The sequence below is a fragment of the Homalodisca vitripennis genome, unplaced genomic scaffold, assembly GCF_021130785.1.
Source record: "Homalodisca vitripennis isolate AUS2020 unplaced genomic scaffold, UT_GWSS_2.1 ScUCBcl_910;HRSCAF=3854, whole genome shotgun sequence".
NCBI lineage: Eukaryota > Metazoa > Arthropoda > Insecta > Hemiptera > Cicadellidae > Homalodisca > Homalodisca vitripennis.
In genome coordinates, this window is record NW_025777042.1 from 104,195 (window position 1) to 208,415 (window position 104,221).

Below are 104,221 nucleotides of genomic sequence, written 5' to 3' on the forward strand. Positions count from 1 at the left end.
CAGCAACCCCATACTCTCCTGGGTGTCGGCTAGAAGTGTCAAGTCGTCCGCGTACGCCATGGCCGCCAGTTTCCGGTCCCCGATGGAGAATCCTCCCCCAGACGTCTGCAGCTCCTCCAGCAGCGGGTCCAGTACCAAGTTGAACAGGAGGGGGGAGAGTGGGTCGCCCTGCTTCACTCCCCGACGGATCAAGATGTTGGTTCCGAAGTCTCCCAAGGTAGTCGTGCAGCCGGCGTACATCCCGGCGACGGTCCGCTGCAAACAAGGCGAAACCCCGTGACCGCGCAGTACCTCCGCGATGGCGTCGTGAGATACAGTGTCGAACGCCTTACTCACGTCGAGCTGCATGCCGACCACCTGGCTCCTCTTCCCCTGTCGGATGACCTTGTCGAGGATCCAGCACTTGATGTGGCAACCATTCCCTGGGCGGAAACCCCGCTGCCTCTCCGACATTGTCACCTGTCTGAGTAGCCTCGTCTCCACCATGCCACTATACATCCGGCCTACAAGTGGGGCAATGGTGATGGGCCTCCAGTTCTCCGGCCTCGATAAATCTTTCCCCGCTTTCGGAATCAGGGTAGTCCTATTGGCCAGCCATTCTCGGGGGTAGAGACCCCGGAACAGGACGATGTTAAACAGGATCGCCAAGGTGTTTGCTGCGTATGGGTAAGACGTTAAACCCTTTTTCGTAACACCGTCCGGTCCGGGGGCCCCTCCTGGGCGCAACCGCCTCATCCTGGCAGTCACCTCCCTGGGCATCACTGTGTCTACTCTTGCATTTGGCTGTTGTTCTGCCGGCTGGATTTGGAGTCTTGTCCCATACGGTGTCCCCCAGAGACTCTGAAACAAATCTTGAACCCCCTCCCTCGGCGGGTCGACCCGGGGCTTATCCCTGGTTAGGTCGCCTAAGTAGTTGTTTATTACCAAGTTGGCCAGACGGGAGGGGTTCTTTTTGTAGAGATCCTTGGTCCTCGCATACCTCGTAACCTTTCTCCTGGTTTTCTCTGAGCGGGCAGGTCTGGTTCCCCTCGTTGACGGGCGTCTCCTCTCCTCCTCCGGGATGGCCTCCCTGAACGCCTGATGCAGCTCCTCCACCAGCAGGTCCAAATCATCTCGTATGTCGCCCTCCCTGGCTGCCAGCTCTTGAAGTCGGGTCCCTATTCGGCATAGCGGCTGAATACCGTTGATCACGGCCAGGATCCGACCCCAGTCATCCCCGTCATCCTTGTTGGCTTGGTCGGGGGGTTCCGATGAATATCCGGGGGGCCTGACGGATGAAGGGGCTCAGCCGGTGATGGTCTCAATGCCGGAAGACGGGGTGGGGGGTCCGCTGGGGTTCCTGGGGAGGGAGGGACAGATGGAGTTGTCCCATTGTTTGGTACAGAAACACCGAGAGATGGAAGTGGTCCTGATAGGGGGGGCCCTGATGGAGGGGTCTTAAAGGACCCTGATGAGGGTCCTGATGGATAGGGTTCCATTGGGGGTCGCTGGGGACCCTGATGGGTGGGTCACAGGTGACCCTGATGGAGAGGAATCCATTGGGGGGGGGGTCACTGGGGACCCTGATGGAGGGGGTCCTGGTCGAGGGGTCTTTGATGACCCTGATGGCGGGGGCCCTGATGGAGGGGGTTTTGGTTGGGGGGTCTATAGTTAAGAGAGTCATAGTTACTCCCGCCGTTTACCCGCGCTTGCTTGTATTTCTTTGACACTTAAACTTCTTTCATAAATTTATTGACATGGTATTTTCTTTGGTACATCCTAAAGTTTTCCTGTGTTGTATCATATTTTTCACCATTATCTATGGCTTCTTTGGCTAATTTGTCAACTATTTCATTGTTTGTTATTCCTATATGTCCTGTAACCAATTGAAATGTGATTTTTTTCTTAAGTCGTAATAGATTCTGCAATAATATTCATAATTATCCCTTCACCCTTACCGGTATAGCTTGTAGATTCGATTGTTTTAATAGCTGCTTGAGAATCTGAGCATATAATTATTTCTTTATTAGTTAACTTATTTGCATGGGAAATTGCTCTATATATTGCAAACAGTTCTGCTGAAAAGCTTGACATGTTTTTATTTAAGGTATATTTTTCAACATAACCATTGGAAGGATCAAATATGGCTACTCCGGTACCTTTAATGGTTTTTGAGCCATCTGTATATATTATTATGCAGCTCTTAGGATATGTGCTCATTAGACATTTGAATTGCTGTTCCAAGACACTACTATTAGTATTCTTCTTTGCATTTATATTTCCATCAATGATTGGCTTAAAGGTCAATTTATGTTTAGTTAAGTATACTGGGATGTTCAAATCACTATGCTTAGTAAATTGTTCCTGATATTCATCAATATTAGGGTTAAACATGTATAAGCTATTTACTGCTTTAATATATGGTGGTATTTTCTTTTTATTCCAATAAATGTTGTTCATTTGCATGTTTAGATAGCCTAATTTTGTGTTGACCGGGCGTTTCTTATTTGTCATTATCTTATAGACCAGTCTCTCAGTGAGCATATCTCTTCTTATACCTAATGGTAATATTGAACTTTCCATATTGAGTGACATAATAGGGGTGGATTTAAATGCTCCTAACGCTATTCTTAATGCATTATTTTGTAATGTATCTAGGCTTTTCAAAATATTGTTTGATACATGACTGAATAAGAAACTACCGTAATTTATCTTTGTGCTAATTATGTTGTTGTATATTTGCAGTACTAATCTGGGGTGAGCCCTTCTTTTACCCCAAGATATGCTTTTTAATATATTGAGGTCCTTTTGACCCTGTTTTTCCAAGCTATAAATGTGTAGTTTAAAGCTAAGTTTATTATCAATATTGATTCCAAGTATTATGAATTTATCAACTACCGGTATAATTTGGTTGTCTATTTTTAATTCATAATTTATTTTTTGATTTCTTTTCTATGTAAATATCAACATTTTACAATTATTCCCATTTATTTTTCTCATCCTGGGTATGACGTTAAACTTCCTCTTCCCACCTAACCATTCCCTAATTCCTACCAAATCTCCCTCCAGGGTCTTTTAAGTACCCGTCCTCTGACCGTTCCAGTACATGGCTCGTTGGGAGTGCTTAAGCCGGCACTAGATGGCCTATCTGGTGTCGGTGAGAGCTGATGTGAGCTTGTCTCTGCCGAGGCGTAAGTCATGTACTGGTTCAGAAGCCAGCCACTTCGGTCCTTGGTCAGGAAGTGTTCAGTAGGCAGGGGTGTCGGAGCCCCTGTTGCCACGTGCGAGTCCAAGTTGTGCGCGTATTCCCGACTTGGTAATCGATGGAAAACGGGCCTTGGGGAACTGAGGTAGGGTTGTTCCCCAAGCTACGGTTTGTGGGACACCCGAGGGCATGCCCGCTCCCGGTGAATCGGCCCGCACTACTAAACACGATGCGCTGGTGACCTTATCCATGGATATTCAAACCACCCCACCCTTAGGGCAAGAATTCGGAGGAAGAGATCCTAATGATCCAGAGAAAAAGCGACAGTTGTCAGATTCAGAAAATGAATCATATATCAAACAAATGAAAGTGGAAGAAAAAGTAACAGCTGAAAATATGAACGTTCCAACTCCACTATATCTAATCGTTAGGCATAAGGATGAGGGCAAAACTCTAACGAAGGTTAGTCCTTTCCTTATTAACAAAGCGTTTGTTTCCTCAGGCGGTCAACCTAACGCTGTGAGCAAATTAAGGAATGGAACTATCTTGGTGGAGGCTGCGAACTACATCCAAGCCAAAGGATTCCTTCAGATGACGAGTTTTTTCGATCAGGTGGAAGTCGTCGTTCAACCGCACTCCTCATTGAACACCTCCAAGGGGATCGTCTTCTGCCGTGACCTGATGGAGTGTAGTGAGGAAGAAATCAAGGACGAGCTGCAGTGTGAAATGGTAACCGATGTGGTCAGGATGCTTCGGACGGAGAATGGGAGAAAGGTCCCTAATCCCGGTCTAATTCTGACCTTTGCATTTCCCCAACCCCCAAATACTATTAAGGCTGGATACTTATCCTCGACGGTACGCCCTTACTTCAAAACTCCGCAGCGGTGTTTCCGTTGTCAGAGATTCGGGCACTCTACTAAGACGTGCTCGGGACCCGAGACATGTTCCCGTTGCGGCGATGAAGGCCACCAAGAAGACGGATGCAAGAATGACGTTAGATGCGTGAACTGCAAGGGTAAACACGCGGCGACCTCTAAGGAATGCAGAGTTTACTTAGAGGAAAAGGAAGTTTTGAAGATAGTTACTCTAGACAAACTTTCCTTTAACGAAGCCCGCAAAGAGTATAGGAGAAGAATCGCTAAAAAGGGAGTCTCGTACTCCGAAGCTGCTTCAGCCCCAGTCCAATCCGCACAGTGCCCGTCATGTACCGCCTTGGAGGGTATGATACTCAATTTAACGGAACAGGTTGGCGCTTTGGTTAAGCAGCTTGCAGCCGTTACCGGACAACATCCGTTGGCATCCACCTGGATTCCTTCCCAAGCAGTCCACACGCCCCATACTAAGTCCAACACACAGGTTCAAGCTCGCCCAACAGTTACTCCTACTTTTAGAGATAAGGTGCAACAAAATACGAAACCCGCGTTATCTTTGGAAGAGAGGAAAAAAACTCGCCGACAAACTAAAAAAGAACATACAAACAAAATCAGAAAATAGATCCAAATTCCTAGTGAAAAAAATTAATCCATCCTCGTCCAGATCCTCCCAATTATCACTTGATGATGATATGGTTGAGGACCCTTTGGAGATGCAGACAGAGTTCCAAACTGTTCATGGTAACTTCCGTCCTGTATCTAAACAAAGAAAAATAAATTACGATGAACTAGCACAAAATAAAATACGAGTATATAATATAATATAAAACGCTGTTACAATGAAATATTAATGGTTTGAGAAGCCACTTTGAAGACTTAAAATTACTTATAAAGACAAGAAAACCTAAATTGATTTGCCTACAAGAGACAAAATTGTTTCCTCATACTCATTTCAAACAAAATGGTTATGACATCTTTCGCCTAGATCATCACCAACAAATTGCCTGTGGAGGTGTGGCTATTCTAGCAGATTCTTCTGTTAATGCTAGAGCCTTGAACATCGTCACAAACCGTCCTGGGTATGACGTTAAACTGCCTCTTCCCACCTACCCATATCCTAATTCCTACCAAATCCCCCTCCAGGGTCTTTTAAGTACCCGTCCTCTGACCGTTCCAGTGCATGGCTCGCTGGGAGTGCTTAAGCCGGCACTAGGTGCCCTATCTGGTGTCGGTGAGAGCTGATGTGAGCTTGTCTCTGCCGAGGCGTAAGTCATGTACTGGTTCAGAAGCCAGCCACTTCGGTCCTTGGTCAGGAAGTGTTCAGTAGGCAGGGGTGTCGGAGCCCCTGTTGCCACGTGCGAGTCCAAGTTGTGCGCGTATTCCCAACTTGGTAATCGATGGAAACCGGGCCTCGGGGAACTGAGGTAGGGTTGTCCCCCAAGCTACGGTTTGTGGGACACCCGAGGGCATGCCCGCTCCCAGTGAATCGGCCCGCACTGCTAAACACGATGCGCTGGTGACCCTATACATGGATATTCAAACCACCCCCACCCTTAGGGCAAGAATTCGGAGGAAGAGATCTTAATGATCCAGAGAAAAAACGATAGTTGTCAGATTCTGAAAATGAATCATATATAAAACAAAGGAAAGTGGAAGAAAAAGTAAACGCAGAAAATATGAACGTTCCAACTCCACTATACCTAATCGTGAGTCATAAGGATGAGGGCAAAACTCTAACGAAGGTTAGTCCTTTCCTTATTAACAAGGCTTTTGTTTCCTCAGGCGGTCAACCTAACGCTGTGAGCAAATTAAGGAATGGAACTATCTTGGTGGAGGCTGCCAACCACATCCAAGCCAAGAAATTCCTTCAGATGACAAGCTTTTTTGATCAGGTGGAAGTCGTCGTTCAACCGCACTCTTCACTGAACACCTCCAAGGGGATCGTCTTCTGCCGTGACTTGATAGAGTGTAGTGAGGAGGAAATCAAGGACGAGCTGCAGTGTGAAATGGTGACCGATGTGGTCAGGATGCTTCGGACGGAGAATGGGAGAAAGGTTCCTACTCCTGGTCTAATTCTGACCTTTGCATTTCCCCAACCGCCAAAAACTATTAAGGCTGGATATTTATCCCTGACTGTACGGCCTTACTTCAAAAATCCGCAGCGGTGTTTCCGTTGTCAGAGATTCGGACACTCTACTAAGACGTGTTTGGGACCTGAGACATGTTCCCGTTGCGGCGATGAAGGCCACCAAGAAGACGGATGCAAGAACGACGTCAGATGCGTGAACTGCAAGGGTAAACACGCGGCGACCTCTAAGGAATGCAGTGTTTACTTAGAGGAAAAGGAAGTTTTAAAAATTGTTACTCTAAACAAACTTTCTTTTAACGAAGCCCGCAAAGAGTATAGGAGAAGAATCGCTCCAACCCCTAAAAAGGGAGTCTCGTACTCCGAAGCTGCTTCAGCCCCAGTCCAATCCGCACAGTGCCCGTCATGTACCGCTTTGGAGGGTATGGTACTCAATTTAACAGAGCAGGTTGCCGCTTTGGTTAAGCAGCTTGCAGCCGGTACCGGACAACATCCGTCGGCATCCACAAGTAAACCCTCGCAAGCAGTCCACACGCCCCATATTAAGTCCAACACACAGATTCAAGGTCGCTCAACAGCTACTCCTACTTTCAGAGACAAGGTGCAACAAAATACGAAACCTGCCTTATCTTTAGAAGAGAGGAAAAAACTCGCTGACAAACTAAAAAAGGACATACAAACAAAATCAGAAACTAGATCCAAACTCCTAGTAAAAAAGACTAATCCATCCTCATCCAGATCCTCCCAATTATCACTTGATGATGATATGGTTGAGGACCCTTTGGAGATGCAGACAGAGTTCCAAACTGTTCAAGGTAACTTCCGTCCTGTATCTAAACAAAGAAAAAAAATTACGATGAACTAGTACAATATAATTTAATGTTAAACTTATTTATTCAGATTATCTATTGGTGTTAATATTTATAAATTTTGTTATTTAATTTTTATTTATCATTATCTTGACAGCTGCCTAATTAGCCCCTTTACAGCTACCTTGGTGGCAATAAATTGTGTTAAGTTTTTACAGTTTATTTAATTTATGTTATGTTCCTTGTCCTTATTTATGTTCTATTTATCTTTTAGTCTTTATATATGTTAAGACCTCTCTACAGTCTTTCCCTTGTTACATTTATTGTTATCTAGTTTTAAGTATAAATTATTTACTCACCTACTTGTCGTAATTCCTATTTCTGTTATATACAATGTAATCTTTATGTACCTAATTGACACCACCAAATACGAGTAGGTGTCAATTCTTTCTTGAGGGCAATGATAACCTCAGCGTTTTTTGCCCCTTAAAAAAAAAAAAGAAAAAAAAACATCGTCACAAACCTCCAGGCAGTTGCAGTTTCAGTCAACGTTCCTTTTAAATTAACCATCTGCTCCATATATATTCCACCTTCCCCCTTTGATTTATCCCTTGATGATCTACGTGATCTCTACAGCCAACTCCCGTCACCTTTCTTGATGGTTGGTGATTTCAATGCACACCATCGCTCTTGAGGTTCCAGCCATTCTGATCGGAGGGGTAACATGGTTTGGGGATTGTGGGATGAAGTGGCAGCGGTCGTTCTCAATGATGAGTCGGCCACTTACATGTGCCCTAGAACTGGCATATGGTCGGCAATTGACCTGTCAATCTGCAGTCCGGTCGTGGCAACTCGAGTGCATTGGTTCGTACTTCCCGACCTGTCAGGGAGTGACCATGCGCCCATTGCTGTGGCTATTCAATCCTTTCCGTCTTGGACAGGCAAGTGTCCCAGGTTGAAAATTAAGAGGGCTGACTGGAACGAGTACAAAAATAACATAGTTTCTCAAACTATTAATATCGAATTAAACGACATAAATACAGCTACTGTATTATTTAAATCTAATATTATAACATCCGCATGTATTGGAATAGCATTCCAAAATCCTCGGGTTCACCAAACAAACGCCAGGTTTCTTGGTGGTCTGAAGAATGTTCGGCGGCTCTAAAGGAACGTCGAAAATGTTTAAGACAGTTCAACAGATCACCGAATGAAGAAAATTTAAGTAGGTACAGAAGAGCACGGGCAAAAGCAAGACAGGTTTTTAGACAGAGACGGCGGCAGTCCTGGCTGGACTACACAGATCAAATAAAACGTACTACTCCTGCATCTGATGTTTGGAGGAAGCTTCGATCTGTTTGCTGTAAGACCTACCCTCCTTCTCTTATTGCTCTGAAAAATGGTACCGATGTGGTAACTGATCCCTTGACAGTTTCCAATTTACTCGCCTCACATTTTGCGGAAATTTCAAAAACGTCATCTTACAATAGGGAGTTTCAAAATTTCAAAATAAATACAGAAATACATCCTCTAAATTTAAATATTAATAACAACTCTCCTTTAAACCTTCCCTTTACCGTTGATGAACTTGATTCATCACTAAAGGCGACATCAAATTCAGCTACAGGTCCCGATAGCATACGAGTACATTATGCCATGTTGCGGAACCTGACGGAGGATGGAAAACAAAATCTTCTAAAATTATATAATAGAATCTATTTAGAAAACACATTCCTTAATTCTTGGCGTCGTTCACACATTATCCCTCTCCAAAAACTGGGCCAAGATAGAACTTCTCCAGGAAGCTATAGACCAATTTCGCTTACTAGCAGTCTCTGCAAAGTACTCGAAAGGATGGTCAACAGACGTCTTGTATGGTTTCTGGAGAAAAATAACCTTCTTTCACCTTCCCAGTGCGGATTCCGACAAAGCCGGACTACAAGTGACCATCTACTTGCCTTGGAATCGGCAATCTTGAATTCCTTTATTGAAAGAAAACAGTTAATCGTTGTATTCTTCTACATTTCGAAGGCTTATGACAAGGCTTGGAGAAGGGGGATATTAAATGCTTTAATATCTTGGGGTGTAGTGGGCCACATGGTTTCTTTCATACAGGGCTTCCTGTCGGAAAGAACCATACAGGCCAAACTTGGGACAACCATTTCCGATTCTTTCACGATGGAAAATTCCACATGGTAGCGTCCTAAGCTGTACTCTGTTTGCCATTGCAATCAATAACATATCCTGCGTTACCCCTCCTGTGCGCTGTTCTTTGTTTTTAGATGATTTCTCTATTTACATATCTACAAAGAAGTTAGCGGTGGGGGAGAGATCTTTACAGCTTACCATCAACAGGCTTGAGCAGTGGTGCGGAGTTACGGGTTTTTCATTTTCACCACCTAAAACAAAAGCCATAGTTTTCTCCAGAATGCGTACTGTTGAGCAGCCAACGCTCTCTTTGCTGGGTCAGAGAATCTCTACTTGATAAAATTAGATAAATTAAAAATATCCTTGCTATCTGAATTTTTAAGTTTTTTTACTGCTTTGGTAACATCAACAATTGAGACCTCTGTAAAAGTGAAATCATTTTTTACAATTTTGTAATTTTTAAATAAGCTTGAACTATCAATATTAGGCTTCTTAATACCGTCTTTTATTTGCTTTACTGAATTGACAAAAAAGTTGTTAGCCCTTTGCTATCGGATGGGTGTTTTAATGATTGTCCTCTCAAGTTGGATGGGCCACTTTACTGCCCACAGCTGTTTCCGTGGCAGCTCGATTGATGAACTAACCTCATTGTCCTGTGCAGTCAGCACGGCCACTATTGTGGCAATGGCCGCTTTGCTCTCTGCTCGGTTAGTAAACTCCCATTGTGCTTTGCCAGGTCGGAACGTATTTTTGCTTATCTAATACAATTGTGAATCACCTTGGGTTTTTAATAATTAAAAGGCCAATAATAAATTTAAATTACGTTGTTTTAATTCATTTAACAACTTAAGGTATCTATTTTTTTAGTTTTCTGATTTTCTTTGGAATATAATACAATATTAGTATTAATTAATATTAATAAAAAACATTGAAAATGCAAAAAATTATGTAATACATACAAAATACATATAATTTTTTGTTGTTGTTGACACAAACTAATTTTTGAAGTCTTTTTCTGTATGATATTTTTGAAAACAAAGTCCAACACAAAGTCCTGGTTTACTCTCACAAGTATCACATATTAATTTTGTTCGTTTCCTTGACGAACCTTCACCTCGTCCACTGCAAACAATAGTCCTTCAATTTTTTACCTTCAAGAGGCATCAATACATGAAGCTTGCCATTCAAACGTTCTTCTTGTTCAATGCTGGGTGGCCTGCTTCTTTTGTTTTTATTTTGTTTGTCCCCCACTAATTGCTTTACCAGATTTTTCATGAAAACTCTTTGTCGGACTTTGGCATTTTCTGGTTTATTCTTTGTGAACAGAATGTAAGCATTTACAATGGCTGTTTCAAACAACCAAAAAAAAACGTTCCTCCACCATTTTAGTGACTTGCGGATGAATGGGTAACTTGAAATATAATGGTCTGTCAGGTCGACACCACCCATCGATTCATTATATTTACAAACAGACTTTGGTTTATTTACACTGACAACGGCTCCCCCTTTCTTGACACGTCTAACTGTTTGTACAGAGGCATCATACAAAGTGCTAAGAACAGTCACGTCATTTATTTTCCTTTCTGTATACTTTCATATCTCCTTTTTTTAGTTTACTTTTCTGTTTTTTTAGAAGATCTGATTTTTGTGGGTAACCCTTTGCGATTACGCATTATTGTACCTGTCAAGTGTACTTTCATTTGATGAAGTGCAGATGCCAGTTCTACACTGGTGTAATAGCGATCTGTAAAAATATGAAAGCCTTGTACACTGCTGTAATCGTCTTCCAGTTTCTTCACCAAGTGCAGCACTATTCTGCTTGTTACAAGCAAATCTGGCCTAATCAGAGTTTCTGTAGTTGTCTTACCTAAGTAAGGTTCTAGGCCACAAATATAGCCGGTGCTTGCTTCTGCGATAACAAAAATCTTTATACCCCATTTTATGGGTTTATCCTTGATATAGACTTTAAAATGTACTCTGCCTTTAAAGGCAACGGTACTCTCATCCACGCTGATCTTGTGCTGTGGAACATAATATTTTCTATACATTTTATCCAAATATTGCACTACTTTTCGCACTTTTCCAGAGCGTGTTAGGGTTCCTCTTATGGGACCACTACTATGGGGAGGATGTACATGAAGGTTCCAAAAAATCTGTCTAAACCTTTCTTTAGAAAAAGTGTTCTTAAAAAAAGGCTGGTAATCTACAATATTAGAAGAAAAATAGTCATCCAATTCTGGCTTAGGATTTAGTCCCATGTTAATTAGTACCCCGAAAAAGGCCTTCATTTCTTTATTTGTCACTTCTGTCCAGTTCCACCAAGTTGATCTTTTCCGCAATGGGGTATTTTTTTGAATTTTTTTCTGTGGCGTACCGGTTGGTTTCATTAACAAGTTCATTAATTAGTTCATCTGTAAGAAATAATGTTAAAAAATCAAGTTCAGTTTGAGGGGTTTGGCCTTGAGGTGGTTTAAAGCCATTGTTGAGTACAAATCTAAATTTTTCAAACCCCACATCATTGTCATTCCATTCCCTCCAACCTGCATCATCTATTTCACCTTCGTTTTCATTTAAATCTCCATCTTCGTTAGTAGAATCAGGTCCATTTACATTGTTGTTCTCACTGCCGTGTTCATTTACATTTTCAATATCAAAGGGGTCTTCATGTTCTATTTCATAATCGGGCCCATCTAGATAAACATTATCTGGATCCTGATCAATTGGGCTTTCCGGCAAAGTATCATTTATTTGATCTATTTCACTTCGTCTGAATTCATCAAATTGTTTTCCAATGTTAGAATCAACATCGCTTTCATGATTAGAATCGCTATTAGAAATATACTCATCAAGCAATTCTCTAAGATCGTCAGATTTGTCTACATAAACATTTTTGTTAGTCATTTTGATATTAACCCGTTTCTGCCCAAATTATTTTTTTGTCAGATTTTTTGGTGGCCTTTGGTTATTTGCTTTATTATCAGTTATTTACTATAGTTTTAGTATGAAATATGTAAAATTTAATAATAACAATAAATTATAGCATGTCGACATATGTCGACAGTGGGCATGAACGGGTGCAGTTAGAGAATAGAGGCTAATGTAGACATTTGTCGACAGTGGGAATGAAAGGGGTGGTTTTAAAATAAGTTAAAAAATGAAATAATGATGCTTTTATTGTTCCATTACAGTATTTATGAATAGATTACATATCAGAAAGGATTGTATAAGAGATTACTTCCTCAGGAAGTATGGAAAGCCTCCGCACAAAGCACATGGCATCCAACTTGACAAGTCTTGCACCGTTTCCTTGTTGCTTTGGAACACAGTGCGCAGCGAATTTGCTTTTGAACTGTTTCTAAATGATGATCTTTTCCACTGAATCGGATTTCAGGCAACACCCTACTGGATACTGTCTGGCTTGGCCGTCCTGCAGAGGATCGATGGCTTGTGCATGTTCGCATGTACGTACGGACAATGTAGCGGGTGAATCCAAGAAGATCTAATTGTTCTTCAGCTCCTTTTGGCGTCATTCTGTATAAAATCCAAGCATTATTCATACTCACATTCAGCATGTATGCAACCATTGGCCAATACCACTTTTTGTTGCGAATATGAATACAGTAGGTAGATACATTTTCATCTAGCCTATCCACCCCACCCATATTCATATTGTACCAATTGACACAGTTTGGCTGTGGCACAACGATGTGTTTTTTATTGCTAGAGGACCAACGCTTTGCTTTCCCCTCAGGATGAACGCCTGTTGCTGTCGACGCTATAGTAAAAACACTGTTGTCCATGTATCTTACAAGTGTTATGTTGGTGTCTGTGTCAGTTATTTGATGGAAAGTACCTCTTGGTTCTTTCTTGAGATCTTGAGGTTTACGAAGAGGGGCATCCTCAACTCTGTCTACCCTTATGGTCCCTGTACCATGATATCCCCTGTTTTTTAACGCTTCAAGCAGTTTTAAAGATGTAAAGAAGTTGTCGAAAAACAAACTATATTTTCTGTCCTGTGGGAGTTCAGATATAAGATCAATGACAACTGAGCCTCCCACACCGAGCTCAGGAATAGTTGCTCCAGTCGCTTTGCCCTGATACGGTTCCGCTTGAATAGCGTAGCCTAACCTTGTAGCTAATATCCAAACTTTATATCCGAATCGGATAGGCTTCCCATGGATATGTTGTTTCAACCCGTGCCTTCCAAAATAAGGTACCATGGATTCATCAATGGATAAGTAAATGTCACCTGGGAAGTAACGAAGCCATCGCTCGTTCAGCATGCACATAACAGAGCGAACTTTGGCAAACTTGTCATCTTTGTCTAATTTATCATTTTCACAGAAGTGAATGTTTTTCAAGATATCCTGAAAACGATTACGTGAAATTGCACGTGAAACTGCTTCATGATGTGTGTCCTCTGCCGTTTCCCAGTACATTCTGTAACGAGCCATAGTGTTGTATCCTGATAGAAAAAGAATGGCGAAAAACAGACGTATTTCATTTTTTGATGTAGAAAAGTTTATGTTTCCTTTTTCTAGGGAATATTGATTAGTGCAATAAACAATGTACTCTACGACCTCGTCATCAAAGAACATTTCAAACAGTTCTACAGGAGAATAATCATTTGACAAGAAATTCGCACGAGTAAACTCTATAGAGCTTACATCTGCAATGTCTTTTTCTTCCCATGTACGTTTTGACTTATTTCCTTTCACCTTCTTTTTTGTTCTAACATCTTTTATTTGTTTTCTTTTTTTAGTTCTGCTCTCTAACGTATTTTTACTAACTTTTTCTTGGGTTTCTTCTTCAAAAACAACATCTACGCTTACTACACTGTCATCTTCGTCCACAGGTTCTTCAAATTTCTTATCTTCTACTTGTTCCACTTCTTCTTGGTCACTTTTTTCTTCAGGTATTCCACCAATTCTTATTGTAACTAACCCATCTTCAGTTAATTTTCTTCCTATCAGCTCACCACCAGCTCTGAGTTGGTTGCCAGATAAATGATTTATGTTGCCACTATCATCGTCATCGGAATCACAGTCACTGAGGGCTGGATTATCTGGTGGCTCAATAAAAAATGTTGGATCTATAATATTTTCACTCTCTTCCAATATATTAGCGATGTCAGCTACCGTCAACCTAAAAAAAAACAATTTGTTGTAATGGACATCGACCCCTACCGCTGGTGCCCACTGTCGACATTTGTCGACATCAATATTTATGATTGTAAAATCGATACCCTAAAACAATATTTTACACGTTCAACACAGTAATACGTCATACACATATCTTATATCACTATAAATAGCGTACGGTAAATAATATTATTATTTACAAGGTTGTAATACACTTACCTGTCTATCAGTGACATAGTGAGGCTGAGAGTCAATCAGTAGAGTTGTTGACACAAAAGCACCAAACTAGCCACTGCCGCGGCGCATCAACTGCTAGTTCAGAGATACCAACATAACAGCGGGATATTATCGTAAGAGTCCTAGACAATCAAAATTTCCCACAAAAAAATATTAAGTTGCGTGTCGACAAATGTCGACAGTGGGAAGAAACGGGTTAATAACAACACATAGACAGCCTCATTTGCTAAAAACCTAACCATATAACCAAGATACTAAGGTTATACATGTGGTGTAATGTCTTCGGTAATATAGTACAATTTTAGATTACCCTACCTTTATATGATGTAAAAAATAAGGTATTACTAAAGGTAAACTAGGTACTTAAATCACACTTTTCAAATAGTCACAGTAATCACTCAAAACAGCTGAATAAACACATAACAGATGCAGGAACGAAGTAGTAAGCAACAAGTAGTGAAGTAATGGCATGGCCGTTGACATCATGTGTTTAAAAGTTTTTTTTTCGTAAACGGAAGAAATTATAAATATAATCAGTGTTCCCAACTGTTCTTCAAAAGTTCCAAAATATACCTTTGTTACCATAGTAACTGGATATTGTTTAAAAAAAAGAAATAAATAAATATGTTGAATGGCCACCAGAGTGGCCCTACTTAGCGCGTAGGGAAATCACTAGTGGTCACCAGAGTGGCCCATCCGACCTCACAGACAAAACCAATACAAACTGCTCCGATCTGAATACAACAATGGCGGCTGCCACTATAGTGGCCTACCCGACCTGAGAAGACGAACGGTCATGAATCAATATAGAGCTGGCACAGAAACGACGTCGTCCACCTAAATGGCCCATCCGAGTGCAAAGGGTTAAACTGATCTGGGGTGATATTTATATCTGGTTGAGACGATGAGCTGTTTATATTTTCTTTAATCAAGTTCCAAGCAGCCTTACATTTATTATTGTTATTTTCTATTTTTGCTGCATTATGTGCTAATTTTGCGTCTTCAATGGACTTCTTATAAACTCTCTTCAGATCAATGTAATTAGCATGAATCCTGTCACAGACAGAATATTTCACCAGTTTGTCTAGAAATAACAGTCTTTCTTTCATTTGGGTCAATTCCCCTGTGTACCATTCGTTCTTTCTTTGGACTTTTTTAACTGTGGATTATTGCTTTTTTAATGTGGAAAAAATGCCAATTTATTAATTATAACTGAAAAGAATGCTTGGAAAAATTGTTGGGCACACAATGCTTTTTCGTTGTTAAGTAAAATTATCCCAATCGTGTGACGACAAACTGTTAATCAGATCAGCCATTGATGACTTCGAAAAACTAATTACAAAGGGCATGTTTTGTTCTTTATTTTCTTTAATGTTTTCAGATACTTTTGAAAAGGTGTGTTTTTGAATATTTAAAATTAGACCATTATGATCTGAAAAGGGAAAATCAAAGATGTTACATGAGATAACTTGTTCTGGACAATTTAAAAAAATGTTGTCAAGACAATGGTTTCCCCGGGTTGGTTTTTTATTCAGGCAAAAATAATTATGTTGTCTTAAAATATCTAAAAATTCCTTTGTCGTTCTTTTGCAAGAGGTTATATCAAAACTGGCATTTATGTCTCCCCCCACAACTACTGAATAGCCACGATATGAGGAAATAAAAGTTAGAAATCTCTCTAGGGTCTCCAAGAACCCATTGGGGTCACCAGCAGGTGAGTAATAAATAGAGGCTGCTATAACTTTAATACTATCCACAGCAGCCACAGACGCTTCAAAATTTAATTCGAAACAAAAACTGGAGACATCTATTTTTTTTAATCAAATTTTTTGTCAATGAGAATGGAGGTTCCGCCTCTAATCTTATCTTTTCTACAAAATTCAGAGGCACAATAGACATTTTTTGGGCATGCTAGGTCAGTTGTACCTTCGTTAAGCCAGTGTTCAGATAAGCAAATAATTGAAATATCATTATTTTTATCTTTACTATCGCTAATAAAACTATCTAAGACCTCTATTTTGTTTTTTAATCCTTGTACATTTAAATATAATAAATTTATGAGGCTTTTTAACTGATTTGTTTGGTACAAAAAACTAGGCCTAATATTCTCAGCATTAATAATAGTTGTATTTGGAGATGTCTCCAGGGTTGAGGGCAATAGTTCCCTTTCAGCTGGGAGGGCAGTTCCAGAAGAAAGTCCCGAACCAGCTCCAATCTCTTCCAGTAAGTTGCCAATCACTTGATGATGGATGTTGGGGTTTGAAGAATCTGGTGGTTACTGCTCACTGGGGGTCGCCTCTGTGGTTAAATAAATAAGGACTTTATTTTGGAGCGGTTTTCAACAATAATTGCTGGTTTACAAAACGACTCATGTCTTATTATAGTTCTTAAAAAATTAAAAGCTTATTTTATAGTTATTAATAAATAAAACATAATATTAGACATACAGTTATATATGGCTATATCACCTTGTATTGTACATTAAATACTTGTATATATTTTCTTTGTATGTCGTTTCAGATACACCCTGGCCTGTTACGCTGGAGGACAGTTCATTATATAATTTGGGAGCAAAGTACGCAAATCGCCTTCTTTCAAATTCACGGCGAACGCGAGGCATCTCCAACACTTGATCCTGTCTAGTACTGCGAGATCGGACTTGAGACCTGCTTTTTAGTTTTTCTCTCAGATATCCCGGCCTGTCAGTGGTCAGATTCTGTAAACCAGGCATGAGGAGCGCAGGGTACAAGTATCAGCTACAGTCAGTCAACAAACCCAGCGATCGTCGAGCCTCCGAAACATGGTCGAACCTTCTTAAACCACATACATACCTTACACACATATTTTGGACCCTCTGTAATTTTTCTAAATCTCCTTTAGACACAATGTTGCCATAGACAGGGAGGCAATAATCGATCACAGAGAGCACAAGAGCCCGGACAAGGCGAAGCCTGGTCTCTCTAGGAAACATGTGCCTATGCTTGTATAGCATTCTCAGTCGACCAAGTGTTCGCCGACAAACAGCACTTACATGACCAGATAGTGTGAGGCCACTATCAAGCATGAGGCCCAAGAGCTTTGAGGATTCACACTCCTTCAGTCTGACACTGCCAAGCAACACCTCACCCACTGTCTCAGAACCCACATTGGAAGGAATCGACAACACACTACACTTTTCCTTGTTCAGTTTAATTCCATGCCTTTCAGACCAATCATGGACAATGCTCAAGTCAGCATTCAAAATGGAAACTGCTGAGTCAGCTCTTCCGGCTTCATACGAAACACACAGTTGAGCATCATCGGCGTATGAATACAAGCGACTATGTTGCAAGTCTGAACCCATAGTGGCGGAAAACAGGGTGAATAGAATGGGTCCAAGGCAACTTCCCTGTGGAACACCAGCAACTCTACTTAAAGATGAGGAGAAATCCATCCCAATTTTAACCTTTTGTCTCCTATTCACCAAATAGGAATCAAACCAAGAAACCACCTCTGATCGAAAACCATAAAAATGCATGACAGCCAACATCCTGTGGTCTATTGAGTCGAATGCATGTGAAAAGTCCAGCATTGCAAGAAGAGATGCTTTCTTATCCGCCCTTGCGTGAAGCAACGTCACAAACGAGCAAAAGCGCAGTTGCAGTACTATGGTCCTTCCTGAACCCAGACTGTAAGGCTGGAAGGATATTCTCCGACTCCAGAAATTGTACCATTTGTGAAACAACGAACTTCTCCATTATCTTCGATAGGTCAGGCAATGATGAAGGTGCTTTGACTTTGGGAAGAGGCAGTACAATTGCCTCCTTCCATGCATCCGGAAAAGTGGAAGTGGCCAATGACTGGTTAACTAATTTTGTGTTATGGCATCAATACAAAACGGACTTATCATTTTAATTATTTTTATTGATATGCCATCAGCTCCAACTGCCTCTGATGTGATGCTATTCAAAGCCTCTGCACTTCTCTCCTTGTAACACTCCTGAAATAGAAATCACAAGTGACACTCTCTGATTTGTTTCTTTCATAGAACTGTACGCAATCATCATTTGCCATGCTACCTAAGCCCATACTAACGAAATACTTATTGATTTCTTCCAAATCTTTTACAAAGTTGGGTATGGCTGGATCGAATGGATCAGTGACACCACTTGTCCTTATTTTAGTCCAAAAGTCTCTAGAGCTTTTACATTTCTCCATTTCAATTCTAAAATAATTTTGTTTTGATCGTCTTATTTCATTGTTGAGCATATTTCTAACCTTACAATATGTTTTTTTACAAGTTTCATTTCCTGTAGATAGCATTTTCTTCTTATAATAATCTTTTTCTATGGTTAGTTGAATGATTTGTTTATTTCTCCATGGAGATTTCTTTCTGGTCACTCTCTTATGTACTAGAGGTGCATTTTCATTAAAAACTTGAATAATAGCAGAATTAATAAAATCTAGAATGTCATCTACATTGTTCATAGACATAGCATCTTCCCACCTAATACTGGACGTACAATGTATCATCTTGTCAATGTCAAATCGGGAGAAGTCACGATAAGTAACAAATCTAGGAGGCCTTCTTGATTTTTTTGTTTTTATATCGACATATGTCATCTTGTGATCAGATACTCGAACACCTCTTGAGTCATAGATGGTTGACATATCCACGACGTCACACTGTACGTATTTAACATTGCTATTTACAATAATGTGATCAATCAAAGTTGCACAGGTTTTAGTAACCCTTGTAGCAACTTTAACCAACTGAGTCACCTCAAGGCTCTTAAAGAGTTTATTTGCAAAGCGGGTCTCTGGGGATAATAAATCTAACAAGTTAATATTCAAGTCACCCATTACAACAATATTATCTGCGTACTGGGCCATATCATAAAATACAAAGTGGAGAGTGGGCTCTAGACAAGTGTAAGGCATATCTCCTGGTCTGTAAATAATGCAAATACAGAAAGATTCACTTTTACACTTCAATATTCGACAAATATGCTCTGGAAAATTACAATTTTCAAATTGAAGTGATTTCAGCGAAAATTGTAGGCAGTTCTTCACATATAGTGCCACTCCACCACCTCTGGAGGCAACTGCATTTCCCTTTCTGTCGCTCCTAAACAATGAATATCCACTCATCGCAAACTCATCAGAAGATTTACTTTCATTCAGCCAAGTTTCCGAAACACCAAAAACATCCAGGTTTAAATCCTCTATCACGGCACGCATCTCTTCGAAGCCCGTGGAAAGAGAGTTCATATTTAGATGTGCTATCCTGATAAATTTATCAAGTTTACACATCCGTTTTTTGACTGCACCACATTCCCATCATCCACAAGTCTTGGCAAGCCAGATTTGTCACTGTCAACCGGAAGTCAACATTCAATACGGCTTCAACACCGTCAAGTACAGTTTCCAGCAACCCAACCTCAACATCATCCACATCAAGCTCACCCCTCGTTACGGCATCTACACCGTCAGCTACAGGTTTCAACAAGCAACCTCCGACAACATCAACCGGAAGCACACCACTTGTCACAGCGCGCTAGAACACAGCCCCCATCCGAAGCCATCTCACAGGATGTAAGCTGCTCGTAGACATTCAAAAGTGCTGCTCCAAACACAGACACCCCCTTTCTGTTAAGGTGTCTGCCATCCCGAGCAAGATGGTACCTTCGCACCAGCTGATTCCAGTTCAAGAAAACGACACCAAAGTTTCCAGACATCAGCTCCAACTGCTCATTAAATTGTGCTAATGCAGTTTCACTTATGTCAGACCTTGGCAAAATGCTGTCAACTAAAACAACACTGTTTGGAAAACGGATTCGTGTTGTGTATAACAGGTCCGCCATACAGTGCAATGCGTCGCGCTTGCAGCATCCCCCATTGTACCCAGCACCACCGTTATATTTCAAAGGCAAGTTATTGGTTCCTACATGAAAATTAATTATTTTAGGTTGGTGCTGCAAGAAACCCATCAACTTATTTTTTACATCTTTGATTTTCGCCCCAGGGTGTACCCTAACAGTACAACCATTTTCCTTACAAAGCTTCCCCGAATATCGGAGAATTGAATCACCTATAAGCAAATAATCAGCATTACTTTGCTCAACGGGTTTGAGAGAGTGATTGTCCTCCAGAGTAGTCTGGCCTGCATATTCTACAGCCGGTAACATGTCATCAGTGGCACACAAACCACTCAAAACCATTGCATTATTTAGGCCTACTATACAACTACTACTTATTACACCAACTACGCCAGAGTTTACTTCCTCCTGGTCACCAGAACCTAATAATACATCATACGGATTTTTGTGGACAAAACTAGATTTTATTTGAGCTTGTATTCTATTGGACTTTAGTTGTTTGCTATGATTGGGACCCACCCTTGTCCAAAAATTATCCTTAACCTTTGTTTTGCCCATTACAGAGTCACATTTACTATTACTAATGCTTTCAACTGAGCTACAGTTTACAGCCTCATTTCGTTCCAGGCCTACCACAGGAATGTCAGAGGAGGTCCCCTTATTATTATTTACATTGACACCACTTGGGTGAGGCACAAATATGTGAGAAGAAATACACCAATCATTGAAAGAAGTATTACTTATCCTAATAGCACTACAATATCCGTCATAGACAAGCTTGGTATTTACAAGGACATGTATACCACATTCAAAATCTTTGCTCTGTTGACTACATTTAGTTACAAAAAAACATGTTTTCTTCAAAATTCAATTTATGTACAAAAATTTTTTTGGCAATGCCCAAATTAGTGTTTGAAAGAGAATCAAGACAGTGACCAGACTTAGCATTAATATCAATAAAAAGTAAACTCCAATGAGTGCCATTGTCAGACTTGAGTTCTGCTCCATTATTATTTATATATAAGAAAAGCAAAGTCAAATGAGTAAAAAGAAAGATCTTTCAGTTGTTGCTTTACAACATCAGGGCTACCATGGTTAATAATTTGTGTTACAGAGGGACCTAAAAACAAGGCTTTTGCCTTATTGCTGTCATTAAACGCATCAAAATAAGAATCCAGAATCCTGTCATCCAGCCAACGCCCAGCTTTCCATACAGAGTCATTAGCATTATTAAGCTGCGCTCTTAACTTAACTACCTTCTTATTTAACTCTAAATTCTCTTGTTCACAAATATTTAATTTCTGAATAAAACCATCAGCCGTGGCATTTTTCTCCATAATTAGAGATTGGAGAGAATGATTTTCCCCTATAATTTGATTTAAAGTACCTTTACATGAATTTAAACTATTTTTCAACAACATATTATCTTTTAAAATAGAGCCTCTTTCTTCAGTGATGACATCTTGGGCGTGTAAAGAGTTGTTCATTGCAGCTCGACTATTACCTTTCACCTCCAACAGTTTATTTTCGAGAGATAAAATGTCTGATTTGCCGGTTTCAACCAAAGACTCGAGATGTGAGATAATGCTTAAAGTTTCGTCAAGTTTTTTAATAAGTTGGGAGACACCCTTTTCCAATTCCTGCAGTCTAGGGTCCGGACAATTAGCTTGCAATTTTTTCCAATTTAGGCAGAGTTCGGAGACAATGTTTGCAGAGATGTCATCAAGATTGTTTGTAGTATTTAATACACTTTCCAAATTTTCACAAGCTAACTTAGCACGAGTTACCACCATTGTCAGTTTATGGTAAAACGAAATCAGAAGAAAACAAAAAAATAATAAATGTGCCTATTAAAAACACTATTATTACAGTCAGGAAGGAATACCTGATTTCCAAGTACTCCTGAAAAAGAAAATTGGCAATCAGCACTGTAGATATATAGTAAGATTGCCGTCCATAAAATGCAGGTGCAAGTGAAACCGCGCCGTAGTCGGACAGGTGGCTAGGCTATTACACTGTAGCTGCAGGTACGGCAGGGGAATTTCGTGCGGCGGCAGCCTGCTGGAAGACTCTAGTGCGCATGCGCCGACTGAGCGTTGCGTGTCTGCAGGTACCGATTCATGCCGATATTTCCAAGAATAGACACTTCACTGATAACGCCAATCCTGACAAGCATTACTACTTACGGTAGTCCAGAGTATTTAGTGGCGCCGGACGGCCGCGGGCACAGTTCAAGTAAACGCTGAACTCGTTTAAACTCCGCACTCGGATCATATTATTTAAATATATAAAATTAAATAAGCAGCGAAATACCACACAGCAATTAGTGTAGGACCAGGCCTACCAACCTTGTTGAGGTTAGAAGTGCGGCTTCAGGTTCAATATCCTTCCTCTGCAACAGTTCCCTTATCATTTTGGCAACCTGGTATTTGCCTCTTCTATTCATATGTAAGCCATGAGTTGTAAACAGGTGACAAGGTAGCAGGTGGAGAGGAAGAAGTTTCACGGTACTTTTGTTCAATTCAATAATGCTCTCAATTTCACCATTTATTCTGGAAATTTTTATATCCAATTCGCAGCAGTCGTGCCTCATAGGTAGTGTAGCTAGGAGGAGGTTGGTGTGCTTAACACTGCTGATTAAATTGTTAAGGGCAGTCTGACATGAAAAAAAATTTTTTTTGGGGGAATTTTGGTTTTTTATTTATTAATATTCTTTAGAATTTTCTCTTTAAAATGGTATATAATATACCTTATTACTATAATATTAACCTTATATAAAAAATATATATATAAAGGCTTGCAACTGTTGTTTGGCGTTGAGCACCACTCCTTATAGTAAACAACAATCTATAAAATAGATATTAATTGGTTTTGTTATGTTGGTACTGTTTTGCTTTTAGTCTGGTTTTAGCTGATATCACACACTGTCAGCAATATGACAGATGTCATCTGTTGTTATTATTTTATGTTGGAGGTTATTGTGAAGTTTTGAAATACTGTGTTTTGTGATTTGCAAGTTTCCCTGTTGTTTTTATTTGTAAAGGAGTTTATTGTAATTGAATGTAGATTAAAAATGGGTAATAAGAAGAGAGTAGGAACTAAGAAACTATGTTACAAGAAGAAGACTGTTGTTCGTAGCAAGAAAACAGTAGTAACTTCAGGTAATGAAGAGGATAGGCCTAGAACACCCAAAGTTGTTTCCACATCCAATGAGAAATTGAGCCCTAACCTAGCCTGCTATGATAATTCAACTGATACCTTACAGTATGACATAGTAAACATTGTACAGCTAGAATCAGTTTTGAAAGATGTTGCAGTGTGTAGGGTTTGTTCATGGCAACCTATCATTTAGTCGAAAACCATTAGCAGGGCTCGCAGTACAAAATTTCCGTCTCCTGTAGCTGTGGCATGACAAAAGCTTTTGACAACTGTCCCAAAGCAACAGATATTAGGCCTAGGCCTATTGAGGCACCAAGCAAAAGTTCACAATGCTACTATGACTTGAACCTAAGGTTAGTATACGGCTTGCGGTGTAATAGGAAAGGGCTATACTGCTGCCCAAACTCTTTGCGGCATGATGAATTTACCCGCTCCGCCCAGCAAGTTCAATCAACATGAAACAGTTTTTGTCCAGCCATGTGTAGAAAGTGTGTGTGAAAAACTCTATGAAGAGAGCAGTGACAGAAGCAGTTATTGAAAATGGAAATTCTAATGACTTATGTGTTGCGGTTGACGGAAGCTGGCAAAAGCGAGGCCCACACCTCGCTAAATGGCGTTGTCACAATTACTTCAGCAGATACGGGTAAAGTAATAGATATTTATTCAATGTCAAAATACTGTAACTGCCCTCAGAGAACAAGCAACCAACACTTAGAAATATGCAAGGCAAAATTATGTAGGTAGCAGTGGAGGTATGGAAGCTGAAGGTGCGACTGCAATGTTCAAAAGATCCGAGACTAAATACGGTGTTCGCTATGTGGAGTACCTTGGAGATGGTGACTCCAATGGCTATGCAGCAGTTGTGGCAGAAGCACCATATGGCCCAGATGTGTCCATTCAGAAGTTGGAATGTGTAGGACACGTCCAGAAGAGGATGGGGACAAGAATAAGGGACTTTATCATGAAAAATAAAGGCTTGAAGCTTTCTGACGGAAAATCTCTTTCTGGGAAAGGTTAGGCTAACAGGGAAGGCGATCCAACAAATCCAAATATACTATGGACTAGCCATCCGTTGAGGAAATACACACAGCGTGGAAGCCATGAGGCGAGCAGTTTGGGCGTTGTACTGTCATGTTCAGTCTACTAACGATACGCCTTTACATATTTTATGCCCAGACAACCGAAGACACATGGGTGTAAGTATAACAAAGCCGCCAAAGAAAAAACTAAATAAATATGACCACAGCCAGCATTTTCACCTCTCACCTGTTCTAATGAAAGCAATCAAACCTATTTTTAAATCTTTGTGCAGCCTAGAACTACTCAGAAAATGTCTCAAAGGAAAATCTCAAAATCCTTAATGAGTCTATGAATAATGTCATTTGGGCTCGGCTCCCTAAACGCACCTTTGTTACACTAGGTGCTCTTAGGCTAGGTGTCTATGAGGCAGTCCTATCATTCAATGATGGGTACAGCTCCAAAGTGAAAGTTTTAGAGCACATTGGGCTAGAACCAGGACTGAATATGCGGTTAGCTTTAAAAACGTCTCGACACCCAGCGGATTCGCAAAGCAGATAAAGCGGCTACCGACATTGAAAAAAAAAATCAGGCAATCAAGGACTTTAGCCAAAAGGAAGCTGGAGGATCTGTATCAGAAGCAGAGGATCCAGACAACCCTTCCTACAGTGCAGGCCATCATTAAACCAAGGTATGAGTCCAAAATATGCTACCTTCTTGCTTTTTCTTTGATTTGCCGAAACTTGTTATTTTTTTAACTTTGGGGCCCTATAACTCAAAAAACTACTAGGCCTACCCCAGTCAAATTTTTATACAGTATTCTACTTACTATTGCCTAGTTCCCCTCATGGGAAATTTATAAATATCTTTTGTCAATGAGGGCACAGTAAACATTTTTACTTATAAAAAAGTTAGTTTAAAAACAATAAATTATAAAAAAATTATAACTTTTTAATTTTTTTTTCAAATTTAAAAACCTCATGATAAGACCTAGATTATTATAAGCTATTTTAATAAGTAAAATAAAAATCAGGACTCTATCTATAACCATTACAGAGATATAGGTTCCCAAGTTAACATTATGTTCTTATGGAGGTCGGACTGCCCTTAACATCCATCATTAGCCGATTGACACCTGTTGTTTCAACACTGTTTGTTCCAGCTATCAACAAAACATGGTCCTCGTTGGTAAGGTTCTTAGTGAATTCTTCAACCTCCTCCAATCGCACCAGGTCTAACGTATGAACATACATTCAAAGACGATCTCTGCTCCACCATAGAACTTAGGTTTTTCCCATGACTATCAGCTAAAATGATTAGTTTGGGTCTTGTGTTAGTTACCACAGGGGTCTTTGATTCAACGTTGATATTTGCTTGAGTGTTATTCTTGGCATTTGGTTTCTTGGTGGTTCCATGACGAGGCTTTGAGATTTCCTTTGTTAGTTTTCCATCGTCCTCATTATCTTCCAATTCCAAACTATTGAACGGATTTTCACTTACAACAGTACATTTTTGTTTAGGAGTTGAGTTGTTTTTGGTTTTATTCCGAAATTTCACCTTAACGTCTGTGGACTCAGAGTGTTGTAGAGGAGGGTAGCAGTGGAGATACTTTTTGTTTTCAGCCGATTCATTTAACTCATCAATTGAATCTCTAAGTTGTAAAATAAGTACTTGTTTACTATTAAGTTCTTTTTCATATTGTTCCAATCTAATGAGAAGTTGTTCGTTCATTTCATTTCCTAAAGCTTCCTCTCTTGTCTGTGTGCTGGTTGAGATGCATACTTTTGGTGACAGGTAATTTAGTTCCTCTGAACTATTATAAATGGTCAGTTTTGTTTGTAGTTCCAGCAGTTTTTTTATCTTTTTCAAATAATTTTGTTTCTAGCAGTTTTATTTGGTTTCTGAGACTGGCTATCTCTTTCTCAAAATTCCCACACATTTCGGCAGCTTCTTCCTCCGCCAGGCGTAGGGATGATTCCATTTTTTCCTTTTCATGTAGTAGCTGGCTGTTTATTTTGCATATCTCCATCGAAGTTTGTTCAGCAGGATTATACAAGAAAATCTCTTCTATGTTCTCATCGCTAGAAACTTCATTCTGTATTGGATTGAGCTCAAGATGAGTCTTGGCTTCCTCCAAGGCAATTTTCAATGAAGGTGTGATTCTCTTGTTTGGTAAAGTTTCTGTTACGTATTTATTATAAGAAAGAACATCTACCTCCTTGCACAACGCAGTTTCATTTCTACCAAAAAATACAATCTGGTATTTGTTGTTTTCAAATTTCGAAACATAAGCTGGCCATGCCTGATATCCCCTCACTTTGGCAAAGACAACTTCGTTATTTGAAAACATTTCTCTTTAATGTAATTGATTTAAAATGGGTTTATTAAACACAGATTGTCAATTTCTCAATGTAAGCAATGACACTAGCAGGATATTTCAAACACACTTATTTAGTGATCGATTGAGTCACCAATAAAAGTTTATTTCTTTATAAAACTCTTCTTGTTATATTGTATGTCAAGAATATTCTTATTTTTAATACAAAGAAAAAGCAGGATAAGAAAATGAGTTGATAAAATTATAAATATAATAAAAACGTTATAGTAAGAAATAATTTGACTTCAATGTATTAACGCACTATGTTTTTAAATTTATGAACAGTTCCTATTAAAAACTGCAATGAATTGAGACAATGTCATATCAGTGATGTGCACAAACAATAAGAAAATGTTCCATCAAACCAAGTTTTATTAGTAACAAAATTAGAAACTGAAAAAAAAACGGTTAAATTATTTCTCTTAGGCCTAAACAAAAAAACAATGGAACAAAAATTAATTATTAATTTACATTTGTGAGAATCTTTGTGATTAAATTGATCGCTTGCGTTTGTTAGGATGACCTGGTCCGGGTCTCGGTTCAGGGTGGTCAACTAACTCTTCTTCCTTGAGTTATCAGTGACTGTTACTGCAGGGCACAACAGATCTTTGTAATACTGGCGAATATTACTGAACAGGTATTTTTTTCTGTCATCTGACAATCCTTGAGGGAGCACTCTGTCAGGAAACCCTGTAGGTCCATCATCAGATGGGAAAATCCGGTGAACATAAACGTTACCATCATTTTCAAGTTTGCACTTGACAACACCTTTGTGGGAGTTCCCAAATTCAAAATGGTTAAACTTGGTGATATTGGGAATTTTCTTAGAGCCATTTTTAGCCAGAAAACTTAGCCAGTTGTAGGTTGGTACGTTGGTATTGCCTCCCTCATCTCCAACAGCAACACTGAAGTTGATTTTGGATGTTGGAGCGGATGCTTCAACTGTGTGTACTAGTTCTTCAACTGAAGAAACATAGGTTGTTTTGAATTTTTTCTTGAAAATTCCAAATCCCCAATCACAAGAAAACTTTGTATGTCCTACTGGTAAAAATGAAAGAACAATCTTCTGGTTCATATTGTTACTCACCCGCCAAGCTAGATAGCCAACCAAAATATTATTTTTATTTTGGCCGACACAATTGTCTGCATGGATGTACATAATTCTCTCACCATGGCTGAAATGCTCAAGGTAGTGGTGAAACAGGCTCACAATAAGATTAGAGCCTTTACCAACGTTTACACTCTCTGGTATCAGGTAATTGGCTTGTCTGTTTATGGTCTCACACATAACACCATAAATCCCTATCTTAAAAGGGACCAAAAAATATATAGGTCCTGGCTGAAGGGGATTGCTTGGAATATGGACCTGCTGCGCCATATCAAAACTGTAATGCGCAGTAGCATCAACACTAGAAGAGTTAGGTTCACTACTTTCTTTTCCAACAAAGCTATCTTTGCTTTTCTTGATGATGTTGTTGTAGAATTGTCTCTCTTTTGCAACCAGATCCAAATGGGCTGTAATTTTTCTAAGGGTTTCCATTTTTTCTTCATCTGTTGCCATTGCCATTTTGGCACCAGATGTATAGTGCTGTTGACATGTGGTACACAGGTCTGAACGTGGCTTCATTATAACAATGTCACCACAGGTTTCACGCCAAATGTTCCGAAATAATCTTTTCGAAATAGGTTTCTCAGTGATACCATCATTAAAACTTGCAGCATATTTTTCATAAACTGTTCCTACTGATTCATTTGAGGGTAAAAGTTTCAAATTTGCATTGTACACTGTACTAGCACGACCTGGTAAAGTTAGGGCATTTTGCTCTGCTAGTTGGTTAGAAACCTAACAACAAAGACAATTCTGTTATAAGAAGTGACATTTTTTGCCATTTTACCTGCATTACCATGTGGTTTAGATATTAATCCACTTTTATTGTACACCTTGGTAAGGCGTTTGAATCGCTTTATTTTTATGTTATGGGCAAACATAAAAGTTTCTCGACATATTTCTAAGCATTGAAGAAGGTATGTGCATCTCGATTTCTGTCTCTGAGATTGTTTTTTATGTTACCCAGTTGTCATTGATGAGTCACGTGTAAGACAATGTAACTGGCCCAAAATTACCTGTTCGAGTTTGTTTACATGGTTCTCATAAAAATCAAGTTCAGCATAATTTCTTCGCATTTCAACCAGCTCATCGGCCTGCCACTGGCGGCAACAATGTTTTTGGCACCCACAGCCGTTTTCTAAAAAGGATTCAGTTATATTAACATCAATATCTGCATCAAAATCAGGAGGGAGGTTATCATATGCATCAGGAACAATCAGTGGCTGCCCAGCCAGCGTTGTTTTCATCAACAACTTCTTCCTCAACATCCCTTTCTATTTCTATGATAATATCATTAATATTAATATTTTCACCTACATCTTTAAGAGTTGTTATACCAGATAACAGCGAAATCTCAGATAGATCGGCAGAGGCTAGATTATTACCGACACCAGCATCGCTTTGTTCATCACTAGAGTCATCACTACTTGAGGACACATCACGTTGACAAAAGTACTCTTCATACACTTTATAGTCGTCATCACTGACTTTATCAACACCAAACATTAAGAATTTTTAACAAACCTTTTCATCCATGTTTTACATCAGCAGTTTGCGCAGGAACTGGAGGGAGATGGGCAGAAACAGTAATAAAACACAGCAACAAAACAGCTGTTTTGTGTCAAGCGTCTGATTGGTTGGTTACAGACAGCAGATACCTGATTGGTTATATTTGGCAGACAGCTGTGTTATTGAAGAAAATGTTCTTTTGTTAGATGAAAGTTCAATTAGTTACCTGAAATGGCGCTAGAGTGCAGGGAAATGTTGATTTACTAACTATTACACAGTATCTAGAAAAAGGACCCAAAGTCACTCCATGTGAACTCCATAACGACTTTGTGTCCCTTTCTTATAACCTGACAACAATCACTTTATCAATGATTATTTCGATGTTACCAATTAAATATAACTTTACAGTCGATATTACGTTGTAAAGCAGGAGTTTGTGAGGAATAATCTAAAGAAAAACCGAAAATCGATTTTTTTAACCTTTACTCGACTATTTGCTTGTATTGAGAAAAATACTCTGCCGACTTTGGGTCCCTTTTCGCTTTCCGCACACATATTGTGGGGAAACAGACAGAAACAAAGGGGGTATTCCAATAGTCATTTAGCCTTCCCATCACAATGGTTCCCATGTATAAGAGTAGGCATAAATTAAATTTATTTTCCTCAAGAGTAAGATCTTTCCACACATTGGTCCTTGAATAATTAATCAAATTTTGTTTTTAAAGAAAACTTCATGGGCATATGTATTGGTCATTCTAACAACATTACTGTATCTATTATGAATAGAGTTGTAAGGTTATGACAATGTAGGTACAAAGTATACAACATTTAAAGTATTTAAGTTTTTACTGAATAAAATACTTTGTGTTTTTTAATATAAAACTTGCTATTCATTTTAGTGTAATAATGTTACAATCAGCAATATCATACGTCTGTTTATATTGTCTTCAAAGAATTCTTAATTTTGTAATGACTACCTTTTTCCAGCTTTATCAAGCCGTTAAAAATTTGGCCTCTAATCAAGTTCAGTAAGCACATAAGGTTTTATCCAGCCTTTGAAGTTTTTTTTTTTTTCAAAATATTTCAAAACTTCAAAAAGTATATTAAAACTCACTACTGAAATATTTGTATTTATGCAGTAGCAATATGCCCAAAGCTTAAAAACTTGATAGTACTACCCAACTTTGTTAAGACTCCTTTCAATAAGGTGAAAAGTGTTTACGTGTCTTTTTTGCAGCAAAGTTTGCAACATTTTAAAAGTAGGGTCTTTCTTACTTTCGGCTATTTTTGTTCAAATTCTTTCTCCCCGCTCTCAGTACATTCCATGTACAATATAATCTTAGCTACATTGGGCCCACGACCTATGGCCAACCATAACTAAATGTGTTATCCATTTTAGATAATAAATCATGTCTTTAAAATACCCACTAAATTTTGGAAAAATAAAGACATTACCTAGTTATCTCCCCTGTTGCCGAACATAAATGCAGTCGGGAACCTCTTCCAGCTTTAGAATACCTCCACGTTGGTTTGGAATACCATAGAGCAAAATTAAAAATTTGTAATAATGTAGGTTATTTTATAACATTTTTTGGTTTTCGTTCTTTGCTGGAGCTGCTTGACACTGATGATGATGATCGCTGTGACATCCAGGACGATGGTGTTGACTGTAGTGAGCTTGACGTGCTTGCCTATGGATGGACAATTTTAAACATATCTTGTCCTTCTATTTCTAGTACTTTATACTTGATGATACTGTAATCGCCTCTGTAAATAAAATTCCTGATATACCTCTAGACATAAGCTGTGTGTATTAATTAAGATAATATTTAAGTCAACCAAATGAGTCAACAAAGAGAAATACACATTCGTCTACTTATATACTGAACAGACGGTACACACTTTTCATCTTCCCTCCAACATTTCCACATTATATTTGTAAAGTGTTTGAATCTTAAAATGGTTTATATATTTGTCTGGATTTGCATGTGACAATGTCTCACCATTCGTTCTAAAATTATTAAATTCTGAGCCTAAACCAACAATTTTACCATGAATCAAGACTTTCAAGTAAAAAAACCTCCTTTTCAGTCTCCTTAAACAAAGAGTTGCCAATTGTCCTATTTCCACAATGACCATATAGTAGTTTTATTTTATAGTATTAAAAACCTCAAATGATGAATAGTTGAAATAGTTCAATTAGACTTAGGTGGAATATTGTACTTCGACCCAGCTGGATTTTTACTTATAATCTGCTAATCATATATTAAGCTGTATATATTTTCAATGCCAAATTCTTTTATTTAATATAAGACTTTAAATAATACTATTGTAATCATTACTTGTCCACTTCATTGTTTCTGACTCTATCGCTTTTTATAAATGCTCATGGAGATATAAAGATCCTGCAATTTTGAAAGTGATATAATTAAATTTACACTTTTTATACAGACAGCTATAAAAACATTACGTTACTTGTAAATTAAGGTGAAAATAAACTTTTATATTTGCATATAATATTGAGAGTTAAATATTTAATTCCATACTTTAATCTGTTACTTTAATCACCACTGGGCACGTTTGGAGGGGCAGAACCCGTACCACACTATCCAACCGGTGCGCTGCAATGGATAGTCACATTACAATAAAATCATGTTCATTACTTTCATAATGCACTCGTAGTCAGGGCTACCTCTTTTTGGTGTATTCTCGTTTTCATTTACATAGAAGACTTGTAAATTTATTAAAATCTCTTCACAATTATTATTTTGGCATTGGCTTCACATAAAACAGATTATTTTAGGACTAGTACAAATCTGTATGTGGTATATGGTTTATACCCATCAAGATAAGCACATTAATAAATGCTTAAGTTCCATCTTTCGTTATATCAGTCCAAATTTTTTATATTTTTCTGTTTAACACATTTCTTTCTCGTCAATAAAAATTGTTAATACATGATCATTTAATACATGGTAAAATATGTGGGTTGTATTGAAAATACATGTAGGAGAAACAACTTATCAAAATATAATTTATATACTTCACTTTTCTGAGGAATTGTAACTTTATCCGTCCATTCAATGCTATTTTGTGCTTTATTCAGATTCTTTGTTGTTTTTTTTTACTTGTATGTTTTGTTATTTTCATTACTACTTCTCTTTTATTTTGTGTAAACTTTCTTCTAATTTGCTGGCAAGTTTCATTGGATAGTACAGATCTGAATCTGAATTATTTTCAAGTATGGAATCTATCACCCCAAAATAACCTTTATCTTATTTTCATTATACTTATGCATCATTTCATTATTTACATTCAATGTTAAAGACCTGCGTGTATTTGAATGATCTAAACATCATGGAATACCATTTTTGTTACATCTATAAACCCTAATCTCAAGTTCACTGTGCCCAGCAAGTCTGCCACTTAATGGTATAACATTCCCTGAAAGTCTGCTGGTCAAAGAACTACCATCCCTAGAAGGTCCGATACTCATAGATCTGTCACTCATGGGTGTGCTGGTCATGATTGTGTGGTTATAGGTCTATCGGTTGAAGATCCACCGCACACAGAGCCACCGCTCATGGGTTTGCTGGTCATAGTTCTACCAGATGCAGAACTGCCGCTCACATAACCACCAATCATGCGTCCTCTGGTCATTCCTGGATGCAGGTTCGCTGCTCACACCTGGACTTTCAAGCCAACACTGCAGCCAAGGTAATGTTCGAAGCTCCCATCAAATGATTCATTACTATTCTGGGATTCATCACTTTTATCAAACGGCTCGTAATCAAGATCAGTGATGTCACCACCGTAAAAGTCAAGTAACTCTTCTTCAACACCAATATCTGGATACGGGATTGATACTGGTAGGCATGTCTGATTCTAGACCATCAGAAACTAGTTCTACTAACAAGTCACTGTCATTTAAGTTTATTATTTTTTAACTTACTATGTTTTCTACTGGGAATGTTTTCTTCATCGAAGGAGGATATTTTCGCACTATTCGATACATGCTTGTATAATTTACTTTACGTTCACTTTGTACTAGACTCTTGAACTAAAATTGGAGGATTTAATTCGTACTTATTTGTTAAACAAATTAATAAACAATAAATGGTAAAAATGTAATTAAAACCAGTGTAGTTTTTTAAAGTTTAATTTATTCACAAAATTTTAGTTTTTTAATAAAAAAGGAGCAGTACAGTTTAAAAGTATATTTATCTTTTAGTTTCCATTCTTGACTGCTTCTTGAATTATTTCAGCTAGAAGTTTTACCCCCTGCAACACACAAACTGGTTAATTAAATCAAATAATTGAAGTTGATTAGAAAATAAAATAATTCTTCTTACATTTATTATATTCTTCTTCCGAATAACTGAATATCTTATTTCAACTCCCAGTGTGGGGTTCTAATATCTTCTAATATCTCAGCAGAACCTCCCTCTCTCTTCATAGATCACTGGTATATGTAACTTATTGGAGTATTTAAACTCTAGTTTTTTTTCAAAATTATAATATAAGTAAAAATGAGGTCCTCTATATAAAAATCTACTTACCAGTATTAAAAGTAAACATTTTATGATGTACCTTACACAAACATATTCAGTTTAGGTAAATTCTGTGAAAATGTAAAAAATAGACCATTAAACCTTTATATTTGAAGGGCACGAGTGAAGAATAAAAGTTGTCGTTTTCTACATTTTTTCATGAGAGCAATAAATTACTCTAAGGTAAGGGCACTAGTCGTTGATCACTTACGATCACTGCTGCTATACATAATTTTTTAATGACCACATACATTAACATTTTTTAGAATCAGTGAATACTTAGAATCATTAAAAATACTAGAATAAAAAAATAATCATTAAAATCATACTAGAATCATTAAAACCTCTAGATTAAGTTTTGTTAATAAGTATTTCAATTTAATTAACTATAAACACTTTAAATATTTTTCAACAATATTGAGTTTTTGCATCAGTAGTTGACCATACGAATAATAGATTAAGGTAAATAAAATCAGAAACATGTAAAGTTAGTTTGTAATTCTTTACAGTGTCGTATATTAATAATTGACTTCCAAAATGTCAAAACTGTAATTTGAATAAGAAAAAATTCAATATTCAATAATGAACTCAAAAACTGGAAGGCACATAACACACATCTTTTAAAAACTATGTTCCATATTCCATAGAAAGTCCAACTCAGGAACAGAGTAAACATTACGAGTTTTACTGGTCTTTCTAGGCTCATTTATGTGGGATTTCAGATTCTTCCACTGGTATTTCAGGACTTTAGGTCTTTCGGGCCATTTCCACAAGCTACCACACTGTACCATCAATGAAATTGTTGGAGTATACTTAGTGACTTTAATTATTTTGTCAAGATGATAGTTATTTTCGTAAAAGCTTACTAGAATGAATAAGGTTTCTGCAGTTCTCATCTTCCGGGGACACACTTTCTCCAGAGGAAACTTCTATACTTGAGTCAGAGCTATCTGAAGGAATGTTTGATACTATTTTTTCATCCATTTTTCAAATGTCGGATCATATTTTTCTTTAATCTCTCATTTTCCTCCATCTTTCATTGTCTTTCAATGGTTCTTTCTATCTTCAATTGCTTCAAAAGTTCTTCTTTTAAAAATATTTTTACACAATTCTCCTGAGACAATCGTTAGCATTCTTTCCCTTACAATCCCTTTTTTCTTGTTTTCTTCAAATGCTGGATAAATGAAGTGCCTCTAGAATGGACTTGATATTCCCCTTGTAGTTGACCTGCAACGTTTCCATTATTCTATGAAATTTCTGAATTTTTTTATGTTCCAGGATTGTCTTTGAGGGTGTACACATGACTCATCAGCGAGACTGGTGGATGGCTCTGGTGTTTGTGGCTGATCTTCATTTCTCGCAGACTGAACTAGGTCTGAACTGAATCAATTTGTTTCAAAGTCACTAATCTCGTTTTCGTCTGTTTTTGTTAGAGAAACTTCATTAATATTTCCTCCATCAACTAGCCATCATCAGCCTACTCTTCTTTGTTAGAATGGAAGCAGGGCAAAATTTTTTGTTCATTGGTAATTTACCCTCTAAGTTATATTTCAATTTTGTTCTGAGGACTGAACATTTCTTAGCAACTGCCCTAATAGATGTGTTGTGCAAGCAAACATCTTCATCTGCAGCTGTAGTTTAAAAATGTGTTTTTGTTTCCAGACATCTTGAAAATAATGTTTTTCTCCTAAAAAAAAAATAGCCTGTATAAATCTATTCCCATTTAACAAATGGGTATTTTAAGATCAACACTTATAATTTTCCATATCAGTTGAAGAAATAGTCCTAGATTTAGTTCTGAAAGCTGTTTTTAGAGTTGACCACATCTTAAAAGTTACGGGCAGATTTGGAATTGAAAATCTCTCTAGTTGAGGTTTGATTAGCTTCATCCCTAGATCAAGGACAAAATCAAAACTGGTGAAAAGTGAATTTTGATTGAATGTGCTTAAAAAAATAAAACTGTCTGCAGTGCTTATATTAATTATTTGAAACAAAATTGTAAGAGGCCAATGCCTTGTCCTGCTGCTGGACGTATAGACAGCACACTTCACATCTAGCAGGTCTATTCCTGCTTTGGTTTTGTTGTAATATGCAACGATTTCTTGTTTCCTTTCTCCTCATTTGTCACAATATTGTGGTGTCCATTGATAAAAGCAACAAAACTTTGTTTTTCTCAGAACAATATATAAAAAGGTAACCTTTCATCTTTTTAGGCATGTCCTTTTGGTTTGGTCTTACAATACTACAAGCACCAGTTTCATTTTATAAGAGCCACTGAAACAATCAGGCTTGTGCCCCAGATATCTAGTAACCTAGTACATGATTTTGTTGTGAATAGGAATTTATTTATGGAGGTGTTTGTACCATTGAGATCCTACAGTCTCTCTGAACAGTGGTATAGTTTATATCTTTTACTGAGTATATCAACAATCATAAAATCTTTTCTGGTGTGAAGTTTGAAGTAAACTTTCTTCTAGAAGTTTTGATAACGTTCCTATCTTTATGCATGGTTGATTTATTTTCCTAAATCAATAATAAAAATTGAATTTTAAAACAAGATTTTAAAACATTTTGTTTTTAAGCTCTTTAAATTCTAAAATGAAGAGTATGAAAAAATGTATCAATTTGCATATTTGCCATTTTGACATAGTCATGCAGACTCCAGGTTATTACACTGGGCTATGGTAAAAGTGAAACACTTGAAGTAATTATAATACATACACAACACATAAATAAATCTGTACCCGGACTTAAGTCCTGCAATGTGAGCTCCGGAAAATTGTTATGCGTAACTATTTCCAAACCATAACATGACTCACAATTATGGTTACATTTCCCTGCACTGTTAAGGTGATGATTACCTTGTCCATCTGCTCAGGTGAGGCCAGTGAGTACGAAAGTCTGATGTAGTTATACTGAGGTGGAGTCAGTCCGGCAGTGAAGGGGTGTCCTGGGACCACAATCAGGTGTTTCTCCATACAGTGCTTGATAGCAAGGCTCCATGTGTCCTTCAGGACAGGCACCTTGACCCACAGGAACATGCCCCCTGTCGGTACATTCCACTCTGCTACATCTGCACAGTAAATCTAACTGTCAAGATCGTTACTATCGTTTACTTCTCAGTTTCGTATTTGATATAAATAATATATTAATTAGCTTCAAAAAACATACTGGATGGATTCGAGTTAGTATTTTACGAATACTGTATTTGTAATGTAAGTTTGTAGGACAAAATGCCTTCAACATTTTGTAGCCCATCCTAATAAATCCATATTATTGTACATTACAAAATATACAAAGTGATAAAAATATTTTTCAAGGAAAACTCATACAGAAAATGAGCAAAGCACCACACGTTTTGTAATTCATATCAAGCTGATGATGTTTGAAGAGTAGTCTCATCTCCAATGAAAGTGAAACATAAGGTTTTATTCCTTCCTCTTTGGAGATGGGACTATTGCTTTCCTGTTATTTTCTCTTGCAGTACAATATTTATCAGTAAATGTGATCCCAATCATGGCAGTTTCGTACTATAATATGTAATTGTATAACCACAATTTTATAAGACTATTTGCAAATTATTTTGGTTATAAAAACTATTTCACTCCATCCACATAATTTTCCAAGGGTAAAATAGGATCTTGTTTGGATCACATGTGAGAAGAATTTTGGGGAAGTTAGAGCAGGGTTTTCTTGTGTTAAATTAGTAACAAGTATAATTTACCTTTGAGATAACGATTACAAGCAGCCACCATGAGGTCTCTCCTCTCCCGGTAAAACTTCTTCACCTGTTCAATGTGCTGTAGATAGCCCTCATGGTCCCAAGACTTCAGGAGTTTACTGACTATTACCTTAACACATGAATAATATTACAAAGGGTTTTTATAAAATTTGGGGAAATATTTTAGGATATGGTTAAATAGGTAAAAATAAACAGATAAGACAGATAATAGATGTCTATTTTTACAGATAGGTAAAAATCTTCTAATCTTCTATACCCTCTAATCTTTTCAATAGCCTAACCACTGCTCTTTTGTGTGAAATGTTTAGTAAAATAATTCAATTACCCATGGATGTTCCTAATGTAAATGTCAAGATGCTTTCTGACTTACAAAAGGAACTCTGTTTTACTAAATAGTCCTCAACTACTCAGTGGATGCAGCTGCGGACTTCATACACTAACATTGTGCTTGTAAAAGAGAGATGAAGAAAACAGGGTGGGACATATTTGGGTTTTTCAGAGCACTTTATAATTTGATGAAAGATTCCACTCGTACATTAGAGTACACAAACTTTAGCGAATGAAAAACATTTCCTGTAAAATATTGCTCTGTGAGGTAGGTGGAAAGCGGCCATCTTTCTGAAAGAACACTATTAATACTAAATGTTGTAAAAAAATATGTTGGTACCATGGTAGGAACTAGAAATGAATCATCTTGTACCAGTTTTTGTACTGTGAAGGCATAAATTCTTGCTAGCTAAATTAGCATTTTTATCATTCATGTGTGGCTTGTTTGAGCCCTTTATAAGAGACTTTCAAAATGACACACCAATGGTCCTTTTATACACGATACATTACATTCTCTGATCATCACACTAATGAAAAAGTCATTATAAAAGTACACCTAGAGAGTATAAAAAACATTCTTGTTAACATCAATTTAGGAAATGCTAAGAATCTCATTCTTAACAAATATATTGACTTAAGATTTTCTACCCAAAAATGTATTGCAAACTTGCCGTACCATAACTAATTTAGAAAAGATAAATCTAAAGAAGGCATAAAAACATGGAACACTAATGGTAATCAGAAAACTGATGGAAAAATCACCCTTTGAAATGTACATTTTCACATATCACGTGTTTGTATCCTAATGTCATTAGAAGTGACTTTGAGTAAGCCCAAAAAGGTTTACGAAATGTTTAAGAGGAGTTGGTAGCAAAATTGTGGTTATCTGGCATTGGTGTAGATTGTACTAAGAGGCAGTATATAGGGTTATTTTCTATTCCCGACATCAAAGAAATTTGTAAACATTACATAAGAACTCACACTCAGCTAGATAAATTCTTTATTGAACTTCTGGGCATTGTTGAAGCTGACCAATTTAAGAAGTAAAAAAGTTTTATGATTCTCATATTGACCATGTTGCACAGAAATGCTTCAAAAAAGCTTTTCTGTTAACAAAGAATGTTTAGAAGAAAATATACACAAAGAAAGCTTATTTAGGTAAATTTATGACAGTATAAATTCAGTAGGTGGGCTGAAAAATTTTGTTATTACAAAAGACCTATTCACTCATCAAGAAATGTCCATGCTATCTACAATGAGGAACAAAAAGGAAGGAAGGAGGCAGAAAAAGAAAGCGTACTGTACCAAAAAAAAAAAAAAGAGAGAGAGAATTGGAAGCTGAGAAAGCTACATTTTAACTGAGGCCTGCACAAGAACAGCTGAATTGGAAGACAAATTTCTGAATTAATAAAAAGAAAAGTAATTCAAAAGAAAATGAGGTGTCAGTTGAATTTATATATATATATACATTTTAAAAGTAGTTACAATTAAAGGTTTATAAAGTTTTATGTGAACAAAATTATTGGTTTGTTTTATGTGAAATAACGAAATTAAATTTAAATTTGAGCTGTGAAATACTGTCAGAGCTATTTTTAAATTGATCAACAAATCAAGTAAATATGCAGCTATTTTGTAAGAATGTTTAACTGTGTGTATATTGCAATAAGCAATTTTGTAACTACCAAATTCATAAATTTTATTATTGTATGTTATTTTGAGCATTGGATAATTAAATGTATGTGTTGTGTGAATGCATTAGATTACATAATTACAAATTTAAGTTTTTTAATTTTATCTTTACGATAACAGCAATTCAGCAATTAGGATCGTGACATTTATTACAGTATAATAAACACAACATGTTTTTAGTTGTACTTGACTAAATATAGTCTTGCAGGACGGGAGGGACTGAGATATTATCTTCTTGCCACCTGATGACTCACTCAGTCAGATGACAGAATCAGTTTCCATTTTCACCCTGGGCTCTTGGATGGAACTATATCTCCACCCTCTCTTGCTCAAATAATGCTGTTTAAATTAGCTATATAATAAAATTATCATTCTCCACTGAGTTGTATAAATAAATGTTAATAAAACAACTCTGTTCATATGGTATACAATACAATACAATACAAATTCACTTTATTCATAATTTGTACATAACATGTAACAAACATAAAATGGCGTCAGTTTACAATATACCATACATTACAATAACTATGGTATCATAAGATAATACAAGGTGCATAATGCCTACTCAATCTACAAACTTTTTATTCTAAGCCCATGACAAATCAGTCATTATAAGGTTATCATTATGTACAAGATTACTTTGTGTATTTTACATTTCAGTCCTTAAGGCTACTAACTAAAGACAAAAAACTGATCAAATGAATAAAGTGGTCTAATGATCAAATACTGCTTTAGCTTATTTTTAAAGTTTTGAAAATTGTCAATTGCTAAAATATCTTTAGGTAAATTATTGTAAAATCTAATGCCTGCAACTATTGGTTTTTTCCTTGTGAACTGCAAATTAATCTGTGGAGCTGCCAATTGATTACGGTGTCTAGTTGAATAGTTATGGAAGGTGCCTAATCTAGGTAAGCTGTAGTTAGCTTTCCTTACTTCTAATATCGTGTCCATAATGTAAAGCCCATAAATAGTTAAAATACCTAAATCCGAAAATATTTGTTTCACTGACTCCTGTCTCTGTAAATTTAACATAACCCTCATAGCCTTTTTTTGTAACAGCAAAATACTTTGCAAATTAGCATTACTGGTTGCTCCGTACAAAGCAACACCAAAAGAAATATGCGAGTGAATATGTGAGTAATAAACCATTTTTAAAGTTTCCAGATTACAATATTTTGAAATTGATTTCAATGCGTAAAAACCAGAAGATATTTTCCTTTGAATTACCTGTATGTGACCATCCCAAGTTAAGCATTCATCCAATGTCAAACCTAAAAATTTAATTTGATCTACTCTTTCTATTTGTGTGTTCTAAACCTCAATTTTTGGCTGTGGACTGAGTTTATTTTTGTGTGTACAAAATGAAATATATTTAGTTTTATCTGCATTAAGTGACAAATTTAAATTTTTTTCACAAAAATAATTATATATTGATGTCATATTTTGGTTTGCTATATTTTCTATTTCGTTTAGAGATTTATGAGATATAACTAGGTTACAGTCATCTGCATACAAACACATTTTACTATTTAAATTTAATACAGTATTCGGTAAACCTTTAATATAGCACAGAAATAATAAGGGGCCAAGTATAGAGCCTTGAGGGACTCCATATTTATTTATTTTCATTTTTGATTTAACAGAGGTTAGTTGCCCATTCTGAATATGAGGAAGTTCAACGTATTGTTTTCTCTCTTTAAGATAGGAAATAAACCAGTTCAACGGCACACCCACAATCCCTAAATGTTCTAATGTTCTAATAAGAGTATTATGGCAGACTCAGTCAAATGCTTTGCTGAGGTCCATAAATATACCAAAAGCACGATTACCCGAGTCCACAGAATCCAGAACTGACTCCACAAACTCAATTCCAGCAGTGATGACAGATCTACCCGACCTAAACCCATGCTGCTCCTCCTCAAATAACCCATTAGTTTCTAAGAATTCCACTAACCTAATATGCATTACACGCTCAAATATTTTGGAGACTGTTGGCAGTATTGACAATGGACGATAATTAGTAGGATCAGTTGTACTACCTTTCTTAAAAACTGTTTTTATTTTAGAAATTTTCAGTTTTTTTGGAAATATTCCACTCACAAAAGAAGAGTTAATAACATGCATCAATGGTTTAATCAATAGATATTTTGCATTTTTTTATAATAGGCATAGGGACATCGTCATACCCCGCAGAGAATTTATTTTTCAAAAGATGATATGACTTTATCAAGTTCGATTTTGCTTAAAGGCTTTATACGAAGCTGTTTGTTGGGTGGATTTTGAGTATTTAAATTATTACTATTATGGTTAACACAGATAAGGAAATTTTGAACTATACTGTCATCTACAACATTTATGAAGTGACTATTAAATATTTCACAAACTTTGTATGGATCGGAGCTCATTTGGCCATCTGCAATCAATCTAATGTCATTGTTTCTTTCTATTTTAGGTTTTATTTCTTTATTTATTATTTTCCAAGTAGATTTGCAGACATTATCAGAATTCATGATTTTATTATTTATAAATTCCTTTTTTGCATCAATGGCATTTAAATGATATCTTTTTTTTCTTACATTAAGTAATTCTTTTGTAGCTCTATCTTTAGTTAACCTAACAGTCTGACTTAATGCAATTAATTCTTCCTTTTCTTTTTTAAGTTCATAGTTTATCCAATTGTCCTTATTAATGTTATCAACCCTGGATTTTACTAATGGAAAGCACAAATTAAAATAATACATAAATATGCCGTAAAAAGTGTCATATTTATGTTCTACTGGAGCATTGTACAGATCTAGCCATGTTTCTGGAGCTAATTTTTTAACAAATAAATCATTATTTTCTTTTGTAAATTTTCGTTTTAGTTGTGAAATTGGCTGGTTTTCTTTTTTATTAGGATAAGCTATTTCTAACAGCTGAGCATCATGATCAGATAGCTCCGTGACCAGACCAGAAACCGAAAGTTGTGACTTATCAATATTAGTAATAATATTATCTATACCACTTTCAGAACCAATGGTAACCCTTGTAGGAAAATTAACAAGATATTGTATGTTGTGCTGAATTAAAGTATTCTTTAATCCATTATGGGCTGAATTCTCCTTTAAAACATCTATATTTATGTCCCCTGCCAGAATTATATTTTCATATTTAGTAAGTAACATACCTAGAGCAATGTCAAGCTTATTCAAGAACACATTATCATACATTATGCCAGGAGTTCTGTACAATCCAACTATAATTATTGATAAATTGCCTAGTTTACCATCTACTGCACAACACTCAAATTCTTTTTCACTTATTAATTCTGTAATTTTTGGAATATTAACATTTTTTAATTGTGTACTACTTTTGCTGTTAGTAAGTATCATAACTCCTCCTCCTCCAAAAGTTTTGCGACAGAAAAATTACTTTATTGCGTAGTTGTTTACTGTTGCATTTATTACTTCAAAATCTTGCAATTTATGTTCCGAGAGAATAACAATATCTGGATTAATTTCTTCAAGTATTATTTCCAAAGCAAGTTTACGGGAGCTGAAATGTTGAATATTTTGGTGGAGGATTGATATTTTAGATTTATTTTGAACTTTAGTTTTTATTTTAGGGAGAGAGGAGGAGTTATTCACATGGAGGTGAGTTTTTAAGTTTGAAGCAAGAGTTGGCATGAATTGTCCAAAAAATCTGATTGCTGTTGCTGAGGACTGACATCCCGGATTGAGGTCTCCATAGGGAAAGACGTAGAAGGTGGAGTCTCTGGGTGTATGGTGTCGATATCAGAGGTAGGCCCTACATCAGATGCTGCACCAGGATTCAGCTGGAAGACAGGAGAGGACTCTCGTAGGCAATAATTATCAATGCCTTGTTGAAGAGTGTTTTGTTCATCTGTGGGAGCTGAGCTGCTTCTTTTAAATAACATACTTGCAATCTTCCTGGCAACCTCATGCTTTCCTTCGTCTATTTAGATGGAGCCCATGGGTCATGAACAGATGTCTAGGCAACAGATGAAGAGGAAGTAGGTTTAATCCTGAATTTTTCATTGCATTCCTTTCTAGTTCTGAGTTAATTGTAGATATCTTTACGTCCAGATGAGAAACATCATGCCTCATAGGAATAGTGCCTAATATTAAATTAGTGTGCTGGGTTTTATTCATGAGACTAATCATATCTTTAACGAGGCTGTTAACTTCTGTATTTTCCACACTATTGGTCCCTGCCAGAACCAGAATGTAGTCGTCACCTCCCAGGTATTCTCCTAACTCTTGCACATCTTCCGTTACTTTCTTAAAGCCAGCCCCTGGCCTCACAAACGAACAAACATTGTAAGTTGTTCTTTGTTCAATAAAATGTCCTAAGTCATGGCCATGGCTGTCCGATAGAATGATTACATTCGGTCTGTTGGATTTACTGTTATGTTTGGGCAAAGTCTCAGGTGAATGATTATTTACTTTGTTTTTGTTTTGCTTTTGGGAAACATTTTTCTGTCTAATAAAAAGTTCATCCTTATCCTGAGGGTCAGTGGTTGCAAGCTGACTATAGCAGTTTTCTGAGAAAAAGTCTGAACTAATAATATTAGGAGTTAAAGTCAAATGTGATGTTGTCCTGGTTGGTGATGCTTCACAATTGGTTAGCCTTAAGGGTGGAAAACAATTGAAGCATTTTTTATTGAGATCTCTCTGCTTATTTATTTCTATTTCTGTGTTTTTTAGGTCTTGTTGAAGAAGTTCAATGATACATTGAAGCTCTTTATTTTCTGCTTTAAATTTGCACAGCTCTTCTTTCAAAATTTTTGTGTGAAAATCATCATTGTTTATCGGATATTGTACTCTACTATGGGTTTCATCAAATTGCGCTAAAAGATTGTTTTTTTCAATTAGGGATTGTTCAAGTGAGATACATTTATCAGTCAGGGCATCGATCTGGTACATTTGGTCCAAATAAGAAGGAGTATTCACTGCTGCATCAGTTTTACCATTTCCCGTATTAAGGTTTTTTGAAATACTTTTTATTGGTGTGGATTTGCTGTTTTTGTGTGATGCAGGTGTTATTTGATTGGAAGTTGAGTTTGTTTTATTTTTCGTGGTAGGAGTAATATTATATACTATTCCAGCTTTGTTTGTTTTTTTAAGTTTGGTTTCCCAAGCTTTATCAATGTCTATCAAGGCTTGCTTATAGTCTTTTTTGTGTTTATCTGTCACTGCTTCAAGAGTAAACTTCATTTTGTATTCTTGGAAATGACAAAGATCACCCGTATTGAGGTGTGCAACTTCATTAGTGGCAAAAAATTTTACTTTATATTTAACAACAGTTTTGTATGATTCTGTATCAATTTCAATAACTTTCGCAGGCCAGTGAGGAAAACCTTTAACTTTGCCAAAAACCAAGTCATTCACAGCAAAAGAAATGTTAATAGGCATTTTACTTCTTTTTTTTACAACTAAGTTAATAAATCAAAGTCAATAATTATAACATTGTGAACTTACAAGTTCACTAATAACTTGTAGTAAGCAGTGTAGTTAGCTATAGCAAAAGCCTATATGGTATGAAATGATAGCATCATTAATAATGGGTATAGTATAATAGGGTTGACCTTGAACTATGTTCAGATGTTCAAACAGCTCAGTCAAGTGTTAGACAGGTTGTTAGTGTTAGACAACAAGAATAATCTGGATGCAACCAATGTCAAATGTAGTGTACCTTTTCCTGTCAAGCAACAGTCTTTATTACAGATAAAAATATTTCTATAGTGTCCAACTTGTGTTTGTTGAATAGATTGTTTAATTTAAGCACTCAAACTAATTATGTTGATTTTAGAAATGAAGCTTTATTAGTGTTTCAATCAATATTCAGCTATGTCAAAAACATGTGCTTTTGCTAAACTTGGTAATTACTTTTTAATATTTAAATTAAAAGTTTATTTATAGATAAAAAATAATGTTCTTTGGATCAAATTGTAGATAATACTCATCACAAATATTCCGAAATACACCAAAGTATGGAAAGGTTATTAATAACATAAAAACATGTTTAGAAAAGATCACCACTTATTAGCCACTATCCACTGTCATTGCTCACACACTTCTCCTGTGTATGTTCAGTAATGCTCTCAGTTGAGCTGCTCTCAGCTGTTCAGTATACATCTGCTTAATACTATAATAATTAGTATGAAATTTGTATAAATAAATAGCGTTTTTATTCTTGATAATGTAAACAATGTAAACTCTGAATGTTTTTAGCATTTCTATTCAATTTACATTGAAATTTTAAGCCAGTGGGATTGAGCTCAAGGGATCAGATTTCAAAGTAATTTCTCAGATCACATGCCTCATTAGGATTGTAACTGATTTCTGGTTCAGTAGTTTCTGAGCTTTATTGATCAGACTATGTAATACATACCTGAGGCACACCTGCGGTGTGTAGAGTGGATACCTGGATGTGAAGCTCTATCTGTCTGATGAGAGGAGATGGTCCTGTCACAAAGCCCACTCTGAGGCCAGAACTGAGGATTTTAGAAAAAGATTCAGCTCGAATTACCCGGCCCTCCACGTCCATCGACAGCAGACTGGCTGTGTCCTCCTGCCAACCGAAGCATCAGAAACACATTTAAATATTTATATCTATAATTTATCAACCTTAGTTCTTTTAATATTCAGTGTGTAACAGTATTTATTTGGAATAAAATGTTCATTTCTTATTATAGTAAACCAAAGTGACAAACTTATAGGATGTATAGTAATATTAGTTCTTAGGCTTACGCTGCCGGTGTCACGACAAACATGTGCGTTTTCCGTTTTACACTGTGTCAAAACATTGCTTAACAATTTATTATATTCCTGAAATATTTTAGCACTGTGAAGAGCCATTTTCACTCAACTGATGTTGAACAAAAACGATTATAATTTGATGAATGGTATAAATATTAGAGAATCAACCAGGTATTTGTCGCCTTTAGTTTAGTTTAAAACAAGGTGTTGTGTTTTAAATTATGAATGTGCAATTTTTCAGTAGAAGAAAATAGTTTTTGTACAGTAAACAGACCATATCTTAAAAATACAACAAATCGCTAAATGTGATGCTGAGTGCAAATCTCCAGAATGGCGGAACCAAGCTAGCTAATTCTTTTTTAATGTTCGCTGAAGTCTGAGGATGATTCTTGAGGAGAGAAAAATTAGAGAAGTTTTGTGGGGTAATTTTTAGTTCAAGAAAATGATGATAATATTTATGAAACATAACCTAAATTGAATTGACACTAAACACCTCGTCGTGCAAGAGACATAGTGTCGTAACTGCGAAATGGCAACTTTTCAGGAGAGCCCTCCAAAGAAACCTAAAGCACATCTTATGCTGTAACTGCGTAAATGAGCAATAAAATATTACCAAGACTATTTCAATGTTCTAAAACATATCTTGCCATGGTTTATTAACCATTAACATTTGATATTTTTCTTTTTCTTCTTTTCTACAGCTGTTTTAAGCAGATACGACTGTATGTCTCAAAAAAAGGTTTAGGGCTATGCATTTACAACACTGTTATTATTATAAAAACTTGCTTTATTTTACAAGAATAATTATTATTTTTGTATAAAATAAAATAGTATTGTAATATAATATAAAAATAATATTAAACTCTATATAACAAGCTACCCATACTTTAGGGGAAAAGTAAAATACTGTGTAAAAATTAAACTAGTGTGACAAAATAAAAAATACTAAGTATGTCATTGAAAATAGGAAAATTCTAAAGAGGTAGGATTAATTTGCCCTAATTTTATTGTTAGGCCTAATTATAACACAGCTACATACAATATAATTATAATGAAAATTTTGTTTAGGGAAACATCAAACAGTGAGATCACACTACATTACTAAAAATATAAAATGATTAAACCTAATTACAAATAAAAAGACACTACATTGACGAAAAAATTGCATATCAATAATTCATTGTTCATCCATCAATGTCCAGCCACTTTATCTGTTCATTTATGACGCAAGTTTTTATAGAACTGAACATTTTCCTCTCCTTTTATGATGGGAGTCGATCCAGCACAAAGTCCTATTAGGTCGGCATACTTTTCTCCACTAAGCATCGGCTGGTTTTTCTTGTAAAGTTGTTTGGGCTTCAAACCTTTCAGAGTTGCATCATGTGGAATTGTTAAACTTCTATATTCTTGAGTCAAGTGGCTAGATTTAAAAAAAATTTTGTTTGGCTCCTTCTTCAAAACCATGTACTCCAACATTGTCGGCTAGTTCAGCTTAGCTCCATTATCATCAGATCGCACAGTGAGCACCTTAAGCATTTTTCCAAGTCCACTCATGCCACACATAACATGCACAATCCTTTGTTGCAATGTCATATACGGTTAAATTGAAATTAGTTAATCTTCTGTGATAGAAAAGTTGACTATCTGGTGCTATAGGAAGTAGAATGACCTGCTGCAAATCAAAAGCGGCACATACACAAGTTTCATCAGCCAGGTTAGCCTTAAAATGCCTTTTCAATTCCCTCACAGCCTCTTTTTCAGCTATATGAGCTTGATATCTATTTTCAAGTTCTGCTTTTTTTTCTTTCATCACCGGTCCTATACGAATTGCAAAGGGTGCACTGGTCCTTTTTAGGATGATGAAACGCTAGATGCATGTCTCTAAACTCCTTCGAGTAGGTATAATAACTAGTAGTTATCCCTTTACTCTTATTTTCATTGTTAAACATTTCTACCATTTTGTAAAGGCTCAGGTCAGGATGCAAATACTCCTTTGATGTGGATGCACGGCAATAATGTGATTTCATGTGCGGGAATCGATTAATATAAGTCAGGGAAACAGGATTTTTCCGGACATTTGCCATCGTTCAGTGAAACAAGAAAACAGTAACACTACGTTTCGAGATCTGCAATCTGATCTCTTCTTCAGGTAAAGAACTAACCTAATACATAATTACAAACTAAGTTAAAATAAACAAATCTTACTAAAGCGTTGTGGCACGCCTAAGTCAGGAATCACAACCTACATGTTGTTGTCAACTTCACTAACACTAAAGACATGCACTTAATACAAAACTATACAAAACACTAATCATTAAAAGTAAACTACGGAATACAGGTCACAATGCGTCTTCACTCGTCTACTGACCACCTACGACAGTCGTAGGTGGTCAGTAGACGAGTGAAGACGCATTGTGACCTGTATTCCGTAGTTTACTTTTAATGATTAGTGTTTTGTATAGTTTTGTATTAAGTGCATGTCTTTAGTGTTAGTGAAGTTGACAACAACATGTAGGTTGTGATTCCTGACTTAGGCGTGCCACAACGCTTTAGTAAGATTTGTTTATTTTAACTTAGTTTGTAATTATGTATTAGGTTAGTTCTTTACCTGAAGAAGAGATCAGATTGCAGATCTCGAAACGTAGTGTTACTGTTTTCTTGTTTCACTGAACGATGGCAAATGTCCGGAAAAATCCTGTTTCCTTCACAATCCTTCCATCGTCAAAAATAACCTTTAAACAAAGAAGTAATATAAGTCCTTATTGCCTCACGCACAGTAGTATCTCGGTTTTTCAAAGCTGTTGGGCGACCGCCCCCTTTTCTCTTTTTCAATTACGCCTGATTCTCTTACCTTAGATAAAGTTGTACGGACAGTTCTATCCGATATGCCCAGTGTGTTCAAAAACAATTTTTTACACACAGAGATTTCTAAGTCCTTTTTTGGTAAAAAGTATTTCAAGGTGTATTTCCTCCTCGAATCTTCTTTACCACTAGTTTTTCTCTTCGTTCTAGTCTGTTTCACATACCTGGCTATGAACTCCCTTTGCAACTGAAGACTACCAGTACCATAAAAGACTTTCATAATTTGTTCCCTTTCTTCTTCAGTAATTTTTGAGCATTCATGCAAAAATTTTTCACATATCTTTCCATTGCACCTTTCTTTCAATTCATTCCTCGCAGGCACGCTTACGTTTCTCTTCACGCTACTATATTTTTCACCTTTGTTTTTAAGTTCTTTTGCAATTTTCTTTTTATTTATTCTCTTTTTGCGTTTCTTGGCAGTCTCCTTTCTGCTGCCATCTACTTCAAAGGATTCAGGCGTAGGGCAGATTGAAATTATCACAGATTCATTCTGACCAGTTTTCACAGTAGGCCTATCAGTTACATTTGGAGTTGCAACAGTTTCTTCAATTTTGTGATCATTGCGACAAATACTTTTATCGAGATGGTTGAAACAAAGATATCTGTAACACAATGGACATGCAGCGTACACCTCATCCTTAAAAATGCCTATCTCACAGCTATTCAGTTGCTGATCATGTCTAGGGTTAGATTGTTGTTCATCATAACCTTGGGTAGGCTTCAGTTTTTTAACCCTAGAATGGTAACGCGTAGTCTCTCAGACGACGCAAGCTACCAAAACCGGTCCAGGTGGCATGTGCATGACGTGACCAACCCCCCATCACCAATACCTTCCCCCTGCCAGCCAAGGTTAATGCTGGATAGGGTTCCATTTTGTTTCATTTACTCAGTTCATTTCAGTGAGCCCATAGTCGTCTGGTAGACTACGCGTTACCGTTTATGTTACTTTTTTGTTCCTGAGTAAATATATGAAAAGTTATTTTGTGCGAATGTAGTGTTAGTTTTTCTGATAATTTTTACCGTGGATGGTCAAGTAACCATGGCTGATCCACTGAACACTAGTTTTGAAATAAGAGAAATACTATCTGAACTTGAACGAAGTGATTGTGATGAACAAGAAAGTAATCATGATGAAACGGGTTTTTGATCAACTCATTTGTTATTTATGTCCATCAGGCATTGTCAGCAAAAATTAAACCTATGACAAGAAGGGCATTTGCTAAAGAAATATGTGTTGAATAATTAACAACTCCGCACATTCAGGGAAGACTAAAACTGCCAAATTTATCAAGGAATCTCAAACGAAACATTGAAGATGTCGTTGGCCCATCAACATCTGAGGCTCAAAATGTTATTGAAGAAGCAGGAACAAGGAAGATTTGTGCAGTTTGCCCAGCGATAAAAAGGAGAATGACTCGATTCCAGTGCACAAAATGTTATAAGCATACTTGCTTGGAGCACCAAGGAATGCTGTGTGTAAAGTGTTCCAATAAAGACTGAAATCAACAAAAATCATGAAACATGACCTCTAAGATGTAAATAACGTCCTTTGTAAATAAATTTAATTTAAATTATATTTTTATAAATTTTTATTCATTTTTCCCTAAAGTAGTCTGAGAGACTACGCGTTACCATTTATGTGTGGCAAATAGGCGTTACCATTCTAGGGTTAACTAATGAACCGCCTTCAGGACAAACAGGTTCGAGAATTAAAAGTAATTTATGGCCATCACCACATGGAACAGCTGTGTGATCTTTGCATAAAATACGAAGGCAATGATCACATAAAGAGTAAACGTCTTTACAGCAGCATTCAATGGAACATGTTGGAAAGTAATCTGGATCTAGCTCACCATTTTCATTGTTTGTTGTGTTACACTTATCAATCAAATAGTTAGACAGTGTAATCTCATCTTCACTGTCCATGTTGGTAGTCATTTTTCATTTAAATACACTTGAAAACATCAGAACAACAAATAAACACAACATTCACTACACTGAGGTTATCCTTGTTTACATAAAGATTCAGTTTAGCCAACTGCAAGTTTGCATTGGCCCATCACAAAACAGCTGATGCCAACTCTGAACAACAACAAAACATAAATTCCCTTCTAGCACAATCACAGTGTATAACAGTAATGAAGTGTACAAATATTGAAAATTAATTGTTCGCATTAAAAAAAATTATAAAACCTTTGAAAGGTTGAGCATTGGGGATTGACGAGAAACATATTGCGTAATACGTTTTGTTAGTTACGACACTATGTCTTTTGAATAACAAATATTACGCTTGAGAGACATGGTGTCGTAAGTACAGATACGTCAGTATGTTCCTTGTATAATTGTGATAAAGTTAGTTACGACCAACCAGGTAGCTATACTGGTAAAACGACAAGAGATACAGATACAACAGTATGTCTATTCAATAGAGCACATCAACATTATGCAAGATATGAAGTTTTTCGTAAGGATAGGGATCAGATGGCGACAGGTAAAGGGCGGGGAGGAGGAGTATTGTTGGCAGTGCACCGGCGCGTCTCAGCTGTGTTGATGACTCATCCACTGATAGCGGATGACCTTGACTTGCTCTTGGTTCGGCTGACACTGCCGCCGCCTCAAGGCACGGTTCTTGTTAGCCTACTGTATATTCCTCCCGGTCGCTCAGCTCATCTTTACACTAACTATTGTAATTCATATGATAATTTGAATATTAAATATGATGGTTTCATAATTCTGGGTGATTTTAATATTCCTAGAATAAACGGTACAAATTTTGACTTCTCTGTTGCTAGATCCTCAGCCGGAGTAATTAATACACTCATGTGTGAATATAATTTGAACTCCTTTAATAACATACGTAATTGTGATAATTTTACATTAGATTTAGTTTTAAGTAACTTAAAGGATGTTAAAGTTGAAAAAAGTGAGTCTCCCCTGTTGGCACCAGATGCTTATCACCCTCCACTATCTATATCTTTTATGAGTGATTGTAGCCAATTTAAGTTTACAAATGTTTGTCTGCCAAAGAAATATTATGTTTTTAAAGATGCGAATTTTTTTGACTTGTATTGTAGACTGAGAGAAATTAATTGGTTTGAAATGTATTGTCTTACTTGTGTGGATGACTGTTTAGATTTTTTCTATAAAGTTTTCTTCTCTTGTGTCGATAGTACTGTACCCCAGAAAAGCTTTGTAGTAAAAAGTAAATATCCAGTTTGGTTTACGTCTGAAATTAAACATGACTTAAAAATGAAAAATAAATTATCCAAAAAGAGAAAGTACTCAAAGTATCATGACGAATTATTTAAACAATTAAGGAAACGTATTAAAGAAAATATTAGACTTGCCCATAGAAATTATATACGTAACGTTGAAAATAGCATTAAAACTAATGTTAAAAATTTTTGGAATTATTTTAAGACAATAAATAGCAGAAGTGGCTTTGATATTGGTACACTTAAGAGTATGACGTGTGAGGGTAATACTATCAGTAATAAGGAAATTCCAAATGCATTTGCAGGTTATTTTTCTTCTGTGTATGATAGTTCTCCTTCCAAATACCAGTTAAGTTGTGAGTCTTCATCTGTGGATAACTTTCAAATATCACCTTTTACTCCATCAGAAGTACGTATTGCAATCAAAGAAATGAAATCAAAAAAGTCATCGGGACCTGACGTATGTTGTAAAGGGTTGTGGTGAAGTATTAGCTGAACCTTTATGTTTTTTGTTTAATTTATCGCTTTCGTCCTGTGTATTTCCGCACAGATGGAAGGAAGCAAAGGTGACTCCTATTTTTAAATCTGGCGATAAAGATAAAATAGAAAATTATAGGCCTATCTCTTTATTAAATTCATTTGCTAAGGTCTATGAACTACTTTTATTTAAACAAATTTTCAATGCGGTTAGGAGTAAAATTCGCCCTGAGCAACATGGTTTTCTTCCTAAACGGTCTTCCGCGACTAATCTAATGGAATTTTCTTTTAATATTTCTTCTGAACTCGATGTTGGGGGTAGGCTGGATGTAATATATACAGATTTTTCTAAGGCATTTGACAAAGTTAACCATGATATTCTGTTAAATAAATTATTAAATTTGGGGTTCTCAATGAGGGCTTGCAGTTTGATGGCTTCATATCTAAAAAATCGACCTCAGTATGTCTCAATTTCTGGTACTAGATCTTCAATATTTCACAGTTCTTCGGGTGTGCCCCAGGGCTCAAATTTGGGGCCTCTTCTTTTCTTAATTTTTATTAATGATCTACCAGACTGCTTCTCTGACTGCAAGTGTTTGTTGTTTGCTGATGATTTAAAAATATTCAAACCAATAAACAGTACATTAGATACACAACTGTTACAAATCTCAATTGATCAACTTAGTTCCTGGTGTTTATTTAATAAATTATATCTCAATGTCCAGAAATGTTTTGCTATGTCATACTCTCGGAGAAATGTTTCTATCAATAATTTATATCATATTGGAAGTACTCCGTTAAAGTCAGTCAATACAATAAAGGACTTGGGCATAATCTTTGATTCCACTCTTACTTTTAATGATCACGTATATAGCGTGATAGCTGAATCTTATAAGCTGTTAGGGTTTGTTAAAAGAAATACTAGGTCTTTCCAAGATACAGAAGCCATAATAAGGTTGTACCAAACTTTAATCAGAAGCAAATTGGAATACTGTGCGGTAGTGTGGGATTCAATAACCAAGTCTGATTGTGATAAAATAGAAATTCTCCAGAATAAATTTCTAAGATATTTATATTTCAAAAGATTTTCTCGTTCATGTCCCTTTGATTTTCCTACTTCCGATTTGAGAAACATTTTTGCTGCCCCTAAACTGTCTCTGAGAAGAAAACTTTCATTAGCATCCTTAACACACAAAGTTTTAAATGGTTCTATCGATAGCAGGTTTTTATTAGAGAACATTCATTTATATGTACCTGGACGAAGTGTAAGAACATTTAATTTGTTTTCCTTACCAAGGTGTAAAACACTGTCCACATTTTAACTTTCCTTTATACAAAATATTGAGATTATTAAATTGTTATGCTTCCGATCTAGATGTTTTTAATGATAAGTTAAGTGTATTTTTAATGAAATGTAGCAACCTTTTTGATTTAGATTAGTTATATTAATATTCCTGTTTAGTTTAACTAATTGAGTTTAGAGTTATTCATAGAATTAGTTTAAGTTTAGATAAAAATATGCTTTTGGTTATTTTTTAACGTGACTGTCAGAAAATTATTTTCATTATAACTTGTACATTACTATTTATGTCTATATATTGTAACTTAGTTAAGATAGCTGTTTTGGAACATGTTTCTGTAGCTGTCATATAAAATTGTTTGAATAAATAAATAAATAAATAAATAAATTAGTGGAAAAGCAGTCTTATCTCAAAATCGCCAATTTTGTAGTTTCGACACTATGTCTCTTGCACGACGACCTGTTGACACTTTCTTCTGAAATTTTCCAAAGAAACTAAAATATTTGTTTACATTAAAATTTTAGAAAATATCAACTATACAGCTCTTAATTCGTATTTTTGCTTATATATTAAAGCCAAATTTGGTATTGTAATGCAGATTATAAAGACAAAGTTACTACATAACCTTAACTCCATTGCACCAGTGATAAAATTAAAACATTTAATGAATTGAAAATACTTTTTAAACTCAGTCATAAAACCCACTTCACAAACACATTTGTGAATCGTCAGATTACCATATTACCATCTTCATGATTATCGTGATGTAGGCCACATTGAACAGAACAGAAGAGAAAAATTATTTATTTCCAAAACATATACACCTATATACAGATGATAAATTGTAAATTACTCTTTTACTATACTTACTAAACGGCAATAAAAATAAAACAGTTTAATTTTAAGTGCAGTAGTTGGATAAATATTATTTATATAATTTAAGTATGAGTTATTAAACTATATATTACAGATAAACATATAAACGTACTAAAAAGTTTAATGTTATCTAGATGTCGAAAAAACGTGTTACTGTTATGTGTTGGTGTGTTTTAAGGCATATAATGTAGAATATGTAAAAATATGTGTGATGAAGGGGATAAAGAGATAATACTGTTGTATTAGACATAACCATCAGTAGAAGTAAGACCACATACACAACACCGTGTATGATGAGTACGGGGGGGGGGGAGGGAGAGAGGTCTAGGTGGTTGGGCCCCAGTCTGAGTGAATGAAAGTCTCGGATCCTTAAACTCCAATTTGTAACAACAGTTCTGTGACATTATATTTAAAATTTGCAATAGTACCTGATTCAAATAAATTTAAATGCTGAAAATTGTTACATATGTTTCTAAATAGAATATGTGAAATATAGTAAGAATTGGTTTTTGGAAACGATTTATCTAATCTAATTACATAGATACCAACATGTTCTGAATATCTTGTTTGGTGAGAGTCCAAAATTTCTGGGAATATTGTATTAGCATTTTTGTAGATGTGAAGTAGTAAATCTTTTATATGTAACTGTCGTAGTGAAAGTAGGGAGGATTCCTGAAAGAGAGAGTCAGTTGGATAACGCATGTTTTTCCTCAAACTTGCCTTTACATTAATCTGTTGTTTTAAAAAAGAGGCTGAATTTATCTGGCACATAATTTTTATTTTAGCTATATCATCAGTGTTGCTACTTTAATGGTAACCTTCACATCACAGTTTTTTTCACTTGTTGGATCACTTCACCTTTATAAAGTTTTAAAATATTGTCTTTTGTAAACCAATGGACAATATTCATATCGTCACATATCATTTTTCAGCTGCAGAAAAGTTCAGGTGATTATATGTACTGATTTTAAAATATTTGTTCGTACACTATAACAGTCCTTTTTTTAATTTTGGCCACCACTCGTTAAAACCAAGTACCGGAAACCGGGCCTACTTTGCTCCATTTTTCTGCACTTTTTTAACAAATCACAATTTTTACAAAAGCTGTTATAGATAAATTATCGGCAATGTTTCAAATTGACTTAAACCATCCAAAGAACATGTTTGAGTACTTAAATGACCAGTTTACCATGCTTTTCTATTTTTTTTAGTTTTTTGAAAAGTGGGGTAAAGTTACCCAGGGGTTCAGGTAACTTTGCCCCACTTATAAAAGTTAACGGTTTCTCATAGTAAAAAAATAAACTGGGGCAAAGAAACACCCTTGATTTGAGTATTATAATATGTCCTAAGAAGTGGCTGACACTAACAAGAGTTTTAATAAATACATTTTAGGAATATTTGTGAAAATAAAACATCGTATAGGTACAGATGTCTATATTAAACCTCATGAAAAGAGTATAAAAACATGTTATTAAATAAAAAATGTTATTAGTTAAGTCTATTAACTTCAAAAGTTAGTTGACATCAGATATAAGCTCGGGGACGCTGAACATGCCCCTGTTGTTTATTTTGTTTGGAGGATTTATACTACCAACAATCTCTTCCCAAGAGTAATTGATTGAATCCTTTTTTTCTGGCCATTTCCTATTCCCTTTGGCATCTTAAACATAGCACTCACTACTGCACCTTCTTCTTTAAAACTGTCAATAATGCCAGGATAATATTCATCTTGATAAATCACAACCACAAAGGTGTCCACTTCCTTTCTTATTGGTTGAATGGTTGGTTTGTTTGGTTTCCTGTTTTCTTCATCCATCAATTCAAGTTGTTTTTTACGGAATAATTCCCAGTCTTCATCTGAACTGTTACTGAAATTTAATTCCATTTCACTTAAAATATCATCATCCATATCGGTACCACTGTCCTCATATTGTCTGCGACTTCTCTTTTCAAGTGGCTTCTTAGTTTTGGTTTTGAGTCTTTTATTAGAGGCTTTGCTGTTGCTGCCGGTATCAGGGGAAATTAGAGTGTTATTTAGCATTTCTTCATTAGAGAGGCTTTTACCCGCAGGAAGTACTATCTTCTTCCTTCTTTTAGTGTTTGTGGAAGTTTCGCCTATTATGGATTTGGTTCTTTGTACAAGGTCTATAAATGCTGAGCTTACAGCTGAGGGTTCAACTGCTTTTTGGCCTAATCTGTCTAAAAGAGGTTGTATATCACATGGATATATCCCAGTTTTTCTAAATCCACTTTCAAGCTTTTTTTTCATGTTGGGCTCCAAGTCTTCTAGAAGCTTTTTCAGTAATGAAGGGAATACATGTTTGGGCAAAACTCCTGCTTTCATACCGTCTGGGGTATCTTTCCAGTTACTTAAAATCTTTCTCCAAGCGACCTTTGTTGGTCTAAAAAACGCAACATCCAGTGGTTGTGTTAGGTGGGTACTGTTTGGCGGGAGACATACAAAACTAATATTGTTTTCTCTACACTTCTCAAAAATACTGACATTTAAGTGGCTTGATAGGTTATCCGCAATCACAACTGTTTTTCCTTTTGATTTCCTAAGCCGTGGCAGGCACAAACTCTCGAACCATTCATTGAAAGCCGGTCCGTCAAACCACCCATACTTTGTGCTCAAATAACGAGTGTTTTTGACGTGACAACGTTTTAAATTAGGTTGCGGCTCGGAGTCACTCATGAAAAAGTGTAACGCCCGGTAACGTTACAATGCCCGTCCAGTGGGTCCGCCGCACGGGATAAAGCAGATAACTGTGGGTCCGCCGCACGGGATAAAGCAGATAACTATGTTTATTCGTGAAAATGTGGAGTGTTTAGATTCGTCATTTACAACAATAAAGGTAAATAATTGTACACTGATATTTCATTATCGTAAACTATGATTGATTGATTAATTGTTAGATTGACACAAAAGTTGAGAAACTGAGTTTATAGGTTATGTCATACTATTGACAAATGTTGATAGTGTTAAGTAAATTATTAGTTTAAATCACTCTGCAATCAATCGTAATTCAGTCGATTGAGAAGAAACAGCGCGTATTGCTAGTCAAACATTTAAAATAACAAATTATAACCTCTAACCTGTCATAACAGTGCGACCAAACAAACGAACTAAACCGACCAATCACCACGCGCGGAGTTAGAATTTAACTGTGTTTAGCAAGAATTTCAAATTCCAATTTTAGTAAATGTTTTATTCAACTTTACCATTTACAATAAAAAATTTTAATTAATTTCAAATTATGTACAATGTTTTAGTAAACAAAATATATTTCTATAGTTAAAATTTGTGCAATTCTTATTTTCATTCAATTCCTTGTTCCTATTGTGCAATTTAATAATATTCATATCAATAAATATTCTACCGAGAAAAAGACGTTGTCACGTAAAATCTTCGCCCGTAAAACCGACTTTACAGGCAACCATAATTTTTTGGCCCTCCTTCAGTCCAAACGTCCCACATCTGGGTTCCTTTATACACAACGAAAGGTAGCAATATTTCACCAGCCGCACTGCCGCAAATCGTAAGAGAGGTGCTTGATTTGGAAAAATTACAAAATTTTTCAGGCCACGGCGACAAATAACTTTCTTCTTTAAAGGATCATCTGACAAATTGGTCTCATCTAGATTCCAAATATTTTCAAGTGGCACGTCTTTGACAACTTCTTGCAAAGTTTTTAATATAATCCTGAAGTATATCTTCAGTAACTGCAGCTCGGCTTCTTTTTATGTTGGATGCCATGCGCTCTTTCAATCTTGGGTAACATTTCAAGAAATGTTTCATCCACTCAAGGCCAGGCTTGTTCCCTTGAAAATCTTTAATTACACAGCTAGTTCTCTCTAAGTAACTTCTTACGACATACCTGAGATCTTCCGTAGTTATCAGAAAGCCAAAATCACTCAATGTTTCAATGTATGACACAAAGGATTCCTCTTCATCCCTTGAAAATATTATGGGTTTCCTTACTTGTTTGGTATGTTTCTGTTTAAGTTTGTTTAAAATTGTTCGTCTTGGTATATTGAAGTGTTCTGCAGCTCGACGATGGCTGTATAAACCATCCCTTATTGCTTGCAAGCATTCCTCTAACTGCTCTGGTGAATAATCTGCATAGCGTAGAGCACCAAGTTTGCGTTTGTAAGCTCAAACCATCTGAAAAAAACAAGCTCTAATATAGTAAGCAGAGGGATAAATATTTTTAAAACTTACCTTGATAATTACACAGAGACTTGTAACAGATATGCACATATACATTTTTATCATATCCTAAAAAAACAAGCTAAACATTGCTGAAAACAAGTGAGATCTTAGTATGGGGTAACTTTGCCCCACTCTTGTTTGTGGGGCAAAGTTACCCCATTTTCAGCAGAAACATAACCTAGGAAACTAAAAAAATTTAAGTTAGAAAACACACTTGGTAGGAAGCGTTTTGCGATGTAATTTTGTTTACAAATAGTTATCCTACATAAATAAACACTTTGGCTTACCTTTTCATGTGTGAAAACGTGTTGAAAACACCACTTTTTATCAAAGTAAAATCACAGCAAATGTTGGTACAACTTTTCCAAACACATAAATCAACTCCAATATGGCAGAATGGTCTGAAAATGATATTTGGCATTGCTAGTGGTGCTACCTACTGGTTAAGCTAGAAACAACGGGCTGCCAGTTCATTGAATTTCCACCAGGTTGTGAGGTAACTATTTTCGTCACTGGGGTAAAGTAACCACCTGAGGCGCAAAGTAGCCCCCGGTTTACGGTACGTATATCCTAGTTTTGTACTATTTTTATAATTAACTCATTTTGGGTCTACCAATGTAAACCGTATTAACTATCTTTAGTTTTTGCTCTTCAGTAAAGTTAGTGGTAGATTTCTTCCTACAATCATAATCAGGACTTTTAGTCTTTTGCTGATATGTATATATATTCTTCATCGAGACAACAAGGCAAATTCAATCTTGGTACTGGAAATATCTCAGACCAAAATTAAATGACTAAGATTTAAATAATCAGAAGTACACACTTTTGACCGAAATAGGCTTTTCAGCCCTACGTATGTATATATATTTTCTTCATCAGGACAATAAGGTCAATTATATTATGGCATTGGAATTATCTTTGACCAGAATCAAAGATAATGCTTTTTGATCAAAGTAGGTTTCTGAAACCTCCATATGTATATATTTTCTTGATCAGGGCAATAAGGCAAATTCAACTGTGGCACCATAAATACATTAGACTGGAAGTGAATTTAAACATCCAGAAATTGACACTTTTTAATAATAATAATAATAATAATAACGTCTTTATTTAGCAAGCGTTCTTCAAAGTAAGACTCTGGTTTACAAGACAACTTTTGTCATAACTTACAGGTAATTATTACATAAATTAAAGGTAATAATAGTTATTCTAAATGATATAAAATTACATAATTATTCTAACTTATAAAAATTATATAAAAATCTCTTTAACATGATTTTTAAATGTACTATAACTAAGGGTCTTTAAAGCAGGGGGCAAAGCATTATATATTTCAGGTCCAAAGTAGCTAAAACCTTTCTTGCCAATTTCTAGGCGGACCCTAGGCAAATGAAGTAGGCTGTCCTGCCGAGTACTGCGAGAATTTATTTCATGTCTAAAAATAAGTTTTTTCCTGAGATATTTAGGTTTGCCAGTCTGAAGAACCCTGTGGATTAGTTGGGCAGTCTGTAAGTCACAGCAATTTCCAATTGATAGTATCTTAGAGCTTAATCTAAATTCACTGATGTGATCAAATTTCTTGAGATTATAAACAAATCTCAGAGCTCTGTTTTGCAATCTAGTAAGAACCGTGACATACTCCTGAGACAAATAACGAGCAAAAGATGGAAGAGCGTAATATATAGTGGGAAAAATTATTGAGCGGACAATTTCTAGCTTAGAAGACACAGGCAGTACTTTTACACATCTATAAAGGGTTTTCAGTTTGGTCACAACGCTGTTACATATGGATTTTACATGGTTCGCAAAATCAAGATTGGAATCCAAAGTAACTCCAAGGATTTTTAGAGAACTGTTCATAACTAAAGGTTTGCCATCCAAAGTGACTAACTGACTAATGCAACCATGTGGCTGACAGTTCAGAGATGATCCCACCTGCAAAACAGCACATTTATCCGAGTTAAGCAGAAACCCATGATCATCCGACCACGACTTTACCCTATCCAAATCTGAATTTATCTTCCTTACAGCCTCTGCTCTCTCCAAAGGATTGTAAGACAATAATAGCTGTGAGTCATCTGCATAACAATGAAGAGAGCAGAACTCCAGCTGGTCTTTCAAGTCTGCAGTGTATACAAGAAAGAGTATTGGCCCCAGGCAACTACCTTGCGGGACACCAACAAAACGGGGCAACGCAGGAGACAGCCGACCATCAACTTTTGTTTGCTGGGTTCTCCCCAATAAATACGACGAGAACCATCGGACTGAATTTTCGTCAAAATGATAGAATTTAAGCTTAGCTAATAACAAATCGAAATTAACCGAATCGAAAGCTTGCGAAAAGTCTAATCCCGTAATCAAGCTCTGAAAACCCCTATCCCTAGCAGAAAGCAGGTCATCAGTGACATTGAGAAGAGCGGAGCAGGTGCTAAAACCCTGTCTAAAACCTGATTGTGCTTCAGGCAGTAAATCCTCAGATTCCAAGTAGCTGACCATCTGCTCTGACACAACCCTCTCCAGTATTTTAGAGACGACCGGGAGGATCGATATTGGTCGAAACTGAGAAATCGAAGTAGGATTGTTAGTTTTCGGAAGAGGGATCACTACACTCTCCTTCCAGCAGGAAGGAAATTTCCCAGTAGTTAGAGACACATTGATTAGATGGGTGATTGCTCCAATACAAAAAGGGCTTAAGCCTCTGACCATAGCGATGGATATTCCGTCCACGCCAAAAGCAGTACTTAAAATGGTGTTCATAAGCTCCCTCACCTTTTGCTCAGACAAGCGCATAAAGGTGAAAGGGGAATTTACACCTGCACACATATTTTGGCTAAAGAAACTCAGTTTATCCATGCTTATGTTTCGTCCACAACCCATGGTTGAAAAATAGTCATTCAGCTCTTTAGGTGAAAATTGATGAGGTTTTTCTTCATTTGCATTCAGAATTCCACCAGCCCGCAACGTAGCCCAAAACTTCTTTGTGTTTTTTATGTTTAAATTATCGGCGAAAAACTTCTTTTTCGCCAATCTTACAGCCACATTGAGTGCGTTACGAGCCTTACAGTATTCGAGTCTCGATTCTTGGGTTTTTAGGGAAAGATAGACATTTTTACACCTATTCTTCTTTTGTGTAAGGTCAATCAGGTTGGAGTCCCTCCAAGGAGCTTTTTTCCTGGTTATTCTCTTTCGCACCATAGGGGCACACACGTCAAAGATTTGAATAATATTTGAAGTTAAATTATTAGTGATGTCATCTACGTCTTCCAGGGTTATTATGTCTTCCCAACAAAAACTAGAGGCAATCTCAATAAACTTCTCATAATCAAAATCTCTAAAATTGCGATATGATATGAACTTAGCCTTGGATTTCGGTTTCTCACATAACACGTCACAGTATATCAGCTTGTGGTCGGTGATACGTTTACCATTGTGCTCCAAGATATTGGAGGTGTCGACTATTCCTACATCTGGATTAAAATTCTTATCTACAATTATGACGAGACGATGTACTCTCAGTGATGCGAGTGGGTTCCCTAACTATTTGGACGAGACCCAAAGATTGAATAATTTTTTCGAGATATTTCACATCTGCTCTTCTCCTGTCCAGGAAATTCACATTCAAGTCACCCAACAAAATCACTGAGTCTACCTCGGGTGACATGTCAATAAACAAAGCATGAATCAAAGAACTTATGCAAGAATATGGCGCAGCTGGTGGTCTATATGCAATACAGTCACATAGCTTCTGACCCTTCAGACAAACCAAGCCACATATATATTCAATGTCAGTATCCACGTTGAGAAGTCTAACAGGAGTAAACTTAATAATGCACCTTACATACAGAACTACACCTCCTCCACGACCCATCAGAGACGGCCTATCGCAACGATGAAGTGTGTAGCCCGGCACATCGAACACATACGAGGGAACATCAGCGGATAGCCATGACTCAGAGACCCCCAACAAGTCAAATTGAAAATCATCAACAACCGAACACAACTCTGCAAAACCTGTGTTAAGCGATCTAAAATTTACATGCGCTACTCTACAACAAGTGGCAGTCGTTCGATCTCGTTTCCCGACTGGATTATACTCACCGGGGCACAATCATTAACAGGAGACACCTGAGGACTGGGACAGATGACATCCGGAGCAATCTCACTTCCACACCGGGCGTGACAGGCCTCATAGACTATTTTCAGTGACTGAAAAATCAACTCCCCCATACGATTATTCCCGTTTCGATTGAGGTGTCTCCCGTCACGGGAAAGATGATAGTTTTCGGATAACATCGCTGTTGTTGAGAAACTCAACATTGAAGTTATTGCACATGAGCATTAACTGTTCATTTAAGTGGAAAAGTGCTTGCTTTTTGATATCCCTCCTTGTAATAATACTATTTAAAATAACAGTAGCATTAGGAAAAGTTCTTTTGGCAGTACTCAACAGGTCCGCGAATGCGTGGAGCACCGCTCTCTTGCCACAGCCCCCATTGTATCCAGGGCCACCGTTGTATCCGCGAACTAGGTTATTAGTTCCAACAAAAATGTATATTATCTCAGGTTGTGCTGATTTATACTTACTGATCTTATCTCTGATGTGAGATATTCTAGCCCCTGGATTTATATCCACAATAGCCCCTCTCTCTTCACATTTTTTCCCCGAATAACGTAAAAGAGAATCACCGATCAGCAAAACATTGGACATGGTCTTTTCCTGATATGTTAAATTTAATTCCTCTCTAGACTCAGCACTGACTTTGCCACTAGAAACCTTTTCTCTTGGCAAGGAAACATTTCCACGAGCAAAGGTTTCTTTACCTCCTTTAAAGTTACTATTCTTAGTTAACTTAACTGCCAATTTAGGTTTGTTTACTGACTTCTGATACCATTTCCCTGATGCATTGCATACTGTTGTGTAATTTACACTATTATCCCCCTCAGCAAGGGACTCAAAACGATTTATACATTTCACAGTAGCACCATCTGTCAAAGAATTTACAGTTTTATTAACCTTAAAACCACGTTGTTTTTTATTGAATTTTACAGTTTTCCATTCATTAGAAACATCCCTCGGTCTGACTAAATCTACATTGGTATCAGAATTAGAGGCCATCTTAATGGCAACAGTTGCAACAGTGGCTGCCAAATCAATCGGATCTCCTACAGTTGTGTCTGTCACAGTCAAGACACACTTGTCAACAGACACAGTGCTTTGATTCCCGTCCTTAAACAGTGAATACCAATCACAAAAAGTAAGACCATTTTTATGAATATTGCAAAAACCCTCTTTTATAAATTTAGCATTAACCAGCACACTTAGACCACATTCGTAGCTGTTATTTTGTTGAGCACAACTCAACTCACAGAGGCTATCCTTCGTGAATCCAAGTTTACTAGTTACTAGCTTAGCAGCATCCATATTAGCGCCTTTAATTTAATCAAGGTGGTATACTGACTGCCCACAAACATCAACAAACAATAAACTCCAGTGAGAGCCAGTATCCGCCTTTAGTGCCGCTACACTATCGCTGATGCATAAGAACGCATAGTCAGACTTAAACAATTCTAAGTTACCTAAAAGAACATTTACATCAGTATCACTACCATGCTTTACCATTTGAGATACAGAGGGGCCAATGAAAATTACCTTACTTGTATTTTTACTATCCTTACTATTAAACGTTTCAAAGTAAGAATCTAGAATTTTGTCATCAACCCATCTATTATTGAGCCAAGATTTTTCTTCTACCGCCTTAATTGACGACTTCAATTCATTTACACGATTTGATAGCTCTAGTTTCTGCTTATCACTAGTTTCTAAATCTGTACTTAACTTAGCTATGATTATATCCTTCTCATTAACAACGTTTTTTAAAGATAAACATTCATCAGACATTTTTTTAAAATCATCCCTAACTTTTAAAAGCTAGAAGAGACAACATTATTCTCCTTAATTATAACGTCTTTTTCTTCTCGGACAATGTCTAATTCGCTGTATGATGCATTTAGGTCAGAGTGTCTTCGTTGTTTCTCACGCTCCAGTCTGGTTTCAAGAGTTAAAATGTCACACTTTAAATTTTCAATAACGTCCTCAAATGTTTTTGTGGTAGTCAGAGCTTTGTCCAAAAGCTTGAGTAAATTGAATATGTCCGACTCAAAGTCAGAAACATTGATATGAGGATTGTTAGCCTCTAGTTTTTTTAAATTAACACAAATGCTTGTAACTAAAGTTTCTGTGTCACTGTCAAGATTCTCTGAGTTAGTAAACATTTCCTCAATCACATTTATTGCAACGTTTGACATACCACGCGTCAACACCATCTTTTTTTAGAACAGTCCTATATACAGAAATTGAAATACAGTTTTAGTTTTGAAGCGACGCCGGCGAAGACAGTTCTGCAAGCTGCGAGGCGGGCAAGCAGATAGATTGCAGCGAAGAAACTGAAGGCGCAGCTGATATCACTCGCAGCGGGTAGGTAGAGCCAAGGCGGTCAGAGCGTACAGCGGTTAGTCACGATGCGAGTAGGGACAAGTTCTAGCCGCAGCCGCTTGGGTTGGCAACGGCGCACAGCACCTGCGCTGCAGACGAGAATGTTCAAGCCGCGTCTTCCACCACTGCCAGCGTGTTCGTTCAGCTTTGTTAGTGATTCCCACATTCAGCTACTTACAGTTGTCTGATACCACCGGACGATTGCAGTGGCCCCATGCAAGTCAATAAAACAATTTGGTCAACAAAGTTTGTACAACAACAAGTTTGTATAACGATGTTACGACTTTAAAAAGAGGCACAAGTAACACACATGTCATTCTTCTGCAGACCAGGTCTGCCACCTGGTAATCTAAGTAGATTTCCGAGACCTACTTATGTACATATTTTCTTGATCGGGATGTCTAGTCAAACTCAGCTGTGGCATCAGAAATAGAGTGTATTAGAACAAGAAGTGCTCCCGCACACTTAAAATGTAATATAAGTCAATCACAATTTCGCTTAACCTCTGATCTTCCTCCTAAACATGAACAGGGAAATAATAAGTACATGATGCATGCCTACTTACATTTTGAAAATATCATAAGGCTCCATCAAATTACACCATAAGTGCTTTTACTAAGTAGAGAATCACTTTGTTTCTGAAAATTGTGTGCAGAACCACAGGCAACATGTAATTTTGTATGTAAAAAAATATATTCTGTTAAACACACTAAACCTTGATAGAGAAATCATGTGTTTAATAAAAATTTATTCAAGGTAGTGATATATTATGTAGCTGATGAATAAAGAAAAGAGCCTCTACAATTTTCTAGTTTCTGAGGAAGCTACAGTCAGATGACTACAGCTACAGTTTGATTATGGATGAAATGTTATACATTATAATACGCTTTGTTCATTGTATACTTGATGGAAGTGGTCTCACAAGTATTGAAGACATTTTTTTACTTCTACAAAATTGTATTACAATTTAATAACAATATAAATTCTTATCAAAACTATTATATTTGCTCTACATTATATAAATTGAGTTTCATATTATTATTTTGCTTATTTATTAATAAAAATGTAAATAAAAATCTTACCTCCATTAAACTTAAGAAATAATAAGGGTCGTCTTCAAGTATCAAGAAATTGTATTCACTCGCTATTTTGTAAAGTTCTTTTCTGCGCTGAAGAGAAAGATTCCTGCCAGTTGGATTACAGGCTGTTGGATTGATATACATTAACTGTAACATAAAACAGTAATTATAGTTACAAAATACAATATAGTTAATTAATTCTTAACTCATCCTAAATTACTGTACTTTAGCAAAATATACTTTAAAAGTTACAGGAAGAAAACAAAATTTAAATGCAGAGGAAAATGTTTCTAATTTACAAGTAGTGTATAATATTTTTAAATGGTGTAGGAATTAAGAATTTACAAAAAAAAAACTGATGCTACACACAAATCATATATTACCTATACTAGCTAAATGTTTGCTTTTCATATTGATCTAAGTTAGAAGTTTTTTGTTGTATTTATGTGTTTTATACCATAACTAGTTGTATTTCAGATTGGTTTATGTAGTTCTGGGTTGTATGAAACACAAATATATTGTGTTTCCTTTTTCAAATTATGATCCTTTGTTACTTTGGTTTTAATTTTTCTATTTATCAATCAATGTACCAATTATTTTATGATTGTATCAATTTTTTGTCTAGTATTTTATTATTTGTTTTTCTTCATTTAAATTTTCTTCTTTCATAGAAACATTCATAAGCCTGATACATAGCTTGAATGAAACACAGGCTGAAATTTTGAGGGATAATTAATCAGTTTGCAAAGACTTTCTGGCAATGTGTGTTGATGTGTTTCTGTTAATGTGTGTTTCCCCTTTTTGTTTTGAAAAAGTTAGATCTAAAAAGTTTATTTTCTCTTTTTTAATTTTGGTGGTTTATTGTATGGGAAAGAGAACCTAAGTAAACTAGAATTTGTTTGGCTTCATTATTTTGGTTGTTTAATAAGCATAGAATGTTTATAGACATATCTAATCCAATATATTATCTTATTTTTAAAAGGATTGACCTCGTGAATAATTCTATTTTTTATAGTTTACAAAGAGTTGAATTGAACTTTGTATGTCATTTTGTTATCTTTACATAGATCTCCTCAACTTAATTGATATAAAGGACAGAATATTATATTAATTCTGTCATTCTTCATCTTTAATTAAAGGATGCTCCTGTCTGTATGATAAGAGAACATTCATTGAGAATGACATGATGCTGTAGAATATTAAGCATGAGTTTCAGATAAATTGTTTTTATTTATTTTGAAATGTAGAGTTTGTGACAAAAGTCCTATTTTAATACTTTTGGGAGGCACAATCCAAAACTCTGCCCTAGGCTACATCTAGTCGCTCCTCTTTGTAAGTAATAAAAACCTATAAAAGTAAGATAGCTTTACTTTATTGTTGTTATAAAACTGGCGATTTCTGCAAAATGGATTTATCCATCTACACAAAAAAATAGTAAGGCTAGGGAAATTTTTGAAGTATAAAATTTTTAATTTACAAATTTTCTCTTTATGTATTACATGATCAAAGTTATGTATGGTATTTGACATATCTGGTATACTTTATTTAAATTTTTAACATAAAAATATGAAATTTAATAATTTTTTAGATTTTTCAGGTGGTTCAAAGACAATAAGATAATTTGGAATGAAAAAATAAAGTAGTAGTATGTATTATGCACTTCCAAATTATGTTTCATATATCTCCATACAGCTCTTCATATGGGGAGCCCTAAGAGTTTTTTGTAAACCCTAGCAAAATTTCTAAAAATGAGGTGGTGATAGGGGAGGGTAGTTATCAGATAGTCAAAAGTTAGGTTTGTTTGTCCCATGTGAAGTATTTATATGTAGCCCAAGAATAAAAGTTTAAAATATTTTATATTTCATGTTTTAGGATTTGTATTGGGATCTTCTCTGAACTCATGAGGTACATGAGTGGGTAGGAAACATAATCACAAATTTACTCACATTTTTAACGAGATTTTAACAAGTGTAACAGAATACTTAAATCAGTGTTATATTGCATGATATAGTCCAAAATCGCGGTGATTCTCGAATTAAAACTATACAGAAAATTAAAAAGGTGTCCAATAGGGTTTTACTGAGACTGAGGAATGATATGATTTAAAAAATGGATGTACTTTAGTGGACCTTTTTCTGTCAGATAAATGGGTCAGATCAATGAAGCAACTGACCAATATCTTGTTTAGTTATGATATTACCGCTGTTTGTGTTTATTAATGAAATATATATTTTCTTACCACCATTCCTTTTAATTTATGAGAAAAATTATACTTTGCACTACACAACGACTCAAGTGACACACCAAAAAAGGCCATCCAAACTTTTTAACAGTACCAGAAGCACTGGACTAATAGTGTGAAGTACCAAGGGCCACAGTTTGAAGAAGGCCACTTATTAAAACATACTGATGGATAAATAAGCTTTTATCTGAAAAGTTTTTTTACTTTTATTTTTGACCTTGTATTTATTTCTCCATGCAGAAACATTTTTTAATCATGTTTTTATAATAGGATTCATAAGTTGTTATATACACACTATTAATATAATACCTTAGGTAGAGGTTTGTCTTCTTGGACTCTCTCCTCTAGCAGACGACGGAGTTGATGTGGTTGAACTCCGTCTTTGTCTTGTTCCAAGCCAATATACTGTGGATTATATGGCCTTAACTATAACAACAGACATATTGCATTATAAAACACTGTACTAGGTATACTGTGATCTTATCTAGAATTCTCCTTGCATCTGTCAATAGCTACTATATGAATAAATTGATGATACATGAAAAATCAAATGATACATTTAACAAAGTACACTTTAGTATGTTGTATGATGGCTAAATGTTGCTCTATACTCCCTTCTTTAACAATACAAACTCAACCGGTTTAATAAAATTAAAAATATATTTTGATCACTGTAATAAAATTAACTATTTTTTCTGCCGTTTGTGATTGTGAGCTTTTTAAAGTCAAGAATCATAATCAGAATTTACTGTCTCTTAGTAGTTACATCATTCTGTCTATATGTTTTTTTTTACATTATAGTGTTTTTTAGGTAACCAATAGAAGTTGAAATTTTGAACATACACTATACTTGTGAAGATCTATAATTGAAAAAAAATTTTCACAGTCTAAAATGGCGACCGGTTACAAACTTTTGTGTTAAATCCCACAGAAAACCTCACCCTCTTTGAAAAATGTATATGTTACAACATGATGTTTACATTGATTTCCTGTGAGAATAAAAGAACTCAACTTTAAGAGCTTAAAGAGAAAGTTTATATGTGGTTGGTTTTAAATCCTTTTTACAGTATACACTAATTTTTACATGTACCTGTGTCAGACTTGTTTCTTTGTTAGTTTTAAGTATTTTTGTTGTTTATTGTGTTGATTTATTTATTTAAATACTTGTTATCTATTACAATTATCTATTTATTTTCTCTTATAAATTAAGTTATGAACTTGTTGATTTAAACTAAGTTTAATGCATCTATCTTCTTTATTTTATTAACCTTTCGTGTTATTTTATCCTGTTATGTGTCTTATTTTTTATTTTAATGTTATATTTATTTGTTTAATGTTTATTATAGGTTGTTGCATTTTTGTTGTTTAGCTGTTTTTCTGTCTACGGCTTGTCATTATAAATTGTTATTGTAGGTAAGGGTATTGCATATGTTTTTATTAAGATCTCTAATTTTACATTGTAAATAATTATGACATAATACATAATTCAATGTATATTTATATATTATAAATTTTGACAACATCTATTTTGCTTAATGATGAATATAGACGATAATATTGATGACAAATATTAAGTTAAACAATGTTTTACTCGTAATATAATACAGCAAAAACCATTGTAGAATATTTTGTGACTTACATACATGAACATGACTAATCTTGTCGACTTACCATTTCAGCCACACCACTGTAGAGTGGGATAGCGATGATGATGGGATCGCCATGCGTCAGTATCATGTCGAAGACTGCAGCCATTGCCTCAGAAGAGCCAGAGGTGACCATCAGGCTTTGCTTGGTCCAGTCCTGCGGTCCATGGATCTTGTCCTGCAAGTCCTGGAGTTGCTTCAAGAGAGGAGGGTAGCTGCAAAAATACCACTATGAGATCTCTCGGTAAATATTTGAATATTAAATTTATATTACATTTATGTAATAAATTGTTGTATTCTTTGTATTTGAGCTACTTCTATGTTAATGACATATATTTTTTAATAACATGACACAATAAGCACTAATACTAGGGCAAAATTTGGTTTAGAGTTCTTGGTAAACATGAGCCTCTCATTTCATTCGCTTACAGAAATCATCGTTTGAGGCAGCAGCTATATGAATAGTAAGTGTAATAAGTCACGAGAGCCAGGACTACATTAGGGGTTGGATTAATTGAATACGATCAACACCATTTGTAGCAGCTCCTATTATTCATTTCCTAAATAGTACCTTTACTTTCGCGTTCTTTTATTCCTCACCCCATGTTTTATTTATATTTATTCTGTTATTAACCATGAGTTTGTGCGTGGCTTTCATTTCGATATTTAAAACATTCATTTTTTTCAATCTTTAGTCTCCACTTTACTTGTGACTTCCAATTTGCCACATTTCCAGACTTTCTGCCATAGCCACGTTATAGTTTCCATAGAAAGCATCATTTAAATATTAGTTTCACAAAATTATGTTCTGGAAGCCACAGGTCGGAATCGCTGACCTACACGTAGGTTAGTTCGGTCACATCAATCTTTAATAGGCGCTGTGATCGGTTTTACACACTGGGTTTACCCAAATTGTGGAGTCCACCTTTACATGGGATTTCCTTGTTAAAATGCTCCTATGTTTTAATCGGTTCAGCTTGGCCTCTTGTCTGTCTAACTAAACAATGACTCATTCACACCTCACAAATACTCATAGAATACATTGAATACTGTTACTAAAGTATAAAACTTTATATTACTACACATAATCCTAATTTATTAATACAATTATATTATATTCAACTTCTATTTTCTTACCCTGGCTAACATTGTATGTATAATTATGCTTTACTTTCACATACAAATTTCTATATTTAATGTTATCTTACTCCTCTTTACTATGCTTAATATAATCATATAAAATCATTACAAAATCTCTTATATTTTTAAGATCCTGTGTAAACCATTTTATATGTTCTTTTCTTTCTGTAGATTTTATTTTAATTTTTTCACATAAATTATCATAGTATTCAGATTAAAACACTCTTTATTCATCAGGTTGTACTCATAGATTCAGTGAATAGCATAATTGCAATAACAAGGCACAAATTACATCATAAAAACTTAAATTATATAATACATACAAAATAACTGAGCTCAGTGTTGACATTTTTATTTTTAGTCACCAATCATGAACTAATGGAGTTTTAATAAAAAATCTCATTTGTCAAACAAAGAGGCTTGGATAACAAATATTCTTTTAAACTTTTTTATAATATTTAACAGTATTAGTAATAGTATTTTTTAATTCTTTGGAAGTCTATTAAAATATTTTATTCTTATAAATGTAGGTTTCTTTTTAAAGGATGCAAACCTATGTGTAGGTATACATAAGTAATTTTTTTTCTTAAGGAGTAACTGTGATGATCTTCTACCCGTGAGGTAAATTTGAAGTTTTTAATAGAATGTAGAATATAAGAAAAATAGGTTATTACCTCAATAAAATAATCAAAGGCAACACATCACAATGGTCAGATAAGTTGGAATCTACTACATCACATAAGATGTTTTGTCTGGTTCATTCTTTATTTAAGCAGTACAGGTTAAATGATCTCAGTAGATTAAGAGAAGAATAACTTTCATTTTGTTTGTTTACTGATATCCATATTAAAATCTCCCGACATTGTCATACTATAATAGTAATTTTTATTGAGTTATTCAAGAAGACTTTCAAATACTGAAAAAGAATTGAAAAATAAGTCTGGAGTTCGATAAATATTAATAATAACCACATTCTGATGTTTGAAAAAAATTATTTTATATTAAATTTCTGATTCTCTATACTATTCTTTTAAAAGAATAGTATAGAGAATGAGAAATTTCCTTTAGTTCAGTGTGGGAGATTGTGCGTTCTCTAAAGAAAGAATTGTTTACTGACATCAACATTTTCCTTTTAATTCTTCCCTGCTTTCTGCTAAGTGGTAATGGATTACTCGGGCTGGTGAACTAACAATGGCCGGCGAACTGTCAGGAGCCGATGAACCATGCAGAGTCAGTGAATTATCAGATGATATGCATTGATTTGGTAGATTGCTTGAGCACCACTACCACATCTCACCACCCTGCAGATCATCTCAGCAAGCCATTTAATCATCTTGCCCAACCAATTCAGGTACACTTATGGCGGGTGTGTAAATGTCGCTCAGCATTGCTTGCCTCTACAAGTGACCTCTTTGAGTATTCTTTGCTTAGTTGTTTAAGAACTATGTTTGTATTTTAAACTTCTTTGTTAACTAGCAAGTAACACAGAATTATCTTTATCTATGGCTGTTACTTCCCTAGAAGATAAGCCGATTTGCTAACTTTCAAAACAGAGTATTTGCTAGGATTGAATTGAAGGCCATGGCCTTTCAATCATTGTTTAACAACCTCCAAATCAGTGCTAACCTGTTTAATGATGGAAAAGCAAAAGCAAAGTTTAAGATGGTCTGAAACAGACGGCAAAACACTGTGTCTATCTGTTCATTGACTTGTTCATGCCTCTTGCTAGTTTTGAGAAACATTGAAACTTTTAAGACTAAATTTCTTTTGCACATTTGGCCACATAATTTATTTGTATCTTGCCAAAAAATTATTTGTCCTTCTTTGATACTTTTGATATTCCTACTCACTGTAGTAGTTTTTGCTAAAATATACATGTTTTTTGAAAATATCTAACTCTCATATGAATCTAACATTCACTTTTGGTCATTCTTTCACATCTCTGTTTTTAACTATTTTTATAGTTGTCTTATTTTTATGAAGACTTATTTGTTTCCACTTACAATACTCTATTTTGAAATTTTCACCAAAAATTGTTATCTTTGTGTCTTTGCATTTTTTTACATAACCAATAATTCTTCATTATTGGGAAAATATACAATTGCAGCAAATGGCTATGACTACTAATTTCCAAATAAATAACTATGACTTACCATAGAAATATATCAAAACTGCCAATGGAAAATGTTTGTATTTCATTGTAATATTTTAGTATGGATACTTAGTTACTCAACTCATTGTCTGTAATTTGGGCACAACAAAGCAACTTAAAACCAAAAGACACTACATTCTATCCTAATTAAGAGAGGATATCCCTCTTAAAGAAATGTTTACTTATATATTCCTCCCAATTTTTTAAAAGCAATATTATTAGTAAATGTTGAAATAATAGCCTTACCCAAGACTTGGTAAATACTGAAGTGCTACCTCGAGATCTTTTCCATCAATTTTGTAGCTTGAACCATTCTTCAACTTCACAGAAATTTCTTGAAATGGAAAAGTTTGAACATTAGGCACCCCAACACCAAATGTAATACCTTGAGGAGGAAGGGGTTTCTTCACTGAAATATACATAGTTATATAGCTTAATTCAAAGATATAATTTTAAAAAGAACACATGCAGAAAGAAAGACAAAAAAACTAAGTGAAATAAGACTATACTTATATCACAGACTTACTTATTTTGTCCTGAAATATCGTTTGGTGAAGTTTGATAGACTAATTTACAAATACTTTGTACAACACTTATTTTAAGTTTTTTACATTTTGTTTAGCTGGCTGAATAGAGGTCTGCCATTTGCATCTTGAATCTTGAATCCAGTCCAAAAACAAAGTGTTAATGGACTACAGCTTTCCATAAAATGTATGGATCCATACCATTTTAATGTTAATAGAATACATTATGTTCAGTAACCTTATTATGTTAGTTATTATATACATACAGTGTTACCATTAAGGGCAAAACGAAATAAAGATGTTATACTTGCTGGTGATAGATTTAAGATGGCAATAGTGATATATGACCTAACTCCAGTATTTTTTAGTGAAGCACTAAAGTAAACTTTTTGACAAAGTCTGCCATAACTCCAAATGTGTTTGTAACAGACTAAAACATCAATACTAAACTTATTGTTGCAAATCGAAGAAGCACTGACAGTTTCAGGAAGTCTTTTTCAACAGTTATAAAAGAAACATGTTTTACCATTTTCAAACAAAAAAGTTTAACTCAGAATGCAATATTTTTCAATAGAATGTTAAAAAGCTGTTGCAAATTCAGTATGGCTGACAAGTAATTTATGATCTTACCACTGACTAGAACATTGTGTAAAGAAACAAGAAAATAAAAGTTAGTACATATGAAGCAATTCTCTCTTAGAATGCAAAGCATTCTTCTTTTTGCCTTAATTTTGAAAGAATAGTTGTAGACGATGATATTTCTTTTTAAACTAGTTTATCAACACCTTTTACAGTACAAACTTATTAACAGTCTACAGAGTGAGCTGTTCCTCCTTCCTATAATCTTACCACTAACTAGAAATAATATTTTGTTCATAAACAAGAAACTAAAAGTTACTTATATAAAGCAATTACATAGCTCCCTTAGAATGGAAGGCATTCTTCTTCTGGCCTTAGTGTTGAAAAAATAGTTGTAGTCAGTAATCCTTCCCTGTTGGGAAGTGTCATGTGATGCCATTCGGGTTGAAGAATCGTTACATTTTTGGCAAAGACTTACAAGTGTTTGAAGCAATTTTTTATTCGTTCTGAAACATAACATATAATAAATCAAAACAATTTATATATATATATATATATATATATATATATATATATATATTAGACCGTATATAAAACTCTCATTAAAATAAAACATTTTATAAATTAACATTGAATCTTGATAATTAAAATCTCAATCGCCTTTAAATCCTTGATAAGTATTATTTTTAATACTGCAGTTCTACAGTTCAGAGTACTGCAGAGTTATAACTTACTGAGTTTTAGTACAGAAAGAGCTCCCATTTGGAATCGACTGTTTGAATCAGAGATAGCACCATGCTTTCTTGTTTATCATTACCATTCATATTACCTTCTTTACAAATAAGATCTAGCAGATCATTATTCAAAAGAAGGCTACATATTCCAAGGGCTTTGTATTTTCATCAAAGAAAGTTCTGCCGATCCCACACAGTTAATTTTTTTTTCTGTTTTTCTTATAGTAAAAGCCTCTGGATTGTTCTTTTAATAGATATACAGTGTGAGTTAAAAGTAAGGATACACTCTGACTTACATAGACTTCGATAGACAACCACTTTCCTTACAAACTCAAACCTGTTTTACAATTTATTATTACCTGCTGCAGGGCAGGCCCCTCTTATCTTATCAGATTTGAGGAAGTCCAGTATCATGTTCAGTTTCTGGTTGGAATTAACAATTTAAAATAAACTAGATATGTTAAATATTTGGATAAGCGAACTTAATATAACCATTGATATAATAACAAGTAATGAAAATTGGCTTGTTGAAGAAGAATTACTTTTATATCATCCACTAGGTTTTATTTTAGCCAGTAGTTATTGCAGAAACCCTCTCCTTATAAGAGGAGGAAGCTGTGTATATGCCAGGGTAGGGATAGAATTTCAGATAATTAGTTTGGAATACTATTTTCTTCTATTGTTTTTGAAGCTTCAGCAATTTTACTAAAAAAAGAAAATTCCCTAATTGTAACTATTACAATATACCTATTGTTATATTGTACACCTGAATCCGATGTTAACAATGTCTTCTGTTTACTAGAAACACTTTTACAATTTTTATCAAAAACACAAAGAAACCGTTCTTTTGTCTGGAGATTTTAACATAAATATAATTAAAAAATCATTTGAAAATGAGTCCTTTCTTAATTTATTACGCACACTCAATATGTATGGCTTGAACGTGAAAAAAAACAAGAGGAGAGACATGTTTAGGCAACATTATCACTAATATAAGTACAGGAAATCTTAAATGTAGAGTAATAGAACCTCACCTGTCTGACTATGCTGGCATCTTAGTCCTATATATAAATCTAATTTAACAAATATACAATGTCCTCTAAAAACTAACAACATTTACAAGAGTGGTGATAGAAATTTTTAAAGAACTACTTCTTAAATTAGACTGGACTAGGCTTCAGTTTTTTATATATAGTTGAGGAGGCATTTTATTAATTTATTGACTCGTTTATATGAAGAAACATGTTATTTAAATGAAGTTATAGTTAAAAATTCCAAAAGAAAACTTAAGAATTTTAGAAGCTTTATTTTAGTTTGTTATGACAATCTAAAAATAAAATAAAGGTACAAAAAGAGAATTGTTGGCTAAATCTGTGTACAAGGAAGTTAGAAAACTATAAAACCTTGATTAAGGGAGAAAAGCTATTGGCAAATGAGGATTACATTAATATGTCTAAAATAAATGTAAAGCCGCATGGAATATTATCAAAGCTAAAACAAACACAGGATCACAATCTAATGAGTCTCCTATTGATTCTAATGTTTTGAATGAATATTTTATAAATTTATCGATTTATACGAATAAAACACAAGTACCTGCTGATTTAAGTGTAGCTCTTAACTTAGTAAATAATTATGTAAATAGTTGTACTCCAAGAAATACGTTATATAGCAAAATAATTGTTGTTGAAGATGTCCTAAAGTGTGTTTCTGAATTAAATCTATCTGGTAGTGAAGATTACTATGGGTTTTCGAATAAGATTACCAAACAGATTATCAGTGTCATACCTGAACTACTAACTTGTCTATTTAATTGAATGTTAATTGAAGGCACATTTTGTCAATGTTTAAAAATAGCAAAAGTGGTTCCTCTTTATAAGAAGGTTGATAAAACAAACCCTTCCAGTTATCATCCCATGTCTTTAATACCTATTTTATCAAAATATTTGAATACTGTATTAAAAACCAATTACAATCCTTTTTCATGCTGAATGGTCTCTTATGTAAAGAGCAGTTTGGGTTTTTACCAGGATTGAATACTAAAAAAGCTGTAGAAACTTTAGTTAGTAATATTATTCATAATTTTGAATATAAAACAATATCATTTGCAACCATAATTGACCTAAAGCCTTCGACATAATATCTCATGAGTTACTTATAAGTAAACTGTATTCATATAGTGTGCAAGTTAGTGAGTTAAATTTTTGTGTGTCTTATTTGAAAATTAGGAAATAAATGGTTTTTTTTTTCAGGGTTCTAATTGGTCTCTTATAAAAAAACATTCAAATAGGTGCTGTAATCGTGAATTTCTACACAATTATAGTTGGCAAGAAACGCAATGCTTATTTCTAGTAATTTTTTGTAAAGTTAAATAAAATAAAATTATGACAATGGAAATTTAAGAATTAAGCAAGCAAAACAATCTACTAGGTTGTAAACAACAATGTACCAGGTTGTTTTTGACTTTTTAGTTTTGTAAAAAAAATTATACCTGTCATTTTTCACAGTTATGTTAATATATTATATATAATGTACTTTATGACACACTATTTGTACAGTAATTTTCTTGTAGTTTAGTAATGTGAATTTGTATATGTTTCACACTTTCACAAACCTTAACACGATGTTAAAGATTGTAGGTAAAGATTTGTTCTGCTTTTAGATAAAAAAGTATAGATAAACGAGTTAGAATGTTAACCACATAATAACTGGTGAAGCTAAAATTATGGTTACTTTAAAATTTAGCTTATTTATTTGTGAGTATAGACCTGTAGAGAAAATTATTTACAATCAGTAACTTTTAAGTTTTTGTATCGGTAATAATGAAAATAGGTACAGGTTTTTGTACTTTTCAACCAAACTGCAACTATGAAAATGCATAACTCTGAAAATTTTGATCCTATTAACACCAAGTCTTTATACGAGATAGATACAAGTGCACTTTGTTTTGAGTATGTAATTTTAGAATTATATGAAAAAAGTTGTTACTATATCAAATTACCATTTTAACTTTTATTCTTGACTGGATGGTTCACACAAAGTTCGGCATTGGTCACATTATGGAGTGTTTAAAGTCATTATCTTAGTCACATAATGTAATAATTACAATTTAAAACTTTAAACTTTAACACTGAGTTTAAACACATTATGTCAATTTATCACGGCCGGTGCTATTTGCTTGAACGAGCAAACTGCCAGACTGCTCAAGCTAAATTCATTTTTCTCAGCTGCTACACCAATGTATTGGTTAACATTAAAACTATAGCCTTCTGCAAAGAAATTGCGGTTCTTTACAAACAGTTTTAATATCCAATTAGTATGTACACTTATTTCAGTAGAACAAGAAATGTTAAATAAAAAGAGTAGATTACAATGTATGGGGGTTCTTGCCAGTATTTTTCCCCAGAGGCTACGATGGCTCAGCAGCCCTGGTTAAATCTCTGATATAGATTTTATAGAAAATATTTTGTAATTTCGGAACGGTATGTGAAGAACTGCTATATCTTTTGTCCTTTGCTTATAGTTAGTTGTTAAATCTTCTGTTAATGATTTCTCATTTTGATTAATTAAATTTAAATGGTGAGTATTTTATTTGTTTTTATAAGAGTTTTCAACATAGCATGTTTAATATTATACTGTATTGTAGTAATAATTAAATACTTTTTCTATTGTTTGCTGATATCATGCAACCATAACTTTTTAAGCAGTAAAAAATTTAACATATCTCATCTCAAACTGTTATATAGGCATCATCAGGTCATATTAACATAATTTTTACATAACTATTTAACACATTATATATAGTTTACATTACTAATAGTTCTAAATTCAACAATTCTTTTTTGACAGATGCTAAAAGAGAAATGAATTTTTTTGACCTCAAAATGATATGTTAGTGAATGTTTGTATTCTAATATCCTGAGCTCTTAATCATTAGTCGAAATAAAAAAATAAATATTTTATTTATTTTAACCAAAGTTTTGAAATGTATTTAAAAAGTTAAAACTATTAAAATTTAACTGACAGATTTTTTACAATGATAATAGTGGAATAACAATAGTGACTAATTTAGTTATTAAAATACAAAGTTGATCTAAAATTCAAAATAAAAAAAAGTGAAATAAACATCACAATATCTGCAAAATTTTTAAGTTCAGATTAATTAACTTTGGTGTGTACTAGTAGTCATCTAAGTAACATATCTTTGAATTTATTTTCATTACTCCTTTATAAATTTTATTTGGAAACTTTTATTATAATGCAAAACTTTTACGGGCTGGGTGATGTTAACAATAATATTGGAGTAATTTCATGTTGATATAAAAATATAGTATGTTGTGATATGAAACTTACATAAGTGATTAATTTTATTTTACATAATTTCGCTTAGTGACATTTCTGTATTTACAAAAATAAAACTTTTATTTCTGAACTTCAATCGCTTTCAACTTGTATTGATTATTTCGTATCAGGTATTTAAAATTTTACAATAGCCCACTTTTGCAGATAGACTAATATTTATTGACAATTTAGGGCTAGGTTAAAAAAAACAATATTTGTTATGGAATTTTAAAGATTTCGGTCTAACAAAATAAACTCCTATTAGAATTCATAAAGTTAATATGTGGAATTGTACGAAAAACAAAAATATTCATTGTAATGTTGAAATCAATGGTCATAATTTTATTTTTGTTTCAATGATAATTAATCATAATAACTAATTTGATTAACTTATAATAAATTGTTTGCTACTATGTAATAATTTTTATTCAATTTACAACATCATATATTGTTTACCGTTTTATCACTGTTTGGTTCACAAGAGGAACTGTAGAGATTGTTTCCATTGTATGCTGGAGAGAGAGAGAGAGAGAGAGATAGAGAGAAGCTCCCACGGGATCCATGATTGATATGTATTTAGCCTGTGGATAACAACAGGTGCAGACTGGGGTGTTGCTCCACTCACTGAAGCCTACTTCCTCCACTTCCTGTTATCTGTCCACTGGTGTTCAGTCATCATCAGCCATGCACTGTATCACCATCGATTTCAACATTGTTTCTCTCGTCCTCGCCAATCTGCTCTTTCTGGTCTGTTACACTTGTGTCCTAGTTTTCTTCTAATATTGTAAACTGTCAAAATATATGTATTTCTAAATCTGTCCATTTAAAACTCATTATAAAACAACAGTTGATTCATGAATTATAAAAGAAGAATGGTGTAGTAGTAATAAAATAAAAATTCATTAAAAAGCAATATATATATATATATATATATATATATATATATATATATATATATATATATATATATTAAGTATATATGATATTTATTGACATGGTGTCATATCTTAAAAATAAGAAAGAAGGTACAACTCAGTCCAATAGCCTATTATTACATTACACAACTAAAATCAATAAATAATGAAAACTTAACAACAATATTGAAATATACTTCACCATAACACTAATTAAAAACTATTTATTTATTTTATTTATTATAAGCTTCACATAGGTTTATAATTTTCAGCATTGCTAAAGATAAACATATGAATTGTCAATGTTAAAAATAAACTAAACTAATAAACTAACCTAAACTAATCAAGAAACAGTTACATATATGCAAAGCTTAGTAAACTTGGTCAAAAAATTCAATAATAGGGACTAGTAAACAACTTTTATTCATTTAAGTATTCATTAACTGAATAGTATGCCCGGTTAATGAGGTAGCATTTTAGGGAGGTTTTAAATGCGTTTATGGAATTCTCCTTCTTTAGATTTGGAGGTAATTTATTATATATTTTAAGAGCTGAATAATAAGGACCCTGCTCGAATAGTTTTAATCTGTGTATGGGGTATTGTAAGGGTTGATTTCTGATGTTATAATGGTGCAATACTTGATTTTTTTGAAAAGAGTTGTTATTAGTTTTAAATAGTAATAGGATTTCTAGAATATATAGAGATGGTAAAGTGAGAATGTTATGGTTTTTAAAAAATGGTTTGCAGGAGGATTGTCTCTTTTTAAGTTTGAACATGATTCTAATGATATATTTCTGAGTTTTGAAAATTTGTTTTGATAACACCGAATTTCCCCAAAATACCAACCCATACCTCAGATGCGAGTAAACATAACCATAGTAAACTGCTTTCACAGTATCTAAACTAGCCACATGAGAGATAGTTCTCAATGCGAAACAGGCTGAATGTAACTTCTTTTCTATAAAGACTGTATGTTCTTTCCAGGATATTGAATTATCCACAACTAAACCCAGAAATTTACATGACGATGTTACTTTAATATTAGTTAGGTTAAAGTTAGTATATGTGCTTGCCGATTGATGTGTTGAGAATATTAATAATTGGCTTTTATTTTCATTGAGCAGTAGCCCATTTGCTGAGAACCACTGTCCTGCTTCGTCAGTTGCTTGATTAATTTTATTCTCTAAATCATCAAGAGATTTTGTTTTTATAGTAAGAGTGGTGTCGTCAGCAAACAGAACTACAGATGAAGTAGTTAGGTTATGTGGGAAATCGTTCACGTAAATGAGAAATAGTAATGGACCCAGCACCGAGCCCTGGGGAAACGATCATTGAGTTGCCAGTGGGAAGAAAACTTGATAGAAGAGCTATTTTTAATTGTAACCTTTTGTTTCCTATTTAATAAATATGAAGATAATAAACTGTGAACTGAGCCTCTTAAGCCATAAAATTCTAATTTCTTTAACAATATACTGTGTTCAACACAGTCAAAAGCCTTTGAAAGGTCGCAGAAAAGAGATGCAGTATGATGTTTTTTGTCAATTGAATATAAAATTGTGTCAATTAGTTCAAAAACTGCTGAGGCTGTTGATGAGTTGGGTTTAAAACCAAATTGATTTTTACACAAAATGTTATATTTAGTAAAATGTTTAAGAATTCTGACTGCGATTTATATATAATAACAGTGAATAAATAATACAAACAAATAATGTAAACAAATAACAGTGGCATAAAATTTTAAATGCTCACAAGACAAGTGCTCATCAATAATTGAACAAAATGCTTTATATTTTAACCAAGTAATAATGGAACTTTTAAATTTAACAAGACTAACTGACTGTGCTATATCAGGTAATTAATTAAACAATAATTTCCATGTATAAATTACTTTTTGTTTTGTTTTGTGGATTTTAAAACTTGCCTATAAATTTAATAGCACATTTTTATACATAAAAATTAAACAAGAGGTTTTGGTGTAGTTCCATTAAACTTGAACTTTATCAATTCTCATAAACTAGAATATTGTAACTCAACTAACCCTGTACAGAAAGTAACTTCAGTCAAACAATGCTGATAACATGAGTATGCCCATTCTCTAGCTGTGGTGAACTTATGCCATTTTCAGTTTTGTTAGTGTTCATGAGTGTACCCAGCAAGAGGCAAGGAGTAGCTGCTCCCCTAAGCAAAGCAATAGTTATATGCTTATAAAGAGAGAAAACAAAACAAAATCAAACAAATGTGGTTAAATTGAATAATCATTTCTTTACAACACGGAAGTGATGTTGTAATCATATATTAAAGGGTACAATTTCAACTCATTATTTATTGCTTGTATACTATGCTTATGTTTATAGCTTTATCACTTATGGAATCACCTTATGGGGCAATACACATTATGCAACAAAACTTTTTATTCTGCAAAAAAGGGCTGATAGATTTATTGCTGGTGTACCTAACAGAGATCACTGTAAAGCTTGGTTTGCAAAGTTTAATATTCTAACCCTACCATCTGTTAATGTATTAAGTGTTTTGATGTATGTTAAAGATAACTTGAATGACCTTGTTAGCCTTTGTGATAACCATAACTATTTTACGAGAAATAGGAATGATCTGTTGCTGATGAAGTGTGAATAACAAACACGCAAAGTAGCTTCAGGTATCTGGGAATCAAATTGTACAATGCTTTACCTGAACATATAAAAAAATTATCTAGGCCTAGGTTTGAAACTTCCATAAAAAACATGTTGCTTAAGAAGTTTATATATAGTGTAATTAAATTTTACAATACTAGTAATAGTATGCTTCTTAAACTTGTTTCACATGTTATAACTTGTTGACGTTGTTATACACTATTGTAGTGTCCTGACAATAAATTATTTCATATGATATGAGTTTCTTAAAATGTTTGTTTGTTCACTTTTTTGCTTTAAAATGTTGTAACCTAAAAGACCTTCGCTTCCCTCCCCCCCAAAAAAAATTGTTATTCTGGTTATGCCACTATTACTGTGTTTACTTGTGAAAGAGTGTTTAAATGTGATATCAGTTCACGGCTCAGAGTACATAAATTTAAAGAATTATTAACAACCTAATAACAATCCATTTTACAATTAAACATCTTACAATTGATTCTATTAACAATCCATTTTATTTTTCAACACTCTAGGACAATAGGAAATGGTAACAGTTGATATGTTTATTCCTGACCTCCAGTAGTAAATAAGGTGTACACAGATTTACGATCAAATATTTATATAAAACATGTGAGTAATTAGTATAGGAGCAGAGAGTAAATATAGTTTTTGCTGAAACTATATAAACAGAAAAAACTACTAAAACAGAAAAAAAATACTCACCTCCTGTCTTATCTTGACTTCCTTGCCCCAGCCACTCTTCTATTACGTAGCTCTGCTGCTCATGTCACATGGACTCATACTTACAGCACTGTCTCTCTCTGATGCAGGGTGGAGGACTGGGCCTGGTTATGTGTGGAGGATTGCTACTGGAGGACACAGAGCGTATACTCACCTCCCGTCTTATCTTGACTTCCCTGCCTCAGCCACTCTTCTATTACGTAGCTCTGCTGCTCATGTCACTTGGACTCATACTTACAGCGCTCTCCGTGCTTGGCTGCTGGTCTGCACATCTTAATAATTATTGCATTCTTTCTTTTGTAAGTATATTTGAGTGATTAATTGTTAATTTTTAAGATATCAAGGATTCAAATAGTACTTTTTTCTGTAGTTTAGCTCAATTTTCATGTATCTTATTATCTTTAGATCACTCTGTCTCCAGAAATCAATTGGAGTGAAGTATTCATAAATATACTTCAGATTAAGTAGTGGTTTAGAAGTTTGAGGATGCCTCATACTTTGCTGAATTTCCAACAAAACTTGATAAAGAAGGCCATTCTTTTCAATACCTAACCCGGTGTATTACATTAGGAATTTTTGTTACAGTATTTGTTCTCTCTGTTGATTCTTCTGGTGGCTGAATGTGTAGTGGGAGTATTGGCATTACTGTGCCCACAGTATCTTGGTCTTTCTATGGATAAGGAGGATATCAAGGACAACTGGCAGAGAACGTATGGAGTGCCAGGCAGGGAACAATACACTGCTGCCATTGACCTTGTACAGACTAAGGTAATCATGGGCTGATTTAAAAAAAAGAAAAATTGAGACAAAAACAATTTTAAATGATTTTTATTTGAATATTTTTCTCATTTACAAAAACATCTCCAAGTTTGGCCAATTTGGCTCAAAGAGGTAAATGAAATCGTTTGTCCCAAACTCATCAATAACTTTTCGATGTTACCAGATCTTGCCTCAACAGTCACTGAAAGTCAAAACATGCTGTTTCAATATTGATTATGTTATTATTAAGCTCCAAGCAATTTGTTCTAAAGGTGCTGAACCCTGAGTTAATATTTGATTCTTAATACATCATTGATGGTATTAGTGTAAGTTCATAAAATATCAAACACACTGGTCTACTTTGTTCCAAAAAAAATCTAGATAATATTCTGAGTTAGTATTTTATCCATATTAGTGCTTTCAAATCCATGTATCTCCCAGACATAGATTTTATTTAGATAGAGAATGGCTTTCGCTCTAAGGTGCCATCTACTGGAGTCAAATTGATCTCAAAAATATAATTTATCTAAAGATATTATTGTAGATTGTTCACTTCAATTTTTGTTAAATTTATTATTAACTTTTAACGTACCTAGTCTCCTCCTATTCCTTTTTCAACCAGACATTGAAGTGTTTATTGTGATGACACAAACACAAATCTAGATTTTGTTTCATGAAATAATGTATTAATTATTTGATTCAACAATTAACCTGTTATAAAAACTACAATACCAGGAATAAAAGTCTGTTAGACAGAGAGACTTTGCTTTATTATATCTCAGTTGATGAAAGCTTAATGAAATGTCGGACAGTTTCAGTGTTGTGGGATAGATAATGGCAATGACTTCACTGCATCTTGGTGGCGACTGCGAGAACTGGCCCCAGAGAATCTCATTGTACCCTTGTCCTGTTGTATACAACAGCAACCTGCAGCATTTCTGGACCCTCAACCACTCAACACCTCACTTTGCCAACAGTCGAGCGTAGAAAACCACCGTTTAGCCAGGAACCTTGAGGTACAATCTTAGGATCAAATACTATAATCATGTATTTAACAATTTAGACCAACCTTTTTGTCTAGATTTTTAGTCATGTATTCTCATAATATCCATTGTTCTTTGGAATCTATTTCACACTGTATGGTTGTATTTTAGAGATTCTCAGACCCAGACCATGTGCTATGTTCTCAAATATTGCAAAGTGTTCATTTGTTCTCCAGTTACAAACTCATTAACATTTCATCGTATTGCTCCGAACAGTCAATGAAAGGATGTTTGTTTTCCTGCCGAGCTTCTAGTAGTATATTTAGTAATAACAAATATTTTAGGTAGATTTCATAGAAGTCATTTTTCAAACGTAAGCAGGCACATATCAGGTACATATTATTTCAGTGTTCAAGGTTAAGAGTATCAGGTTAAAACCTGACTTTTATATCATGTTTGGCCTGTGTAGGAGAATTTCTGGTTCAAATTAATTATATTTCAAGCATCGGAACTGAGTCTGCCTTATTGCCCCGATCACAAATACAAATACATAGGTCTCCGAAAACTTATTTCGGTCAAAAACCGTTTGCTTCTAGCCCTTGTCATGTGATTCCAGTCTAACATATTTCCAGTGCCTTAGTAGAGTTTGCCTTGTTGTCCCAATAAAGAAAAATATGTACATACGTAGGTCTGAGAAGCCTACTTCGGTTAAAAGTTGTATACTGTATAAAATCACTTACAATGCCACAATTGAGTTTGCTTATTGCCCCAATCAAAAACTGTATACGCATGCTGGTCTTAAAAATCTACTTTGGTCAAAAAGTAACTACTTCCGGCTCTTGTAATCTACCTTCGGTCTAAGGTATTTCCAATGCCATAGTTGAGTTTATCTTGAAGAAGAATTTCCCGATGAAGAAAATATACACACTGTACATATGTAGGACTGAGAAGCCTATTATGGTGTAGGGGGAATCCTATTACTTCCTATCTACCTTTGGTATAAGGGGAAAATCCTTATTATGCAGCTTTCCAAAATAATTGTTTATAAGGTTTTACGTTGTGAAGTAATGTTGTTTTTTGGACTTAAGTTTGGGAAAGTATGAATCATTGAGGCGTGTTAGTGTTCATTTCACTGTTTTCTCTTAAGCCACTGTTAAAATATCATATCACCATGTCAAGGAAGCCTACCAGTTTGGAACATGTAAATACCTTTACAGCTTTGTTCATTAATGTTAGTTTATAACAGTGTTTAAATCATATTTATAATGCATTGGGTGTTTTTAATTCGTCACTGATGCAATCTGGAGTAAAAGTTAGACTAACTTTGTCTGTGCTATCTGCATCACTAATGATCAAGCATGCTCTACAATTTAAATTGTTATCAAATGTTTCTACCTCTTTGTTGAACTTCAACTGTAAAGTGTCAACAGCTGTTCAGTGTCAGTTAAATTTGGATTATGAATCGTAAATATTACCATTGTTTTCTAATTATTAAATATTCCAGATCAATTTTTTAGATCTTTTTCTTTATATAAATTTTCCCCAGATTTCAACGAATATAAAAAAAAAATTATTAGCCTGAATTGGCCCAGCCATTCCAGAGATTAGCGCTAAGTGACACATTTACATAACAAATACAAACATCATTTCATCTAAAACCACTCAAAACATTCAAGCAGTTCCTACAGAGGCTCTTATAAATGTTCAACAATTTTCAGCTGATGAAGTGATAAAGACAATAAAATCTATGACAAACTTAATTTCTGCAGGGATTGACAAGATATCAACTAAGATCCTTAAGTATTGTTCAGATGAACTAATAATCCCACTCATTAAAATCTCAAACATGTCCATGGAGCGAGGCATTTTCCCATCAAAACTAAAGATAGGTAAAATCTATATAAAACTCAAACAAGGGGGCCCCCAAAACATTAGCAACTATAAGCCAATCTCTTTATTCCCATCACTCTCAGAACTCACAGGAAAAAAACCACTAGACTTCTGGAGTAGGTATTTAAAAAGTAACAAATTACTAACTGACAAGCAGCATGGTTTTATCCCTGGTAAATCCACTACTACTGCAATTATTGACCTTATTGAGCTAATAATTGACAACATAGAAATTGGTAACACCATAACTACTCTACTCTACTCCGCTTAGCAAGGCTTTTGACTGCCTTGGTTATAACCTCATACTGACTAAACTTAACAGACATGATACTCAATGATACTCATTTATTACCGGTAAAGATTACATACATTGTCACATTGAAAAACACAATATTGTACATTTCAGTTTTAAAAGCAATGTAATCCTCCAGTTCGTCCAGATCTTTAAAAGAAGTGATATATTAAATAAATATATCAATTAAAACAAATCAATTAATTATTTAAAACTAATTACAATACAGATAAAGAATTTCCCAAAATCAACAACAATTATCTAATTTATAACTAATCCCAAAAAACTCATCCACTTCATAAAGTGGGTGTTCCAAAAGGAAAAATCCAATTTGTCTTTTGAAAATACTAAATGGCAGTGATCTTAACCCATTTGGCAGTGTGTTCCATAATTTTGGTCCAAAAGACAATGTTGCTAATGAATATTGTTTGGAAATCAGTTTTTTGGTTACAATATTGTTTGCACCCCTTGTGTTATGTTGGTGAATGTTTTTATATGTTAGCTTGTTTGACGTAGCCATATAAAGCAAAAGTTTATACACAATTAAACAAGGGACTGTCATAATATGAAGTTCTTGAAATTTTTGTTTACATGAATCCTTATAGCCAATACCAGAAATATAACGTACTGCTTTTTTTTGTATTAATAAAATTTTATTAATGTTCTTCTTAAATGTATTTCCCCATATTTCAATACCATAAACTAACTGAGAGTAAAAAAATGCATAATATACCATTTTAAGAGCTTTTTCGTTGCAAAATTCAGACAGTTTTCTCATCATAAATATTGCTTTAGATAACTTTAAACAAAGAGTAGTTATATGGTCATTCCAATTTAAATTTTTGTCGATAATCAATCCGAGAAATTTTGTAGAATCAAACTTTGGTATTACTAAATTGTCAACTGCTATTTGAATTTCAAAGGAAGATTTTTTATTTGAAGTAAAATTGAGAGCTGTTGATTTATTTGCATTTACTGTTAAAAAGTTTTCATTAAAGTATTGCACTATATTATTAATTTGTATATTTGCTATGATTTCTAAATCCTCCAAATTTTTGTGTTTATATAGTATAGATGTGTCATCTGCATATAAAATTGTCTGGTTAGGATTACTTACATTTCCAATGTCATTAATATATATTAAAAATAGCAATGGACCAAGAACGGAACCCTGAGGCACACCCCACTTAATGTCTGATCTTTTAGATGTGACTTCACCCTGATCATTTTTTATGGTGACAAACTGTTTCCGACAGACCAAGTAAGATTTCAGTAAATCATGAGGTGTCCCTCTTATTCCGTAGTTTTCTAATTTATCAAGCAAAATATTTATATTTACACAGTCAAAAGCTTTTTTGCAAATCCAGAAACACACCACAAATAAAATCACCATTTATCATTCCTTCCATTATTTCATTAAGAAATTTGATTATGGCTGACAAAGTGGATTTCCCCCTCATGAATCCATGCTGATTTACAAAAAGTATGCTCTTAGCTTCTAAAAAATCAATTAACCTATTACAAATAGCTTTCTCAAAAACTTTAGAAATAACAGGCAGAAGTGCAACTGGTCTATAGTTAATAATTTCTGAGCAGTTTCCCTTGTTTTTAAAAATAGGCACAATTTTAGAAATTTTTAAACTGTCTGGGAAAATTCCTGTTTCAAAACTTGTATTAATTATAGATGATAAAGGTCCTGCTATAACATCTGAAATATTCTTTAATAAATCAGTACTTATGCAGTCCCAACCAACTGCAAAACTATTCTTCAAGTTCTTTATTATTTTAAGAATCTCTTTTTCAGAGGTTGGGTGAAGAAACATGCTGCTTTCAATTCTTTTACCCTTAAAAGAGTAATTCAGATTATTAAAATTAATAGCCAATTGTTCAGGGATGCCCTTAAAATATTCATTAAACTGATTGGCAATAACATTAGGATCAGTTATCAAATTAGCATTGCTTCTTAGTGAGATGTTAGCTCTATTTTTTGTATTTCTTCCTAAATCTCTGTTTATGATTTTCCATGTATCAGCATTTATGTTTTTTGAATTCAAATTTTTATTTGTCATATATTCTTGTTTTGTTTTTCTTAGCAGACTTTCATATTTTTGCTTTTGCATTTTTAAAAGATTCTTAATTCCAAATTTATTACGATTTTGAACCCAGAGTGATTCAAGGAAAATTAAAACATTTTTTGTCTCCGTAATTTCTTTAGTTATCCATGGAGTTTTATCTTTAATCTGTTTCTTAATATTTTTATTTTTTATTGGGCAACAAATATCAATATTATAATTTAATATTTCAACAAAATTAGAATATTGCTTATTGACATCACAACTTGATGTCAATATATCCCAGTTTTCTTTTTGAAGAAAATAATTTAGTATGCGTACATTTTCTGCATTGAAAGACCTTGCTTTTGTTGGTATTCGCTTTAAGAAATATTCTGTTGCATCGTTAATAGGAATATTAAGTGTGATACCAAAGTGATCTGATAATCCTGTAATTATGACTTTTGAAGTTACTTTTTTTAAGCCCAACTTTTTATTGATTACTATATTATCCAAAACTGACTGTGTATTCTGAGTTACTCTGGTTGGTTGGTTTATCAGATATCTAAAATTGAATTCATTAAGAAAAGTCATTAGTTTAAATTTATTGTTAGAGTGCACTAAAATATCAATATTAAAATCTCCCATCAGAATACAGTTAGAACTAGAATCAAGTGAGTCAACTATTTTGGTTAATTTACATATAAAACTATCAATATCAGAATTGGGCGGCCTGTAGATACAAATAATTATGTAATTCTCATTGTTTATTTTAGTTTTAATTCCTGTAGCTTCCAGTAATCCTTCACATGAAGTTATATCAAGTTTTTCAAATGAAACAGAACGTTTTGTGAAAATTGCAGCTCCGCCACCTTTAATTGAGGTTCTAGAGAAAGAATTAGCCAATGTATACATCCCATTATTAAATTTGATGCATTCAAGAATGTTATCGCTCGTCCAATGTTCAGTTACCAGTAAAATATCAGGATTTAGCTGGTCAATTAAAATTTCAAAATGGTTCAATTTTGGTTGTAAGCTCCTTGCATTCTGATGGAAAATCTTAAAGTCTGTTATACATTTGTCTCTGCCTGTAATACTTGCAAGTTTTTTGTCTGATCTAATTCAAAATTTACTCTATTATTATAGGTTACATTAAAACTATTTAAAGTGTCACTTGAACAAGATACTGAATGCTCCCTAGTAGAAAGAAAATCACTGAAAAGATTTTTCTTCTTAATTGCACTGTGAGGAGTAGACCATCCTGAAAAGTTAGTGGCCACCGATTCATTGTTGAGGCGCTTGGTGTCCGTAGACTTTGTTGTGTTCAACACTTCACAGGAGTCACCATCGACAAATGATGTAGATGTCTCTAATATTATATTTGGGTTTGACACATCAGGATTTTCTTGATTCTGCAGCAGCGCAGAGATGGTATGTCGTAGATGTTGAACAAACTCGGCATGTGTTAAACCATTCCTTAACACTCTTCTGGCCTTTTCGTCATACGTTACAATAGTTACAGAGGTTCCCGTGACACGCTGAAAATCAACTATTTGAGCACAAAAATGTTCTGGATTGATACCATCTCGCACACATCCCATGGGCGAACAAATCAGCTGACTGAAATTTCTTTTCTTGAAGTCCTCTTTGAGTTGTTGAAATGCATAATCATATATTTCACCATTAGGTTTTTGAAAATAATTATCTTTAGTGATTAGACTATATACAGCCACTCCGGTTTCAGTTACCTGGCAAGCCAAATGATCACTGAAATAATCCTTACTAATATCTGGTTTACCGAAGTGCCTCTTGAAAACTTTAGCTACACCAGCGCTCATATTTCTGTCATTTCTGAAGTCTCCCGAAACACAATGCGCAAAGGCAACACTTTTGTCTGTACAGTTATCCTTTATTAGTCTGTTCATGTCTGCCTCAATGATGTTGATCTGTTTTAGTTCTTCATGTGGTTTTTTCTGGTAAGCCAAACTCTCGAACCAAACTCTCTGGTGATCTATCCTCTGATTGCCACATTCTAATAGCCTTTATTATTAAAGCAGCCAGTTTATATTTCCCACTTTTATTCAAATGGAGGCCATGTTTAGTATAGTGAAGTCTTCTAAGACAGTTTAGGTTCAGTACATAGACATTTTTCATTCTAGCTGTAAGTTCAATTATATAGTTATTTGCTAATCTTAGCAATTTATTTATGGGATCGTTCCATATTTTATCATGTCTTATAGGTACAGTACTGATAAAAACAGGCCTAAACTTACTAATTATTTGTAGTTGTTTATCAAGGTCTTTGTAAATATAATCAAAACTTCCATTCAGGCTGTCATTGGTTCCACCAAGAATTATTAGAGGATTTTTACTTTCTAAGGCACTGGACTCAATAACCTGTGCTAGAGTAGTGTTTGCTCTTACATAGCCAAAAGCGTGAATTTTCCCATTGCTTAGTTTTTCTATTTTGCTACTTAAGTAACTACCTTGGCTGTCGCTGCACAGAGTAACGTTTACTTGTGGGCAGTCCACTACAAATTTTTCTTTTTTTTTCTATGGCGGTTTTGTAACATTTCTTTATTTTATCTGTGTTGATAATTTTTATGTCTGGATGTGGGTTTTTAACATGTACTGAAGATTTTAAGGACGGTAATGGAATTTCCCTCCTTATTAATTTAGAATCTGGTGGGCAGTCTAAAGCTTCATACATGTTTGAAGTAGAAATTATAGACTCAAAAACTCTTTGGCTATGATTTTTTTTTATTTTTTTGTTAATTTTTATCTTCGGACTTATCCACATATTTCCTGTATTTTTTGGATCAGAAGTAGAGGTTTTCTGTGTATTGATTGGCAACTCTGAACAGTTGTTTTCAACAGGGTGCAATATTAGAGCATTGATAGTGGCTCGTGACAGTTTAGTGTACTGGTGGTTATGCATTAAATATGCAAGCAGAGCCCTTTTAAGGATGACATCCTTTTCCTTAATTTCTAATTGATCAAAGTAGTTTTCAACTAAACTCGCTCCGCTATGTAGTCCTTTTATGAACCAATCAACCATCAGCAATAAGTACACACCACAATCAATGTTATTTTTTTGCTGTGGGCAGTCAAGAATTTTGAACTTTGTACTTTCAGAGGGGCTCAGATACTTTGATATCCTGTCAAAGAGCAGTTTTGCAGAGTCGATATTATACTGATTAACAGAATCCAGGTAGTAAAATGTTTTGTTAGATTTAACATACAATAATAAACTCCAATGAGAGCCTGCAACTTGCATAACTGGTGCAGCATCACTGACAGGCAGAACTATGTAAGCCTTTTCATCCAGACTGAGAGGTTTAGTGATAAAATCTAAATCTTCATATTTACAGTATTTGATAGCTTGACAGACAGCCGGTTTCACTAGGCAAACATCATTGTTGACTAGTTTTTTTCAAATATAATATTTCAAAATACATATCAATGCTATCATCCAGAATCCAATCGTTGCTTAAAATGGGAAGTGAAATACTAAAATTCTTCTCTGTCTGAGTTGAGATATGTGTATGTTGTAAGTTGGTGTTGGGTAGATCATTTTGTTTCATGCTAACAGGAGTGTTATTTAAATGAAGTTGATTTGTTCCCTCATCTACCTCAGAGGCTAATTCACCAGAAAAAATTGGGGTGCTGGCAAAACTAACTACATTTTCATTTTGTGAATTCAAACATTTTTGTGAAAAATTAAAGTCTTCAATTTTTACAGACAGCTTTTTATCAAGAATGTACTGCGACAATTCTTTTTGTGATCTAAATATCTTCCCTTTAGGGGAAATAATATTTACATCAATTTTTCCTTTGTTTACTCCTGTTTTCCTCATTACTTCCTCTCTTTTCCATCCCTTAGGAACATTACACTTTTTGACAATACAGTTCATGTTATGAAATATATTTTATATTTTACTCTATATAATTTTCAATTGTTGCCTATGTATATTTATATGAAAATTAAAGTAAAAAACAAATACACAAATAGAATGCTTTGAAAATATTTAAAATTTGTTTACAGATAAAATATGAAAAAGTTTTAAAAACAACACACAAACAGATAGACACTGAACAAGAAAGTTTGTTTTAAAAAATACACACAAACATATAGACCCTGTAGTATTGTCTTTGAAGGTCAATGCTGATCACTGATTTTATCTACAGTCAATGTATAGCCCAACTTGACAAATGAGACAGTGTCAATGATGTTTAATTAATAGCTTGTCAATGTCCATATATACTAGCATAGCCCAGCACCGGGACTGTTAGATAATGACAACAGCTGGTTTTCAGTAGTTATCAACCAACTTTCCTGCAAGCTGTTTGTAGTGGGATATCCTGTTTGGAGAATTCTGCTACAGGAAGACTACAGTAGTCAATCTCTGGATAGTGTTCTTTTTTATTTTAAAAAATATAATTTAATTATTTATATTTATTATTGGTACTTTAACAGCACATGCTTTGATTACAAATTATATTTTAAGACACATTAGTGTCTTTTAGTAGGAATTATAACTTAAAATTCAAAGTTAAATATTACAGTGAAACATGTGCTTCCAACAAATGGTAAGTGAATCCAAATTCTTCATTAATTTAATAATATAGTTGTTTATAAAACTTGAAATTTAAGACTTATGAATAAACTTTATACTTATCCAAAACTTTTGGTATGCTTCTAGTATAGTAATACTGAGTTGAAAAGTGTTAAAATTTGTTAAAGAAAACTGTCCAATATTCACATTATTTCATACACAACACCACATGACCATAATATATCCATAATATATACCATGGGACCCAACTGGTATTTTGACAGACATGGATCTCTCTGGTGGTTTGAGAGCTACCTCAAGGGACGAAGTCAGGACAGTGTAACTAAAAGAAACAGTTAACAGGCTCATAAGAATAATTCAGTCTAAACTTCTGCCTGTCAGAAGAGGGGTTCCACAAGGCTCGGTCCTTGGGCCCTATTCATATTATTCATTAACAACTTCCCAAAATATGTAGAGAATATTGTAAAATGCTGATGTACGTGGATGACACTGTGCTATTCACAGCTAATAAGAATACAAAGCAACTAGAAACAGACTTGTTCATTGTCTTCAGTTTGGCCCAAGAATATACACTTAAAAATAATCTTGTTCTCAATGAGAATAAAACAAAATAAATATCATTTGACTGTAATATCAAAGTAGTAATATCATTTGCTCTTATAAATGATCTACCAGGTCTCCAAGCAGCTGACAATATTAAAAATCTAGGCATAACACTTGATGAAAGCCTGAGCTGGAAAAATCATCTAGACAACATATGCCTTAAGCTTGCTCAGCTATATTCTCACTGAAAAGAATTAAACAGATCTGAAGCCATGATAATTGCATACCATACTCTTTTTGAAAGCCACTTACGTTACAGAATAATGTCTGGAGTGGTTCTTTGGATGGAAATCTTCTTTGTATCCTAATTATGCAGAAGAAAACACTAAGGATAATGGCAGGAATAGGACCCAAAGAGAGCTGCAGAAACCTATTTAAATACTGGAAATGATTGACAATGACTTCCATCTACAACCTGGAAACCATTATGCACTGCAGATTAATTAAGGATCCTCCTAAACAAAGGCATCTGCACAATTACTTCACCAGACAAGCAGGAGACTATACACTCCCTATTCACTGAACTGCCTTATTTGAAAAAAGCCATATGATGGAATGAAGCTGTCCAACAAGTTGCCTGAAAGATAACAACCCAAGAACCATGAATAGAATCTTTCATCATTGTCTACAGAACCAGGCCTTCTATGCACTTGGGGAAAGTACATAAAGCTTTAAGATTTGTTCCTGAATAACCAATCTATATATATAAAAATGAAACTGTTCGTGTGTAACAGCATCACTCACAAACGGCTGGACGGATTCGCCTAATTTTTTTTTTTTAATTTGTTCGTCTTGATCTGTAGAAGGTTATAGGATACTTTTTATCCCTTTCCCGATTCAGGATTCCGCCCCACTGGTTACAGAAATACCCGTAAGAAATGCATTGCAGCAAACATATGTTATTAAGTGAAAGAGTTTTTTTCAAATTTTTAATCAGCTGTTCTTTGTAAACATATATAATGCGACAAAAAATATATTTATATATAAATTTCTTTACACTTATAGTTTTAAAGCATAGAGTAAGCTTAAGAGAAACGACAAATTTTGTTTAAACTGTCTCTGCAATCATAATATATAAAAATGAATGTTTGTGTGTTTGTCCTTTATAGACTCAGAAACTATTGGACCGATCACTATGAAAATTTGTATTTTTCTATGTAGAAGGTTTATACGCAATGCCCATTGATGTAACTAACCACCAGGCTGTACTGCAAGATATAAAAGTTATCAAAGCGCCTGCACATTATAAACTGCAATTACAACACAGTAGTTACGTATATTAAAATATCCAAACACTATTTGAAGGCAAAGAAATATACGGGCAAAGCTTAAGAGACGCGTGCGAAGCCGCGGGAAACAGCTAGTAAAAATATAAAAAACTAAAAGTCAACACACAATTTTATAAGTGTTAGTTACTCTAGTCATTCTAAAAATAGTCAGTTTACTTTTAATAAAAAAAATTGTCTGAGAACAGAAAATACATTTACATTTTCTGCGTTATACTTTCTCTTACTTAATATTTTTTTCTAAAATAATTGTTCAAATTCCATTTTAAAGTACAAAGAAGTTTAGTTGAACTAGATTTCTATTCAGCATAATTTTTCCTCCTAATTTTCACCACAAATTGTTTAGATATTGAATAAACTTGTCTATTTTTCACATACTTGTTATGTTTAAATGCTACTTTTTGATATTTAGTAGTCAATGAAACCGGCTGTGACCTATAGAGTTCATGAGAGGTCATGATAACAATGTATTAAAATAGAAGTGATTACGAAAATAGGATTGTGTACTTAGAATTATTCCAAAAGAAATTAACAAGGTGTGAAAATTCTTTTTCTGTTTAACTATTTGGCATATAGATGAATCCCATTCATTAATTCAGTTAGTTTATTTATTTATTCCAAAAGAAACATAGTTGAATTAAATTGTATGAAATGGTTCATAAATCTTATCAGGTTTGTCAATAATTTCTAATTACATAATGTTCAGTATCATGATCTGCTCTATAATGATCTAAATATAAAAACTAACACTTTTGTAAGCAACAACAAAATATACATTATTATTTTGCTAATAAAAATTTATTACAAATAACACCAGTTTCAACTTGTTTACGAATAAATTAATATTAACTTAACAACTGGATATTATACATATGGAATAAATTGATAAAAAGGATTATCAAAGAACCTGATCTGAGAATGTAACATAAATCCTACCAACCAATCCATTAAAATAACTTCATTACATATTACTATGTCACAAGATAAAACATCGTAGATTGAACTCATTTTGGTTACAGATTTGTTTACTCTGTGAATTTATTGTTATCATCATAACTACCCTAAAGACTAATGTGGCATGAGTTATTTTTAATTTTGGCGTTTTGTCCCTCAATATCAATAGACTTCCTTGGTCCAGGAGGAGCCTACGTACAAAATATCCACCTTCTAGAACTTTTCAGTCATGTATGGACGGATATAAAAATGGACAAACACGTATTAAGTAAGCCCTACCGGATCCATAATAAAAGATCATAAATAATGTATAAAAGATATAGGAAAGTCGCTACAATAACAGAAATGATAAATATATTTGTTCTACCATATATTTAATTTTACAATATGACTATTACAACCACATAAACAGCTATCACAAATTTAGCTAATAATAATAAATAATTTCATAAACTTAAAAATTAAAATATTATCAGAGATTTTATACTAATTCAGTTCCTGCTATTATCTTATATTAATAAACTGGCTGTGGCAGACATTCTGGCTGTGGCTGATAGTACGCACATTTCCCAAAAGTCGGTACATGATGCGTGTTGCAGGGAAGGTGCAACATATAATATAGCTAGAGATGTATCATAGTTTAATACATTAACTGCGGTGAGCACACATTGACAGTATCCCCACTGTCCAAAAGTCAGTACACTGAAACTAAGATTAATACTGCAACATTAAATTACACAGTAAATGAATACTGTAAATCCACTTACCTGTCAATACTAATTAGGTTTGCCACTTTAACGAATAATAAAGACATTTTGAATACACCAGCAATGTATGTAAAAGAACGTTGAACTTCTACTGCAAACATGAAAACAAAACTCAGATCAAAGTTCACCATGAACCTGTGACCTCAGCACCATTTTGTCTGATACGTAATTTTTCTTGATAAGTTCCAATTGCTCACATTAATTAGTATGTACAATTATCTGGATAAGTTTGAAGACAAAATTAAAATTTTTCTTTTACAATACAAGTTTTTTTTAGTAGTACAAGGTGTGTTCAAAAAATAACAGGAATTTTTAAGTTTTGCAAGTTTTGAGAGTCTGATTGTCAAGATTAAAAAAGATTTTGTTGGTACTCATGATTTTGAAGTACAGTATAATAAAATTTAAAGCTGTAATCATTATTTATATCATTTATACAAGTTTCATAAACTTAGCAATATTTGCTTTAAAAAAATGGTAAAAGAATTTGTATCACATTTTGTGTGAAAATGAAATAAGGTGTAACAAAGTATGGGAAATGTTAATAATAGTTTATGATGAGTCTGATATGAGTAAAACAAGGGCTTACAAGTCTTATAGACATTTCAAAGATGGCCGTGAAGACATTGAAGATGATGAACCCACCGTATGCCCCAGCATATCCATAACCACTGAAAATATGAAAAAAATGGGAAGCATGTTTATGAACAATTGCTGTATTACAATCAAAGAAGTTGCTGATGATGTTGACATATCCATTGGCCCATGCTATGACATTTTTTGAACATTTTGGGAATGAAATGTGTAGCGCAAAATTTGTTACAACATTGTTGAATTTTGAACAAAAACAGTGGTGAAAGGAAGTTGCTCAGGAGGCATTAAATGAATTCAACAACAATGCAGAATGAAACATGTTAATAAACAGTATTATTATAACAGGTGATGAAACATGGACTAACGGTTATAATGTCAAAATTAGGCTAAATCATACCAGTGGAGGCATTCTGGATCACCAAGACTGAAAAAGGCTCGACAAGTGCAATTGAACTTGAAGATGCACAATGGATAGACAATCCTAACATCTTCGTGCGGAGGATGGTAGTATAATATACGAACCAGCTATCCCATGATGTGAGCCTATTCCCATGATTTTTTTGAATTAGAGATGATGGAGAGCTTACCGGTTTTGAAGCTTGTTACATTCCATAGATTACTGGTAAGAAAGTTGTCAGCAAGAGTAAAGAAGTGAATTTTTAGCTGACCCAATTGCTCACTAGATATGGCAATTTTTATGCTTGTCTACTCTCCATGGTCAACTTCAGGAATTCAGTGTGTAGCCTGTATTCCCACATATCCCTGACTGGCCGGAGGTCTGGGTCTACAGTTATTGTTGTTGCTGCTCACCCTGTAGTGTGACATGTTACAGGGGTGTTTCTCCCACCTGTCAGCCTGGCTACAGTCTCACATATCCCTGTGCCTGCAGGAGGTCTGGCTCTCCTGGGTCTACAGTTACTGTTGTTGCTGCTCACCCTGTAGTGTGACATGTTACAGGGGTGTTTCTTCCACCTGTCAGCCTGGCTACAGTCTCACATATCCCTGTGCCTGCAGGAGGTCTGGCTCTCCTGGGTCTACAGTTACTGTTGTTGCTGCTCACCCTGTAGTGTGACATGTTACAGGGGTGTTTCTCCCACCTGTCAGCCTGGCTACAGTCCCACATATCCCTGTGCCTGCAGGAGGTCTGGCTCTCCTGGGTCTACAGTTTACTGTTGTTGCTGCTCACCCTGTAGTGTGACATGTTACAGGGGTGTTTCTTCCACCTGTCAGCCTGGCTACAGTCTCACATATCCATTTGTCTGGGCGGACGACTGGCTCTCTGGGTCTACAGTTACTGTTGTTGCTGCTCACCCTGTAGTGTGACATGTTACAGGGGTTTTTCTCCCACCTGTCAGCCTGGCTACAGCCCCACATATCCCTGTGTCTGGCAGGAGGTCTGGCTCTCCTGGGTCTACAGTTACTATTGTTGCTGCTCACCCTGTAGTGTGACATGTTACAGGGGTGTTTCTCTCCACCTGTCAGCCTGGCTACAGTCCCACATATCCCTGTGTCTGGGCAGGAGGTCTGGCTCTCCTGGGTCTACAGTTACTGTTGTTGCTGCTCACCCTGTAGTGTGACATGTTACAGGGGTGTTTCTCCCACCTGTCAGCCTGGCTACAGTCCCACATATCCCTGTGTCTGGCAGGAGGTCTGGCTCTCCTGGGTCTACAGTTACTGTTGTTGCTGCTCACAATTCTCTCCTGTGTCAAGCAGGCTCATGCTCCACCTTCACTACCACCCAAACTTGTCGACAAGGTGAGTCTCTTGTATAAGTTTCACAGATATTGTTAGAGATGAATTATAATAAAGTAACCAACAGGCAGTATAACCTTTGTTTTCCAAACGACAGATTTAGAGAAGTTGGTTTAGTCAAAAATATAATATAAAGCTGGAAGAACTTCATTATACTCTATGAACACTTAATTCAATGTGAGTTTTTATTCATTTTAACAATACTTCCTATGGTGATGCTTTTCCAGGTGTATTATTGTTCTAGTGTTGATTTTAGTGAGTACAGAATGATAATTTTTATTATTTCTTAATTAATGTAAGGATTGCATTAATTTAATCTTCTGAACTTTAGATGTGGTTTATTCTAATAAATACCCTCTCAGGTTGGATATCAGGCTGTATCTTGATCCGATCTATCACATCTTTTATACTACCTCTTTACTTTGCCAGTTCAAAACTATTTTCACATTTATACCTACAAGGAGTGTAACTACTTAAGAGTACAATAAGCTACTCCTGGGTCCTGGGAATCATATAAATATTTATGATTAAAACCATGTACAACTATATGTATTCTTTATAAGTTTTTCAAGTGTTTCATAAAATGATATACAAATATTACTTGTGAATTTTCATTTTTAATATAGGAGCTTCTTTATAAAATTATGTAACATTAGTGCAATAGTTGGTGTGGGTTTTAACCAATTTTTTGTATATTTGATTTACAAGCCCTATGGCACTTAGTAAACAGTAAAATAAAATAAATATTAACTGTTACAGGTGCACAACTCATTTCCTTATAGTGGTTCCTGAAAGTTCATCAACAAAGGAGCAACAGCCCGGTGAAGTGAACAAGCGATTAAAGTTGGCTTTGCTATATTTGTCAATATGACTTGTTTTACTAATTTTATACTATTTTTTAGTACTTAGCTACTATGTTTTAAGTTAAGATTTTTTATGTTCATACAAATAAACATTTTAAAAAATAAGTCAAAATACTTTAAATCCATTTATATTTATACACTGTTTACAATATTCACATTTTTACTTGGTTTCTTGTTCATTAATTTCATAGCAACATTTGAAAATGTTACTTCTTTATGTAAGACTTATCTATTATGTTTTAGCTGACTAAAGTTATAAACATACATTATCATGTATATTTCAATGTGGTGATGCACATTCTAAGAATTTACACATTACCAAGCCGAATCTTCCTGTAGTAAAGTATAGTAGCATAAGAGACATTTAGGCAAACCACCATTAGAATTCTTAGTTCTATAAATTTCTATCAACAGTAGTATTTGTTGTTAAGTTCTGGAAGATGACTTTCCTCTGGTGGATAAGATCACACTGTGGCCAATGAGTTGTCCCAAATTCCAAGACAGTAACGCAGGTGTTATTAAAAGATTGTGTGATAAGCAAACAATTTCAGGTCAGTAATACTGTATCAACAGCAATCTCATTTGATTTTAGTAAAACTTATGTTTGTTAGGTACTACTCAAGTTTATGAAAATATTAAGGGCACAAGTCTCAGAGAAAAGATCAAACATTTGTTTGGTAATTATTAAACAGGGAGAAACCAAATAGTAATGTTAAAGTAATTAAATCAAGACCATTATTAGTAATAAGAAGTATTTCACAAGGCCATGTGTTGGGTCCCATACTCTTTATTTTGCAACCTTTCTGCTTTAACATGGCATTATATTTTTAATAATAATTGTTTTTATTTTTATTTACAACATTAAGTTGTGTAACCGATGTTAATTAAGCCAGAAAGTTTCAGTTTATAAGTTTTTCTACAGTTGAATAACTTCTTAGTGTGTAATGTATGCTGGGACACGTGATGTACATTCTCAGTTAAAAGCTCCATGAGATACTCAAAGTTCGTACTTAGTGGCATTAAATAAGGTAATACAATACTTTCATATATATTGTTTTATTGTTAATGAAAAAGAATCAGATGAGACTTTTCACAGACATAGAAGTATCTACAGATACCTAGTACTAGGTACAACCATTGATGAAGAAAATAGCATGGACAACTCATGATAACTTATGCCATTAATTAAATAGTAATTTTAATGTAATCAAAGGATAAGATCCATAAGTACTCCCATCACATCATTAATAATTTAATTGTTTACTAATATTTAAAAAAAGTGTTGATACATTCATTAACCTGAAGTGAATGTTAATTTTCAGAGGATATTTGCAAGAAGCTTTTCACCAAGCAAACTCGTTACAAAATATATATCAACTATATATTTTTTATAATGATTGATAATACTATGTTTGAACTCATCTTATTACCATCAATCCTTCTATTAACAAAAATTGGGAATCCTTCTATTAACCAATCGCATTATTTCTTATTGAATTGTCTGAAATTTCTCAACTTGTACTGAAATCTTGTCATATAAACAGAGTGTACTATGATCTGGAAGCAGCTTTCCATTTAACATTTTCATTATCTGAGTTAGGTATATCAGACCATCTACAATAGGAATTTCTAATGTACAGCTTTGATTCATACATGCAAATAACCATTATGCTTATTCCAGAAATATGGTATATTCCATATGGTTTTGAATCAGGGATCAGTAAAGCGTCAGATTAGATTAAAAATTCACACAACAAGGTACTATAGGTTATGCTTTTTAACTTTCAAAACAGCACTCTTTAAGTGTTCTGAGAAGATGAGATTGGAATCTGTGAAAACACCAAAATCCTTCTTGATCTATTTTTTCTTGGCTCCAAATCCATAAAAAAGATTATAAGTTTTAAGAAAATAAGTAATTATCACAGTTTTTTTTCTGAAGTTCAGGGCAATTTGGTTAATTTTATCCTACCCTATAGAAAACACCAATGGCTGAATGTAGAGCTAAATAGTCTACTACATAAGTGATTGGTAGAGATATCTTAATATCATCAGCTTAATTCAGGATAGATAGTACAATATGTGCTAAAATAAACAGTAATAAAATTGTAAAATTTTA

General features: G+C 34.6%; 2 protein-coding genes across 2 annotated transcripts; one reads left to right on the forward strand and one right to left on the reverse strand.

Annotated features, from left to right (window-relative positions):
* Positions 1–33,648: 33,648 nt before the first annotated feature.
* On the reverse strand, positions 33,649–99,014 carry LOC124371086 (kynurenine/alpha-aminoadipate aminotransferase, mitochondrial-like). Its single transcript, XM_046829398.1, has 10 exons — positions 98,900–99,014; positions 75,713–75,882; positions 74,520–74,682; positions 71,007–71,196; positions 69,645–69,761; positions 67,097–67,240; positions 46,210–46,389; positions 37,780–37,906; positions 36,917–37,128; positions 33,649–33,786 (listed from the first exon to the last, which is right to left on the reverse strand). The coding sequence occupies exons 1-10, from the start codon at positions 98,998–99,000 to the stop codon at positions 33,733–33,735; spliced, it is 1,458 nt and encodes a 485-aa protein (XP_046685354.1). The 5' UTR covers positions 99,001–99,014; the 3' UTR covers positions 33,649–33,732.
* Positions 81,033–102,210, forward strand: LOC124371087 (CD151 antigen-like). Its single transcript, XM_046829399.1, has 6 exons — positions 81,033–81,198; positions 84,827–85,036; positions 85,323–85,505; positions 86,309–86,512; positions 101,078–101,245; positions 102,002–102,210. Exons 1-6 carry the CDS (start codon positions 81,136–81,138, stop codon positions 102,032–102,034), a joined length of 861 nt encoding a protein of 286 aa, XP_046685355.1. The 5' UTR covers positions 81,033–81,135; the 3' UTR covers positions 102,035–102,210.
* Positions 102,211–104,221: the final 2,011 nt, after the last annotated feature.

Coding starts and splice junctions, on each gene's coding strand:
- LOC124371087 (XM_046829399.1), top strand. CDS start 81,136: ATGCACTGTATCACCATCGATTTCAACATTGTTTCTCTCGTCCTCGCC. Junction 81,199..84,826: donor TCGCCAATCTGCTCTTTCTG/GTCTGTTACACT, acceptor TCTCTGATGCAG/GGTGGAGGACTGGGCCTGGT. Junction 85,037..85,322: donor ATTATTGCATTCTTTCTTTT/GTAAGTATATTT, acceptor TTTTTGTTACAG/TATTTGTTCTCTCTGTTGAT.
- LOC124371086 (XM_046829398.1), bottom strand. CDS start 99,000: ATGTTTGCAGTAGAAGTTCAACGTTCTTTTACATACATTGCTGGTGTA. Junction 71,197..74,519: donor CAGTATTTACCAAGTCTTGG/GTAAGGCTATTA, acceptor GTATTTTTGCAG/CTACCCTCCTCTCTTGAAGC. Junction 37,129..37,779: donor TTGTAATCGTTATCTCAAAG/GTAAATTATACT, acceptor TTTACTGTGCAG/ATGTAGCAGAGTGGAATGTA.